We start from the raw sequence: 144,179 nt of genomic DNA on the forward strand, positions 1-144,179 counted from the left end.
TACTTCAAATAATAGGAAGTATATTGTAAGGGGACCACCAGGTAATAAGGAATGAAGGGTCTCATCTAAATTGACCAAGGGAGAAAAAAAGACAAATAACTGGGCCTTGCAGGAAGTGAAGGGACGCGAATTGCTCAGAACCAGAGAAACTCCAGCACATCAGCCAGACCTGTGACTATTCCCTCCAATGCCCCACCTTAACAAGCTTTGCCCCTCATGATCTCAGTATTCCTTTTATACACCAACTTGCTGCTTCTGTTGTACAGAATGGTTTCTGGCCTGGATCATTCAAACCACCTGAGTTCAACCAAATTGAGAACACTTTACATTAAGAGTTTGAGAACAGAGATGACAATGACACCCATTCTCTTGGTTGTGATCCCATGACAAGGACCCTGGTTAGCATGGTTAGGACATTCTTCCCATTCCCTGCAGTTCAGGAAGCTATGGCTGAAAGCAGAGGCAGTATGGGTAAGCCTCCTCCAGTCAAAACTTGCCTGCACTGGATGAATATCCAAGAAAAAGTCAAATGTTGGCATATATATGTGACCATCATCTGAACAGAAAGGATACATGGACTACAGCAACATCCTTCATGATCACAGGGCTCAACTTCCAGCTCTTGGCCATCAAGACAGGGCCATCCACATCCAGCAAATTTGCTTTAGTAGAAGCAGGGAATTGTTTTTCATGGATCATTTCTCCATAAAATCCTGTAAAAGGAGTGAGAGTCTATTTACTATTGGATTTGTTACTCTATCTTATTTAGAGGTTGGTACAACATTACTTTCAAGTCCTTGTATTTATGTAAATGAAAACATCCCCAACATCTTATCTTAAACATTATCAGTGTTGTCTTTTGTCCCCAACAATCCATTATGAAACTTTTCAAGCATAAAGTAAAACTGGAAGAATCTTATAGTGAATATCCACCAAAGTTTTACTACACTTGTTCTATCACACATTCACACACCTATCCTCTCTCCGTCCATTAATCCCACGTATGTCGGGTGCATCTCAAAGTAAGTGGCAAGCATCAGAATATGTTCCCTTAAATAGTTCAGCACAAATTCTGTTACCTAAGTTTCAATGTCTGTTAACAGGTTTTTCCATGTCTACACAATAAAATGTAAAATTGTAAGAGTCCACCTCTGAGTTCCCCCAAAACAGGCATTAAACAGCATAACCGAAATGGTGATCAAAATCTATCACACCATTATCACCCCTGAGAGTTTCCTTGTGCCTCTTCCCAATTTGTGCTCCACTCCCCAGAGACAACAGTTGTTCTGATTTTTTCACACCTGGATTTGTTTTGCTCTTCTAGAATTTCATGAGTGGAATCACAGAGTATATGCTTCTTTCCCTGAGCATCATGTTTTCTTGATTAATTCAGGGGACAGCAAACTTTTTCCTAATATCTTTAGGTAGTAAATATTTTAGCCTTTGGGACCATACAGTCTCTTGAAGCTACTGAATTCTGTTGATGTAGCCAGAAAACAGCTCAACAAGAGTTATCATTAAGTGAGGGTGGCTGTTCCAATAAAACTCCATTTACAAACACAGGTAGCCAGCCCATAGGCCATGGTTTGTCAATCCCATTGAATGTTGTTGTATGTGTCAGTAGTTTCTTTTTCCCCACTGCTCAGTATCCCATTGCAGGAATGTGCCACTTTATTTATCCATCTGCCAGGTGCTGATCACTAGGACTGGTTCTAGTTTTTAATTATTATGAATAAAGCCTCTATGAACATTCTTGTGTAAGTGTTTTTGTAAAAAGTAAATACCTAGAAGTGGAATTGCTGGCTCATAGGGTAGGTTTATTTTTACCTTTATTCTAAATACATAAAAAAAAAATAAAACAAAATAGCTACCAGGTATCACTATTACTTTCTTTCTTTTTTTGCCAGAGAGAGATAATTATAACCATGTTCTGTAGAAATTTCTTCTCTCACTGAAACTTTTCTCTCCCTCTTGCCCTTTCCTTACTTTTTTTTTTTTTAATTTATTTATTCATGAGAGACACAGAGAGTCAGAGACATAGGCAGAGGGAGAAGCAGGCTCCATGCAGGGAGCCCAGTGTGGGACTCGATCCTGGGCCTCCAGGACCATGCCCTGGGCTGAAGGCAGGTGCTAAACCGCTGAGCCATTCAGACATCCCCCTTTCCTTACTTCCAAAGGGGGGGGGGTCACCACAAACAGAACTTTTAAAACATTCTTTACCTCTATAATCTGGCTGCTTCTTCCTATTTCCTAGCTCAAACTGCCAAGAGGAAGACTGACTAGTTCAGCTCATCACCATCATCCCATGCTTGGCCGGCTTTTTATGGTGGTATGCACCAGTGGGTGTTTGTTTGTTATGGAGTGGCTACATACCTCATCCAATAAGTTCTGGCCTGGCAAAGTGGTTCAGAGATGAAAGATGGGGCTTCTATAAAGGAAACAACCCAGGGCTGCCACTCCTAGCTGAGCAATTTCCCATAGCAAGGATGGTAAATGTGGCTGGTGTCTTAACTGACATATAAATATAACAATTAATAAGTTCCCCTAAACTTACATTGTTCTCAATTTTTCATCTCACATCTTAGGCTGCAAGACACTTTGGAATATAAACATTTACATAAAATTGGTAACATTTCCTTCTAGACTCCCTAGAAACTATATTACTGGGTGTAAATATCTGACATCAACAATTTTCCCACTTTGGCATAAACATTACTTGCAGGGCTCAGTAAAACACACAGGGCTGGGACCCATCCTAGAGTTTCTGTTTCAGGAGATCTAGTGTGGAGCATGAGAATTTGCATTTCTAACAAGTTCCCAGGTGATGCTGACATGGGAAGAGGATTTTTTCTTTCCTTCTGATGCTTTTATAGCACTCTGCGCCACTTTAAAATATTTAACACAATCTGGGATCCCTGAGTGGCTCAGCAGGTTTAGCACCTGCCTTTGGCCCAGGGCATGGTCCTGGAGTCCCAGGATCGGGTCCCAGGTAAGGCTCCCTGAATGGAGCCTGCTTCTTCCTCTGCCTGTGTCTCTGCCTCTCTTGCTCTCTCTCTGTGTCTCTCCTGAATAAATAAATAAAAATTAAATTAAAAAAATATTTAACACAATCTGCCTTGCCTGAGAATTAAGTTTGTCCATATTCATTTCCTCCCTAGAACAGGAGCTCCATAGGTTCTGTATTGTTTATTGTTCTGTACTGTATTGTTTATTTTTGTATGCTCTAAAGTGCTAAGCAAGAATAGTGTTAAAAACAAAAAAGCTTGTTATGTTGTTAATCTGCCACCTAATTTCCTTGTTATTGTCTTCTTGTGGTATTAATGCTGTCCCAAGTTCCCCCAATTTTATTTGCAGACACTTAAAACTAGTTGCCACTTAAATTTTGTTTGCTTGCTTCAATTTCTGATAAGCAATAGCTGTAATTTTACATTCCTGGATTTTACACCCCCTCTTGTCATTAAGTACCCTTGATTTACATTTCCCTTGGCATGGGTGATAGTGGAAGGAGGTTGTGAGTGAAGATAGGATGGCTTGGATTAACTTAAACAGTGCCAAAAAGGTCTAAGCTAAGACCTTAAAATTAAATTTTATCATTAGCATCCTTGAAATAAAAATGAGATATTTATAAAAGACTTTGAAAGTAGTAAAGCCCTCTCTAAATTATGGAATTTTAAAAATGATTTATTTATTTATATATTTATTTATTTGAGAGAGAGAAAGAGACAGAGAGAGAGAGACAGAGAAGCAGGCTCCCCACTGAGCAGAAAGCCTGTGGCAAGGCTCAATCCTAAGACCCTGAGATCATGACCTGAGCCAAAGGCAGATGCTTAACCAACTGAGCCATGTGTCACTGTGACACTGAGCAGGTGTCCCTAAATTATCAAACTTTTAATATGACACCCTAGGTCATATAATTTACAGAGGAGAGGAAAACATTTTGAAAGTAACTTGCCCAACACTATCCCTGTCACAGATCACAGAGATAAAACTCAAGACATACTTAGAACACTTGAACCAAAATGCAGAAACTAAAAAAATGGATAAATGGCACATTCACACCAAAGTTAGGAGAGTCCCCGTGAGTTTGTATTACAGGAACTGGAAAGGTTCCTTTGACTCAGATTTGCAGTATTTCCACACCCAACAGAATAAAGGCAAAATGTTTTGAATGAACTGACCCTAATTGCCTCACAACATCTTTAAGTGGGAATCTTCCTCTCTGGTTTATTTCACCTGATCCTACAACCTCCTTCATCCAAGGTATGTTATCTAAAACAGGACCTACAATCCACTTCCTAGATTTGTTTTTGGTAGAAGGTCAATGCACCAAGGAAAGAACCTGTTTGCAATTATGTATATGAAATGCTCACTATCTTTAAAAAATAAAAAAAAAGATTTGAGAGAGAGAGAGAGCACATGCTCACAAGTGGGGGAGGGGCAGAGAGAGAAGGAAAGAGAATATCTTCAGTAGACTCCCCAGTGAGCACGGAGCCCAATGAAAGGCTCAATCCCAGGGCCAAGAGATCATGACCTGAGCTGAAACCAACATTAGGCTGCTCAACTGATTGAGCTACCCAGGCACTCCACTTACCATCTTTTTTCACAAAGTTTTCCCAGCTTGATAGGATGAAGCTTGTCCTCTACTAGATTTCTCAAAAAAGGATCATGAGTTGTGGTATGTTTAAAACTGGTTTTCTACAGACTTGACACTTGATGGATAACTAGGCTGGATATAAAATTCTTGATTCATATTTTCTTTCGTTGAGTTTCTTAAAAATTGCTGCTCTGTGGTTGCCTTGCTTTCTACATTGACATTGAGAGGTCTGATGACCTAATTCTTTTGCCCTTATTAAAAAAAATTAATTATGTCCATTAATTAATGTTCAATAATTTTATATTATGTATATATTACATATTTATTATAATGTCCAATGATTTTATTATTTCACTTAGGGATTTTTCTCTGTAAGAAAATCTAATAATTTTGCTAGAATATGTCTTGGAGTTGATTGTTGTAGCTCAATTTTCCCAAGTACTTGATGGACTTTTAAAATATGAAGAATCAGATCCTCTTTTATTTCTGGAGAGTTTTCTTGAGTAATAGTCTCTTCCATTTCAACAGTTATCTGGCACTGATTAAACTTTTTATTATTTCATTTTCACTCTCTCAGTTGTTTGCTTAGCTTTCTTCAATATCTCCTATTAACTTTTAATTTGAATATATTCCTTTGGACACCTTGTAATTTTGTCCTCATTTCTGATATGCTTTTGCTATTTTACTTCCATTTCCTTCCTGTGTTCAATCAATTTGCATTTAATTTCTTCCTGTTTTGTGTGTGTGTGTGTGTGTGTGTGTGTGCATTTCTGTTAGTCTGAATTTCTGACTCAAACTTGTTTTGTCCCCTCCACATCACCAAGTAATTAATTTGATATGGAATTTTATCTACAGTTTTCTTCTTCTTTTTTTTTTCTATAGTTTTCTTCTGTTTTTGGTTGTTTTTGCAGGTGTAGATTTTCATCAGCTGAAATGTTTCCATTTTCACTTTCTGTTTTCTTCTTATAGAAGCCTCATATAGGGGCACCGGGGTGGTTCAGTGGTTGAGCACCTGCCTTTGGCTCGGGTCGTGATCCTGGGGTCCTGAGATCGAGGACCTCAGGATAATAATGATTACTATTATTCATGAATGAATAAATAAACAATAAAAAATCTTTTTTTAAAAAAAGAAACCTTGTATAGATGAAGACTATTTTTGTTTATTAATTTCATGGACAGGCTCTTCATTAAGAGGTAGTTTTTTTTTTAAGATTTTATTTTATTTTTGAGAGACACACAGAGAGAGGCAGAGACATAGGCAGAGGGACAAACAGGATACCCGCGGAAAGCTTGATGTAAGACTTCTACTTCAAGAGCACTACCTGATCTCAGTGTGGCAAAGTGCCCTTTCGAATGGTGGTTCTCTTTTTAGGTGTGTGGAGTGGAAAATTGGAGAAAAAAATACCTGTTCCTTAATTCTTTCAAATTCTCTTTTATCTTGCAGGACTCTAAATTCCCTCCACTTACTCTTTTTTTATTTTTTTTTTTATTATTATTTTTTTTAATCACCTAGTCTACAAAGAGACTTTCAGACACAATTAAATTGGTTCATTGCTACATAGAATCATCAGTATTCATACTTGATCTCTGGCTGCTTTCAACATTATTGACCACTTCATCATTCTCTTAAATATTTCCCCCCTGCTTTTCTTCTTACTTCTGACGCAACACCTTCCATCTCTCCTAGGAGTCTTCCTTCTCTTCTCACCATTAAATGTTAGACTTCCTTAAAGCCTGGCCTTTTGCTGTTCTCATTCCATATTCCTTCTGGATGCACACTTCACTGTCCATGGCTTTATTTAATGTCGAATTTGCATGATTCTCAGCTTTTATCTCTAGCCCAAACTTGTCCCCTGAGCTCTAGACTCCTATGTCTAACTGATGATGCTCATACTCAAAGACATCTCAATCATATCATGTCTGAAACTTAGTTTGTTTTATCCCTTATGTCCAAATGCCACCATTTCAGTTACAGAAATTTTGAGATTCTTGACAACTTTCTTAACTCCCAAATATCCAGGTTATCATCAATTTCTATTGACCTTACCTTCTAAAAGTCTTTTGAATATAAAAAAACAACTAATCATCACTTTTACAACCACCTTCATTTTTCACCTTAACTACAATTGCCTGCTATTTGGATTCCCTATAAATACCTTTCCGCCTTCAATATGTTCTGTTCATACAACAAACCATAGGGAGCTTTTAGAAACTATAATGTGTATTACTCCCCTGCTTAAAAAGTTTTCAATGGCTTCCCATAGTTCTTGAGATAAAGATCCAAATCCTAATTATGATCCACAAGGCCTTATAAGAACTGGCCCCTTACTCAATTATGTGGCCTTACTTTCCCTTGCTCTGCATTCAGCCACATCAAGCCTTGGAATAGGCCATGGTTTAATTCACTTCTCACTTTCTTTCTTTTTTCCAAGGATGATGGTATATAATATCACTTTATTTCACAGGGCAGAGGTTATATAACTGGACACTACGTGAAGCATTAGAAGCCAACTGATACATATGTTCAGGGCAGGCCGCAGAGATGTTCCTCTTCTTCTAGAAGTGCTGTTTTTTATTGTGGCTTATGGCAACCATGCAACATGCAGAGGATGACCCTGGAGGCCACATGGGGCAAGCTGTTTTGTCCTAACTCTCCTCCTCCAAATATACATTCTTTAGCCAGTCAGGGACTTTTATAAAAAGCCTTGTGGTTTTCATGAAAACAAAACAAAACAAAACAAAACAAAACAAAACAAAAAAAACTACTACGCATTATAGCTTTTGCCCCAAATCACCACAAAACTTGAACTATTAAAGGGTTAAATAACCCTTTAAAAGCCGACAGAAGAAAGGAACCTATTGTGAAACTGTCCCTTGAATATTATTTCCTCACAGTTAGACATGGTGAGAAAGCACATTCTTCTGGATTAATAATGAAGGTTTACAAAGCAGAGAAAAGCTGTGTGGGCTTTGCCTGGCTGGCTCTCCCCTCAGGAGCCCTAAACATCATCTTCTGTTGCTTTTCCTGATATGAGAGGCTTTTCACATCTTGGAGAGCCCGATGTCATAGGTGACCATGTTGAAGTTGTCCCAGGGTAAGAGTTTCTTCTCCAGGCGGTTATAATCAAGCATGCTGCTGTACTTGTAGCGGTTCTTGAATGGGATGGGATGGTCAGGGCCTTGCTGTGCCCCATGCCTGTGTCATAGACAAAGCTGATGGTGGCATCAGGTGATAAGTAGCTGCTGACAGTGTACAAGTAGCCACAGATGAGGAAGGCATTGGTTTTTGACTGCTCATGGATATTAGTCTCTCAGGTTTGTTCAAGTTCCAGACTCTCTGGGTTCAGTTTGGAGAGGATAATGGCACCTTTGGCTTCCTGGCCACTGTACACTTCTCACTTCCTTGTGGAAGCTTTCTTGAATTTTCCTAAATCCCCTCTTATATTCTATCCTAGCTTCATGTCTTTCTCTTTCCAGTATTTATCTCAGGTCTAGTTTTATATTTATGTATGTAGTTATTTGATTCATGTCTATCTTCTCTGCAAACACAAAAGGGTAAGGGTCATGACTGTTTTTGTTCACCTTTGTAACTCAAGCAGAAAGCACAATGTCTGAAACAAACATTTGTTGAAATAATCATTCTAACTTTTACTTCCTTTAAAATTATAACAGTGCTTTATTGAATACTGTATTGAATGCTTTCTATGTGTCAGATGCCATTTTAAGCACTTGACATATATCAAATCATCTCATTCTTCCTCTTTATAGAGGAATGGGGAGGTAATGTAATCTGCTCAGAGACACAGCAGGTTACCAGCTAGTGACAGAACTAAGATTTGAACCCAGGAAGTCTGGCTTCAGAATCCAACTTCTTAAATATTATGATATTATATTCTTTTTAATGCTCATATCACTGACTTATGCTTTTCTTTTCTTTTCTTTTCTTTTTAGGTTTTTTATTTATTCATGAAAGACACAGAGAGAAAGGCAGAGACACAGGCAGAGGGAGAAGCAGGCTCCATGCAAGGAGCCTGATGTGGGACTAGATCCCGGGACTCCAGGATCATGCCCTGAGCCAAAGGCAGACGCTTAACAGCTGAGCCACCCAGGCGTCCCAAGTTATGCTTTTCTGATTAGAGTAATTTTATGAGAGTCTTTCAGACCTGGAATAATCTCAGTGATCATCCTTTTTTCATAGATTGGATCAGTGATATCAAAAGAAGTGAAATATTTGCCCTCCCCACCTGACTTGCCCAAGATCACACTGTAAGCTGGTAGTAGAATTTAGACTCTGTCATGTTTTCTGCTTTTTTCCTTGCCTTATATCAGCCTGGTGCCTCTTAGGAATGAGCTAAGATTAACTGGAAAGATTCAGTTCTATTTTATAGACAAAAATTTTAGTGATATACCTGACATATAGTATACAGATGTAGTACAACGTGTGAGAATTCTTTTTTGCAACTGTACAGAATGTGTAACTAGCTTTTATAATTGTGTGTGTGTGTGGAGTGGGGCAGCGGGGGTGGGTGCTGATTGTGATTCGCTAGAGCTAAAGAAACAGGGAATATAAAAAATAGTGAAAGGGGTTATAGGAGAAAGGAGAGAAAATGAGTGGGAAAAATCAGAGAGGGTGACAAAACATGAGAGACTCCTAACTCTAGGAAATGAACAAGGTGTAGCCAAAGGGGAGGTAGGTTGGGGGATGGGGTGACTGGGTGACAGGCACTGTGGGGGGCACTTGACGATGAGCACTGGGTTTTATACTATATGTTGGCAAATCGAACTTCAATAAAAAATATACATTAAAAAAAAGCTAAAGAATTAACAATCATCTGTCTCTTATCTTGGTCTTTGATTGCCTGAAGGAAAGGACTAGGATGGATCCAGGTTCAGTTCTTTAAAGTATATTGAAAGTGTTTGTCACCTTTACCTAAAGGTGTTTTTCATCAAGTACTTTGCTTGAACAGAAGAAAAAAAATATACTTTAACCCTGAGTTCATTTATACCTTTGGTTGTTTGATGGCCTGTGCACAAAGTAAGGTCTGTGGATCATCAGCACCCACATTCTTGGAAGGTTGTTAGATATGCAGAATTTCTGGCCCTATCCCAGACCTGTTGAACCAGAAACTGCATTTTAATAAGATCCTCAGATGATTCACATGCACATTAAAGGTTGAGAAGTACTGCTCTTAGAGGGTCTGCCAAGAAAGAGACTGAAGAATAAGACTGTCTTATACTGAATCACCTTACTTTTACAAGCATAATATTCACTCTCAGCTGACAATTTAAAACATATAAATAGGATTCTATATATTATTTTTTTAAATTCCAAACTTGACAATAGTTTTTTCAATAGATAATCCTCATTGATATTTCACAAACACAAGAAATGCTGGAATTGGAACAAACCTTGGAATCCATTAGTCTATCCTGCCTTCACTCAAATGGATAATACCTTCTATAGGATTCCTTTGTGGCCTCTGACTGAACATTTCTTGGAAAGGCAGAATCTCACCAGATCACAAGGCATAACCATTCCTTGCCATTCACTGCTACACTTAACAATCTTAGTTTAGTTTTGACCACCTATCGCCCGGACCACGGAAACAGTATTAAAAAGTTGTCTCAATCTTTCTAATTATCCAAGAGACAGAACCATCTTCTGCAGTCACATACCAACATCTGTGGTGCTTGAAAATTCTGACTTCCTTATCAATTCACTACTGTCCACTCTTATGTAACTACCTTCTGTTTTCTCCGGTCTCATCAAACAGATCAGCTAATTACCCAAAGACTTGGGTAATCCTGCCTTTCGAATTTTGTGCAAGTCCAACTTCCCACTTAAATCCTGTTCTCCGTGTCACAACTTACGGGGTCCCAGACTTAGCTATAAAAATTCCATTAATTTTGCATCTCCTCACTCCCCTCAGCTCCTGGATATTCACTGATAGAGGTAACTATTCTTTTGTGTTTCTTTTTTCTGATTTTTATGAAACTAGAGAAGTTAACCCTGTTTGTCAAGACTCCTAGTTAAAGGGCAGATTCATCTAGAACAGGAGTCTAGTCCTTCATACAGCTTCTCATGGCACCTGGCTGCTCTCTTTATGTTCTACTTAGGAGGGGAAAGCCTTCTTTATTTTATTTTTATTTATTCATGATAGACATAGAGAGAGGAGGGGTGGGCAGAGACACAGGCAGAGGGAGAAGCAGGCTCCGTGCGGGGAGCCAGACGCGGGACTCGATCTCGGGGACACCAGGATCGCGCCCTGGGCCAAAGGCAGGCGCCGAACCGCTGAGCCATCCCCGAAAGCCTTCTATCTATACCATCACCTGAAGTTCCGCGGGAGGGCCACCTGTGCAAAAACACATCCTTCCTAACTGCCTAAGAGTCTCATCGCCAGAATCTCATTGGCGCTCCCCTGGAGACTGAGACACTGCAGGTAAAAGTCACAGACGGCTGCAGAGCCCCTATCATCTTCAAATTATTTTGCTAGGTATTGGTGTGGATACAGACAGAATTATGATAAAGGCAAAGCTCAGAGCAACTTAGTCTTGCTGAAGACATCATGTTACAAAGAGACAAAAATTTTGGCCACATTTAGTTCTCCCCCTAAGTTGGGATCCCATAGATAGGTGCTTAGGTATCTGCTTTACCTACCTACCCCAGAGGGTAGAAGTAGGACATTATGAAAAGACACCGTAGTGCAAGGTCTTCCCCTCCAGGTGAGTTTCTCAAACTCCTCAAATGCACGGACCGCCCTAACTTCTGTTGTTTACGTATTTCTTGTGAGCTAACAGAGGGCAGGGATCATGTTTATTTCCAGAAAGCACCGTGCTTGGCATTTAGTAATCAACAGAGAACGGCACAGGTAACCCTCCGGGCGCTCGCCCCGGGGCACTCACGGCCAAGCCGCACAGGACCCCCGCCCCGCCCCGCCCCGCCGCCCTCCGACCCGCGCCCCAGAGCGGCTGCGCTCGCGCACCTCCCCAACTCCTTCGCCCCGCCCACTCGCCGCCACGTGGTCGAGGGCCGGTCGCACCTCGACTACGTCACCAGCACGCGCCCGGCCGCCGCGGTCCACCTGGTCTGCCGGCCCCGCGCTTCTCGCTTCTCCGCGAGCCGGCTGCTCGGTAGCCGCCACCGCTCAGGTCCGGAGGCTCGCGGCGTTCCAGGCTGTCGACATGTCGATGCTGGCTGAGCGTGAGTGGAGGGCGCGAGGCTGAAGGTTCCAGGCGACGCCCCCGGGGCGGGCTGAGGGGCGCGGGGATGCGGGTCGCCGGCGCGCGGCGGGGCGGGAGGACGCCCCCTCGGGGGGTGGGGGGGGCGGGGGGACGGGGAAGCCCAGGTCGGCTCGGCTCGCCCCGCCTGCCGCGGAGATTTCCAACGCAGCCTTCCCGGGAAGTTAGCTACCGGTCGGCTAGTGAAAGAGACCGAGTGTCCACGTGGGACTCCTGTCCTTGCGCTCAGATCGGGCACGCGCGCGCGGTGGGTCGACCGGGAGCCCGGACGCCGGCCGAGCAAACCCTGAGCTGTTCTCTCACTTCTCCGGGCCTCAGCTGCTTCTGCTTACGAAGAGGCGGTTGTGGGGGGTCCCCGGGTGGCGCAGCGGTTTGGCGCCGCCTTCGGCCCAAGGCGCGATCCTGGAGACCCGGGATCGAGTCCCGCGTCGGGCTCCCTGCGTGGAGCCTGCTTCTCCCTCTGCCTGTGTCTCTGCCTCTCTCTATCATGAATAAATAAATAAATAAATAATCTTTTTTAAAAAAAGCAGGCGGTTGGGCCAGCAGAATCTCTTCAGGCCGTGAAATCCTGCTCTCGAAGACATCAAACGCAAGAAGTTAGCCTTTTTTTTTTTCTTTTTTCTTTTTTTTTTAAGAGGATGCAGGACCAACGAGTGATTCTGAGTAAGACTGGCCGTTCGGACTTAGCTGGAATTGTTAACATTCTTGCACGACAGAAGTGTTGGCTGCAACGCCGCAGCTCGCTTCAGTTTGACTGTTGTCTTCACTTCGTGAAGTTCCTGAATTCATTCTCTCTCTCTCTCTCTCTCTCTCTCTCTCTCTCTCTCTCTCTGAGAGGCTGTTTGACTTTTTCGGGACGTATCTAACTAAAAGTTGCCTGTCACCAGATGGCAGTCGAGCTTTGCTCAAGAAAAGCCGGCCCATCACTTTTTTTCAAAGTGCGTAATGGGCAATGAACAGAAACAGCTTGTTTAACAGACCAACAGCAATCACACAGGGGTTCAATGAAATAAATGCTGTCAGCATCCTCTTATCTAAGAAAGTGGAAGAATGGGAGCCCAAAACACAAGGAGGAAGGCACCGTTCCCTTTTTACAGCAGTTGAAATCCAGGTTCAGAAGAAAATAATTTGTCCCGAGTCTTTGAGCTAGAAAGTGACAAATTTGATCTAGTTATCTCTGTGTCTTTACCTTTTTTTTTGGTCACTGGGCCAGCGGTTTATTGTTTTAAAACAGAGACTTCTGGAAAAGAATATGTTTTAGACGGACTCGGCGCTGTTTCTTCATTTGTGGAACTAGGGCTGCTAGGATCTTTTCTGGTTTTAATATTCTCTGATATATGATTATTTCAGCATACACATTGGCCCTGGCTCTGCTGTTCATTTTTGTCTCTTCCATGATCAGTTTCTTCCAGGATATTAAAAAACTTCTTTATTATCTTCATTACTAGATTGGCTTTTAAAAAAAATCCGTGAGATAGTGAACATGAAATGTTTCAAAATATGAAATGCTTATTATAAAGGTGTGAAATGCTGTTTGTAGGCATCAGTAATTCAAATTGCATGATTTCAAGGGAATATTTTCAGTTCCTCTCTCCGCACTGTGACTCCAAATTTTCAAATCTTCGCCATGACAATATATATTTTGTGTTGTCTTTTAAAATAACTTGCTGTTTGTCTTTGGCATCCCTTGTGATTAGATGTTCTTATTTTAATAAGACTGGTGTTCTTGGGGCACCTGGGTGACTCAGTCGGCTAAGCGGCTGCCTTTGGCTCAAGTCATTATTCCAGGGTCCTGTTGTTTGAGCCCTGCTGGGCTCCTTGCTCAGTGGGGAGTTGGCTTCTCCTCTCTGCCACTCCCCCTGCTTGTGCTCTTTTCGCGCTCTCTCGCTCTTTCAAATAAATAAAATCTTAAAAAAATACTAAACAAAAGATTGGTGTTCTTAATTTATTTTAGTTTTTTAAAGATTTATTTATTCGGCAGAGAGAGAGAGCATGCGAGCACGAACAAGCGAGGTAGGGGTTGGAGGGCAAAGGGGGAGGGAGAAAATCTCAAGCTGACTCCCTGCTGAGTGTGGAGTGCAAATCTCGAATCCTGAGATCATAACCTGAGCCAAAACCAACTGATGCTCAACCAACTGAGCCACCCAGGTGCCCCAGGATTGCTGTTCTTATTTTAGAAATAAGAAAATAGGAGCAAAGAAAAATGCTAGTCTCATAATTTCACTTCCTAGCAATTATTTTTTTCTTCTAGTTTATAAAATTGGGGTAATTCTGTAGGTACAGTCTCCCCCCACTTAACATTAGTGAACATTTTCAATTCATTAAACATGCTGTTTCCTCTGTTTTCCTTTGCCATGTTGACTATATTTTGTTTTATTTTCGCCATAGGCACTTATCCTGTTTTTAAAATCGAATAGTTCTCTTTTGGTGTCTCAAAAATATTTTTTATTAGTATTTCCGTAATTATCAAGTGTTATTTTATTGAGTCTCCCTTATGTAAGACAAGGAATCTAGCTTAGATAAACCTCCCCCTATGTAAGACAAGAATTTACTCACTTCCCAGTCATTACGTTATTTGGAATTTTAGACACGGATTTTTATCAAGTTACTACTTTTTTCATAGATTCTTTTCTTTTTAAGACCATTTTTGGATACTTCCAATCATGTTTGTAGTCAAATCACACTATAATTAATGGATTATAATAATGCTCATTGCATTAAGATTTTGTACTGCAGTTTCCTTTAGTTTGATTATTGTCTTGAATTTTTAAATAGGAATACATGGTACATGGATGGTATATTTTGAGCTCTTGAATATCTCAAGACAAAAAGACAAAACTGTTCCTGGCTCTTAGGACTCCACATACCTTTCAGAGTAAGCTGAATCCTGGCATAAACCAGGTGGTATTAGGCATGGAGTGATTGAAAAATGAAATCTCTTACAGCTCTTGTAAGGAGGGTTGTTTATTGGGGTTACCCCAAAAGTGTCCTGATGGAACCATCTACAGTTAGGTCTCCGCATAGGGGGAGTCCCTGCTAGAGAATAAATACATCATCCCAAGTAGTGATTCTGCAAATTCAGGGTACTCTCCCCTGAGGCCCACGTCTGTCACTTATACTGCTGTTCCACATAGTGTCAGGCATCCCAAGACCACCCCAGATTCAGTGATTTGCTCAGATTCAGGACATATGACTCAGCAGAAAGTTGTACTCATGGCTAAGATTTATTACAGCTACAGGATGCAGAACAAAATCAGCAAGTGGAAAAGATACATGGAGCAAAGTCCAAGGCAAACCAGACACAAGCTTCCAGAGTCTTCTCGGTGAAGTCAGATAGGACATTCTTCATTACCCCAGTACAAGTTGTGACAACACTTGTGAAGTGTTGCAAACCAGGGAAGTTTGTTAGGGACTGCTGTTATGTTTACTGGAGGCTGGTCTTTAGGCAGGCTCTGCTTGGCATATACCAAAATTCCTGACTCCCAGAAGGAAAACCGAATATTCAGTATAAACCATATTGTTTATATAAACAGGCATAGTGAACCCTTCATCAATTCTGAGAATGCTAGGAACCTTCCTGAAACCCAAGTTCCCAGCCAAGTTGCTAACCTTGTAAGCAAGCCTTCCGAACACTAGCAGGGAGGCCTGCAATGCTCCATTCTGCACATAGGGTTAGCAAAGCTGAATAACTGGAATAAGAATAACAACACATTATGTAAATGTTGATCCAATCTGCACAGACCAGTGACAGTCTTTTTCTTGCCAGGATTTCTCAAACCTGGAAACTTCTACAGCATAGAGCCAGAAAGTGTTTCAGGAAAGTAAGGTTCTGATTAAATAAATTTGGGAAACATGGCATGCCTACTTGCCCTAGGAGGATCTACATGTCTGAGTAGTAAAGATTCTGGGAAAGTCTCTAATATGGAATACTATTAAATTTCATTTCACCCATTGTTGCCCTTTTTTATTTAAAGGGAGGGCACCGCTCCCCCTCCATTTAACATCCTTATTGAGGAAGCCCTATCCTACCCCATTGGTTGAGGATATCTGACATTTCTGCCGGAACTGACCTTGGGGGTCTTTTGTATAAGCACTATTTATTATCTGCTGCGTACACATATGTAACATAAACTGTTAGAGTTTTTATTGCAAGGGGTGGCCTCATTCATTCTCAGAAATGTTTAAGCCCTATTCAGAACCCCCTGGCAAGCACTACTTACTGTATGGAGGCATGAATTCTGATATACCAGTAAGCAGCCTTATGGAGAGAACACTGGTTAACGAGGCTTTGATCTAGTATGTTGTTTATTAGCAGAGGGAGCGTTAAGCTGTATATTTGCTAAGATAGTAAAGTAGTAACTTAGGGATGCCTGGGGGGCTCCGCGGTTGAAAGTCTGCCTCTGCTCACAGGATCCAGGATCAAATCCCACATTGGGCTCCCTTTGGGGGGCTTGCTTCTTCTGCCTGTGTCTCTGCCTCCCTGTCTGTATCTCTCATGAATAAATAAATAAATAAATAAATAAATAAATAAATGTTAACCAAAAAAAGTAACTTAGCCATGGTTAGCACTTTTGGGTCACATTTTTCCTGCAAAACTGTAGATTTGAGCCCAACTTGTTTTGCTTTATAAGTAGCCTTTTTCTGCATGCTTGTAAAAGGTTTACTTATTTTTGCTAGGATGTATGTAGTTTGGGTCTCTTTATTGATTTTACGTGGAGTAAAATTAGCCCTCTGACTGGAAGTTGTGTTATTTTTACATTATGTTGTGAAGGTGTGAGGGTGATCTGGCTGTGACATCTGTTACTCCATTGATTGCCAGGGTTGATTGGGCTGATCTAGGCGGGAGTCCCCTTCCTCACTGCTCCATGTTTGCCTCTCCTGAAACTGCATGCTAGGTTGAAGAGGACGACCTTCCTCAATACAGGAGGGATAAGGAGGACCTTTCTTTGGTCAAGGGTATATGAATGGCTACGCTTCCCCGCTAGAACCTTTAAACAAGCTTTCAAGGTCCATTTGTAGGAGGATGTAGGGTAGTCCAGCTTCTAAGATTCCAGACACATCTAAGTGAGGTGCTGTATGTATCAGCTACCTTTCTTTCTTTTTTTTTTTTTTTTAATTTTTATTTATTTATTTATGATAGTCACAGAGAGAGAGAGAGAGAGAGGCAGAGACATAGGCAGAGGGAGAAGCAGGCTCCGTGCACCGGGAGCCCGACGTGGGATTTGATCCCGGGTCTCCAGGATCGCGCCCTGGGCCAAAGGCAGGCGCTAAACCGCTGCGCCACCCAGGGATCCCCTCAGCTACCTTTCTTAAAGAAAGAAGGGAGGGGAGGAGGGAGGATGAAATTACAAGACTGTTGTTGATAGTGAGACACTGCGCTTTGGTTGTTGCAGTAGGTGAATAATAATGAGGACCTCCAAATTTCTTACTTGGCCATAATTAACTTTGAGGCTTTGTGTTCTTGTTCTATGAACTTTTGAGGTTCTGTATCTCTGGTCATTTTCCTTGAAACTACAGTTATAAATTTGAGTTCCTAATGGTCAGTTATTGATATGCATTTAAAAAATACTTAATATGAAGGAATTCAAAGCAGTTCCCTTAATTATTTTCCTTCCTTCCTTTCTTCTTTTTTCATTTCTTCTCTTTCTAACTCAGTCATACCTCCATTTACATGTTTACTGAGTACCTGCTATGGGCACAGTATTTTCTGTTTCTTGAGGAATAAAAAAGAAAAACACACAAATATGAGCCATAAGGAAATGATGGTCTAATAGAAAACAGAAGAGATGGATATAAAAGCCACAATACAAAGAATGTGAGTTAAATGCCAGAAAAGCAGCAGTTAATTTTTTCTGGAAGTTCAGAGAAAGGGGCATGTGGCTTTAGGGCATTTTAGTGACGAGGGATGGTATCACAAGTGTCTGTCGATCACAGATAGGGAGGGTATAGTTGGCTCTCCTCAAGATCATAATGACTGTGGATTAAGAATATAAGCTTTGACGTCATTTGAACCTTGCTTTGTATGGAGGCTCCGAGTTTTGCTTGGGGGCATTAGACACATTTCTTTAAATCTCAGATTTTTCTTGTCTGAAAAATGGAGATCAGGATGTCCATCCTCATTGGGTTACTGCAAATTGAGTACAACGTATGGATAGCATTTGGTATGTGACGTATGGGAAGGAAAGCTGTAGTCTCTGCTGTTGCTACTGGTGATGGTGACGCCTGTGTTGACAGGTGCTTTCAATTTCTACCTTTAGTTGAGTGTGGAAGGCCAGGTGATGGTAGATCATTTATTTTTGTTTGTCACATATGGAGGGAACATTGTTATTCTTATCTTAGGCCAATTTGTATATTGAGAATATACAGTTGGGAAAGCCAGGGTAAGTGATCCAGTCTTATGATATTTCATCAAATGTTGAATCCAGTATCTGTATGTAATAAAACATATTGTTTGTCACATTTTTTGCAAGTATATGTGTACATATTAGGTCTCCTGTATATTTGTGTAGTATTTTCCAGGTTTGAAAGATGAGTTGCCGATGAGATACTTTGTTATTTACAGGTCGGAGGAAGCAGAAGTGGGCTGTGGATCCAAGAAACACTGCGTGGAGCAATGATGATTCCAAGTTTGGCCAGAGGATGCTAGAAAAAATGGGGTGGTCTAAAGGAAAGGTATGTTGGAGAAGAGCAAAAGAAATTGGAGCAAAAAAAAGAGGCAAATCAGGAGGAGGACACATCTTTCTTTGGAGACTGGGAGAAATTTGTATTTTAGATAAATAAGTTATTTTGGAGAAATAACTGAATTTAATGATAAAGTTAGAATTGAACAGGAAAGTCAATTCTCTTTATCATTTAAACTGCCGTGATTGGCATCTTTCATAAATTGTACCTATTAATTAGCTGCACTTAGAATCATACTTAACCTTCAGTGTTTTATGTTGCTAAGAGTAATTTTGTTCCCCTTTACAGCTTAGAATACACATTTTCTTGTTTTCCTCACACTCCATTTATTCTTGACTGAAATATGATTTCTACTGTTATCTTTGTGTTTAAATGGTTCCTTTGAAGGACTTTACTGATCTTGTTGACAAATCCAGTAGCTCCTCTTTTTGTTCTCATGTTATTCAGTCCCTTAGCAGATTGGACATAATTGACTACTCTACTCTTGAAATACTTCTGTCTTGGCTTCCGCAATACTGCCCTCCCATCTGTTTTTTCCTTTTGCCTCACTGGCCACTCCTGAATGTGTTGTTGGCTCTTCCTCCTCCAGGCTTTTGAGCTTTGGAGCTCCTCAGGGTTCAGCCTGGGCTTTTTTTGTGGTCTGCTCAGGTGAGCACTTTCATTCCATACCATGCTTTGAATTTTCTAAATTCTGAGAGCTGTCCCTTTTCTTTTTCTTTTTTTTTTCTTTCTTTTCTTTTCTTTTCTTTTCTTTTCTTTTTTCTTTTCTTTTTTCTTTTCTTTTCTTTTCTTTTCTTTTTTCTTTTTTTTCTGTCCCTTTTCTATACGTGGTCCAGATCTGTCCTCTGAGTTTCACATTTGTAAATTCACCAGCCTAGCTTGACATTTCCACTTGAGTAAGCACCTCAAGTTTATCATTTTTGTTATAAAACTCTTGATCCACCCCCCCCTCCCTTCAATCTTTTGCTTCTCAAGTCTTCCCCGTTTGTGCAAATGGTCATGCTTGGTTCCTCTAGCTCTCTCACTTCTCGCCTCCCCAGTCATTACTTCTCCCTCCCCAGGGCCCTGTCCTGGGCTACATAACATCATCGCTGGCCCCAGTCACTGCTGCAGCCTCACAGCTGCTTCCCTCCCCTCCTTCTGTTCTTCCTCTGGGCCATTTGCCAAACAACAGCCACAATACCCTTTAAAATACAAAAATTAGATCATGGCATTTCCTTGCTTAGAAGTTCAGCGGTTTCCTGTTGTTTTAAAAAATTAAATCCAAATTCCTTCCATAATATTCAAGGTCCTGTGAGGTCTGTCTCTTTTATATCATCTTATTTTCTCTTTATCCACTTAACCTAGAGCCAACCTGGTTGCCTTTTAGTTTCTTCAGTACACTTAAGTTCTCTGGGACACTTAACAATATGAGTGTTAATTGATGCAGGGGACTTGGGGTCCCCTTTCTCTACTTTCTCAGTGTTGTCTTATAAAATTATTTAATGGAGAGAGCCATAGATTTGTAATATCTCTAATGGGCTTCGATTAGTTTGGTGGTAGTACTCTGATTGTGAGCATCACAAAAAGGCATGTTCTCCACAGTGTTTACATGGTCCGTAAGGTGGGTGTCAGGTTGAAGAATTAGCATTTGTTACTGTGTGTATTGGTATTACAGACATACTTTGGAAGACATACATCCATTAGACTGTGTTCTCTTTGAGGGTAAGAATAGTGCCTCACTCCTGGATATTTAATAATTGAATGGTTGATGAAGAAAGATGCAATCTGTCTTTATACCTAATAAAAATGCTAATTCTCTTTGTGTTTGATCTCCACAGGGTTTAGGGGCTCAGGAGCAAGGAGCAACAGATCATATTAAAGTTCAAGTTAAAAATAACCATCTGGGACTTGGAGCTACAATCAATAATGAAGTGAGCAACACTGTGTCTACTGGGGTTTTTTTCTGCACTATTTGCTTTTTTATAAATATAAACATTTTAATCCAATCAGATTGATCAGCTTTCAACTGTTCAAGGGTGTATCCTCCATGTTATGGTTAACTAAAGAGCCCATAACTAAGCTGGCTCTTCATCACATCATGTGCCTCCACCTTCCCTTGTTGTCCTTATGGGATTCTTGTTTATGTCTGAGAGATCCAAATTAGTTTTATTGCTAAACTTTGAAAAGAATTTTCTTTTTATAAAAACACTAATTTTGGTTACAGTAAGGAATTTTCATCTTTAACTGTGTTTTGATATTTGTTTATTTTATTAAAAGTTGGTAGTGTTTAGTTTCAGAAAGAAACTAAATGTCTTTTCTGCAAGAAAGTGGTGACCTATCTCTGTGCCAGTTGTCTAGTTCTGACTCTTGGTGTTCAGCAGTTGAATTTATTCACATTTCCCCTTAAATACTGATGCTTTGAAAACATAACACTGTAATTAAAAATTAATGGCCCAACATGCTTTTCATTTTCAGTATTATTGTTTACCTTATAAAGTGCCTAAGCTGAAAGCTTTGTTTTAAATTTTTACGGCAACAGAATCTGATAGGAAATCTGGAGAACTGTTTTAGGTAAACCAAATTATTTTGATTCAGTATACTAGGTAATGGACTAGAAATAGTAATCATGCTGATAGAGTAGCTAAAATTTTAAAACACTAAAGAAAGTGTTTATATGAGGTTGGCTTTGAAGGTGGTTGTTTAGAGATAGATGTATAGTGCACTTAATTTTTTAGAAGCATTGCCCAATATGCCTATTTAACATACCTTAACTAACTTCATCATCTTCAGAAGTGTGTATGAGGCAAGTTCCAACATTGATACCTTGCTTCCCGTTGGTTTAGATTGTTTTGGAGATGCCTATTCTCTTTTAAAGTCCAATTGTTTTTGTTATAATGAATGTGTTAGTACTGCGAGGGTGCTCCAGTGTACTTGGGAGTCTTTCCTACTCCCTTCCTCTGTGTTCTTTTGTAAAATTGGGGTCAACACGAACAGATAGAGTTAGGCAAAATATTTTAAGTGCAAATGAGCAAAGAAGAGAGCCCTGAAGTCTATTGCTGCTTTTTTCCCTTTGACTTACATAATATTCTCATAGTGAGAAAAAAATAATAATTTTATTTTTCTTTATTATAGTATTTAGCAAAGAGGTTGCCTGTTGATTATTTGGTTATAAGTGGACTGTTGATAAGCTATCCACATTTGAAGGCTTCCAAGAAGCCTATTTTTAAATTTTTTTTTTTAATCTTGTAAGTCAGTCAGATAAAGACAATTATCATATAGTTTCACTCACGAGGAGTATAAGAAAGAAACAGTGCAGAGGACCATGAGGTGAGGAAATGAAATGGGAAGAAATCAGATAGGGAGACAAACCATAAGAGACTCTTAACTATGGGAAAAACTGAGGGCTGGAGGGGAGGTAGAAGAGGGAATGGGGTAACTAGGTAACAGGCATTAAGGAGAGAGAGCATGTGGTATGATGAGCACTGGGTGTTTGTTATATGCGACTGATGAATTACTGAACTCTGTCTCTGAAACTAATGATGTTCTGTATGTTGCCAATTGAATTTAAATTAAAAAATTTTAAAAATTTAAATTTGATTTTTTAAAATATTCTGAATTTTTAAAAATATTTATTTCTTTATTTGAGAGAGACAGAGTGTGTGGTTGGGGAGGTACAGAGAGAGAAAGAGAATCTCAAGCAGATTGCCTGCTGAGTATGGAGTACTTCACTGAGATCATGACGCAAGCTGAAATTGAGTTGGATGCTTAACTAGCCGAGCCACCCAAGCACCCCAAAGCCTATTTTTCATATTAATATAGATAAATTAGATTTTAAATTTGTATTAATTTCTTCATTCAAATTTATAGCATAATATTTTCATGAAACATTTAAAACTTCACATTAACAACCAGATTTCCTTGCTTCTAAAGTGTATCTTATCTCAACCAGTGTATTTAAACTCCAGGCTTGCCTTTAATTGATTTTTTGGGGTATTTTTAGGATAACTGGATTGCTCATCAGGATGATTTTAACCAGCTTTTGGCTGACCTGAACACTTGCCATGGGCAGGAAACAACAGGTAGAAAAACCTTTGCTTTGTTATCCATTAGGTTTATAGAAGATGTAATGTCTCAATTTTTACCAACTCCTTTTACTGTAAGCATAATATGTCTGAAATTGAAGGTATTACAGATAGCCATTTCTGTATATGTTTAATAGTGCTCTCACCATTGAAAGCAAATACTTTTTTCTCAGTAGGAGTTTGAGAATGGCAAGGTAAATCAGTTTACCACCTCAACTAGTAAAGTGATTCCCAGGGATCCTTGAGTTGTGACTAAAAAGTTGCTTTTAAAATACAAAACAAGAGAAAAAAATAGAAAGCAAGAAGTACCAAGTGGGACCACAAACCGAAGCCAGCTTTTCTTCATAGAAAAGCCTTTTTGTATTGATTCTACCTAGTGAAGTGCATTGTATCTTTGAATGTATGTCAGAAATTCAGAATACTCTGGTATAGTAAAATTTGTTACAGGGCATCAGTACTAGAAATTGTGTATCTAAGGCCTAGAAACTGGAAATGAAACAATTGAATATTGGGCATTACGCATTAAATTAAGAGAAAGATAATACTGTTGAGGGGAAGGACATGGATGGTAGAATCCTCAAACTTGTGGGCCTTTGGTTTAATTTTTAAGGGAAGTTTTTTGTCTCATGGCTCTTAGGAAGGCAGGGATGTAACTTCAGTTAATTTTGCTGGATATTCACTGAAGAAATATTGACTGTTAGCTCTTCTGCAAACAGGTTTTTAAAAAACATTGGTAAAATATACATAATATAAAATTAACCATCTTAACCATTCTTAAGTGTACAGATCAGTGACATTAAGTACATTCATACTGTTGTGCAACTACCACACCATCTATCCATAAAACCCTTCATCTTATAAAATTGAAACTCTGTCCTCTTTAAATATAAACTCATTTTTCTCTTTCTCAGGCCCTTCGCAGCCATTCTACTTTCTGTCTCTGAATTTGACTACTCTAGATACCTCATATAAGTGGAATCATGCAGTATCTGTCCTTCTGTGTCTGGGTTATCTTACTTAGCATAATGTTCTCAAGGTTCATCCATGTTGTATCATTGCCTTTCTTTTAAGGTTCAGTAGTGTTTCATTGTATGTATAGACCACGTTTTGTTTATCATTCATCCTTCAGTGTGTACTTCGGTTGTACATCTTGGCTCTTGTGGATAATGCTGCTGTGAACATGAATGTATAAACATCTCTTCAAGTCCCTGCTTTCAGTTCTTTTGGGTATATATCTAGAAGTGGTATTGCTGGATCTCATGGTAATTCTATTTTTAAGTTTCTGAGCAACTGCCATTGTATTTTCTATAACGACTACACCATTTTAAATTTGCACCAACAGTGCACAAGTCTTCCAGTTTCTCTATATCCTTGTGAATGCTTGTTATTTTCTGGGTTTTTTATTTTGTGTAGTTTTTGTTTCGTTTTTTTGATAATAGGCATCCTGATGGGTGTGAGGCAATATCTCATTATGGTTTTGATTTGCATTTCCCTAGTGATTAATTACATTCAACATCTTTTCATATACTTGTTGGCTATTTCTATGTCTTCTTTGGAAAAATGTCTTCAATTCCTTTGCCCATTTTGAACTGGGTTTGTTGTTGTTGAGTTGTATTCTGCAAATAGTTTTAAAAGGAATTTCTTTCTGTTCCCCGTGCACAATGTTTGGCACATAGTGAACTATCAAAAGATATTTGTTAAATTAAAAGAGGAAGAACTTTGTAGAATGAAATTAAAAATTAGCCAAGTTCAGCAAACATTCGTTGAGCTGCATGCTGGATCCCAAGTTAGGCATGAGGATATGTAGCTATATGGGGCAGTCCTTGCTTAGGTAGCTAGCAGGATATGCTGGTCATTGGTAAAATCATAGGGCAGATCCAACTCTAGGAAGATTTGCAGTGAGGCATGCAGGGAAAGGTGCTGTTTGTATTTTCCCTGATTCCTTCTTGTTGGAATCTGTAAGTTGGATAGTTTCCCTTATCCATGGAATAACTATTAGAAGTATCCTAACAATTCTCTGTAAAAAGATACGTGGTCCTAATATAAAAGATGCTAATTTGTTAGAGAAGAACATAAGGAAATGTTTTGTGAAAACACTACCTAGATTGGTGTTAGGAATGCGGGATTTATGCAGTGGTAAAACTCAAGGACCCAGAAACATCTTTATATTCAGGATGTCGGTTGAAATCAGTAGAAAGACAGATATGAGTGCAAATGTGATCATATAAGACTTAAAAGGTTTTGACTGAAGAGTAATGGAATGTCATGGTTTAGAGATGAACACTCAAGCCATACTGCCTGGATTTGAATCTTGATTCTGATGTCTGTACTTATGTGACCTTAAGTAAATTACTGAACATCTCTGTCTCTTGGTTTCTTCTTTGGTGAAAGGGAGATAATAGTACCATCCTTGAAAGGTGTTTGTGAGAATTAAATATATTACTATGACTAAAATATTTTGAACACTGCCTATTCTATAGTAAGTACTTAATATACATTAGCTGCTATAATCTTTATTATTATTGTTATGTGTATAGATGGAACTCCAAAGTAGAATATTTCCTCTGATTACTTTTAGTAATTAGAATATAGTGCCATGAATAAAAAGTGATACTTGTAGGTGGATGCATTTGGGCTTGATACTTAGGCTATTCCTAGTTGTCATTAATGAAATCAAAGGCAATGATGTGCTTTCTCCCCAGATTAAAAATAGAATGCTCTTACGATAATGAACATTATAAATAGCTGTACTTGGTGGCAGCAAGATGTAAATACAATTTGAAATCTTTATGCGACTGATGGATGATCTCCAGTTATTTTAAGGTAAAAAAGGAAGATGAAGAACCGTATGTATGGCATGCATTTGTAGAAAAATATAGAGAGGAAATGCATGTTTGTGTGTGGTTGGGTATACATATCCGTGACTTTCACTTAGGAGTGATTTTGACAATGTTTGGAGACATTTTGGTTGTTACAACTGGGGGTGGAGGTGCTTCTGGCATCCAGATACTGGCCAGTGAAGCTGTTTAGTATCCTGTTGTGCACGTGGATAGCCCCCAGTGATAAAGACTTAACTGGCTCCAAATATCAGTGGTGGTGGCTCCAAATATCAGTGGTGCTGAGGTTGATATACCTAGAATAGCTTCAGAATATCTATTCTGTAAATATTTTATATACATAAAATATCTGCAGAAAAATACTGAAGAAACTGGTAAGAGTGATTGCTTTTAGGAAGGGAGCTAAGTATTGGGGCAGAGGGATGACAGGACGACTTCGCTTTTACTGTAGTCCTTTTGTACCTTCATGACTGTGTACCACCTGTGTTATGTCCTACTCAAAAAACTGTTTAAAACCTAATTTTAAAACTGTTCCTTGAGCCCATTTATCTCATTTACTGCCACTTCTCTGTACTTCTCCCTTTTGCCACAAAACTCTAAATTTTCTATCCATTGATTTCAGTTCTAATTCTCTTCTTGTAAAAACTTGTAATATGCCTTGAGTCATGTGGATGGTCTGCTTAGTTGTTCCACCTCTCTTTTGCATCTTCTAGAATTGACAGACTCTCAGTGGGGGTGCAGGAGGGGGAGCCCCAAACATCACACTCACTTCTCTGGATTTCCGTACCGTTAATTGGGACTGTAATTCTCTGCTTTGCTCCACTGTCAGGTCTTTGAGCCATCCACCCTGCCCCTCCAATATTGTGTTGTAGTTTTCTTTGCAAGAGAGACAGTTGAAATGAGCCAGTTCACCATTACTAGAAGCAGGACTCTACCTAGAATATTTTTTAAAAATAAACTTCATTGAAGTATAATTTATATATAATACAATACAATGTACTCATTTTTGAGGGTACATTTCCGTGAGTTTTGGTCAACGTATATACTTTTGTAATTGTAGTAACCTTGATAAGGAAATTTTCATCATTACAAAAAATTATCTTGGGTCACTTCCCAGTCAGCCCCCTGCTCCTCCCTCCCCACCCACCCCTGCCCCCTACTTCATTCTCTGGCCCTGGTCAACCCCTGATTTATCCATATTGATTAGGTTTCTATTTTCTTTTCTGCCTGGCATATTTTTCCCAGCATGATTCTGAGATTTATCCATGCTGCATTTATTAATAGTTCATTTCATTCCTGAATAGTTTGCCATTGAGTGTGCCATACTTTGTTTATGCATTCACCTGGTGATGGACATTTGGTTGTTTCCAGTTTTTGCTTACTGTACCCAAAGCCGCTGTGAACATTTGTGTATATATCTTTTTGTGGACATGTGTTTTCATTTCAGTAAGACTTCCCCCAACCCTGCACACTTTGTGGGTTCCCTTCCTTATGCCACATCCAGAAATTGCCTCTTGACAGAAAGCCAGGCAGTCCTAGAGCTCACATCATTTTGTTGCCCATCTGTCAAGGATGACAGTCCTGTACTGCCTGTTGTCCAGTGTCTGATGAGTTGGTTCATATCTTTTGTTTTCCCATTACTTGTGGTAGAGGGGCATGACTCATAGCAGTTACCCTTTCATGGGCAGAAGATAGGGAATCTTCCTCCTGTCTCTTTTAAGCCCACTTCAGTCAGACTGCCTTATTGCTCCACAGAAACTCCCCTTGGCAAAGTTACTAGTGACTTCATGTTACTAGATCCTGTGGGCATTTTTTTAATCTTCATTTTACCTCACCTGTGGCAGGTAAGGTAACCTGCCACAGGTGATGTTCACCCTTCCTTGAATCACTCGCTTTCCATAGCTTCCGGGACCCCACCATCTCCTGCTTTTCTTCCTGCTTCACTGGCCACTCCTCTTTAATCTCTGCTGCGATTCTCTTACCCAGCCTTGTCATGTCTGGGGGCCCTCCAGTTCAGTCCTGGGACCTCTCTCATCTTTTAGCTACACCAGTTCTTTATTACATGATGGCTGGATATAAACCATGGCTGGAATGTTTGGTAATTTATTGAGACTGCGTTACCTTCTCTCCTAAACTCCAGATTTGTATTGAACCCCCAGCTCAGTATCTTCATTTGAGGTGTCATCAGCTATCAACTTCTCAAACTTAATATACTCAAACTCCAGTTCTGGCTACTTTCCCACCCCTGCCCCACAAATGGTTTTATCCACAGTCTTCCCCATTTTAGTTGATGTCAGTCCCCTCCTTCTAGTTGTTGAAGCCAAGGACCTGTGTTCACTAGGAAATGTTGGTTCTACCTTCAGAATATACCCAACCCCTGACTGCTTCATGTCCCCTGCACTGTAGCTAGTGTCTGAGCAACTGTTATTTCTTGTAGAGATTATTATAGCAGCCTCTAAAGCTGGTTTTCTCAGCCATGGCACTGCTGATGTTTTGGGCTAAGTAACTCCTTGCTGTGAGGCATGTCATATGCATTTTAGGATGATTAGCAGCATTCCTGACCTCTTCCTGCTAGGTGTCGTTTGTATCTCTCCCTCTGCCCAGTTGTGGCAACCAAAAATATCTGCAGACATTGCTAGATGTCTCCTGAGCAAAATACCCCTGGTTAGGAGCTATTCTCCTAAATTTCTCTTTCTTCATCCATCCATGGTCTCCTTCAGCATAATAGAGTGATCCTTTCAAAGTGTAAGTCTGTGCTGCTCCTACTCAGACCCCTGCCCCAACTACCCCTCCCCCCCACCATTGTTGCCTCCTTTTCATTCAGAATAAAAGCCAAAGTCCTTGTAGAATCTCATAATATGAACCTTTTCCCTTTGTGACCTTATCTCCTGCCATTCCCCTTCTTACCCATTCCATCCTAGCCACTGATCCCTGTGCTGGTTTGTGACTATAACAAGCATCCTCTTGCCTTAGGATTTTGTACTAGTATCTCCATCTCTCTAGAACATTCTTCCCCCAGTTAGCTTCTTTGCATTGTCTCAGCAAGGTCCACACTTACTGCCAGCTGAAAATTGCATCCTGTTCCTTAGTGCCATTTTCAGAAGTCAATAGGAAATTGGTAAGACATAGCAATATAAGGATATTATGTAGAAATAGGAAGGAAGTAAAACCCAGAAGAAACCGCTAAGAATCTGGAGAGAGCTAGGGCAAGGACTTGATGTGTGTGTGTGTGTGTGTGTGTGTGTGTGTGTTTTAACAGCTTTGTTGAGATATGATTCACATGCCATATAATTTACCCATTTATAATGTACAGTTCAATGACTTTGAGTATATTCACAGAATTTTCACCAGAACCCATTTTAAAACATTTCATCACCTCTTTACCCAGTGGCCATCATCCCCCATGAGCCCCCCAACCAGCCTAGGCAACTGCTGATTTACTTTCTGTCTCTAAGGATTTGCCTATTCAGGACATCTCATATAAATGAAATTCTACAACATGTGGTCTTTTGTGACTGATTTACCACTTAGCATAATGTTTCTAAGGTTCATCTTTTAGCCTGTGTCAGTACTTCATTCCTTTTTGTTGCCAAATAATACTCCATTGTGTGAATATACCATGATTTATCCATTCATTAGTCAATGGCCATTTGGGTTGTTTCTATTATTTTGTCTATTATGAATAATGCAGCTGTGAACATTGTCAGTATTTGTGTGGCTTTTATTTTCATTTCTTTAAGGTGTATACAGAGTGGAGTTACTGGGTGATGTGGTTACTTGTTTAACTTTTTGAGTAACTGCTGGGCTGCTTTCCAAAGGAGCTACACCAGTTTACATTCCCACCAGCAGTGTAGGAGGACTTTAATTTCTCTTCATCTTTGTCAACACTTGTTATTATCTGTTTTTTGATTATAGCCATGCTAGTGGCTACAAAGTAGTATCTACTTGTGCTTTTGATTTACATTTCCATGTCAGCTGGAGATGTTGGCCATTTTGTCATGTGATTATTGGCCATTTGTATGTCATCTTTGGAAAAATAGATATTCAGATCCTTTGTCCAATGTTTAGTTGGGTTATGGGTCTTTATTGTTTAGTAAAAGTTTCTCATATATTCAAGTGTCAGTCCCTTATCAGGTATATGATCTACAAATATTTTCTTCAGTTTGGTTTGTTTTTTCACTTTCTTGGTGGTATTGTTTGAAGACTGAGGTTGCAGAAATGGGTAAAAAGACTCATTCCCTTCTCTGAAGAAGCTTAAAATCTAGTGCAAAAGAAAGAAATGAAACAAATACCAAAATAAATTGTTCCCCTCACTTTCTCAGTTCCCAAATAATTGAAAGTAGCAAAGCTTTGGAAGGTGAGGGTTTTCTTTGAATATTTATCCAAATCTCCTTGTTTCCTAAGCTTTTTCTTTCCTATCAGGTTTTGCTAAGTTTGCATTATTGATGAATGGAACCAGTTTCTAGCACACACAGGCTTGGATACTGAGTGTGCTATTAGGTTTAATAACAAAGTAGACACAGCTGAAGAAAGTCTAGAAAATAGATCAGAAGACAGTTATCCAGAATGCAACCCTGAAAGAGGAAAGGATGGAAATACAAAACAGAAGTTTAGTTGGAGGATAAAGTGAGAAGATCTAATATCTAATAGGAGTTCAGCAGTGCAGAGAAGAGAGAATGGGGCAGCGGCAGAATTTAAGAGCAGAAGGGCTGAAGATGGCCTAGAATTAGTGATAAAACACATCCACAGATCCAGAAAACTTAATTCAAGCAAATTATATTAAAAAAAAATTCACTTGCAAACATAATAGCAGATGTAATAGTGTAACATTGTAGCAGAACATCACACACAAACACACACACATACAGGCATGCACACAAAAGAGAGAAGAATGTTAATGCAGCCAGAGAAAATATACTGATTCCCTTCAAAGAAGCAACAGTTATAAATGAAAGCAGAGTTCCTAACAGTGGAACCCAAAGACATTGGAATAAATATAGAGGGAAATATAATTGGCAACCTAGAATTTTACACTCAACAAATATATTTTTCAAGAAAGTGGATGGGATGTTTTCAGACAAAACTTTACCACCAGTAGACCTTCAATAAAGGAAATTTTAAAGGATGCACTTCAGTCCAAAGGAAAGAATACTTATAATCTGCAGTGTCCCCAAACTTGAAATAACCCAAATGTCCATCAACCATAGAATGGAGAAGTAAACTGTTCTGTTTGTAAATGCAAAGAAATGAAGTATACTTACATGCAAGAGTCCAAAGCAGAGGTTGGCAAACTTTTTCTGTAAAGCGCCAGAGAGAACTACTTTGCAGACCATAGTGTCTGTCACAACCACTCAGTTCGGCTCTTGGAGTGTGAAATCAGCAATATACAGTACAGTATATAAACTCCTGGGTGTAGGGTGTAGGCTGTGTTCTTGTGAAATGTTATTTATAAAAACAGGTGGTAGGTCGGATTTGGCCCGTAGGCTATTGTATGTTCACTGGTGTAGAAGGATCTCATTAACTTAATGTTGACTGAAAGAAGACACAGAGATAATACCCAGTATGATTCCACTTTTAGAAAAGATGGCAGGCAAAAATTTGGGATTTAGGTACCATACCGGGGTGGTCAAATTATTTTAAAACACAAGGAAGCAATTACTATGAAAGTCACAATCGTGATTACTTAAGGGGAGAGGAAAGGGGATGAGATTGAGAAGGGACCCGTGGGGAACGTTGGGGGGGATATTAGGGTTCTGTTTTGTTTTTGTTTTTTTTCTGGTTGGCAATTACATAGGTTATTTGTGACATTATGTTTTATGAACTTGCTGTGGTTCTTACTGTCCCCCTCTCCGCCAAAAAAAAATAAATGTTTAAAACCAAAACAAAAAGCAAGAGGAAGGATGATTATTACAAAAATCAGGATAATGGTAGCTATTAGGACAGTGGTTCTCAACTGGAGGCAATTTTGGCACTCATGGAACATTTGGCAATGTCTGCAGACATTTTTCATTGTCATAGCTGGGGAGATGTTATTTCTATCTAGTGGGTAGAGGCCGGAAATGCAACTAAACATACTACAGTACACAGCATAGCTATGCCCCTCCCTCCTCAAACAAATTATTATTCATCTCAAACTGTCAATAGTTTAGGGGTTGAGAAACTCCATTCTAGGAAGAGGGGGCACAGGATTGCTGGATACTTCTTGATTCAGGCAGTGTTCTGTTTTCTAATCTAGGAAGTGCTGGCAGGGAGAGAGATTGCTTTATGACTAACTGTACAGGCTTCAGATGCTCCTATATGTGATGATATTTGTCACAGTAAAAGAAATCTAAAAATTACCTGGGTCCCTTTCTGGTAGACTTAGTTACTTAAGTAATTTAAGACTTATTAAACCTGTAATGAAGGTTAACTAAAGAGTAACCTGATTTGAATATCAGGGAACACATTCTACCTTAATGAGTATCTGGTGACGTATAAATGGCAGTCACTTTTCCTACACAAGTTCAGTGACCTGATTAGTGTGTCAGATAGTCTTGAGCTGGCTTTGCATGACTATAGTCATCGAGGCAGAAGGTTTTGAGTCTGGGGCTCTCTTTCTTCTTCAAGGGATCCACACATTCATCCTTGAAGAGGGAAAATGAGCTGACTTCACACTTTGGTATTATAACTTTCTCCTTCATGTACTGAATTAGAGAAAACTTTAACTTATTAGGTGATAGAATTATTAAGAAATTAGCAGCTTCAGGATTCCAAAAAGAAAGCCATGAGATTCATTTTTTTTTTTTTTTGTAGGTACTAAGGAAAGAAAGCTTTTTGAGCAACTTGCTTTTGAGATTTGACAGTGATAGCTAATAAGTTACCTTTTCTCTTTGAGGGTATCATGATTACTTTTTTCTGAGAAATACCATTGTAGTTGCAAAAACTCTGGTTTGGGATAGAATCACTGTTCCATGTGCTAATTGCTGAGGCTAAGCACAGACAGTATAGTCAGGCCTTCGTGGTGTATTCCCAGAAATACAGTCAGCGAAATGACCCAGGGAACCCTGTATTATTTGTTAAGAAGGCAGAGAGTGAGTCAGGACTTCCAGGTGGTAGCCCTTTGTCCTCATGCAGCCCTGTCCACAGGTCCATCTGTGCAGGCTGATTCTTCTGTGCATAAGACAAGTAGAAGGCAGAGGGGAAGTAGTTCCACCTCGAGACCACTAGAGGGTGCCAGTAGCCTTGCAGCAGGCACAGAGCCGGCCAGAAACCAGGTGCTGGAATGCCTTTAGAATATTCCTTTAAGGGAAGACCTGGCCAAGGAATGGACCTGAAGAACTAGTAGGTTATTTTTCTGCCATGTAATCCTTGGTAAATACAATATCTTCATTCAAGTGAATTTTTGTTCATATTACACGTATTCAAGCTGAAAAGCAGATGGCCCAATAACCTCTTAACATTTTTCTACCATAATATTTTTACTTCCTTAAGACTGTTTACAAATTCACACAGTACGCCTTTTAACTAAGCAGAGATTCCATACCATCCTCTCCCTAGAATCCTGCAAAGATTCTAGACATAACCCTTATTTTCTGGTGGGGCATAAAACTCAGTATATCCTTCAAAATTTCATTTTTAGGAATAATTTTATTAATTAGTTCTCTCTACCAGACTGAACTTCGCTTTTTTGGCAGACTGACTTCAGGGCTTTAGGAAATGTTTGTTACTTCCCTCAGATAGTTTGTCCTTTGTGATTTTAAAGATTTCTGAAAATAAACTGGGATGCCGATCTCTTGTTAAGGACAGGGATCTTCAAGGGTTTTTTGTATACATTTTGAAAACCAGTATGTCCTGTCTTACATTTTTTAGAGCAACATCTGTAAGGTTTTTAATCATAGTTTTAGATAGTTGCAAAGAATATCATTTCTGGCCTACTGGGAAATATTGGAATTTTAAGACAAAACCCTTACATCAGTCTCAGATGTATCCAGTGGATGATAAATACTAGAGCTATTTGATATCCATTGTCACGTATTTAGAAATACACCCAGCAAGCCCTTTGGTAGTTAGAACTATTATATTTCTTAATTCCCTTTCCTCTGAAACAGTGTTTCCATTGCATATACCCAATAGCATTTTATGTTAAGATGTCCTTTTTTTGCTTAAACTTTTTAGAATTCATCATCCTATTCTATTTCAATGCCCAAAACATATACATAGAAATTTTCGGTTTATTTCTAATGACTCCAAGGTTTTAGGGGTGAATATTTTTTCTGTGGATTAAGTTGTCATTATATCAGTAGATTACAATTAATAAAACTGGGAGGCATTATAAATTTTGATAAATAATTATTATAACAGTAAAATCTTTCTGGAAATGCATCTCTGGGTGAGATACATTGGTGTGGGGAGGGAGCTGGTCTTGCTGCTTTGACTAAAGGTTGCTTCCTAGTACTTTGGCCTGTGCCTTATTTATTCCTGGTAAGAGAAGAGTCACACTTCTCTTGAAAAGTGAGGGAAGAACATGTGAGAGAAGTGGAGGAGGAGAGGCAGATTGCTGCATCCACTCAGAATCCGAGCAGCTTGGAGAAAGAATACATATGGACTAGTAGATAGAGGCCGATTCCCCTAAGATCTAGCTGTCTATGCTCCATATACTGTGGGAAGTCTGTGTCCTTGGCAGAGGGAAAAGCTCCCCCGGTGATGCTTACTGTCCTTTGAAGTGCAGGAGCAGCTCTGTTGGGGATGCAGTGTAGTGGTAAGAATGTGGACTATCACTCATACCCACCTGGGTTTGGATCCCTTCAGAGCCTCCTCCTGTGTGTGCCATATTTAATCCCTCTGGGCTTCAGTGTCTTTCTTTGAAGTCAATTTAATCATCATGGCTTCTACCCTGTAGGATGATTGTGAAGTGAACTGCAAGAATGCATAGAAAGCTCTTAGTTCAGTGCCTTGTACTTCTTTATTAATAAGCTTTCAGTTGATAATAGCTATCATCTAAGCTCTGAACTTACTAAGTGACTTTATGTTTGGAACACCAGAATTAAGAATATTATGAGCCTTAAGTGTTTGACCTCCAAAAGATGAGAAAAATTTACTTGTGGGATGTCTGAAAAAAAAACCCCAAGCTCTTGAAAAGTGACTGCAGAAGAGAAGGTTTCAGGTTGGTGCTATAATTAACCCATGCCAGGCATTGTCTGAAACCTTAAAATATCTGTCTTTATATCCTTCGGATCCTTACTTTATAATCCATATTGTTTGTAAAATCGCTAATTTCAGGATGCCTGGGTGGCTCAGCAGTTGGGTGCCAGCCTTCGGCTCAGGTTGTGATCCTGAGATCCAGGATTGGGCTCCCTGAGAGGAGCCTGCTTCTCCCTCTGCCTGTGTCTGTGCCTCTCTCTCTCAGTCCATGTCTCTTATGAATAAATAAATAAGTCTTTAAAAAAAAAAAAAAACTAATTTCTGGAAAGGATTACAGCTAACTACCATAACATTCAGTGGGCATGTGCTGGTTTTGCCCGAGTATTAAAGTGAAAATTTCCTTTCCCCCCTTTCTCTAACTTTGTGTCTGTAGTTCTTTATGACATAACTTTGGGAAAATTCAGTCTCTTTCTCCCTATGATTATGTGTGTGTGCAGTGCTCTGCTGCCTGACCTTGACACATAGATAAGGGTGAGGGAATACGGGTAACTAGTTACTATCTTATAATTGACTCTAACTCTAGATCTACTTGCTTTGCTCTTTTAGGCAAGGGACAACTTTCTGGCTCACATTTTCTTCTTTTATTAAAGGAGTCAACACATGAATTTATTCCTCAGTAATTTGTTTTTGTTATTTTTGTCCTTAATGTGAGTCTCCAGTGAAATCTAGTGTTTGAGGCGATGGCTCAGTGCCAGCCAGCTCTGCTCCGTCACACTGCCTGATCTCTTAAAATTGTCACTTAACCTACCTTTATTCACCTTTTAAAAGACCTTTTGATTTTGAAACAAGTATAGATGTACAGGAAATTGCAAAAATAGTACTATAAAGAGTCCTGAGTACCATTCACCCACTTTTTCCCAGTGCTGACATCTAATATAACTAAAACATAACATCAAAACCAGGAAATTGACAGTTGTGTAGACTGTTAAGTATTGTTTTTTAGCCTTCATGCATATATGTGTGTGTATCTGTGTGTAGTTCTGTGGAATTTATCATGTGTATAAAATCATGTAATCATCACCATGGTTAAGATACAGGATTGTTTTATTACCACAAAAGAGCTGCCTCACGCTGCCCCTTCATATTTACACTCATTTTCCACCCCTCCAACCCCAGCACTCCTCATCCCTGTCTGGCTCTATAGTTTCGTCATTTTGAGAATGTTATATAAATGGAACATACAGTGGGTAGATTGACCTTTGTCACAAAGCACGACTCCCTTGAGGTCCACCCCAAACCCTTTTTATTGTTGTGTAATGTTTCAGTTGAAGGATGCACCATAATTTGCTTAGCCATTCACCCATTGAGGGAATTCTGGGTAATTTCTAGTATTTTACTATGATAAAGATAAGGCTACTATGAACCTCATGTGTAGGCTTTTGTGTAAACACAAGTTTTCATTTCTCTTCCTCGAGGATTTTACAAATTTTGTGTGAATGGTCATGCTTGATTCATAGTACACAGTTTAAGAAGAATATTTCTAATCGTTTGATTGGAGTTCAGTAATAAATGACAGGACTCCTAAAGGTTCCATTTAAATAAGACCATGTCATTGTAAGAGAATAAATGAGAGTGGATTACATTGAGTCAGAGTTTAATACTTTTCATTCTTTTTTAAGATTCCTCAGACAACAAAGAGAAGAAAACTTTCAGCCTCGAAGAAAAGTCCAAAATCTCCAAAAACCGTGTTCATTATATGAAATTCACAAAAGGTAAAATTAAGCAGTTCTTTATTTGTTGTTGAAATCTGTGTTCATGGTAGGTTTCTTAAAGCATTTTTAGCTTTCACCAAATTTTTAGCCCCTCTCCCCCCCTTTTTAAAGATTTTATTTATTCATGAGAGACACACATAAAGAGAGAAAGGTGCAGAGACACAGAGAGAGAAGCAGGCTCCATGCAGGGAGCCCAACATGGGACTCGATCCCGGGTCCCCAGGATCACGCCCTGAGCCAAAGGCGGCACTAAACCGCTGAGCTACTCGGGCTACCCCCCCCCCTTTTTTTTTTTTTAAGATTTCATTATTCATGAGAGACAGAGAGGGAGGGGCAGAGACATAGGCAGAGGGAGAAGTAGGCTCCCCATGGGGAACCTGATGCAAGACTCTATCCCAGGACTCTGAGATTACAACCTGAGCCAAATGCAGACATTCAACCACTGAGCCACCTAGGTGCTCCAACTTTCATATTTTACGTGCAAAATGGACAAGTAGGGATGGACTAACTGGTTTGATTGATCTAAAGCAGTGCTAAAGTTTTAGCATCTATTGTGAATCACCTGGAGATCTAGTTAAAGTGCGGGTTCATTAGCTCCGACGTGGGACCCCATATTTAGCTTTAGACTATATGTAAGTCCTCTGGCAAAGCTGGAAGCAGAAGTCAACCTGCTGTGTAAGGAGAACAGAGACTTTTAGTGGCTAGGTCAGAAAATAATCTTAATTCCACGCTCAACTTCTTTAGTTATATTTTCTTGTTTTTGAGGAATCTCACTCCCAAGCTGACTCACATTATTCTACACCATTCCGGCATTGAATGGAGTGTTAACTTAGACATTCCATGGTCATTGCAAAGTAGCTTTAGAAAATGTATTTGAGAACTGGGTAGCCAGTGAATCCTAATGTCCTCTATCAACACCTTCCCTCTCCCTTGCCACTATTGCAGCCACTTGCAAGTGCAGTTGTCCTGTGTAACCACGAGGTGGCAGTCTGGTATTAGTAAGAAACAATTTAACTTGAACTTCTCAACTACCCCCCCCCCCCATGTTTTCCTATGGAACAGTATTGTGTATTAAGTACACTTTCCAGGTAAAAGCCTACTTATTACATACTACAAGTATAAATATGAATGTAATCCTATTGTGGTAATCTAGATACCATATGATGGCTCTTCTATGGGACACGCCTTTTTTTTTTTTTTTTTTTTTTAAAGATTTTACTTATTTATTCATGAGAGACACAGAGAGGCAAAGACATAGGCAGAGGGAGAAACAGGCTCCCTATAGGGAGCTCGATGTGGGACTTGATCCTGGAACTCCAGGATCACTCCCTGAATTGAAGGCTCAACCGCTAAGCCACCCAGGTACCCCCTGGATGTGCCTTTCTACCTCCATAGGCTGAGAAACACACATCCCTTTGCTTTAGTCTAGTTAATATGATTGGGAATTCCCTGACTCCTAGAACTTGCCTGAATAGCAGTGGGAGCTAGAATTCCCACTAGTCTGTTAATGGTGGTTCTTATTTGGGGTCAGAACCCCAAAAGGTTGGTCTGGGTTTGGTTTAAGTGAGAACCCATGGCAGAGCTAAATGGAGTTGGGAGCTGAATAGCTTCAGAACATGTACAAGGAGAGATGGGCATTTTCTGTTTACCTCTCCCAGCCGGTATGGTTTTTGTATGGCTCTTCATGTTATCCCTTCTCCTTTCTCTCAGGCGAGGCCCTTCTTTGTTGTTTTCCTGTATGGTTTCTGATCAGGGTTTCTCTCTACTCCTGACCCTCTGTAGAACAGAAGACAGTTCCTGCTGGCTCCTCAGTCTTTCTGAGTACAGGCTAAATTGCCACTTTATAACCAGTCCTTAAATAATCCCTCTTTTTTTCATTAGAATTTATAGGAAAAAAAGATATAGCAGAAAGATGCTGAGCCAATTAAACTAAAAGTGGCTTGTAACTTTTAGATGGTAGGGCAGCCTTCTAAGCTTTCACCTTAGCAAATCCAGTTTCCCTTTAGTACCTAACTACATGCATGATTTCACCTGAAGCATTTGCTGCAGTTGGGATAAACCTCTGTAATCTACTTTAATCTAATGGATGCTGGGAGTATCTGCTTTCTATTTCTAGTTAAGCCACTCCCTTGGCAGGTGACCCTGTCAGCCTGTTTGGTGTGTTATGCCTTCACTTTCTTGGAATGAGGTTTGCTGATTTATTAGCTTTGCTTGGGGAGAAGGGGGGCATTGGTATACAGGGAAGAGGGTTCAAGATACATAGTCAGAAAGGAAGCAGAGGAGATTGAGTGGGAAAATAGAGGAAACGCAGATTGGGGAATGAGTGGAAAAGGTGAGAAAAGGAGGCAGAAATCCAGAAAATAATTATTTGCTATCTTAAGCCATGGAGAAAGAATAGAGTTCTCTCATTTAAAGTCTTTCCTTGTACAGCAATTGTTCTGGATATGAATGAGAAACCTTAAGTTGTCTCTAAGGTGGATGATCTTCTCAGATCACAGGGATCCTGGGTGCTGCATTACTCTCTCAGATCACTTCAGCATTTACCTTCTTCCAGACTCTGCTTCTACTGTTATAACATGAGGAAAGATTTTTAAATCATTATTGGGTCCTAAAGTAGGTCCCTTTTTATGATTTCTCGGAAATGACCCATTTTATGGAACTTTTGGTTGTTCAGCATAATGGATGATAAACACTTTAGCCTGCCAGTAGGCTCCTAGTGAATGTAACTCATTCACTTCTTTGATGAGGATGTTTTATACTGTAACTCGCATCCGTGGTCCAGAGACTAAAACATGGGAAGATGGTATTATACATAGCTTGGTGGGAAGAATGAAGACAAAAATTTGACTTTAGTGAGATTCCAGTAGCAAACAGCAATGTAAAATTTGCTACTGCCTACCTATCAGCTATATCATTTTCATTCTGATACATATTTCTTTCTTGAGTCCCAAATTTATGATTTTAACTTAATGATGAAACAATTTATTATCTAATTCAAAAGTTCGTATCATCCATGTTTGTTTAAAAAGCCTAAACTTGCATGCAGTTTCTTTTAATTCGAAAAATGTTTGTCAGGCCCTGTCTTCTCCTTAGGGAGAGGAAAAGATCAAATTCTACAAAACCGTTTTTTTTTTTTTTTTAAAGATTTATTTATTTATTTATTCATGAGAGACAGAGACAGAGAGAGGGAGAGAGAGAGAGAGAGAGAGGCAGAGACACAGGCAGAGGGAGAAGCAGGCTCCATGCAGGGAGCCCGACGTGGGACTCGATCCCGGGTCTCCAGGATCCCACCCTGGACTGAAGGCAGCACTAAACCGCTGAGCCACCAGGCCTGCCCTACAATACCGTTTTTAAAGGTTTTAATATATAGTGCAAAGTTTCAAGAGAGCATTGCTCTCTGCCTCCTGACAGTTGTATGGTGGGTGGAAGAAAGGGGCAGGAACTGTGGTTGCGCAGCTTCATCCTGGTGATTGTACTCAGACTTCTTACTCTTGTGACCATTGGCAATATTTGCTTCTTAAACACAGAACCTGCCTGGACAGCACATGACCTGGCAGCTGGCTCGCTAGCCTGGACACACAGACTATAGTACTCCTAGCTTGCTTCCTCCCCATAGCCTCTGCTAGTGATGGGTGTAGCTTTTCCTCTTGGGATTCTTTTGCCGTTTAAATCTAAAATAGCACCACTGCAGGCAGTGAAAAAATTCTGGCTGTTCTGTTGGTTGTAAGGGTCTCGCTTATTTCATCCCCCTACTCCAGATTCCTTCAGCTTGCCTGGTGTTCTGACGTCACCCTTTCAGTGCTACCGCCATAATCTTCTGACCTGGGCTTATTATTGGTCCAATGTATTTTCCTTAAAAACAGAACTCAAAATATAACATATGTTGTATCCTTCTTGACTCGGGAATGCAAATGAATTTTCCAAGCAAGTGAAGGTACCTACAAATACCTAAAGTGTTGTTTTTAACAAATGTATGTATTTCTCCCACCTATATTTCCTGGCCCTCACCCCATTACCCTGAGTAGAAAACTCAAGTTTCTTTGTTCCCCCCCCCCCCCAGGCTTTGTTCTAATATGGTACTGTAGTACTGTGTTTTTTTTTATAGAACGTTTTGGGTTCTATATGAGTTTTGCCCTTAAAATACGAGGTTCCAAATCTCTGTGCTTTTTCTTCTTCTTCTTCTTCTTCTTTTTTTTAAATCTCTGTGCTTCTTAAGTCCTTATATTTTTTTGTAGTTTCATTTGCTTCCCATGTGAACCTCTTGGTGTCATAGATGTATCTGGCTGTAGCGGTACCATCCCCCCTTCCTTTGCCATTTTGATGGACTGGAAAACCTCATCATGACTATTAGAAACACAGCTAAAAAAGATCATCAAGAACTCTTCTGTGAAAGCACCCGCTCATCCTTTTATGGACTTGGTGACATCAGCTTGGCCACTGGAAGCATTTTTTCCTAGTTCTCAAAATGTTATGACCAATTAAAGACTAGCAGATAGATGAACCAAATCCAGACAGATAACATGTAATTCCTATTGTGTTCTGTTTTTGATTGTCATTCTCTTTAACATCTAAGTTTATCAGCAGTATTTTCTAGGAGTTGACCTTAATTCAGAACTGAGACCAATAAGCTTTCAAACTCAGTTTTAGTATATTAATATTTATTCAAAAGTGGCCATAATTTTATAACATTTATAAACTATTCAACAGGTACCATTAACTAATAACTGTTTCAGTATCACTTCTATCTTCAGATTTTTTTTTTTTTTTAATCTTCAGATTTTGATCTTTCCATTGGTCTCTGACTCTTAATTCTTCTCTGTGTTTTGTTTTCCAGATCAAATCCAGAGCAAGGCCTGTAGCAATCCTGGTTTCTACACTTACTTAAGTGAACTTTGCTAAAGGATAAATATTTCTGATACAGGAACCTCTCACCAAAACCTTAGAAACACTTGCACCTTCATTGGTACAGCTTACCGTCTCCCCCAGCTTGGCAGTTTGCCCTATGTTTAGATTTGTTTTCAATCTCTGCACATTCATAGTGTGACATCCTGTTCTAGAATTGTGATCTTGCATGTACCCTCCCTTCCTCGGTCCCTCTAACATTCCTTTTAATTGAATTGCTTTAAAAGAAATCTTAATTTGAGTCTGTTTTAGGTATCTGTTCCATTCCAGAAGGTAGGTTAGGGAAAGATGGCCGATACATATTTTGAACTAAGTATAGCTCCCTTTTTCTGAAATAGAAACTGCCACCCTGAATGTGCTTAGCAGTGCAAAATGGGTTATGCCAATGACAAAGCTCAGAATAGATCTCTAGACCTCCTGAGGATTTGTCCCCTTCTCCCCACCATGACCAATTTTATTCCCCACTTTCTGATTCATTTTCTGTGCTCCTATCTGGGATATGTTTCTTTTTGTTCTTAAGGAGGTTTCCTTTGGAGTCTTTTGTCTGGGTCTGCTTAATAATCAGAACCAGGAAGGCTTTGTTTCTAGCTCAGGGAAAAGGAATAGCACAGAGCCCCCAGAGGAGCCTATCCTTCCTGATAGGAACAGGTTGTACTGACTGGACCATTGAATCTAGTACTGCTGCCTATGAAACTGGTTATGGCGCCTGGCTTTGCATTAAATCGAAGGGTGTTTTGTTTTTTAATTTCATGGAGTCACTGAGCAATATCATATTTGAATGCCCCAGTGATAGTCAGTGAACTAGAACCTTCTGGGTCATGCCATTACTTTGCCAAGTCAGTTTGCTACAGGAAACTAAGAAGACAAGTGAGTCTGTGACATTGGAACTCAGGCTTCCTACTCAGAACACAAATTCCTGTGTCTGACCCAGAGTCTCACTCCCCCAGAGCCTCAAGAATTTACATGTAGCAGTTACATTTTAAAATGGATTTACCATGTAGTTGACAAATGGGAATAGATTTGGTTGACTGCTCACAGTGTATTATTGGTAGAAGAGGAAATTCCAAAGAAGTGAATTTTAAATTAGTTGGTTTGTGGGTTTTGAAATTAAGTGAAAGAGTTTAGTGTTTTTAATAAGAATCATAGATCCTTTGGACAGTGCTTTGCCAGAAGCCATTTAATTTCCTGCTCTTATTATGTATCCTTTTACTTAAAGATGATAGAGCTATAATAGTAAAGAACGTTTTAAAGAGAAAAATCTGAAATCCTTTCACCCTTCTATAGTCATTTTTATTTCCATTTATTCTTGTAAATTTTTCATTCATTCAGTTAGTTATTAAGTTTCTATGTGTTAAAAATACAGTGTGCCCTCATTCCTGTGTGTTTAAAAGCTATGTAGCTAGCAGTGTTTTTATTCTGCATTTCATAATCTTAAGTAACTCATGTCTCTTTATAAATAGTATCTTTTTATAAATGGGGAATCTGGAGACCCAGAAGTCATACCTTAAAGGCATACCAGTAGTAGAGTTACCTTTAAAATCCAGTTTTCTTCTCATGCTACGTACTCTTGATTGTTTCTGTGATTAGGAGAATGTCAGGGGTTCCGGTTCTAAAATACTTACCTGAGTTTTAAATTTAATTTTATTTGTTAATTAAGGTGTTGTAGTCTGCAAAGGGGAGGCAGAATATCAGTAGTTTACAAAATTGTTTCTTTTCCAAAACCCATTTTGCTTTCAGGATTGTCCTAGTTTATATTTATGCTCCTTATTTTAGGAAGAATGGCATTACTGAAAGGCACCATGTTGTTTTTCTAGGGAAGGATCTATCATGTCGGAGCAAAACAGATCTTGACTGCATTTTTGGAAAAAGACAGAGTAAGAAGACTCCTGAGGTATTAAGCCACATACATTTGATATATGTTCTGTTTCAACACTGCTTGACTTTCTGTGCATAGAACTATTTATATGTTACCGGTAGTACTTTTTAGATAAACTTACCAAAAAACACTTTGAGAGGCTTCATATAGAAGCTAAATGTGATCCTCTCAATAATAATAGTTGGAAGTTAATATATTTTACAAGAATTCTGAGAAAGGATATGGTTACCTGCTTTTTCCCTTGTGTGAGGACTAGAATAAACTTGGGGAGGAATGTCTTTGCTGGTTTATTCAAAGGGGAAAATGTCTCTCCTATTCCAGGAGAGAGGGGTGGTTGCATGTAGTGGTTTTGTTTGCTCTGCTTGGACTGTATAACTATTTGGGATATGGCTTGGGGAGGAACAGTATCATGTATGTACTCCTGTTCTGGTCTATTCTCTTTTAAAAGCAATTTGAAAGTGTTAGGTCGTTTGGATATCAAAATAGAAGTTTTGGGTTTCTGGAGATAAAGGGATAAAACTTTAAAATTGATGTTGTCTCCAAAAATCTGCCATTATGGTTGCTATAGCTATTACTCAACTAATCTGATATGTCCTACTTACAGTTTCTTTATTGGCTCCTAGCCAAGGCCCTTGGTGACTGTAGAACAAAAAAAAAAAAGACTTGTGTCATTTATTTCTGATTTTTTCTAGACCGACAGGAATTTTTCAGGACAGTAGCTATTTGTTACTTAATATTATTTTCAAAGAGTCTAGTTATTAGAAATCGTGCTCGGTGATTTCCTCTGTGGGTTGGGACTAAATTCCATCTTTCAGCACTTTTTCTGCCTCTACACCTTTAGCGGTTGAGGACTGAGGAGGCAGGCCTGGGCCCCATTGGCTCGCTCAGGGGCGGTGTCTGTAAGTCTCTGTTGAGTCATGTCAAAGGCAGGTGGGTCATTAGGGAGGAGGTGTTCTGACATCAGGCCACACTGGATGCTTCATTCACTGAGAAGCTGATGGAAAGAACTGAGGATCATCAGACAGTTCTGCTTCTGGTCACACCTCTGCCCTTCAGTGGTTACTGTGTGACCTGGATTGGATAGGGCCCTTTGCCTTGTTCACTCAAGACTTTGTGTCAGTCTTGTATGAGTCTTCCTCTTGAATCATTCTACTTTGGTCTTCCTCAGTAATTTCAGTATCCTCAAGGGTGTTCTAACAGCTTTGCCCTGCCCTAACGATCCCCTCCCGTGGTCCCTACACCTTATACCTTTGCATCAGCCCATGGCCCACCCTGGATCTCTGATGATAACCTTTCTGTTCCAGGTCTCTCAGTCTTGGATTCCCACTATGCTGGCATTTCCAAATCCTTGCATTCTTGGATTATTTGACCTTCTTTTTCCTCCCTGCTGTCAGCCCCTCTGCCTGCAACCCTGGTCTTTTTTAGCACTCTCTTTGAAATTTTACAGTTGAACAGATCAGGGAAGGGTATTATAGATGGACTTTAAGTAGAACTTTAAAAGAACTTATGTGAAAAAAAATAAAAAATAAATAAAAGAACTTATGTGGGTAAGCACAGAAAAGCTTTTTCTTATAGGAGATTAGAGGTTTCTAATCCTCTGACAGATGTCTGTCAGTAAGTCCTGATGTTAGGTGCCGTGAGGTTTTTCAGTACTATCGAGCATTTCTTGGCTTTTTTGTGGTGTAGTCATTCATGACCTTGTTGATGTGAGCCTGTATTTGAGGAGCTTCGGAAACAATTCCCTGGTACTAGCCTAGGGAAAAATCTATTACGGGCAATTGATGTGGAAGAGACCAGCCTTGATATAATACTGTGTTTTGTGTAGCATTTATATCCAGGTACTTCTTAATCTCTCATTTCAGCTTAAGACTTTCCTCTTGTTGCATTGAAAATCCTGATTGTTTGGTGAGGCAGTTTTATATCAAGGTGCAGTGCTTGGTCTGCCAGTAGAGTGTAACAGGACTTACACTCAGTTCCCTGAGGAACTTTAAAAAAATGCTAATGCCAGGGTTTCACCCCAGACCAGTTAAATCCAAATTTGGGGTTAGGGCCCAGGAATAAGTATCAGAAGAAAAAAACAGTTTTAATTTAAAATAAAACCTACCCAGACAACTCGAGTGATACTATCGAGTAAGGATTGGTATGTAACACTTGGGAGAGCTCCTGGCTTTCATGTTATGAATATTGCCTAGGACAGGGTTTCTGGAATCTTAATATGTACACAGACCATCTGGGAATTGTATTAAACTGCAGATTCCAGTTCTTGAGGGTGGGTTGGGGCCCAAAGGTCTGCATTTCTGAGAAGCTCCCAGGTGATGCTGATGCTACTGGTCACACTGTTGAATGTACCACATGAATAGACAAAGCCTCTGTGATGTTTTACATTTAGCACATATCTATAGGCATATGTAAGATGGAATGTCTTTAATCACATTTTAAGATGCCAACTAAAAAGTATTTCTGTAAAGCAGATTAACTTTTTTTTAGTTTTTATTTAATTCTAGTTAGCACACGTGTAACATTAGTTTCAAGTATACAATATAGTGATTTGGCACTTCCATACAACACCCAGTGCTCATCACAAGGGCTCTCCCTAGCCCTATTTTATCCATCCCTCCACCCACCTCCTCTCTGGTGACCATCAGTTTGTTCTGTATAGTTGAGAGTCAGTTTCTTGGTTTACCTCTCTGTGTAGTTTAAGTTTTAGATACGTTTGGATTTTCATATGGAGTTGGCTCTCTTGAGGCACACCCATACCTTCCTTGAATAAACTGTTGCTATGAAACCTTACCATATTAGTTACAACAGTTCTTACAGCCAAGGGCAGGAGGCCTTTGATCAGATTTGTTTGAAAAAACCACCTCTTTTGGCTCCTGTTTGTAGTTGGAAGGAGTATCACTTTGTGTTTACTCCCTTGACCCCCATAGCAACATTGGCCTAGAATTTATATTTGGCATTGCCAAGGTAAAGGTGCTGCTGGAGGTCAAATACCTAAAGAATCCTAGACACTGTGGCAGTATTGATTTTTAACACAATAATCCTTTGTGGGTGCTCTGGATAAGGAGCTGATACTGATCTTGTCTTTGCATCTAGATTTAAAGAACCTTGGGCATTGACCACACCTGGCTTGGGCAACATCCTATCTCTCACGTTAAACCAAACTTACTGATATCTATAATTCCTGATAGTTGTAATGATAGAAAAGAAACTACAACCTTATGAAGCATCTGTGTGCCAATCACTTGCTATCCACTTATGATAGTGTTTCATTTATCCCCAGAACAGTCCTATGAAATAGGCATTATTGTCACCTTTTTAGCAATGAGGAAACCAATGCTCAGCAGGACTTGTTATGAAGGTCCAAGGTGGCACAAACAGGTGCCTCTGACTCTAGAGTCATTGTCCTTTCTCCTCTACCTCAAAGTTAGTTAACTTTCCTGTCCCCCCCCCCCCAAAAAAAATCTATGTTTAAATGATTTTAGTTATGCCTTAGAAGTTTTCTTTGAGATTTTTGTCAAAGGCATAAGTCATTAATACTTTATCATCATTTTGTGGGAAACTGGTTGGCTGTTACTCTCATACTGCTGAAAATAGTGGTTCAGCTTTCAAAACATCACTACCTTTCTGATGGGTTCAGAAGCATATTACAAATGCCTGGTCCAGCTTTGGAAACCATTATACTTTGCTGTTGGAACTGAATTAAGAGAGCTAGCTTGAGTTTCTAGAGCATAGATGTTATGTTACTTGTGCATTTTCTGGTCTCATGATTTGAAGGATCTGAATACGTTTATATCCGAGAAACAGCTGCAGCCCTTGATTTTTTTTCTCCTGTGTTTTTGCTTTAAAACTTTTAATTTTGGAGTAATTACAGATGGACAGGAAGTTGAAGAAAGTTCAGAGGGGTTTCTTGTACCCTTCATCCAGGTATCGCAGGGGTTACGTCTTACATAACTATAGCACAAAGTAAAAACCAGGAAATTGAAATTGGTGTGTGTAGTTCTGTCACTTTATCACATAAATAGATCCTGTAACCACGGTCTCAGTTAATTACAGAACTATTCCCTCACTGCAAAGATCTTCCTCAGACTACTCCCAGTTACCCCCTCCCCTGCACCACCTTAACCTCTGCAGCCACTACTGTCAACAAAATTATCTAATTCAAAATTGAATATTGTATGTATGAACCACATAATCTCTCACAATTATATGATGAGTCTTCTCACATCAGTAATGATCAATACCCAGGTTTTAAGGGCTGAGCATAGTTTCTGTGATCTACCTTGGGCACTTAGGCCGGTTAGATTTTATGTCTTCTGCTGGATTTTATGTCTTCTATCTTACATATCTTTAGAAAATGCCTTGTAGAAATCAGATTGTTTGATGTCTTTAAAGTCCAAAATGTATTGGAAGCCTGAGTGGCTCAAGTGGTTGAGCATCTGCCTTCGGCTCAGTGTGATCCTGGGATCCTGGGATCGAGTCCTGCATCAGGCTTCTGGCAGGAACCTCCCTCTGCCTATGTCTTCCTCTGCCTATGTCTCTGCCTCTCTGTCTCTGTGTCTCTCATGAATAAATAAATAAAATCTTTTTTTAAGAAAAAAAAAGTCAAAATGTATCAATTAAGTTGTTTACTTGTATAATTTCAGAAGTCTATGAAACTGTAAAGTGATGTGTATCTATAAAGTGATACCATTATTACCTGACAGGTTTGTGGCATGTCAGTACGGCAGAGCTCCCTGGGGTACACTTCTTATAGTGGATTGGTGAACTCCTCTAATTTGCATGCAGAATTCTTGGGCACATGTACATGTAGGTATGGATATATAAAGTCCAACACTTTCATCAGATTTTCCAGGGAGTCCTTGATCCGAAAAGAATCATTAAAATCCAGTACTTTGCATTAAAAAAATCTCTTCCTAGTTTAAAAAAAAAATCACAATGAAATTTTCTTTGTGTCGTAGGAGGGAGCCTTATGTCATGTAGAGGAACAGAGCCTTCCTGTCTCCAGGAACCTTACTTTTTCTTGGTGCTCAGTATTTCCTCCAGCCACAGAGCCTATCTAGAGGCACTGTTGCCCTGTTTGAATCTTGCTGTTCAGAACTACTTGCTTAAATAATGAGAGATCATCACAAGCTACCAGTTACTCAGAAAACTTTTAATAAACTGCTCTGTCTGGGAATGGTTGGTTGTATATTTTTAATTTCCAAGTCCCTTCCTTTCCTTTCCCCATCATCTTTGTATTAGGAAGACAATAACTCTGGTTTGGAGTGCACCTAAATTGGAGATGTATGCGCTTTTTATATGGAGACAAAGAAATGATCGAATATATTGAACTGAAATTACTAGGGAGCCCCCTGAGACCTGCAGCAGGTACTTGTGCTGGCCATTGCCTGCCAGGAGTTGTAGGGGGGGGGGAGAGAGAGAGAGAGAGAGAGAGAGAGAGAGAGAGAGAGAATGTGTGTGTGTGTGTGTGTGTGTGTGTCTTCTCTCACTTGGTGTGGGAGTTGGAGACACTGAAAAACAAATTCCACTAGTTCCTATCTTGTTGAACTTCCTGATACTCCTTTTTTTTTCTTTGCTTCTCACTTTTTCCCTCCCCCACCTTCCCAGTTTCCTTCCTCTATCCAGCTTGTTTCCTGATTCAGCCTTATCACTAGCAAAAATACTCCTAAACCATATCAAGCATCGAGAATGTGTTACCAGCATTCCTACTTTGTTTCTCTAAACAGCATGTTTCTGGCATAAGCTCTTGGCAAAATCATTGTCACTTTCTTCCCCCTCTGTAACCTGATTGAATTAGAAACCTTGGATTTCTTGCATGCTCCCCGGATACCCCAGGTAATGATCTCTTTGCTTGAATAATCTGACGGCTTTTGCTTTTTGAACCAAAGCATGACTTATGTCCCTTCCTTGTCAGTTATCATGAATCCCCTTTCTTTCCCATTTCTGACTGATTGTCAAATCTGAAAAGAATTCCAAGCAGACCTTTCTCTTTTTCTTGCTGATTTCATGGGATATTGTTTTAATTCTATAAACTTCAATTCCTCATAAGGGAAGATGATTGGAAAAGGCCTTTTTAAACATTTTTTCTTGGAACGTCCTTGAATCAAAAGTCATTCCTCCTTAGGTCGAGATGTTCGTTTTAATAACCTATTTTCATGAATTAGGTGGAGTTTTGTAAACGGTTTACAGGATGTGAACTCTTAAATTTGAATCTATCCCCTTCCCTGCAACCTCTATCACTCTGCCTTCCCCAATCTTCACCCCAGGTCTGGGCATCAGGATTCAAAAGCTGGACAGCTTTCCCAGCCTAGTATTTGCTAAAGCAGTCTTCTAATGAAGAACCTTTTAGTTAGAGATAAATTGAAATTTAATACCACAAACAGGCCAAATAGTACATTTACAGTCTAAAGTTTGTTTTTTTTTTTACCAGCATTCGTGACTTCAGTAATTCTCGTCATCATTTTGACCACTTATAACAAAATCAAGATCCAAAATAATCTAAGCTGGAAAACACTTTAACCAAAACGAAATAGATAAACTTTTATGAAGATAAGCAAAGTCTCATTTAATCCCAGAAAGATCTCATTTGGTAGAAGTTAAATGAGCATTAACTTGGAGGCTAGGACTTGTAACCTGACTACAGTATCACATAAGCCTAAGTATGTAGTGTGGCAGCCATCCTGCACATGGGCTTGGGCTGTATCATGCTGAAAGCAACATCCTTTTTGCTTATTTTCTGCCCTCGTGACAGAAATAAAGGCTGAAGCCTGTTCTTTGAAGCCTGCGTGCCATATTTTAAGAATGTGGTCAGAGACTGGCATTAGGGACCAAAGTATCTGGAAAGCAGGACAGCAGCTAGCAAATGAGCAGTGCAGAAACTCTGCCTTGCCTACAGAGAAATCCTGACTTTGAATGTCCAAATGGTTTTACTGGTCTTCTAGAAAAGGAACAGATTGTTTTGTTATGCTTCATAAGGAAGAACTAGTACTGATGGATGGAATATACAGGAAGATTTCTCCTCAGAGAAAGGATGCAGCATGGGCTGGTCAGCTGTAGGATGTGCCTCACAGTTTGTTTCTGTGAGGAATTCTTGTACTTGATAAGAGTCTGAACTAACTGCACATGAGTACTTCCAAGGCTAAGGTCTCCTGATTCTAAAGTAAAGAGAAGACACGAAATACTCATATTTGAAATGGTACTTGAAGTTTTACGTTTTCATAGACTACAAAAGGAAGGAACGTTCTTGGATTCCTTTTCTTGATTCTCCTGTACTTGGACAATTTTGGCTTTATCTACTTAGGTTCCTTATCCAGGAGATGAATGTGAAAAATCTTTGGTGTCTTAAAGCAGGAAATTGAATAATATTGAGGTAAAATAGTAAGTTGTTTTAGCAATCCAAGACTTAAAAGAGTTACTAGAAATGTTGAGTGTCAAGGTGAAGTTAGCTGTCTTCGATGGCCCTTTTTCAGCCTGTTAACTCTGTTTTCTTATCTATAAAGTGAGAGTGTTGAATTATATGTCCTTTACTAGATTCTGTTTTCCATAGACTTTCCTCAGTGATATTTCCCATTCCACATACTCTTCTAGATCGATCCTTGCAGCTTTCTCATCAGGAGGTGGAGCTCAGTCCCTTCCCCTTCCATCTGGGAAGGCTTGTGACTTGCTTATAGTGATAGAATGTCACAGGAGGGGATGCTGTGTGACTTACAAGGCCTTACTGGCTAAAATACTTGTTGCTCTCCAAGGCTCCAGCCTTTATTTAAGCGGTCCAGTTGCCTTTCAGCTGTTAGAAAGCTCAAAGCCCAAACTAGCCCACTAAGAGAGTATGGCACAGAGAATTTTGCAGGTGCCCAAGACTATGTGAAGAGAAAGGTCCTGGCCACCCGCTGCTGTGCTGGCTCTAATCACTTTTTGGTCAATACCACATTAGAGAGACCTGGGGCCAGAGCCACCCAGCCAAGCTCTTCCTTGAATTACTGACCCACAGAAATAGTGTGTGATAAGGAAAGGATTGTTGTTTTAAGCTGCTGAGTTTTGCGGTGGTTTGTTGCCTAGAAAACTGAAATGGCTCTCTAAGGAGCTGTCATTCTGTGGTTCTGTGATTGTGTATTGATGGTGAACCTGGTAGATCTGTCTTAACCAGTGGAATGAGGAAATGATGTCATCTAATGAATTATTTTTTCTCGGGCTTCTTCTAAAGGGAGGCTCATTCAATGGAGTATGGCATTGAGAATAGGCTCTTTAACTTTAGAGTTTGATAAGCCTGCTTTTGAGCCCATGAGTAGTGTGAAGACTGATTTGAGGCAAGTTATTTAACCTCTCTGAGCCTTAGTTTCTTCATTCATAAAATGAGGATAATAATAAATTATCTAGCAAAAATTAAATAAAGCCATGTAAAGTTCTTAGCAAGTCGCTAGCATGCAGTAAATGCCCAGCGTACCTTAGCTGTGGCTGCCAAGATCACTGTCATCATTGTAATTGTTAACACAGATTTAAGGTGGTGAGTAATAAACCTAATATAGAAATGAGAAAATTTTAATCCATGTGCACATAGTCATATGTTGAGCAGTATTTATTAATATATGTACTGACTAAACTCACTCATTGCCAACAAGTCCTTCTCCTTCTTTTCTTTTTTCTTTTCTTTTCTTTTCTTTTCTTTTCTTTTCTTTTCTTTTCTTTTCTTTTCTTTTCTTTTCTTTTCCTTTCCTTTCCTTTCCTTTCCTTTCCTTTCCTTTCCTTTCCTTTCCTTTCCTTTCCTTTCTTTTCTTTCTTTTCTTTCTTTTCTTTCTTTTCTTTCTTTTCTTTCTTTTCTTTCTTTCTTGGCAGAATGTGTGTGGGGTGGGGTTGTAGCAGGGACTCCTAAGCAGGCTTCAAAGCGCGGAGCTGAATGTGAGGGATAGTTTCATGACCCTGATATCATGACTTGAGCTGAAATCAAGAGTTAACGCTTAACTGACTGAAACACCCAGGTGCATTAAATCTTCCCTTTTAAAGTCCTCCAGCAAAGAGGTTTTTTGTTACCATTTTGCCATCATAGCAATTATAGAGGATTTCTTAGCATATCAATTTTAAAATTAATACTTAATATAAGTAATAATTAAAGCAGTAATCTTCCTTCTAATGGGATGTCCTGTATAGTTTGGGGTAGATGTAATGTGCAAAGAATTTATTGCTTTAAAATAAATAAACTAAGGTAAAAGCTCTTCATTACCATCAACACTTAGTGAGTATTCATGGAGATGATGATACTGAATTTAACAAGTTTCAAAAGCTTCAAAATGTATTTGATGCTATCCTTATTCCCCGAAGATTTACAGTGTTTTAGTACTGTTGGAGTCTGATTATGAAAAGATGATAGGATCTCAAGGACAGATAGACACTTAGGATCATCTAGTTTATGCCCCTGTATCAAGCAGGACAATTTCTGTCATTACAGTGGAAATGAGTCTGATTCTATTAACAGTAGAAAGGGAAAACAGGTTTATAATGTGAGTTTTAGAGATTAAGTTAGATATAAAGAATGTTCCTCAAAGGAGGAGTGGACAGTTTGAATTACTTAGAGACATTATAGAAAATTTAACATTTGGAGATATTTACAAGTGGAATTAAATGCCATCTAAGAGAAGAGACAGGAGACCATTACCCTGCCCTTTTCTTTCAGTGAAGTCCATCTGAACAATATAACATCCTTGGAGATATGAAAGGACAAAATAGTAAATAGTTTACCAAGGATATTAAATCTGAACCAAGATGATTCTTTGTACCTAGTACAATCTTTACTTCTATTAATGCTTTTGAAGCCAGACACAAAAGATACCCTGTTATAGGTTATGTACAGTTCTGATTTCTTCTTTTCTACAGTAAACATAGTTTGTTGGCACTTATTTAATAATGGAAAAGCTGGAGAAACGTCAGTGGTTATAAAAATTTACCTGGTATATCCTGATGATTACTCTAATTGCTAAAGCTGCAAAGACAGTAGGACTTGGCCTCCTTCTTGGAATTCATGGTCTTCTGTGAGAGGGGATAGATGTAGAAATATATTGAATATAATGTAACAAATTCTCTAGAAGAGTGTGAGAGTCTTTTCTACAGTATTTTTCCTATAGCAGCTTGAGTGTTTTAATAAGTGTAATTGAGATCATATCACTATGTTCAAAACTCTCCCAAGTATGAAAGGCAAATCTTTACAATGGCCTGGAGTTCTGTTTGTTATGCCCCCTGCCCTGCCACCCAGTCTCTGTCTTCTCTCCCTCATATACACATAGACACATACTACTGCCTTACCTCATCTTCTGTTTTTTTTTGTATCCGCTCTGCCCTCATCACACTGGCTTCCTTGCTATTCCTCTAGTATTTCAGGAATGCTCCCACCCCAAGTTTAAGTACTTGGTGGCTCCTTTATGTGGAATGGCTCACACCTGCCTCTTTCACATTTTTATCCAAATGTCACCTTATTTATAATTGAAAACACAAACAGTAACAACAAAAAACCTTGACACTCTTATACCCTCTCCTTTGTTTTATTGTCCATAGCAGTTACTGCCGACTGATACACTAAATTGTTTACTGTTTTTCCTCGATGGATTGGAAGCCCCAGTGAAGGCAGGAATTTTTGTACTCTCTAGCATCTAGAACCATGCCTGGTATGGAGTAGGTTCTCAGTGAAGTTTTTGTTGAATTGAACTCCGTTGTTGAATTATATTTTAGACATTAGGGAAACACAGACCAGAGAACCATTAATTTTTACCATGATGCCAGAAAAATCTACAGAGAACTGATGGTTGATCCTCGTGCAAAGGGCAGGAGTCTCTGAATGGACAAGGCATAGAAAAGAAGATGTAACATGAGCAACGTATCCTGGGTCTCAAACTGAAATGTCAAGGGGGTCCAGGCATCTGACTGTAAGTGTATAAGTAGTCTGACTTTAAGATTACAAGGAATCAGGAGAATCGATATCCTGTCTGAAAGATTCTGAGATTCATAAAATAATGAGGATGATGTTAAAGATGGTGGTGGTGGTAGATCTTGTTCCAGGCAACTGGAACATGTTTGTGATCTCATTTGACACAAACTGTTAATTGTAATATTTGGCATAGTTGAAGGTGAGAAAGCCAGGTAGTTTTATGTATGTAAGTGGAATTGCGCAGCAAAGAGTAGCTGCTTAGAACCACTTTGCTGACTGGGCTCGGCAGTATACTATATATGTATCTGAGAGGTGCTTCCTGTCTCCTGGATATGTGAATATTCACATCTCTCTTCTGTAGGAACTTGTATTCCTCTGATACATGACCATCTCTTCTTTATGCTTTGGTGCCTGTCACAGACATAGGGCTGATGAGAGGCTTGGAGGATTTGCAGCGCAGTGGGCAACTGCTTGACTGAAGTGAGATCCTAGTGTGAAAAGTGCCTGAAATCAGGCTGTTCGCGGCCTCTTCTCATTCAGTGTGCCAGTGAAATCATTCCAAGTGAGTAAGAAGCATTGCAGAGCTAGATTTTCTATTGAGCACAGCTTTTGATAAAAGGAAGAAGAGCTAGATATTGACTTTTTGGTGCCTGTTCTATCAGTGGTCTGTTAATCAACAGAGGATAAATTATTGCTCCTCAGACACAGGAGAGGATCCCCTTGATTTGAAGGCATTTCCACCTCTCTTTTCTTTGTTTTTTTTCTCTTTATTGGTAGAGGATCTTTCCTCCCGCCATTTGCTCCTTGGGGGTTTTGTTAAGGACTGAAGGGAAACTGAAGGGAGCTCTTTTGATTTATCTTCTATCCTTGCCTTTTGGTCACTCCACAGGGCTAAAATAGCCGAGTTGGCTTTAATATGTCGCCATTAGAGACCAAACATTAGCTGGAATAAACCATCATGCCTCACAATGAAAAATGTCCCCTGATTGGCTAATTAATCAGTCAAAGGGGAATGACATGGCTCTCGGCTTGAGGGACTCTGCTAGAGAGAAACAGGCTGTTGATAAATGGTTTTCCAACAAATTCATATATCAAGGAAACTTAGTCATTTTTTAACTATACTTTGTGTGACTGCAATTTTTTCCAACTTTTTCTTTTCTGCTGCTCTTGCTGTTTGGGCTGCGTTTTTTATTGTTGATAGAAAAATATAGGATTTTAGATATGAGAAAATAAATGCTTTCCACTTACTCATGTCTGTTAGTCTGATGGGTTGTGACTATGTTTATCAATAGGTGGAAATCCACTTTTTCCAAAATTTGTGAAATTATATTTTCTTGTCTTCTTCAGAGTTAAGATCTCCAGGTTCTGGTCCACACAGCCTGATTTTGAATCCTGGCTCCATCAGTTGCTAGCAGGGAGCTCCTGGGGCAGTTACCCAACATCTCTCTGCTTTAATTTCCTCATCCTTAAAATGGGTTAATAATAGTATTACCTAAAAGGATTGTTAGATTGGAGATTAAGTAAGGTCATCCATAAAGCATTTGAAGTAGTCCCTGGCACAGAGTGATAGGGAGTACTCACTGAATGTTTGTTATTATTTTTTTAATCAAAGTGATAGATACGTATTGATTTTAAAAATTGAGCTGCACTCATCAGCTTCTAATGAAAAGCAGCATTCTTCCATCACATCCCGCACTACTTCACCTCCCAAGTGTTCCCTATAGAATTTCCAGTTCTTTTAAAATTATATGGTATTTATTTTCATATTGTAAAATATCTTACATGGATATTCTTGATGCCTTAATTTTTTTGACATCTCTGGACTTCCGTTTTGGTAGGTTATGCCTTTTTACCACTCAAAGTACTGACATAAGTATTAGTTAATTTGGTATTTGGTATCTGTATTTTTATGACTATATAGGTACTATTCTTGGTTAAGCCAAATAGTGTACTATAATTTCTTTTATAAGTGTACATTGCCTTTTATAATTTTGTGTTGTTTTCTGGCAGGGAACAAAGGGTATGTCCATGTATTTTTTTTTATACCCTCTAATAACCTTATAATATAAAACTTTCTGCCATGTAAAGTACACCAGCTAATCAGTGCAGTCTTTTCCCAAGGGATCTCCCTCTTAGGACCCCCTACTTCCTGCTTACTCTGACTGGCTGTTTGTTTGCTTCACTACTATCATCTCAGACTTTTCCATTCATTCTGCTCCCACTACCTCTTCTGTCCTGTGTCTCCTCACTCATCTTCTTCCAGCTTTCTGAGAAGGGCTACAGTTCTGAAAACCTCTATCCTAATACCAGGGCAGATTGGGTGGATTATAGCATTCTGGACTGAAAAGCATTTCTTTGCAGGATTTTAAAGTATTACTCTAGTTCGTTCTGATTTCCTTTGCTGCTGTTTCTATTTTAGTGCTTTACGTATATCTGTTTTGTCTCACCTCTGCTAGGAGTTTTTAGAATCTTTTTATCCTTGGATATCCTTGGATTTCTAAATTCTCATGGAAGTGTGAGTTAGTTGGGTATTTTTATTCACTAGATACTTGATAAATCTTCCAATGTGAAGATCCATGTTCTTTTACCAGTTCTGGAGAATTAACCTTTTATTCATTCTTTGATAATTTTTTCCTATTTTCTTTGGAAGTCACTAATGACACAGTGGGCATCTTGGATTATTCTTCAGATTTTTTTCATCTATGTCTCCTATTTTTCTGTATCTTCTACTTTTGTAAGGATCCTCTTGATACTTTTTCTTGCAATCTTTCTATTAAAATTTTAAGTTTTTTCTCCCTATTTTTAATTTCCAAGATCTATTTCTCATCATCCAATTGTTCCTTTGTATTCATTTATTTTTATTTTTTTATTTTTTATTTTATTTTTTTTAAAGATTTTACTTATTTATTCATAGAGACCCAGAGAGAGAGAGAGAGACAGAGACAGAGACACAGGCAGAGGGAGAAGCAGGCTTCATGCAGGGAGCCCGATATGGGACTCCATCCCAGGTCCCTAGGATCACACCCCAGGCTGCAGGCGGCGCTAAACCACTGCGCCACTGGGGCTGCCCTCGTTTATTTTTAAATAGCATCCTGTTCTTGTTTCATAGATACAGAGTGCTCCCTTATCTCTGAGCACAGTGTTTTATTAGAGCTTCAGGTTGTTTTTTCTCTTTTTCCTCTGAGCTCCTTTTTCCTTTTGGTTTTGGCTTTTTTCATGTTGGAGAATTTTCCTGTAATCTGATGTCCCTTTGCTCTCTGGCTTTTACTTGAGTCCGTCATCAAACAGCCAATGGGAAGCTCTGCACAGGCACCAGGACTTTCCTTTGGTGAGGTTCAGTTTGTCTAGAAAGGCGTTCTTACTTGGGGACCATGGCCTGGGTTCTGGTGAGGGATGGGGTGGGGAGGCCATTGCATCAGAGTCTGGCCTCCTTCTTGCCAGCTGAACATCTCATCCTGCCCTCCAGCTGCAGCTTAGTCCTGCCTGGTGGAACTCAAGGTCAGTCTACCCAGAGATTAAACGCTTTGTATTCCTTACACATTTTTATTTTAGAGAAAAAAATGGTTCTTGTTCGCCATTCTGGAAGTGCATCAAGGGCCTAATGCACAGGGATATTCAGCAAATCATTACTAAAGGAAGGAAGATCAGAAACATTAATATGAAACCCTTCCACATCAAAAGAAAAATTTGTTTGGAAATTTACCAACCCCTTTTCCTATCCATTAGTTCCAAATGTAAACTATTTTATCTCAAAAGACTTGGGCTGGGGGGTTGGGGTTGATTTCAAGTCCTGGCCCTGGCATTATTCCTGTTTCAAAACAACAAACAAACACTTATTTGCTACTCAGATTTATTTCCTTATAAGGTGCTTTCAAACAGGACTGGCCTAGATATAAACTAAATTTTACATCATCCCTAGTCTTTCATGTGGACTTTCTCTTCCACTTGCCTCTTGCTCCTTCCTCTCATGGCTATCTCCTACTCCCACCTTTGGAATATATGGCTGAGGAAGACTGAAGAAGCCCTCCCTCCTGTGAAGTGAAGGAAGTGACTTTCCTCACTACTCTTTCTTTCCCTCAGCTCTAGTATTGGTTCCTCCTGTGGGTTAAGCACAAGTAATTTGCTTAGTATATCATGGAAATATATAATTCCTAATTTCTTGTATAGAAATGTGTGAGTGGTTGGCAGAAAGTATCCGAAACCTCCAGAAATACACATGGTGAACACCCTAACATGGAAGCCTTTTGGGTGTGATTCCTATAGCCAGCAAGCTGCATCCATTGTATGTTTTCTCCAGACACACATTACAGGAAGCCAAAGCTCAGACATCCTGTCCCTGGTTCCCATTTTCCTCTCCCACCGAAGGAATACAAGGTGTTCTGCCAGGAGAGACAGACCTCACGTCCTGACAGGTTGGCCTTAGAAGTTACAATTGCACTATTGAGGAGGATTAATGGAAACTAGGTATGATGTCAAAGTGGAAAGAGTAATGAACTGAGGGACAGGAGAAGATTTCCATTTCAGTGTTAGATCTGTTGGTAACTGCCCTTGGGACTTTGAACCTAGCCTTAAATTCTCTGGTCCTGAGTCTTAGATTAAAGCACTGGTGGGAACACTTCATTTGAGAATGACAGTGAGTATGTTAAATGTACCCAGAGTTGCAGAGGGAAAAAATAAAAGCTCCAATATCTTTTCCATCATTGTTTGTTGTATTTATCCAGAATAGTTAGATAATGAACTTGAGTATGATCTTTGATTTCTTTCTCTCCTTCGACACCTTCTCATGTCCAGTCAGTTCATCATCGATTCTTGTTGATTTTGTATTTTTAATATCTATGACATTCATTCTGCTTTTCCATTTCTTCCAAAGTCATGGCCATTATTACTACCAATTGTTATTACCGCTGAATTACTCTCTTTAAGTGGTCTGCCTGACCCCAGTAGTTTCTATTATCAGGACATCCTCTTACTTATTTTCATGAAATCCCTCTTTTATGACATTACTGTCCTGCTCGAATAGTCCCCTGTGTCTAACAAATGCACTGTCCCGTAGCTGAGTGTATTAGGCCCTCTACCAGCTCACCTGGTCTGTGTTCTAAGAGCTAACACCCGCTGATCCAAAATACAGATCACCAGGACCATTTCAGTCAGCTCCAGACAGCCTTTGTCCTCTCAAATTTTTGTTTCCCTACACCATTGCCTCCGCCTTTAACTGTCCTTGCCTTGTCTACTCTGCCTGTCTGAGTCGTCCAGTGCAGCCCAAGTCCAGCCTCCGGCCATTGAGGAGGGGAGACAAGGAATGCAAGGTTGTTGAATTAAACAAGCATTGATATTTAAAGTCGTGGCTCGTTTATGTATTCAGATTGTTATTAAATGTCTCTGTGCTGGGCACTGGTGTTCTAGGCACTGGTGATGCATCGTTGAGCAAAACAGACAAGAATCGCTGCCCTCAGGGAGTAACATCTTCATGAAAGAGTTTCCCACGATGGTCTAATGTGATAGTATAAAAAAAAAATGTCTTTTTTTTTTTTTTTTTTTTTAAAGAGATCTATACTGGAGGAAGTAGGAGTGAAATGACTTGGTATCTGGAATTTGCTTAGAAATACATACATGAAGATCAAAGAAATGATTTAATAATGTGGCAAAACCTTGTTAATTGTTGATAATAATATTGGGGGCTCACTGTGTATTAATTGAGAGTTTTCATAATCTAAAACTTGGTAAAGAATCTCCTAATTATAATATTCTTTAATTTAGCTCTACTGAAAGAATGGTGTGATTATTTTGTGTGGTAGGTTCAAAATGTCATGGTCATCTTTCAAGTGCATAGTCGTTAGTGCCCTGTTTATTTTTGTCCTAATATGTCCTAGTTTACTCTTTCCTCAAATCCTTTCAATAAGTCTTCTTGTCATCTATACTAATATTAATAGAAATCAGGGATGGGAACCAACAGAGAGACACAATAAAGGAGATGAAAGGTAATGGCTAGTTTGAGTCTTCTACAGAATAAATCCCTTTGTTCTTTGAGCACGTCATCCTCTCACAGCTGCGGGTCTACCATATTCCTTACTTATGTATGGTTCATCATCCCAATTGCATGTAATGGAGAATGTGGTGTGGTGATAGAGTAGCTGATTCTTCCTTAGTCCACTGTCATCTGACTACTCATGAGGGCTTGGGAAATCTAGATCCAGGAGGAAGATTTAGGAATATAGGGTCACCAATAGGTTTGCGTCATCATTTGGATTCTGGCAGAGAGACAACAGTCCCAGAATAGGATCAGGTTTTAAAAAGTGGTGGTTTTATGAGATGGAAGGAGTGGAAGGCAAAGCTCTTCCAGATCTGGAGTATCCAAATTTAATTGGTTTTCCATGGATGAAAGTTGTTTTCATAGAGTAAAGTTTACCTTGTATGTGGGGTGAGGAATTGTGTGTGTGTGTGTGCATGTATGCATATGTGTGGAATGAGGAGTTCTGAGGAAATTGTCTTTAGCGTACCTGAAGTTATTCTGTATGTTCTGGAGAAGGAAGATGCTCAGAAATGTACACTTTAAGATTTATGACTTATTCCAAGGAGTTTCTTGATTACTCTAAATCTTGTTCCTTCCCTTTTCTATTGCCCAAGCTGCCTTTTTGTTTGTTCATTTCTTGGAAGTCTTTGGGTCCTTTTCTTTACCTTCATTGTACATTTCTCAGTTTATTTGTAGGACACGGTTGTGACTTGTAAGGCATATAGAATGTCTTTTACTTTTCACACTAGAGGAAAAGTACTATAAGTTGGCCACATTTCAGTGGCACTTGTACATGATGTGATGTTTTCTTTACCACTTTCAGTCTGTGACCAGCAGAGTCTCTCGGGAGACTGTGATGATATCTCTGTTTAGTCTTTTAGGCAAAATTATTGGTCTAGCAGTTAGGATTCTTGAGATCCTGATTACAAGCACAAAACATCCAGGAGGGGAGGTTACGATGATAACAGAAGTTCTGTTTCACTAGAAGTGCTTTAGCATAGTTCAGTGAGTATTGATTGATTTAAAAGCCACAGTATTTAGGTGAGAGTGCCAGTTCTGTCACTTTACCCTCGGTGGGACTTTGAACGAGTAGGAAAGGTATAGAACTGAAAGAGACCATCTGGTTCTTCCTTTGACTTTAAGAAAAGGAAACTGAGATCCATAGGGTTGGAGCTTGACCACCAAAGGGCTGGGCTGAGAGAATTCCTGTCTTAAGTAATGAATAAAGGCACCACTTATCTGGCCACTTACCTGCTCTAGGCTTCTGCTTCATCATCTGGAAACTGTGGATAAAATAACTTGTGTGAAAGTACTGTGAGACTCATTAAGTTATAAAGTGGATGTAAATAGTCCAATTATCTTTGAAATGGCAGGAATAAGTACAAGTAAATACCTGAAGTCATACTAATTTTCTCCTACTTCATGAGAAATAGAGTTTAAGGGGCAATTCTATGAGCTACAAATGGGAGCCCATTCCGTTCCTTTATTTCCTCCCACCTCCTTTGCTCTCTGATTAATCATGAGGCATGATTAATCTGTGAATTCTGTGGTATATTCCAGGATTCCCTTTTTTAGTAGCTGTACATACATATCATATATTTGTGTCTTGCTGAGTTTGTGACAATAAAATGTAGAGCTGAAGAGACCTATGCCAAGGATCCAGCAAGGAGGTGACTATCTTATACAAACTTAAGGTTTGCCTGTGCAGAAAGAAGAGTTGGGCCAGATTCGTTGTCCACTTACTTAGATACGTGGGACCTCCTAAGTCAGCACTTTGGTCGAGGGCTGTGGGAAAGTACAGAGAAAAGAGTAGTGGCCTTTTCTTTTGAGACTAGTGTCACACTAGGAATTTGTACTTTATTCTCAACCAATAAAACGGATAAACTCCATTTTATTGTTTTAGTTAACCATGATCAAGAGAAATCCAATTTACTCAGAACAGCACTTTCAATAAAAGAATCACAAAGTAATTATCATTGGTATTTTGTAAAACCCTGCAGTAACATCTGATTGCAGTGATGCAGTTGAGCAACGGGGTCACCCTTAAATTGGGCAAGTGCTTTTATACATATGTGGTGCTAAATGTTTCATTAACCCCTGAGACAGACCCGTACCAGGTTCTATCAGGCTCTTACTAGGTAATGTTCCTGAATCCAGGGTCTAACTTTGTGTAAGTGACAATGTAGATAGAAAAATGTAATTTAAGTCAAAACTAAGAAGGACAAAAAATCCTAAAGAGCAGAAGTAACAAATGCAAAAACAGCATAAGTAGTGGGAAGAGTATGGGCTCCTTGCATACTTGGGTCTCAGTCTTGAGGAGGCTCTTAGGACTCATGCAGCGTTAGGCAGGAATGTAATCTTTCTGAGCCTCAGGAGGCAGTTAGAGACAAATAGCCCAGTAAGGACTAACCTTGACCCTAATTCATAACAGGTTCGCTGTTCAGCTTCATCAGAAGTCACCCTAACTTGGAAAAAACCTACTTTGCCCAGTAAAATTCCTAAGATCCATGTTCAAATCCATAGTCCTTAAATATTGTTCTCTTATCTGCCAGCCAGCTGACTCTTATCTTATGGCCCATGGCTGCTTGCTCAGATGCCATGCACCCTCACTCAGATACCTGCAGACATCATGTTTTTTTGTCTACTGCACCCCAACTGAGAGAGGGGCGGCAAGTGGTATTAGCTCTGCTGTCGCTACCCAGCTGGCTTTGGTCTGAGTGGCTGGGCCGCTCCTGTGTACTTGCTCCAGGGTAGGCCAGTCACCTGTGCATTTCAGACCTTATCAAAGATGGACTTTCATAAGCCAGGCAGATTTGGTTGGGAAAAGAATTAGAATCTTTTTTGGCAGCTATTGAAGGCAGAATAAGGTGAATGAGCCAGAGCCAGGCTGGAGAAAAATGAAACAGGAGCAGTCACGTCTGTTCATCATCTCCCTGGCAACTGTCAGGCCTCTAGGGCCTGAAGGAGACTGTTTGTCTTATAATAAAAGCAGTAACATCAGAACACTTCAAGGAATGAACATACCTTTTAAAGTCAGTTTATTAAGACTATCTTACATTGATACAGTATTCAGATATGCTAATAGTAGAAAACATAAGTGCAGGTTTATCATACATTTAACTGATTAACCTACTATTTTCTATAGTTTTTTTCTTCTGTCCAAATGGAATAGAATAGGTTCCAAATGCATTGAAATTTTTAAAATCAGGCAAAAATAAAAGACCTTTTTCTAAAGGTTGTCTTTTATTGACAAAAATTTCAGTATCATTGTGCCCGTATCTGTTTTCTAAGAAGGTAGGAAGGGTCTTCATCTCTAATTTCTTTTTCATAGAAGTGTGTGTACAAACTCACTTTCTTAAAATTCATGTGATGGAAGGGACAGTTTTTCTTACACAGAAAGCAGAAAATGATGTACAGGCAAATATGTAACTCAAACAGCCTAAATAATCCCTAACCAAATAGGTAAGAAGAGGGAAAGGTATTTAGGTATTTTCCCCATTAGTGGAAGCAAATACCCTTTCCTCTGACCCCTGGTAATTGAAGATTTGGATGGTGATTGCTGTTCTGATAATAAATGCAGTCCTCCTTTATCTGTGGCTTTGCTTTTCATGGTTTCAGTTATCCATAGTTAACTGTGGTTCCAGAGCAGATGATCCGCCTTCTGATGTGTCTTCAGGTCAACAAGTAGCCTACTGGCTACGTCACAATGCTTTTGTCACACATCCACCTCTCTGCATTTCATCATGTAGGCATTTTGTCATCTCACATCCTCACAAGAAGAAGGGTGAATAGAGTACAATAAGATATTTTGAGAGAAAAAGAGAAGGGGACCACATTTACATAACCTTTATTACAGTATATTGTTATAATTGTTGTACTTTATTATTAGTTATAGGTGTTAATCTTTTACTGTACCTAATCCATAAATAGAACATTATAAGTATATGAAAAACATATATATCTGTAGGGTTTGGTACTGTCTGTAGTTTCAGGCATCCACTGGGGGTCTTGGAAGTAGCTACAGATGAGGGGCTATTATTGTAATCGCTTTTTGTGCACAATTTGGGAAAACGAGTATTTTCTGAAAAGCTGACACTAGGAGGAGCTACTGAGCAGTAATTTATTGACTGCCTCCAGTTCTTAAGTTATTAGGCAGAAGAATCACCTGGTGAGCTTGTCAAAAAATGCATATTATAGGCTTTACCTGGACTCTAGATACAGACATTTTTAACAAGCCTCTGGTGATTGTGATGTGCAATTTAAAAACACTGACTAGGCATTTAGACTCAAAAGAATTTGCTTCTTCTAAGAAAGAGTGGCTCTCCCTTTTTGAAAGAGTTACAAAAGCAATTGATGGGGCGGAGGGTATGGAAGGATTTTAGTTTTAATCAGCTTACTGCCAAAGGACTTTTCCTAAATACCCACCAATATAGGTTTTGAATTCCCTGATTGGCTTTTATTAATCAGGAGTCCTAGCTGCAAGCTTGATTGATAACAAGAAATTACATTTTTTTCTCTTTAATAATGTCCATCAAGTGAAACTGTGCCTTTATATTGACTTTTAAGCCATGCACCTGTTAAAAACTGGTAAAAGTAGTATGTAACCACAGTAATTCATTCTGAATTGTTTCCAGCTATGTTTAAAGCAAATGGATTTGAGAGGGCACAGAAGTCAACTTTAAGTGGTAACTCCTTGAGGCTAAGCATTGTGTTTCTCTTCATTATTTCAACAACACATGCTTTTCGTGGACACTTAAGTGTTACCTAAGTCAGATGTACTCTAGGAGAAGTTCAACTAAATTTTCTGAAATTTAACTTTATTTAAAATTCCTTTATTATAGTTTATTTGAGTTTATTCAAGGAAAGCCTGCCCGTGTCTGCAATTATCTTAGACGCACATCTATTGATAGGACAAATCCAGAATGGATTCTGTCTCACCTGATCTATTCTTCACTTCCAGTATAGTTTTTATACCTGAAAAATCAAGGTAAATATATTTTTCTCTCCCTTAAAAATACTTGCTTTTATTTCCTACTAAAGAAAAATAGCATTTGTTTTGAATAAATTCACCATTTAGAACTTTATACTTCATTGCATTATTAAGTTGACTGATATTTTTCTGGTATGGATATATTAATGCATATTTCTTCTCTCCATCAGAAACTGAAAGGATATTAATTGCTGTTTTACTATTTTCTAATGACCAAAAGTTTTAAAGAAATTACCGTGAATTTCTTTGTGACTATTCTGCATGTTATTAGTTTGTTTAAATGCAAATTATTAGAAAATATCAAAAGATGATTTGGGGAATTTTTTGTCATGATGATGAAGCACTAGAAATAAAGGTGAATTTCAGGTTTCTCTTTCCCTAGATGCGTATGGTTAAATTTTGTTCTTTTTTTTAAATAAATTTATTTTTTATTGGTGTTCAATTTACCAACATACAGAATAACACCCAGTGCTCATGCCGTCAAGTGCCCCCCTCAGTGCCCGTCACCCATTCACCCCCACCCCCCGCCCTCCCCCACCTTCCACCACCCCTAGTTCGTTTCCCAGAGTTAGGAGTCTTTATGTTCTGTCTCCCTTTCTGATATTTCCCACACATTTCTTCTCCCTTCCCTTATATTCCCTTTCACTATTATTTATATTCCCCAAATGAATGAGAACATACACTGTTTGTCCTTCTCCGATTGGCTTACTTCACTCAGCATAATACCCTCCAGTTCCATCCACGTTGAAGCAAATGGTGGGTATTTGTCGTTTCTAATGGCTGAGTAACATTCCATTGTATACATAGACCACATCTTCTTTATCCATTCATCTTTCGATGGACACTGAGGCTCCTTCCACAGTTTGGCTATTGTGGACATTGCTGCTATAAACATCGGGGTGCAGGTGTCCCGGCGTTGCATTGCATCTGTATCTTTGGGGTAAATCCCCAACAGTGCAATTGCTGGGTCATAGGGCAGGTCTATTTTTAACTCTTTGAGGAACCCCCACACAGTTTTCCAGAGTGGCTGCACCAGTTCACATTCCCACCAACAGTGTAAGAGGTTTCCCTTTTCTTCGCATCCTCTCCAACATTTGTGGTTTCCTGCCTTGTTAATTTTCCCCATTCTCACTGGTGTGAGGTGGTATCTCATTGTGGTTTTGATTTGTATTTCCCTGATGGCAAGTGATGCAGAGCATTTTCTCATGTGCATGTTGGCCATGTCTATGTCTTCCTCTGTGAGATTTCATGTCTTTTGCCCATTTCATGATTGGATTGTTTGTTTCTTTGGTGTTGAGTTTAAGAAGTTCTTTATAGATCTTGGAAACTAGCCTTTTATCTGATACGTCATTTGCAAATATCTTCTCCCATTCTGTAGGTTGTCTTTTAGTTTTGTTGACTGTGTCCTTTGCTGTGCAAAAGCTTCTTATCTTGATGAAGTCCCAATAGTTCATTTTTGCTTTTGTTTCTTTTGCCTTCGTGGATGTATCTTGCAAGAAGTTACTATGGCCGAGTTCAAAAAGGGTGTTGCCTGTGTTCTTCTCTAGGATTTTGATGGAATCTTGTCTCACATTTAGATCTTTCATCCATTTTGAGTTTATCTTTGTGTGGGTGAAAGAGAGTGGTCTAGTTTCATTCTTCTGCATGTGGATGTCCAATTTTCCCAGCACCATTTATTGAAGAGACTGTCTTTCTTCCAATGGATAGTCTTTCCTCCTTTATCGAATATTAGTTGACCATAAAGTTCAGGATCCACTTCTGGGTTCTCTATTCTGTTCCATTGATCTATGTGTCTGTTTTTGTGCCAGTACCACACTGTCTTGATGACCACCGCTTTGTAGTACAACCTGAAATCTGGCATTGTGATGCCCCCAGATATGGTTTTCTTTTTTAAAATTCCCCTGGCTAGTCGGGGTCTTTTCTGACTCCACACAAATCTTAAAATAATATGTTCTAACTCTCTGAAGAAAGTCCATGGTATTTTGATAGGGATTGCATTAAACATGTAAATTGCCCTGGGTAACATTGACATTTTCACAATATTGATTCTGCCAACCCATGAGCATGGAATATTTTTCCATATCTTTGTGTCTTCCTCAATTTCTTTCAGAAGTCTTCTGTAGTTTTTAGGGTATCGATCCTTTACCTCTTTGGTTAGGTTTATTCCTAGGTATCTTATGCTTTTGGGTGCAATTGTAAATGGGATTGACTCCTTAATTTCTCTTTCTTCAGCCTCATTGTTAGTGTATAGAAATGCCATTGATTTCTGGGCATTGATTTTGTATCCTGCCACGCTACCAAATTGCTGTATGAGTTCTAGCAATATGGGGGTGGAGGCTTTTGGGTTTTCTATGTAGAGTATCCTGTCATCAGCAAAGTGGGAGAGTTTGACTTCTTCTTTGCCAATTTGAATGCCTTTAATGTCTTTTTGTTGTCTGATTGCTGAGGCTAGGACTTCCAGTACTATGTTGAATAGCAGTGGTGAGAGTGGACATCCCTGTCCTGTTCCTGATCTTAGGGGAAAGGCTCCCAGTGCTTCCCCATTGAGAATGATATTTGCTGTGGGCTTTTCGTAGATGGTTTTTAAGATGTCGAAGAATGTTTCCTCTATCCCTATGCTCTAAAGAGTTTTGATCAGGAATGGATGCTGTATTTTGTCAAATGCTTCCTCTGCATCTAATGAGAGGATCATATGGTTCTTGGTTTTTCTCTTGCTGATATGATGAATCAATTGATTGTTTTACGAGTGTTGAACCAGCCTTGTGTTCTGGGGATAAATCCTACTTGGTCATGGTGAATAATTTTCTTAATGTACTGTTGGATCCTGTTGGATCCTCTTGTTGAGAATTTTTGCATCCATGTTCATCAGGGATATTGGTCTGTAATTCTCCTTTTTGGTGGGGTCTTTGTCTGGTTTTGGAATTAAGGTGATGCCTCATAGAACGAATTTGGAAGTACTCCATCTCTTTCTATCCTTCCAAACAGCTTTAGTAGAATAGGTATGATTTCTTCTTTAAACGTTTGATAGAATTCCCCTGGGAAGCCATCTGGCCCTGGACTCTTGTGTCTTGGGAGGTTTTTGATGACTGCTTCAATTTCCTCCCTGGTTATTGGCCTGTTCAGGTTTTCTATTTCTTCCTGTTCCAGTTTTGGTAGTTTGTGGCTTTCCAGGAATGCGTCCATTTCTTCTAGATTGCCTAATTTATTGGCGTATAGCTGTTCATAATATGTTTTTAAAATCGTTTGTATTTCCTTGGTGTTGGTAGTGATCTCTCCTTTCTCATTCATGATTTTATTAATTTGAGTCTTCTCTCTTTTTTTTAATAAGGCTGGCTAATGGTTTATCTATCTTATTAATTCTTTCAAAGAACCAACTCCTGGTTTTGTTGATCTGTTCCACAGTTCTTCTGGTCTTGATTTTGTTGAGTTCTGCTCAAATCTTAATTAACTCTCTTCTTCTGCTGGGTGTAGGGTCCATCTGCTGTTTTTTCTCTAGCTCCTTTATGTGTAAGGTTAGCTTTTGTATTTGAGTTCTTTACAGTTTTTGGATGGATGCTTGTATTGCAATGTATTTCCCCCTTAGGACTGCTTTTGCTGCATCCCAAAGATTTTGAATGGTTATATCTTCATTCTCATTAGTTTCCATGAATCTTTTTAATTCTTCCTTAATTTCCTGGTTGACCCTTTCATCTTTTAGCAGGATGGTCCTTAACCTCCACGTGTTTGAGGTCCTTCCAAACTTCTTGTTGTGATTTAGTTCTAATTTCAAGGCATTATGGTCTGAGAATATGCAGGGGACGATCCCAATCTTTTGGTATCGGTTCAGACCCGATTTGTGACCCAGTATGTGGTCTATTCTGGAGAAAGTTCCATGTGCACTTGAGAAGAATGTGTATTCAGTTGAGTTTGGATGTAAAGTTCTGTAGATATCTGTGAAATCCATCTGGTCCAGTGTATCATTTAAAGCTCTCGTTTCTTTGGAGATGTTGTGCTTAGAAGACCTATCGAGGGTAGAAAGAGCTAGATTGAAGTCACCAAGTATAAATGTATTATTGTCTAAGTATTTCTTCACTTTGGTTATTAATTGGTTTAAATATTTGGCAGCTCCCACATTTGGGGCATATATATTGAGGATTGTTAAGTCCTCTTGTTGGATAGATCCTTTAAGTATGATATAGTGTCCCTCTTCATCTCTCACTATAGTCTTCGGGGTAAATTTTAGTTTATCTGATATAAGGATGGCTACCCCTGCTTTCTTTTGAGGACCATTTGAATGGTAAATGGTTCTCCAACCTTTTATTTTCAGGCTGTAGGTGTCCTTCTGTCTAAAATGAGTCTCTTGTAGACAGCAAATAGATGGGTCCTGCTTTTTTATCCAGTCTGAAACCCTGCGCCTTTTGATGGGGTCATTAAGCCCGTTCACATTCAGAGTTACTATTGAGAGATATGAGTTTAGTGTCATCATGATATCTATTCAGTCCTTGTTTTTGTGGAATGTTCCACTGAACTTCTTCTTAAAGGGGAATTTTAAGAGTCCCCCTTAAAATTTCTTGCAGAGCTGGTTTGGAGGTCACATATTCTTTTAGTTGCTGCCTGTCTTGGAAGCTCTTTATCTCTCCTTCCATTTTGAATGAGAGCCTTGCTGGATAAAGTATTCTTGGTTGCATGTTCTTCTCATTAAGGACCCTGAATATATCCTGCCAGCCCTTTCTGGCCTGCCAGGTCTCTGTGGAGAGGTCTGCTGTTACCCTAATACTCCTCCCCATAAAAGTCAGGGCTTTCTTGTCTCTTGCTGCTTTAAGGATCTTCTCTTTATCTTTGGAATTTGCAAGCTTCACTATTAAATGTCGAGGTGTTGAACGGTTTTTATTGATTTTAGGGGGGGATCTCTCTATTTCCTGGATCTGAATGCCTGTTTCCCTTCCCAGATTAGGAAAGTTTTCAGCTATGATTTGTTCAAATACATATTCTGGCCCTCTGGCCCTTTCGGTGCCGTCGGGAACCCCAATTAAATGTAGGTTTTTCTGGGATCCCTGGGTGGCGCAGCGGTTTGGCGCCTGCCTTTGGCCCAGGGCGCGATCCTGGAGACCCGGGATCGAATCCCACGTCGGGCTCCCGGTGCATGGAGCCTGCTTCTCCCTCTGCCTGTGTCTCTGCCTCTCTCTCTCTCTCTCTCTGTGACTATCATAAATAAAGATTTAAAAAAAAAAAAATAAATGTAGGTTTTTCTTCCTCAGGCTGTCGTTTATTTCCCTTAATCTGTCTTCATGGTCTTTTAATTGTCTGTCTCTTTTTTCCTCAGTTTCCCTCTTTGCCGTCAACTTGTCTTCTGTCACTCACTCGTTCTTCCACCTCGTTAACCCTCGTCGTTAGGACTTCTAGTTTGGATTGCATCTTATTCAATTGATTTTTAATTTCTGCCTGATTGGATCTAAATTCTGCAGTCATGAAGTCTCTTGAGTCCTTTATGCTTTTTTCTAGAGCCACCAGTAGCTGTATAATAGTGCTTCTGAATTGGCTTTCTGACATTGAATTGTAATCCAGATTTTGTAACTCTGTGGGAGAGAGGACTGTTTCTGATTCTTTCTTTTGAGGTGAGGTTTTCCTTCTAGTCATTTCGCTCAGTGCAGAGTGGCCAAAAACAAGTTGTATTGGGAAAAGGAGAAAAAGAGAGAGAAAGAAGGAAAGAAAAGAGAAAAAGAAAAAAAAAGAGAGAAGAAAAAGAGAAAGAAAAAGAAAGAAAGGAAAAAAAAGGGTGGGGGAAGCAAACAGAAATCAAAAAGAAAAGAGCCTCTTCCTCTGCCGGAGCTGCCGCCGCCGAGCTGCTCCCAGGGCCACACAGCCCCCTCCGCGCGGGGCCGCGCAGCCACCTCCGGACAGAGCCGCCGCCCGAGCCCAAATTTTTTTCTAAATCTCTGATTTAGAGGATTTCTTTTGACTGTGAATAAAATAATGGTTTATTGGGATCCCTGGGTGGCGCAGCGGTTTAGCGCCTGCCTTTGGCCCAGGGCGCGATCCTGGAGACCCGGGATCGAATCCCACGTCGGGCTCCCGGTGCATGGAGACTGCCTGCTTCTCCCTCTGCCTGTGTCTCTGCCTCTCTCTCTCTCTCTCTCTCTCTGATGTGACTATCATAAATAAATGAAAATTAAAAAAAATTATAAAAAAAAATAATAATGGTTTATTAATACTCCTCAAACTGCAATAATTCACGTGACTTAGACTATGTTTGTCTTCACAAAGTTGTTTAACAACTATTTTGCTATAACCTCCTATAACCAGGTATTCAGAACTTAAGATCAGTAGAGCATCACTATAGGCTACTTCAAGCTCTGCCTTGCAGGTTTGAGCTAAATACTGAAGGTGCATAGTGTTAAACTGGGGCTTTTTGATTAAACAGGAAGAGGTTAAACAAAAATCATCATTTTGGTGATTTTGGTGTAGAGAGTACAGTCTCAATGTTATTAACCATTAGACACTCCAACCCTGAGAGGTAGACAAGACAGGCATTAAATATGAGGAAGATTTGGAGAGGTTAAGTAAAATAACTTGTAAGCGTCACGAGTGTGTTAAAAAGAAAAAACAACAACAGATATTTTTGACCATAGCTCAGCAGCCTACTTGCTGTTGTTTTGCTTTACTGTGCTGCAAACTGATTGGTGGGCCACAGTGGGATCAGGGAGACAGGGACTGGATCAGCTTCAGTTCAGGTTGTGGTATTGTTTCTTCTGGTGGATTCTTACTGTCAGCGTTACTGTAGGGCAGGGTTTTCCCAAGGTGTTCCATGGAACAAGAGACAGTATGAATAGATATTGGGGGAAAGGAGGGAAAGGGCTAATGGTTATCATGTCAAGTGTTCAAATACATTTGGGAAACATTAAACATACAATTATGTAACTTTGTTTTTAAACTGCATCTTTTTTAGAGCCTTTTATGTAGTAATAAACATGGTACATCACCAAAGTTTCTGTTACTTATTGGACTGTGGACCCCTCTTTTGAAAAACTACCTGTTGACATCTCTTAGAACACATTGGAGAAAGCTGCTCTAGGTCACTAAGAGAAGAAATTACCAATTAAAAAATGTAGACAGAATAATGAGTTTTTATAACCTATCAGAAGTTAGCAAGTTCGTTTTCTTGGACTCCTTGTGTCCTAAACATTTTATGATTTTAAGGAAAATGTATTCCCAGAACAAAACAAAACAAATACAACAGCAGTGTCGAGACATGCCTAGCTAGATGGATCATCAAGATAATAGAGAATTACTGTCATCCTTTTTCCCATTCTACTCTCTGAAATTTGATACGGTGGCCAAGTGACACTATGATGGAGGCTGGAGTACAGGGTAGAAAAGATAAAATGCATTGGTTCTTCATCTCCAGGCTGGTTGAAATTAACCAAATCAAAAGTCCTTTAAGCTCCATTGGGCCCAGGGAACACCTGTACCTTTCACCTGCCCGGGGTCTTTGACTTCAGATGGGAGCACTCCTTGCCCCTCTACCTGGTTTTTCCCTGCAATTCCTTAGGAGCTTTTCTTATGTGAGCAGACACACCAGTTCCACACATTTAGCACTTAATGGGTGTGTTTTTTCTCACCATCAGTATCTGTAACCCTAGAAATCTTGTCTCCTTCTCACCTGAATCTACTAGTTCCCCAAATTTCAGAGCTCTTTCACCACTTGGCATCCAAAGTCCTCAGCCAGTTCCCATTTTGAAATACCCTTACTCAAATACCTTTACTCAAAATACCATTTTGAAATATCCTTTCTTCTGTGAGGATAATGCAATTGCTCTGTTTTACTCACCTGTATAAATTCTGTGTTCATTTGAAAGAGAACGACTGCTTAGGCAGCATGAAAAAGAGACAAATGATACTTGTGAATAAATAAGGGCAAACTCCTAGGTTTTGGTGACTGTCCTAATATTTGGAACTCCCTATCATAGAGTAGATAAAAATGTGAGGTCATGTGCATTTTAACTTTACCTATTTAGGTAATAAAACTTTAAGAGTCTTGGGGGTTTTTTTGGTTACAAGCAGTGACTAGAAAGTAAGTCATGAAGTTATAAGGTAGAGATTTTTTTACTTGAGGTGACATTGATTGTTGAAAATTTCTATTGGCACTTTTAGAAAGGACCCTTTCTACCTCATTGATTATAGCAGCTAAGAAAGAGAGCATGGGAGTAGAGCCAACTTCGTGGTCAGTGGCCAGGTTAGAGAAATTCTGTGAACCTAATTGGCTGGGGTTGAGGTTTGATAGCCCTTAGCCATGCAGGTCTGATGAATTTTCTTACTTTGATATTACCACTTTCACCCAACCTGAGTAATTTGTGTTGTTGAGTGAATTCATCTTAGAATTTTGCACTTGTAAAATCAAGATGCTTTTGAGTTTTATTTTCTCATTCTCTAAATGAATACCCACTTTCTAGAGGAGCATAACATTTACCCCCTGTAAATATTTGGGAGCATGTGATATATTCGTTTCTACCTCCTTTATCACCATTTCTCTTTTTCGGTAATGTTAAATTTCCCATTCTGACATGAACAAGGAAGCTTGCCCCAAATAAATACAGTAGATAAATGGTCTTTCTGATCCTGGGAAGATTCAGAGCACTTTATGTATCTGATGTCACTAAAACCAAAATGCTTTAAAATATTCATGCACTCAGATTTTAGTTTTAAATCCTAAAAGTATGATTTGAAGGCATCCATTATCTTCTCATTTGAAAGTAATAACAAGCAAAAACTTTGATCCTTTTCACTTTGTATAGGCATACCTCAGCGATATTAAGGCTTCGTTTGCAGACAACTACAGTAAATCAGATATCACTATAAAGCAAGTCTGTTTTGGTTTCCCAGTGCATATAAAAGTTACGTTTACACTATGCTGTGATCTGTTAAGTGTGCAATAGCATTATGTCTAAGAAAAAGCATACATACCTTAAAAAATATTTTGTTGCTAAAAAAATGCTAAGAATCATTTTCAATAAGTCATAATCACTATCACAGATAACCATAACAAATACAATAATGAAAACCTTTGAAATATTGCAAGAATTACCAAAATGTGACACAGAGACACGAAGTGAGCAAATGCTGTTGGAAAAATGGCACCCATAGATTTGTTCCACAGGGTTGCCACAAACCTTTAATTTGTAAAAAACACAGTATTTGTGAAGTGCATGAACGTGAAATACAATGAAGCAAGGTATGGCTGTAAGACTATTTCAGCCTTCAGCAAATACATAATAAAGCTGCTTTTTGTGAGAAAACAAAGTTGCTTTCTTCATAGGTTAATGGAGGTGTTTGTATGAATGTTTACAGGATCTATATATTTTTAAATTTTTTAAAGATTTATCTATCTATCTATTTAGAAGCAAGAGAGAGAGAGTACGAGCAGGGGGAGGAAGAAGCAGACTCCCTAACATAGGACTTGATCCTAGGACCTTAAGATGACAACCTGAGCCAAAGGCAGACCTCTAAGCTGACTCAGCCATCCAGGCACCACTAGGATCTATGTATTTTCAAATATATTTGTAATTACAAATTTTAGTTGATGTTAAATTACCAGTGAATGGGCATTAATATTTTGGTCCTTCTGAGCTCCTTCCTAGAAATACCCCTCATTGCCTTCCCATAACATTCTCATTTTTGAAGAGAAAAATGAGTGGTTATTATGTTTAATGACAAACAACTGCTAAGCAATTAGCAAATGTTTTTTTTTAAACAGTTTACACTTGTTCAAATTTAGAACTATTTGTAAATCACTGAATGCAGTTGTCCTCTTATGTTAAAGCTATTCTAGGCTGTATAACTTTCACACACCCCAGCTGAATTATTTTTGCCTCTTGTTTGAATCTGTTAATAGATACTCCTTTCAATAATATTTGTTTTATATTTATCTTAAGTTAAATCTCTGCAGGTAATAAGGAATACACTAAAACGCTCATAAGTGACTCACGTTATCATGATTTGTTATAACAATATTAACTGCATTCATGTTGCTTTGACAGATATCCCTGAGGCTAAATGACTTATAAACACACCCTACTTTTACTTTGGAAAGTAGAGTCCTTTTTGTTTGATTATTGAAATTAATAACCTTTCATAATAATATTTAAAACAAGTGCCTACATTCTAGTGGACACATGTATTCTTCCTTTAGCATGAGCCCATTTGAAGTTTTTGGTGGGGATATAATTATCTAGTTAAAACATTTGAACAAACCAAGCTCAGTAACACAACTCTTGGCTTAGAAGAGTCTTTGCCATAAGTAATAATTTGAAGTTTTTATGTATACCAGCAAATAGAGGATTCTCTAGATAAAATGCTCTTTAAAATAGTTAAAGGAAAGCTCAGACACTCAGAAGATTTGAGGGCAGGTACTTACCTCAAACTCATGCTTCTAAAAGCTCCTCAAGGCTAAGATCTCCATCCCTAGCAAAGTACTGGTATATAGTACACACTCAACAGATGTTCATAATGGTTTGACTAGTCCACTGAGGTTCACATCTAGGGAGTGTGATATGGCAGAAACATGGAAGTAGGAAGAGGATGGTGTGAAACAGAACTGGGAGTGTGAATGGAGAATCAGCTTCCACATGGCAGTGAGAGATGCCTGATTGGAGAAAAGGTTGAACAATACCCAAAATGGCCTATAAGATGGGAGTCTTAAATAATAAAATGGTTTATTTTGTTTAATCATGCATACTGTATATTACACCTATATAGCACATATTATGAAAATAATACAGGTTGTAGCCATATCATATATTGTGTATATCATATGTATATGATATATATATGATATACTTACAGATGTAGATTTGAATGCAATTTGTTTCTAATTCAGAGTTGAATATACTGTGAGCTCTATATCACAACATGAAAGCAATCATGTTCCTTAACTAATTCTCTTTTTTCCTATTACATTGACCTGTCAATACAACTGTTCATCTGAAGATCCTAAAAATATCATTAAACCTTATCTGAGTCCATGGTCTGCATATGGCACACCATTTGCAAATGTCTCATTAATTTAATCACTAAGATTATTTCTTTTTACTATAAATCTGCTTTATCTTATTCATTAATCCCATAAACAGTTCTTGAGCATCAGCTGTGTGCCAGGCACTCTACAAAGCATTGGGCTGGGAAGATAAGGCATAGTCCAGCCTCCCAGCTCACAGTGGCATGGAAGAGAGAAGTGGTTCATCATTTCAGTGCAGTTTGGTAATGCATGCTAGAGGAGCACACATGGGCGCCCACCTTCCTGGGGGTGGTGGTGTCATAGCTTATCCGTCAGGGACAAATGGGTTAGTAAGAGAAGAGGCAGGGAAGGTTTTTCAAGCAGAAGTAGCAATGCGTGCAGACACAAAGTTGAAAGAAAGCATGGAGAGCTGCAGAGTGCCAGGAGAGGGCATTAGGAGGTCAGGCACAAGCCAACTTGTGTGGGAAATGTGCTAGTCTGATTAGAAACTGGTTGTCTAGGTTTCTAAATAAATGGACCTTTATCCAGAGACTCTGACTATGATACAATATAAATAAACTTCAGTCCTACCCCTTGTTCAGTCTGAGTTATAGAAGGGAAGAAAGGGGAAGCCCTGGCCAGGACAGGGAGGTTTGTGTTTCTCCCCACATCAGGCAAGGTGTAAAGGGCACCTCTGAGTAGAGTTTGAGATTGGAAGAGGTTGTCCTAAGAGCCACAGGACTTCTAAAACCTATCTTTATTCAGGTCGGGCTAGAAGAGGACTTCCACTAGGGGGCCCGGTCAGGGACTATAGCGGTATCACAGGCCAGTACAAGTCTTTTTGCCCTGGTCAGTGTTGGAGAGAGGCCGTGACCAGCCTTGCCTTTCTTCTACCTGTTAAGTCAAACTCTTGCTAGAAAGTCATATGAGGCCAGCAGATTTCTGAGGCCGAGTTTAGCAGCCAGTGTGCATGAATGGATTGCAGGTGTGCCAAGATACTGATTCCCTGAGCCTTTGGAACAGTCAGGTTGGGGCCTGAAGTAGCTGCTGTCCCAGGGCTGGTCACCTACAGCAGCTCCTAGTGAGCAACTGTATGCATTTACCCTTGGATGCTATATATATATTATTGCCAGTACGTGCTCCACTGAAAAGTTTTGGAAACCACTATTGAGGGGTTTGATATCAAAAGAAAAGAAAGTCTCCCTGTAGATTAGTTTTGACTTTTGGACCAGGGGTTGGAAGATTTCTGTAGGTTCCTAGAGAATCCTAATAAGACACGTACTAGGAGCTTAGACTGTAGTCTCTGCAAACATTTGGAAGTAACCAAAGGATTTAAAGCATGGGGGGAGGGTGTATGTTTAGTTTTGCAATTTAGAAAGATGTAAGGGAGGAGCAAGTCTGTAGGTACTGATCAGTAATGAAACATTAGCTAACAAAATGTATGTACCACCCTCGGCCTTCCATGTAGTTTACTTCATTCCTTTATTTCCTTCCCACTTACTGTACATTTCACTTGCCTGTCATTTCATTGCCATTACTATTAACTAGTTTTTTTCATACTTCATTTGATACTATGAGCTCCTTGCTTTTGACTGTTGTCATGGACACATCTGCCAAAGCCCATTCTCACTCTTTTTTTTTTTTTTTTTTTATAGATCTTTAATTTTTATTTATTTATGATAGTCACAGACAGAGAGAGAGGCAGAGACACAGGCAGAGGGAGAAGGAGAAGCAGGCCCCATGCACCGGGAGCCCGACGTGGGACTCGATCCCGGGTCTCCAGGATCGCGCCCTGGGCCAAAGGCAGGCGCCAAACCGCTGCGCCACCCAGGGATCCCCCCCATTCTCCCTCTTGAACCTTGTCTTCTTGCTAAGCTTTCTTATTATTTGGCTACTTTCTGCTATCACTACATGTGGCAGAAGCCTTTTTCATTTGGCCTCATTAGAATCCCTCTAGACACAAGCTGGTGTGGTTTAATGGGGGGAAGGACCTTGAGAGAGGCATTAGGACCATCTAGAAGTGAAAGTGCATGGATCCAGTACTATAGAGAGCTCCGAAAATGCCCCCTCCTATGATTAGTGCAGCTGCCTCTTGGGCATAACAGCATTCTGGTCCAAATGCGATCATTCTAGAGGAAAGAGCACTCTTCCCTAAGCTTGTAAGTTTTTTCCCTGCATGTGTGTGTGTTAATTTCAAATGATTTTTTAACTGTAAAAACAGTAGTCACTGCAGAAAAATTATTGCCTATAGATAAGCACTATGAAGGAGGAAAAAAAAAAAACCATGATCTAGATACCCAGGGATAACCATAATTATAATCTTGGCATGGGGAAGTGAGTGGGTTTGGTAGAAATAGAGTCTACCGCTTCCTGGCTGTCTCAGAGGCAGGATCATAATGTATGCATACTGTATTATGACCTTTTCAAAATTCATACATATTACCTCTTTAGGACTTGCATTTTTAGCTCTGCCACTAAGCCTGTGAAGTATGTTGCTTATGGACTCTGTTGATTGGCTGCATTCCTAAAATGTTCCTCACTTGACCGCTGCTCTCTACAGTGAAAGGGAGCTTGCCCAGAATGCTCCACCTCATCCCCTTCTCATTGGCTCATTATTCTTCTCTTTACCTAGTATCTCCTTAGTTCTGCTCATTCTTTGTGGAAAAGACAAGGTAGGCCTGTAGGTTGCCTGGTAATCGAGGGAAAGAAGAAACTGGAAGGGATGAGGCTGCAGAAATTGTCCTGGGCTTGATCCCTTTAAGGGCCCCTGAGAGGCTTTTCCATTCCAGCCTCCACCTTCATCCTGTCACTCTTCTCTACCCCTCATCCTGCTTTTCCCAATTGCCTCAGTTCTCTGGTATTACATAATATTCCTGTAAGGATCAGTTCCTGTTTTGCTAGCAAGAGGAATTGTGACTCTTTAAGGGAAAAACCCTGTTCTAACATTAGTAGTGGCTGCTGGTGGCCAATCATGATCTCATATGGGAAACACATCACTTTGCTGGCTTCTCTGTTCCTGTCTGAGTCAGCGTGCATATGGGATTACCTTGTTGCTTTGGTTGGGTTCCCCTCTGCCTTGTTTCTTCTATGGGAGTTCATGATGATTTCTCTTATGATAATTGAACTGCTGGCGTCAGTTGGGCCAGTTAGTGATCACTTTCACTTATGCACAGACGCCTTGGGTTTCTTACTGCATTCGAGGAAAACTTCTCCTTATAGACTAGCAGGCCTACATTCTCTTTTAAAAACATTTTATTGTGGAAAGCCCAAAATGTAAAAGAAAAAATCAAGTAAAAGAGTTCCTGCCTACCCATTCCCATCTTCACATGATCAGTTCATGGTCAGTCTTGTGTCAGCTGTATTCCACTCTCCCCCCAGTTACTGAAGCAATCCTAGACATCATATCGTTTTATCTTACTATCTTATTTTAGCATTTCATTATACATCTCTGAAAGATAAGGACTTTTTTCTTAAAAGATATCTTTTTTTAAAAAAGATAACTCTTAAACACATAACCACAGTACCATTATTATTACACTCTAAAAAAAAATAAAATAAAAACTGCAGTCCCTGGATGTCATCAAATCCAGTTAGTGTTCACATTTCCCTAGCTGTCTTAGAATTTTTTAGTTTGTGTGTATGTGTGAATTAGAATTCTAACAACATCTATATATTGTGATTGATTGATAATGATTTTTTGCTCTCTTAACCTATAGGTTCCCATTTCTTACTTCTTTGGAATTTATTGTTAAAGAAAACTTCGAGTTCCTTGTCTTACAGAATTTTCCATATTCTGGATGTTGTTGATTTTATCTTTATAGTGTCCTTTAGTACCTTTACTTTTAAAAAAAAAAAATAATACATTCACTTTTTAAAGAAATGCTACACAAGATCGTTTTATAACATAAATTACTAATCCCTCCTGGACCCCCTGTTTATCATTAATTTTCCTTGCATGGCTCTTTACCAGGTATATGGTTCCTGCCTTTATGTGATTTACAATGTAATCTGAAAGACTTGTAAGCTCTTCAAAATAATTAATGTCAAACATAAATAAAATATCACATCAAATACAGAATTTTTTTTTTAAGATTTAATAATTGAGAAAGAGCAGAGAGAGAGGGGTAGAGGGAGAGGGAGGTACAGATTCCCCACTGTGCAGGGAGCCCACATGGGACTCAATCCCAGGGCCCTGGGAACATGACCTTAGCCCAAGGCAGATGCTTAGTGCCTGGGCATTTCTGGTATAACACAAAGTACATGTTCATGAAAAATGTCACATTTTGCAAATTCACATTAAAAACAGTAGAGTTTATGGGGGGAAAATCAGGTAACAGGTAGACTGCTAAAGTCTCTGCAGTTTTGTAACCAAGAATACACATGTTTCTTACCTCCCCCCCACCTCTATCTCTCTCTCTCTCTCTCTCTCTCTCTCTCTCTCTCACGCACACTCACACACAGAGTAATCGTTGGCTCATGAGGTAATTCACTCAGACCAGGGAGACTACTTAGGAATCTTAAAAATGTTCCAAAACAATAGAATGTACACATTGGCTTGTAGACACTGAGTTACTAAGGGTGGAAGTGGACCTCTGAGCTGTGGGCCACCATTAAGGCGAACACAGAGACAGGCAATCTGCTACCAGCTGAGAACTCTTTTTGGAGAGAGCCCTGGAGGCCAGTGTTGTTGCAGATCAGTTTGGGAAGCCTAGTCTAAAAATGGACACTAATTAGCATGTAGGAAATGCTTTGAGAGGTGTTTTCAAGGCTACTAGTTGGGGAGGGAGGTGGGGTGCAAAGAAGAGGAAGCAGGATTGGGCAAGGAGAGAAGTTGGCCTGCTATGTATGATACAGTCACATGTCCTTAGCTGACTCCACAGGGGCCTCTTCAAAGCCACCCTAGATCTTTGACAGAAGCTGGGTTTTATGGCCCTGCATTGACCAGTCACTGGGTCCAGCCTCCCTATCCCCCAGGAGTGGGAGTGTGACCTTAGGACAGGTTCCCAGAGAGGCCTGACAGCTGAGAGTTAGCAGCTCCTTGGGGAACAGACTCATTGGTCTGAAGGGTGAATTTGGGGGGCACAGTACAGCATTTGTTACCTGTGCTCATTTTAATTTCCTGAAAATAGAACCAAAGGGATCCTGCCTGTACAGCAGCCAAATGGAGAGAGGTTTGGGGGTTTTTCCATTTTCCTTCTGGGGGTGTGATTCTGCCCACATGGCCCTGGCTCCCCTGGCCTAGGAAAAAATCACACAGCTTCCACATTTTGTTTCCCCTGCTTATCAGAGATGGATGAGCTACTTGGTGTTAAACAGATGTCCCAGAACAGACTAGGTGAGAAGAGGAAGCAATGACATAAGGGCCTCTTCACGTTCTCATGGACTTTAGAAAATGGCCACACCATTCACAGACTTGGGCTGGCCACTACCAGATTTAATTTGCCTCAAGAAAATCGCCTACAGTTTAAGGCTCTTCCCATGGTGGCACATGGTAAATTGTACCTAATTTATTCACCACCTTACTATCCCATCAGAGTATCACAAACTTACACTAAGGTTAGTTGACTACAAAACAACAGAAAGGCTGAAAAAATATTAGATTTCTCTGGCCATCAAATTCAGCTAATTACTTTTAATGACTATAGTGACAAAGAAACAAATGATTATTGTATATATACATTACAAGGCATTTTGGATTAATGAAAATGAGGGGGGAAATGACTGGGATCACGAACTCTAAATACCATTTTAACAAATGCTTAAATTTATGTCTTGAAAAAACAATTATGTCTTGACCTCAATAACCTAGGCTGAGGCGGGAGGGTTCTGTTTCTACACACAGAAAAGCTGACCTGCCCAAGTTACTTGACTCAAAGTACAATCCGAACATTTCATGTCCCATAGAATCTGTGCACTTTCAGTGATAAAATGGACAGCTTTATCTTTCTACTTACTATGTTCTAGATCTGCAATCTTAACCATGTAAAACCCCTTCCTCTACTAGTATGCACAGCCCAGAATCTTTTTAGGTAACTAATTCTACCATCTGCAATTTGATATGCCTGGCCAATAAATCTAAATACTTGTCTAGCTAAGGAGGAAGGAACTAGTCACAGCACTGTTTGTGTTCCTTTGTAACAATGTGTTACTCCAGCCTTAAATAGGGTATGTGTGTGTATAGATGCAGATACACATACACAGGCAACCTACATTCTAAATCAGGGATTTGCAAGTGGACCTTTCAACACTGTTTTGTTCAGTGTTGTGAAAATTCAAGATTTTCTTTAATTTCTTGAAGCTTGGAGTTAAAGAAACTTTGTGCCACAGGAAAAAAAAATACTGATTATTTGTTAAGAACTAATTGTAATTAGTACAGCAAATGTTTGTATCTAAGTGAGCATCATTAAATTCCATGAGGCTACCTGAAAGCCTTTCTTTTAAGTAATTTATTTTCCTTAGCCTTAGGAATGCTTTGTAATTCAAGCTATTTTGTAATTATGTCATTTGAATAATTTATCACTGAAACACTATTGGATGAACTTTAAGAATCTTGTCTCTGTGGACTTTGGTTCTAAAGTAAACTCTTAAGCAGGACTCTTACTTGTTAATTTGCTGGGTCATTTCTTCCCTAGAATGAGAAGCTTAAACCTAGCCCTAAATTAATAGGATCTCACTAATAGCTCTCAGTGTAGTTTAGCATATTTTTTGATGCTTGTCAGTCATTAAATTGTAATCTTCAGTAATTCCATTGGAATTGCTTTATAACAACCCGAAAATTCTGTTTTAAACTCCATCTTTAACCTAAAGAGATTTACCTTTATAAGGATTTTCTAAATAATTTTCCCCCCTTAAGATTTAAATTATAAGTTCGCTTCTTATCAGGAATCAGAGTGCTGGTAGGTCTTTCTGATTGTCAAGGTTCTGTTAATTCTTATCTGAAGCCAACTGAGCCTCTAGGAAGTTCACTCAGAGGTTTATTTCTTCAAATGGCTCTCAATCTCCGCAAACAGCACAGGGCTGAAATGGTTGGGTTTTGATTTGTCAGCTGTTGTTCTTTGACAAGTTTATCTTTTCTGCATCAGAGTTGTTTCAAGCAGTAGTAGCAATAATGACAACCAGCCTCCAGTCAATTCTGTGCCCTGACATCCAGGATTTCTGTAATTCTCATTCCAACTCTTAAAATCATATGGAGGTTCTAAGTTTTACTTGACTGGTCTTGAAGCATTTTGTGAGCCTGAACTCCAAATCCCTTTTAATAAGTGCTTACACTTATTTTGTCTTGATTTCAACAACCTAGATTTGGTTGGGTTTTTATTTCTACAAATAAGAAAGCCAACTTGCAGAAGCTACTTTACTAAAGTAAAATCTAAACATTCATATCAAAGCCCTTTCTAAAAGGAGGGTAGCTTTAAATTACAGGAATTGCTGAGTAGACTCTGGAAAGCAGTAAAGTTAGTTTTATTTCTACAGATCACTAAAGCTTGTAAATAAAGTGTAAACTTTAGATATTTACCTAATTCTTATTCCAAGGTTGTTGAAGTTCTAGTTTGGAAATGGTGTGCCTATTTCTGTATGATCCTAAGAAAATCTTTTCAAAAATTTATGCTATTTTTTTAAAGTTAAATATTGACATTTCACTTAGTTAAATCAACCATTTAATTTTGGGGTGCCTGCGTGGCTCAGTCAGTGAAACATCTAACTCTTGATTTGGCTCAGGTCATGATATCAGAGTCTTGAGATTGAGCTCTGCGTTGGGCTCCAAGATTCTCTTCCTCTCCTGCCCCTCCATGCCCCTTGCCTCTCTGCTTATTTATGTATGTACTCGCTCTCTCTTTATTAAATTTTATTTTATTTTATTTTATTTAAATTCAGTTAATTAATGTATTAGTTTTAGAGGTAGAGGTCACTGATTCATCAGTTGTAAATAATACCCAGTGCTCATTAAATCATGTGCCTTCATGATGTCCATCACCCAGTTACCCCATCCCCCCAACCTCCCTTCCAGCAACTCTGAGCCTGTTTCCTATAGTTAAGAATCTCTTATGGTTTATCTCCCTCTCTGATTTCGTCTTATTTTTCCCTCCCTTCTTCTATGATCCTCTGTTTTGTTTCTTAAATTCCACATATGAGTGAGATCATATAATTGTCTTTCTCTGATTGACTTATTTCACTAAGCATAATATCTTCTAATTATATCCACATTGTTGCAAATGGTAAGATTTCTTTTTTTTTTTTGATGACTGATTAATATTCCATTGTATATATATACTACATCTTCTTTGTGCATTCATCTGTTGATGGACATCTGGGCTCTTTCCATAGTTTGGCTATTGTGGACATTGGTGCTATAAACATGGGGGTGCAAGTGCCCCTTTGGATTACTATGTCTGTGTCTATGGGTAAATACATAGTAGTGCAATTGCTACGTCATAGAGTAGCTCTATTTTTAACTTTTTGAGGAACCTCCATACTGTTTTCCAGAGTGAGCAGCTTGCATTCCCATCAGCAGTGTAAGAGGGTTCCTCCTTTCTCCTCATCCTTGTCAGCATTTGTTGTTTTCTGTTGTGTTAATTTTAGCCATTCTTACTGGTATGAAGTGGTATCTCATTGTGGTTTTGATTTGTATTTCCCTGATACCAAGTAATAAAGTTGAACTTTTTTTCATGTGTCTGTTGGCCATTTGTAAAAATTCATGTCCATTTTTTGACTGGATCATTTGTTCTTTGGGTGTTGAGTTTAATGAGTTCTTTATAGATTTTAGATACTAGCCCTTTATCTGATAAGACATTTACAAATATGTTTTCCCATTCTGTCAAATGTCTTTTGGTTTTGTTGGAAATGTTGACTATTTCCTTTGCGGTGCTTTTTATCTTGATGAAGTCCCAATACTTCATTTTTGCCTTTGTTTCCCTTACCTTTGGAGACGTGTCTAGGAGGAAGTTGCTGTAGCTGAAGTCAGAGAGCTTGCTGCCTCTCTCTCTCTCTCTCTGAAAAAAAAAAAAAATCATTTAATTTTAGATTCTCATCCTTATGCTCGTCTCATCCCTTCTTCCCTTTTAAGAGGATAAATATATTGTTAAGGAGGCAAAGGCATGGCATTCATAATACTCTGTTTTTTAATGGATCTCAGTTAATTGGAATTGGATTGATCTTGATACATGACACATTATCATCATTGGTCACATTTTATTTTAGGCTCCTTTTTCCTTATAAAGACCTAGAACTGATACCTTGGCACTTTCTTAAAATTAATAGATAAAGTTAGATGTTTATGTGTTGAACTTATGAGTGAGCCATAAACAGAGACTGTTTTCTATTTATCTGTGTTTGAAACTACAGGATCAGGCTCAGCCTAGAGTCTTGGTTGTGAGTCCTTCCAGGTAATCTCTCATTATTTCATCATTTTTCTGCTGAGAAATATTATTTTAATTGTTTTCTTTTTTCTTTGTTTTTTTCCCCCCTGCTTGATACTTTTTTTTTTTTTTTTTTTTTTTTTTTTTTTTTTTTTTTATGATAGTCACAGAGAGAGAGAGAGAGGCAGAGACATAGGCAGAGGGAGAAGCAGACTCCATGCACCGGGAGCCTGACGTGGGACTCGATCCCGGGTCTCCAGGATCGCGCCCTTGGCCAAAGGCAGGCGCTAAACCGCTGCGCCACCCAGGGATCCCTGCTTGAGACTTTTCTAATTCCTTCTTCTATTTAACTCGGATATTTGACCTTGTCACCCAGTAGCATTGTTGCATGACAAATGATTAAATGAATAAATAAGACAAAGTTCCTATACACAGTCCGGTTGGGAAGTCAAGATGTACATGATCAACTGGAACAAAGGCATTGGAACATAGGTAATGTAGCGATGCATTCAGCTTGCAGACATTAAAGAAAGTAACATATGGTGTGACATCTTAAAGGAGTAGCAGTAGTTGGCCAGGTTGAAAGTCCTCATGAGGAGGAGAGAAGAGCATTTCCACAAAGACACAGATCCTTGAAAAAGCAAAGGGCCTTTTGGGGGACAGCTAACATACGTATATGGCTAGACTATGAAGGTGGATAGAGAGGGGCCCCAGACACTTCTCCCCTGTGTTAGTCTAAAATAAATTCCTTAACTCATAACATTTCATCCATAAGTATTTTAGTACTTCAGCTTATATGTCTAAAAGCTAAAGGACTTTTTAAAAATGTATAATTCCAAGACCATTATTATACTCTTAATAATTGTGTGCTAACAATCAATAAGTGTTCAATTTCAATTTTCAAAAATGTTATAGATTTTGGCTTTCTTTTTTTGAAAAAGATTTTATTTATCTATTCGAGATGGCAGGGGAGCTAGAGAGAGAGTGCACATGGGAGTGGCAGAGGGAAGGAGAGAAGCAGACTCCCTACTGAGTAGGTAGCCAGACTCAGGGATCAATTCCTGGGAACCCTGAGATCATGACCCGAGCTGAAGGCAGACTCTTAACTGAGCCACCCAGGCACCCCTTGTTTTGGCTCTCTTTACATTTCTTTGAATCATGATCCAAATAAGGGTCACATGTAACGGTTGATACCTATTTTTAAGTTTCTTTCAATCTATGGCTTCCCTTCATATCTTGTTTTTTTTTTTTTTTTCCAATTTTAGAATGAAATTTAGAATAGAAATTTCCACACATCTGTTTACCCTGAGGTAATAAATAAATGATTTTTTACTTTTATTTACCAGTGTTCAAGTGAAAGGTTCTCTAGCATTGTCTGAAAGTGACCAATTGAGTTTTCCTTTTTTCTATCGCTCATGGAGTGAAATATATCTGTTGTTTCAGTATGTTACCTTTATTATTTTTATTGATGATCAGATTTTCCATCTTTGCCCAGTAGAAGCGTCTCCAAGTTGGTTCCTGAATTCTTTTGACATGACCCTATAGTGGTATTTCATCATTCCTTCCTACCTTGTAAGAGATTTTCCAGGCTTACTTTTTATATTTGCTGCCTCAGACTTGGAGTTATCCATTTCTTCCTGGTTCCTTTTTGTGGTAAATAATGTTTAGAGACTATAGTCTGGGCAGTAGGTTTGTTCATTGCCATTAGGTTTGGTCTTTGTACCTAGACCTTGTTACATGGATAGAAATATATAATTTTAATAATAAAACATATTATGAATTTATATTTGTATTACTGATTCAAATTCAGAACCATAGGACTTAACATTATATTAATCTTTTTTCTTTATTTCCCCACAATAAGAATTCTTGAAATCTATGGATTCTAGAAATGAAACCATTATACTATTATTTACTCATTTGTTTATTTCCCATTACATACATGATAGTTACAGAATAACAGCAGTAACTTGATTATCAAAACAGGTTGAGGTGTTTTTTTTGGTTCTGTTTTACCAGTTCTTTTTGTCCTCGGGGTATCCCATTAGGGTATGTACAGTCAAATTATGCTGTTTTAAAGTCGTTGGAATTCCATTCTGTGTAGGTATTCAACACTAATGAATAATCAGATGTATATGTTTCATTTTATATTTAGGGATTGCTTTCTAAAACTTTAATTTTGTTATATGTTCATTGATTCTTAATTATGTTCTCCATTTTTATTCTCTTGATTATATTAGAAATTATTCATCATTCTATAGTTTGAACTCTGCACAAACTTTTAAGTGGAGCCTGGTTCTAAGATCTTTCTTCACCCTGGTTATCCAATTTTCTGAATATATATAGTTCTGATGGCTTGCACATAATGCTAAAAAGAAAATAGATTGTAGGCAGTCTTAAAACTTGACATATACATACTTGTGTGATTTAAGACATGTTATTTCTCTGCTGCCTTCCTTTCGAAGATGGAAGAGTGATATTTCTGACTAAATCTGGGAATGGTTACTACCATTTTAATAATGAGATATCTAGGGAAGAGCTAGCCTCTTCTTCCAAAGTCACTTAGCAAGCTGGTTTTCCTAACAGAATGCTTGTCTGGTACTCTTGTCACTTCTCTACCAGGTGTCTGCCAGTTTCGCATAAAATGTATGGCTCATTGGTAAAAGCCCGCCCCCTTAGAACAAGGTAAATCAAAGATTTAGCTGTAAGATATAATCGAGAGAACTAACTACTCATCTTAATAGATTATGGCAGTATTTGTATGAACAGACTTTCTTAAAGCAGGTTCAGCAGAACACTAATTCCATGGGATGTCGATGAATTTTATGCCAAGAAGGGTTCCAAAGTGAAATAAGTTTGGGAACTTCTGAAGTGTAACAGCTACTAGATATCTCAGATAATAGTGTACATCATGAATCAAAGGGAGGAATAGCATGAGTTTGTTTTCCCAAGCTTACTTAATCATGAATCCATCCCAGTTTTTCATAAAGCAACATGCTGTATTGAAGAAGCACTGCATTAGAAAAGAAAGATGCCTCTAGATTTAACTTTACAGGACATCCATGAGACAGGAACATGTTAACCCATACTGTACCACAGGGATCCAGTCAGCAAAATTCAGATTCTGGGAGAACCCTATAGCACAAATGAGTTGGTTTCATCAATAAGAAATTGAAACAACGAAAAAAGGAATGAGAACGAATAGCCTAAAAGACAAGGGACACATCAACTAATCACAATAGATGACAAATGAACCATAATAAGAAATAACTTAAAAGACCATAAAAGCAGTGTGAACACAGACTATAAATATTTAGTGATGTGAAAGAATTTCTATTAATCTTTTTATGTGATAATAGTACTCTAGTTATGGATTTTTCTTGGAGCTGTTATCTTTTAGACTTACATATTAAGACATTAATAGATGGAAGTATATCTTTGATTTGCTTTGAATTAATGGGAATAAAGTTGTTAATGGTTATGTGTTGATAATGGTTAAAGCTTGGTATTGGATATTATTATTATATTCATTTTACTGTTTTCTCAACTTTCCTAGATGTTTGGAAATTTCCATGGTAATAGTTTTAAAAAGAAGACCACTAAATTTGTATTATTTTCATATTAGTTCGTTAGAAATAACTGAGGCCATAACTAATTTTTAATTTCCCTGCTTGGTCTAGATTCTTCTCCAGCAGTGATCTTTGTTCCCCAGCCCAAAAAGGACCAGGATTTTTAATGCATGGCTACCTTCTTGGATTCGCAGGTGTGATTTGTTGCAGAATGAAAGAGGCCATCAGTGACTGACCTCCTTCTGTATTGGGGGGTGTGTCTCATAGCCCTGCTTGTTCCTTTGCAACATGGAAATGGAATTGGGCCCAGAAAATGCTAGTTGTGTAAATGAAGCATGGGTACCCATAGAAAGCTAGAAAGTACTCTCTCTGCAGCCTGTGGTTTATAGGCCCCTGTCAGAGCATCAACGGCAGATGGATCCTGTGCTACGTGCCCAGGAGCCAGTAGCACAAGGCAGTGAGGGGCAGGGCTCAAAGCAAGGAAAGTGGTGGTGCATTCCAACCAGAGAGGAAGTTCTTATAAAAACTTTTATCCTTGTGACTGCAGTGTTAGCAAAAAGAGATATAAAACAAATGTGTTTAAAATGGGGTAGGGGAGAGGACAATTTTATGTAGGCTGAAGCATTTTAAGATATATTAAAAACCTCAGCTCTTTTCTCTATTTTATACCCCTTCCCCTTCCTCCCACCCTCCCTCCAATCTCAAGCTGCTCACCCAACCGCGCACCCCCACCTCTACCCCCCGGGCCTTAGACTAGTTTAGTTTATTGCCAGTCCTGGTGCTGTCTGCTCTGGAAAGTAGCAGGAAGAGCTGATAAGGTGCTGAGGACAGAAATCTCTGGCCTTATCTCTCTCTAGCACATGGTGCCGAGAGTGCATCCTTTTCCTGTCCTAGGACAAGAGACATAAACCGACCAGCTCCTGGCAGCAGGGACTTCAAACAGGGATTGGGGGCCTTCCTCTACTTTCTATAAGAGCCAGAAAGGAGAAAGTGGGTCATTGCTTTTTTGAAAGTTGTTTTAATACAGTAAAAATTTATATCGTCTTATAGTTAACAAACCTAATTTAGAATAAAACGCTCATTAAAAAAGAAGAAGAAAAAGTGGAGGGTGAAGGGAAGGACTACCAGAACAACCCAAGAGTTGTAAGTCACTGGACTGTTTTGTTTGGTTAGACTTTTGCCAGGGCATAGGTTTGGACTGAAAGGATTAGATTTATTTGGCTTTTTGTTTGTTGACAGATCAAGCAAATGGTTTTGAGAGCTTTTGTGATAATAAGAAATTGACACACAGATGGCCCAGTGTTGGAAGAAAAGAGTGAAATATTGGCTCATTTTTCCTTCTATCCTTCTGTCCTGCCAGGAAAACAGAAATGACATTCTCTGCCAGATTTTCATCCTGTGATGTAATGAAAATAGGATGAAGAGGAACCTTCCTTTGGGTTAGAGCATGGCCATGGTTGGTGAGAAGGCAATGCTTCGCCTCTCATGTTATAGTTTGAAGGGGCACCAGTGATGTGCATCTGGGCATTACCATCTCCCTCTGTGTCCTCTTTGGAGCCTCACCAGGTGAAGCGGGAAGAATGACATCATTCTGAATCATCTGGATCCTCAGCACCCAGTTTGCAACTTAGGACTTTACAGTATTGAGGAGACCGGGCTTAATACTTTGTTACCATTTTTGGAAGAAATTTTCACTGGACACTTCTGACAGCCAGTTGCTGGAATTCTAAACGTTAATGACAAGTTTAAGAATTGTGTATATTATATAATAGTGTAGGCCTGATTTTATTCTTGAAAGCTTAGTCTCCTGATTCTAAGTGCTGTGAAATTATCAAGGCTATGTGGTAGAATGTTAGAATTTTAATGGACCTTAAAAACCATAGCTGTTTTTTTTCCAACTCCGCATAGAGCCCTCGGAGTTTCTCCAGAGATGCATCAGGGGCCTTTCCAGGGGAGAGGAGTTTTAGGACATGAGCTTTCAATCTCCCTAGCCCCGCCTCAGCCACAGTTCTGATGTGTTACCTATTGGCCTTTGTTTAAGAATCCATTTGAAGAATGACACACAGTGCAAAACTGTGTTTGAGAAAAGTCACTCAGTAGCCGTCCTTCCTCATTTTGCAAATGACTTATTGTGAGGTGCAGAAAGGCCAGTGACTTGTCTAAGATCACACATTCTGTCAGATGTGAGTCCAATTTTTGACACTTAGGTGATTGCCACTTGTCCTACATTGAATCATCACCTTTCTTTCTTTTGGTAGCTAATACTTTATACCGCTGCCCCTCACAGTGTGGTCACAGGCCAGCCCATGGCAAGGACAGAGTTAGGGTAGGTTAAAGATACAGATGCAGTGAAACGCCGGGACACCTGCACCCCGATGTTTATAGCAGCAATGTCCATAATAGCCAAACTGTGGAAGGAGCCTAGGTGTCCATCGAAAGATGAATGGATAAAGAAGCTGTGGTCTATGTATACAATGGAATATTACTCAGCCATTAGAAACGACGAATACCCACCATTTGCTTTGATGTGGAGGGACCTGGAGGGTATTATGCTGAGTGAAATGAGTCAGTTGGAAAAGGAGAAACATTATATGGTCTCATTCATTTGGGGAATATAAAAATTAGTGAAAGGGAATAAAGGTAGAGGAGAGAAAATGAGTGAAAATATCAGTGAGGGTGACAAAACATGCAAGACACCTAACTCTGGGAAATGAACAAGGGGTAGTGGAAGGGGAGGTGGGCGGGGGGTTGGGTGACTGGGTGATGGGCACTGAGGGGGGCACTTGGTGGGATGAGCACTGGGTGTTATGCTATATGTTGGCAAATTGAACTCCAATAAAAAAATTAAAAAATAAATAAAACAATAAAATAATTACTAAGGGGGAGAAAAGGGTAGGCATCTGGAAACTTTTTTATAGCTTGATACTAAGTTTCATAAATAAGAACTTGTGTTTACTATGTCTTTTTAAAATTTCACCTTCCCAGTATTCTTAAATATTTTACTGTATTGTATTCTATGTTATTGTATACTGTATTTTATTTACTTAGTAAATAGTCCTGGTCTATGTATAAAAGTCTCCTTCCACAATGGACTGGAGATTTTAAAAAGAAAAATAGTTGGCCCTTCACCCCTGATAGTTTGAGAAGCACTGTGCAACAGGGCATTGAATTTCCACAGAGGTGGAGCCACTTCGGGGCAGAAACAGGAAGCAGGTCTTACTTTATAGAACCTTTTTAGATTCCAAGCAGGTAGGGAGGAGGCATTACTTGTTCTTTTTTGCTTAAACTTTTAATATATTATCATTCTTCCTTACCAAATAAAAAATAATTATTATAGCCTACATAAAAATAAGAGATTATATGTTTAATATGTATAATAACACAGAGGAGTTGTGTATTTAATAGTAGTAATGTTTACATGCTATGAGCTCTTTAAAATCGTGATCTCCATATAATCAGTTAGGGGTTTGTTGAAAGTTGCTTTGTTGTTGGTTTTCTTATCATTTAGTTTTTCTTTATTCTAAAAACAAATTCTTCCAATGTATTTTTTTTTATTTTAATTTTTTTGGTGGTGGGAAGACCACTTACCTGAGATCTACCACTGTCTCATTTTTTATTATTATTTTTTAGTCTGTCTGCCTTGGGATAGGAGACAGACTTATCTTATCTGGGTACCAACTCTGGTCAGGTAAATAGTAGCTGCTCGGTGGCTGTTCATGAGGGACAGGATGGCCAAATCCTTGGACCTGAGCCTTTCAAGATTGCATTTTTGTGTCATTTACTTTTATTACTTGCTTCATGAGTTTACAATTTTATTTAGTCTTACTAGTAACTTAAATGTCCTTTAAATATAGAATTATTTACCCTAAGAAGTATATGTTTTTAATTATTATTTTGATTTCTGATCAATTAAAAAGAGTATAGAAAGGTTAACTTTACATAATACACAAGAACTAAGGGAAGAAACTTTGTTAGTGACTTCATTTACTTAATTTATCTTTCTCTTAAAAACAATCTTGACTATTCCAGATAACTATTCCTATTCTAATCCCAGTTTGAAAATGCTAGGTTCTCTGAGTTCTTCAGGAAATGCTATGCTTTCTATAATAGGTAGCCTAAGTTTGAGTTTTCATGATTTCTAAACAATTTTCAAGTCTTCTGTGGCATAAAGATGGAAGAGACAGATCCTCTGGTAGCCTCTGCTTCTGTTCTTTACGATTCAGATACTAGCTTTCAACTATGGATAAAAGCTATTTGTCCTGCCTCCAGTGAGCAGCAAAGAGAACCAGTTGACCTAGAATTATAAAATATAGTCAGTTTGGGTTATTTTTAGACTTCATTCAAAGAACTTGGTGTCTATGTCACATTGATCATTTCTAACTTTGGAGGAGCCTCATTTATCTTATAAGGGCTAGTATGTTGTGAAATGTTGTCACATGAGTCACTGCAACTTTCCAAGCCTTAGGACCTTTCAGGGAGGCAGGAAACCTGCTGCTTTTTTCTTTCCTCTCTTTTCCCCCAGAGGCTGTATGACTCTTGTCAGTAGTTTTGATGTCAGTTACTTGAGAAGTTGTTGCCATAGAGAACCATCCTTTTAAAACATGTTTATGTTGGCTTTTCTTAATGAATGGTAATTGGAGCAGCTGATAAGGCAAAAGGAGAAAAGAAGAAATGAACAGCTTTGTTAGCATTGGCCTTAATATGAGGAATTTGGGATTATTTGTATTGCTCTACTGTTGTCCAGTACAGAACAAGATATTTTGTCCCTTCCAATTCTTCATTGTCTTCTCTGAGATGTCCAGTTAATTTGTCTGAGTTTGTAAACTGCAAGCAAAGTTATTAGAAAAATATCTCTTTAAGACTATAGGGTGTTGAAAGCTCACTTTGATATATGATCAAACTTTTTTTGATATATGATAAAACTTTCACCACCAAACTTTGTCCTCGTCTATTATCTTTTGCTGCTTGAAATCAGACCTCAATTAGCAGCCTCTCTGCCATTCACTGGCATTAATTCAGGAAGGTAGCAAGTGAAGGGCACTGAGAATTACCATCAAACTCAAAGCCCCCCAATTCCATATATATGTGTGTGTATATGTATGTGTATACCTCAAAAGTATCTAACACTTTCAAAAAGTAAATACTTCATAATAAATTGACTCATTTGTCTAGCAAATACTTGCTTAGCATCTATTATGTTTATTTATATACTAGAGAGAAAACAAACTTCCACAAATTCTTTACTGATGAAATTCAAAACATTATTTATGGACGCTGATATTTGAAATTCACATAATTTTCACAAGTCATGAGATAGTCTTTTGATTTTTTCCCCCTAACCATATAAAATGTAAAAACCTTTTTTAAAAAAAAAATATTTATTTATTGAGGGAGGAATGGGGAGGTGCAGAGGGAGAAAGAGAATCTGATGTAGACTCCATGCTGAGTGCAGAGCGCAAATTAGGGCTCAGTCTCCCAACCTTATAATCATGACCTGAGCCGAAATCAAGAGTCAGACACTTAACTAACTGTGCCACCCAGGTGCCCCTAAAATGTAAAAACCTTTTTTTTTTTTTTAAAGATTTTATTTATTTGACAGCAAGAGAGAACACACGCAGGGGAGAGTGGGAGAGGGAGAAGCAGGCTCCCCACCAAGTACAGAGCCTGATGTGAGACTCAATTACAGGATCCTAAAACCATGACCTGAGCTGAAGGCTCACACCTAACCAACTAAGCCACCCAAGTGCCCTGTAAAAACCTTTCTTTAGTTTGTGAGGTGTTCAGAGATCAGCAGGCTGGATTTGGCCTGTGGGCCATAGTTTGCCAACCCTTTTGCAGACAGCGCTCTCTTGGAACCCCTGCACAGTGGGCTTCTAACACGTGCCATGGGTTCCTAGAGCCTGTTTGTATCTGCACACTTGGCCACCTGTCCCCCAAAATACACAGTGTCTGTAGGTGCTTTCCAGTTGAGTTGCTGCATAATTCTGCCAATATTGTATTTTTTATTTTTAACCCAACTTTTAATCAAAATTTCTTTTCAATCAGGGTTTTTTGTTTTTAACTCTAAAAACAGTTGTGGGGCAGCCGAGTGGCTCAGCGGTTTAGTGCCTGCCTTCGGCCCAGGGCCTAATCCCGGGGACCTGGGATCAAGTCCCACGTCAGGCTCCCTGATTGGGCCTGCTTCTCCCTCTGCCTGTGTCTCTGCCTCTCTCTCTGTCTCTGTGTCTCTCATGAATAAATAAATAAAATCTTTTATAAATAAACAAACAAATAAAAGCAGTTATGTTTCCCTGGCAGATTCCTCATATTGGTTACAACTGAAACTTTGTTTAGCCTAACTCCAGATATGAATGATGAAGATCTTGAAGGAAAAAAAAAAAAAAAAAAAACAAGAAAAAACACAAGACTCCACACTAAACTTTTTGTAAATGCAGAAACAGTTCTGTAAGTAAAACACTAAATGTTTTCAATTCTATGGAAACCACAAAGGTACATTTGGAAAGCAGGAAGAGAAGTGCTGGCACAATGGCACAATTCCTGCTTTCTGATTAGCAGTATTGATCATTGTTTAGCTTAAACTTTGGAGACAAACCCATTTTGATGACTGTCTAGAATCAGAGGCTTTCCCAGGTTATATTTTTAGCTCAGGATGCTACATAGGCTGTACCCTTAATAACTTGCAACTGGAGCTTATAGTGGAACTTTCATCCAATTGTTTCTTTTCAGAATAAGGTCCTACTCTGATAGGCCCTAGAACTTTCTTGCTGTCCAACCTTTTCTTTCGATGACAAGAGCAATTCAGCCCATGCAGGCTGTTCTTTTAATTTGTTCAGCCAGTCCCACAGAGTGCTTGTGACAATTCTCATACAACACAGCACCTATGGTTTTTCTTTCCCGATTTACTTAATCTCCTGGGAGGTGACTAAGGTAACATGTGGAGTAATAGACCAGAGGAGAAGTGTGCATCGGCTGACTGAACTCCTCTGCATCACTAAGGACCATAGAGGGTAACTGGGTGATCACTCTAAAAGGCACTCAACTGTACCTTGCAGTAATTAAAGAAGCAGTGTGTACCATGAGGCATAGTGACATCTGATGAGAAGGAAATGGTTTCATCTGGATGGGAAGAACGTATACTACAAAATGCAGACTCCTTCCTACCCTTCCAAGCACCTTCTAGTCATTAGGCTTACCTGATATGCAGACAAATTTATTACCAATAAATACAAAGCTTGTGGCTCAGTGGGTAGCAGTGGGAGTATCTCCCAGCCTTGATCCACTTGGACTTGGTGTCTTATGTGCTTTCCTTGAGCACTTACCATGTGATTGTTCCTCCTTGGAGAGTGTGTGCCAAATATAAATGAAATAGAAACAATCTCTGCCCTCAAGGAACTTAACATTTTCTTGGGAAGATGCTTACACAGCAAATTGTGCAAAATCAGAAAATAGAAGTAACTAATTAATTGCTAGCCACAGACAAGAGAGGATGTTCCACAAGGGATCAGGCTTATTGAAGGAGGGAATTTTACGCTCCATCTTCAAGAAGGTGATGCCCCTGGCTATGTATAAAGGATCTGCAGGAACATCATAGGCCCACATAATGAGTGACTCCATCAGCCCATTCTGCTCTGTGTGTTGGCAGAGGGTTTAGTGCATACAAATTCCAGCAGTGCCTGCCTTCATCCTGATAAGTGATTTAATTACTTCATGACTTTTTCTGCCCAAAATGAATGGGTGCAATTTCTACACCCCAGGAGTGTACATCAAGACATAATTTGTATTTGTCAGAGCTGTCCTGCTGAAAAATTTGGAAAAGATACAAAATGTTCTTTCAAACCACTCACTTGCCAGGCTTTCTTAACTTTTCACAGACTAATCCAGCACAAGCTGACGAGAGAGGAGAGTAGAAGCGAGCATTTGTTCATCACAGGCAACAGCTGTCAGAGCTAATAACTCCAGTTACTAAACCATTACTTTTGAGCTCTGGGGTGTCTACTTTTTCTTTCAATGAGGAAAGAAGGTTCATTGAAGGATTACTGTTACAGCATGATCTCTTGTGTTTTAACATGAAAATCAAAAGGCTTCAACCATCTTGTCACTTAAGATCAGCAGGGACATATGATAAAGGCCTGTGAGCTGAAAGGCTTTTGCCTTTGAAACCCCATCATTGGACTAATCTGCTATCATAAGTTAAGATTTTATACTTAGAGTGTGTTTGCCCCAGACACCTCACTGAATTCTAAACCCAAACTGCTCTGTTTTCCTGCCCTGAAAAATACAACATTCTTCAGAGAACAATAGAGAATCCTCTTTATTTGGGCATTTTGCTGTTAATCTTACTATACATGTTTGAAAGACACAGAAGATTCTGAACCAAGAAGTGCTTGAGCAGATAGCTCATTGAGCTACAGAGTCTCTGGAGAGAAATAACTGAGGGAAACAACAAACTCACAATTCTGTGGATATTGAAGAAAAGGTGACATGCATAGTTATAGGCATCTTTCAGGCACCTGAGATGATTGTGGAATATTATAATTGATGTCCCAAGGATCTCTCTCCACAAGGTCTTGTTTCCTTTGCATCCCTCTGCCCTGCAGCCCCCAATCCCAGTGGTAATTCAGAATGTCAAAGATGAGTTTAGGTCCTAAGATTCTCCAGCTCTCAGGATGGCACAAAGTGTATAGGCTTGAACCACTAGAATCTAACTTGCTGATGAGAAAACAGAGACAAAGCAAGTTGACAATAGGAGGGACTGACTGCCCGTCTCACTAAATAATCACTGTCTGTATTGGAGGTGTCTGGGTGGAAGTCCTAAGACATCGATCCATGAGGGAGTCTTGCCTTAGGTGGAAGGTTGGACTTGGCTTTTACTTCCTGCTTCAAAACCCTCAGACTTTGCTAAGTGAATTTACATGCTACTTTGACTAATTATAAAACTCTTCAGCCTGGCTTTGGGCTATATTTTATTTATATAAACCGCAAACTAGATAAGCAGTTTTTTTCTGTTTAGAAAGTGGTACCTATTTCTGATGAGCTTTTTTTCTACACGAAGCTTTTGTATCAGTTACTTTCTGCCCTCTGTCAGTTGAGCATGGATCTTTGTCCATGGATTATATGACCAGCTGCTATACAAATCTAAAGAGAGAATCAGTGACAAGTGAGTCTGTGTGACACAGGCTAAAAGTTAGGATACCATGTTGGAAAGAGAAAGGGCGTCATGTCTGGCAGCCTTGGATCTGAGTCCTCCTGCTGCCAGGTCCTGCCACAAGACCTGCAGAATGATGCTCCTCAGGTTGCTGTGAGGGTCCCATGGGCTGACTTATGATAATAAGTGACTGGCATGTTGAAGGTGTCTAAGAAATGATAGCTGCTTTCTTCAGTACATCCAGGTATGGCCACATTGGGTCAAGTTTTCCTTCTGCGATTGAGTGGAGCATTCCCATGGTGCCTTTCTGACTTTAAAGCATTGAGGTTCAGGACTCCTGCGTGGCTCAGTGGTTGAATGTCTGCCTTAGGCTCAGGTCTTGAACCTAGGGTCCTGGGATTGAGTTCTGCATCTGGCTTCCCACAGGGAGCCTGCTTCTTCTTCTGCCTATATCTCTGCCTTTTCTGCCTTTCTCTCTGTGTCTCTCATGAATAAATAAATCTTAAAAAATTATAAAATAAAATAACGAGGTTCTGTGAAGTGAGGAACAAGCCTCCTGAGTTCTAAGCCACAGAATATTTCTTGCTTGGGTAAAAATTCAGACCCCAGCCATCATTTGGGAAAACTGATTACCAGATTTTTTCTTCTTTTTAATGCATACTCATAAGCTCTGAGAGAAATGAGAAGACTGAGGTTTTTCTGGGGACAGACCATACTAACTCATGAAACAACAACTCAAGAAACTGTTTCACTTTATATTTTCAAAAGAGTAGCTTCTAAAATACTAGTAAGATATTTCAAAACTCTAAATGTACCCTTGGGTCATTCTGAGTGACAAAAAGGAAGGCATTACGGTGGATATATTACAAATTTAGGGAGAGGTTTGTTTTAAAACTGCTTTGTTATTCCCTTACTGTTTTCCCCCCTCCTCATTCACGGACCTCTTTCTTTGAAAAGCTTCTTCGTCTTAGGTATCCTGCTTTGTCCTGAACATGCATGGTTACTTCGGACACGTCCCTGCCCGATGTGAACTGACAGGAGACTGTGATCAGCACAAAGGCTGGGGGGATTGCACGTGACGGAGCCCAGCTCCCACAAATGACGGTGCTACCTGTATCCTTCACTAGACCCAAGTGAAAGCCTGCATTTCTCCTTGGACTTAGTGTTACTAGGCAGCTATTCAAACTCTTGGCCCACTCAAGCCGGGACTTAAAGAATCTGTGAAGGCATAAAAGCCAAGGGAGAGGTTGCCCATTATTCATTCCAGAAGCCCACCACAGTTTTGATTCCAGTCAGGTAAAATCATTAACACATCCCCCATGCTCTCTGCCTTTGGAGAACACAAATTTAGGGTATGTAAAGGCTCAGTGGAGATCCTGCATCGGGCAGGATCAGTGCCTTTGAAACCCCATCAGTTGAAGGATCAGTGGAGATCTTCAAGCCAAGGCATAGAAAAAGAACCTTCAAAATTGTTAAGTACAGAAAGAGAATTTATTATCATTTTTAAAAGTTATAGATTGTTACTACCTTTCTTAGAAGTATTTGGGATGAAAAAAAAAAGTATTTGGGATGATTTCCAGGATATAGGTATAAAATAAATTCATCCTCCAGTTAATAGTTGCTCCAGTTTTTTACTTTTATTGATTTTAGCCTCTATATAGTGTCTGTTGTTTTAAACAAATTCTGAACAGCTCTTCAATACAAATAGTATTTGGCTCTTTCAGCTCTTCCAAATGATATTACTGGATCTACTTTTCGGCCACATGCTTTCTTACAGGTGATGTAGAAATGTTTTTTCTGTGAGTACACTGTGGGAACATTGGTCTCACTGCGGCATCTTGGCTTGACAGTTGGGGTGGTGATTTTCTGTGAACAGAGTTCATCTCTTCTGCTTATACTGCCTCCCTGTACCTTCTCTGCTCTCTTCTATCACAGGAATGGCCATCATAAATGTCATTTCAGAGATGAGTAAGTTGTAGACCCTCAAGGGACCTTAGAAGTGACCTTGTTTAACCTACTTTGACTTGATGGTAGCCAACTGAGGCCTAGAGAGGCTATGGGATTCACCTAAGGACCTGCATTAGTTAATAGCAAGAATTAAGGAAAGAAAAAAAAACTTTCCTGAATTTCTAGGCTTAGATCAAATGTTTAGTAAGATGATTAGCTAACCATACCTCTCTTTATCGTATGTATGGAACTGGAAGTTTTCAAGCTATTTGTAATTTATTTGGCTAGTTTTTAGAACACTGCTAGCAAATTGGTGCATTCTCAAAAGTTTACAGAGTCGTAGACGAAGTCACATGTGGCATTACAGCTTTTTTTTTTGAGGTTGTATTATATGATTAATGAAAATGTAGAGCAATGCAAGTTTGTCTCTATTTCAAATGACTAGAAATAATCATTTGCTTTTCTCAGTACATTTTCACGTTGAAGTAAATCCAAACATGAAAAAGTTTTCATTTTCTTAAAAAGGTGTACATCTTTTATATTCATGGCCAAGAATATAGAATACGGGGATTACAATCGCTATAGTAAAACTAGGTTTATGCTGTGTAAAATCATAAAATAGGAGCTTATGAAGTAGGAGTCCTGGGCACTGCTCTTACAACTATCAGATCTGCAACTGATTACTGCTGTTTCCGTGGTTTTTGAAACAGACACATACATTCCTACCATGTGGGAGGGTGGCTGCCCTTGGCAGTAAATGGCCCTCAGCAAGCCATTGTTTTGCCTACACTTTCTTTGAGATCAATAGGATTTGGGTGCTGGCACCTCTTGATTGTCTCCATGCCCTGCTAAGCTTGGTGTGCAGTGGCCCGTGGTTATTAAAATCCTTATCACCATAAGGAGTTGATTATGAGCATAGTTATTTTCTGGGATTAGAGAGGCCTGCTGAATTCAACAAGTGACTCAAAAATACTTTTATATTTCCTAATAATTAAAAGTGTGATTAATAAGAGCAATTAGTTCCTATGATTTAACTGTTCAAAGAGGGAATTCAGGAAGTAAAAATACGTAGGGTGAGCAAGGTAAGGAGCCATAGGATATAATTTAAATTTCAGTTCCTCAGACATCAGAAGAGTTGGCCCACATAAGATAAACTACTTTTAATGCCATGAAACTAAATGAGACCTGTTTTACATAAATGGGCCACCTTACCTTCACAGACGGTCTGCTGTCTGGGTGTGGCTGTGTGCCCTTAAATGGCGGGCAAGAGGATTCTTGTCGATCAAATGGGGATTAGCTAGCACCAAGAGACCTTGAGATTTTTCATTCTATGCAGAATTTCAGCTTTTTCAACATTTAAGAGTGAAAAGACAAGTGACTTTTTTTTTTCCCCTCCTGGGGCACTGTATTTAAATTTTTTTTGTGTGAAATTACCTGATGGGATTGTAGCCAGAATTGAATGCTGATAGGTAACATTTGAACTTCTTCCCAAGGCTTAGTTGGTTTGTTCCATCTGTTCTGCATTTTACATTTTGAAATTTTAAAAATTGACCGCATGATTTTGTGTTTTTAGCCCAAAATGTGATTTGTGTTAATTGGATATGTTGTGATGTTGTTGGCAAGGTACCTTTTGGTGAGAGCTCTCTGGGGGCAGTGACCACTCAAGGCCCACTTGTTCATTGATGGAATATTGATTCTCCTGGGGTTTCAGAAAGAATGCTACATGGATTCCACTGAGCTGGTTTTTTAGTTCTGTATCAAGAAAATGCATGGTCCATTTATATGTTGGTTTGTAATAAAGTTAGCTGCATAGGCAGATCTTTACTTGACAAGTTCAGAATAATTTGTAGAATCCTAATTTAGTAACGAATTTATTCAGAAAACCCATTTCGCACTCCCAATGTGAAAGGACCAATCTCTTCTGTGCAAATAAGTAAATATGAAGGAAGAAGCCAGGTAATTATGAAAACCCAAGTTTAGAATTATTGTCTAATGACTCAATTAGTTTAAAGGTTTCTGTGGGCATAGTTACTCTGGACATTGACTTGACTTAAAGCATAGTCTTTGTATTCTTCATCTCGTAGATACTTACTTTTCTCTCACAGGTTTTCATCATCTTTTTGCCAGCCAGCCACAACCCATAGGATGATAGTGGCATTTCATTTTTTATCCCAGCCTGTTGAGTTAGGAATTTTCTCACTTCTAAAGCCTTATAGCTGAATACATTTATTTAAAATTAAAATGTAAACCTCACTCAATCCCAGCTGTTAATGAGTAATTCCTTACATTTGGAAACAAGACATGTCTAACATGTCTAGTCCATGTTAGAGTAGGGATGGGGCCATCTCCCTTCTCCCCACCCCTAGCCGAGAGAAGAAGGGTTCCCCATGCTAATCTGTGGGTGGAGAAGGAACACTTGGACTTCAAACCTTGATGTGACCTCTTCTGGGTGAGGAGACAGGTGTTTCTGACATACCACGTACTGGATTGGCATTGGGCTCCTGTTACAGGAAGGGTTAACATATGCATGTGTCATCTCTGCTTCTAGGTCAATGCACAGAGACTTGTGTAATCCATAACAGAGCTGAAGTAGGTGTCCAACAAAATCAAAGAGCCGGAGGACTTCAATGTCCTTGTTTTTTTAAGAGAGATTCTGGGTACTTAGTCATCAGTTCTAACATTGTTGCTAAGGAGCTGTTTACTCAGTATTCCATGTAGATGACTTGCCAGCTTACTTATAAAGTTAGCTTCTGTTTGAATACATGTAGTATTCAGCCAGTGTCTAGCCACCTTGTTCTGTGCTTTGCAGTTCAGCTCTATCAAAGTGAGGGACAAAGAGACAAGGTGGCAGCTGCGCACTCAGCCTGGCTGCCTCCTGAGTGTAAGTAGCTCCTTGTGCATCCTCTGGGATGCTGTGAGGAATAAGCAGTTGATGCTTAATTGGTTTTACTTTTTTCCCCCACCTTAGGATGATTCCAGCCCTGCCACTCCAGATGGGAACTCATCCTCCACTACAACGACCAGTGCCTTCACCATCCAGGAGTACTTTGCCAAGAGGATGGCAGAGCTAAAGAACAAGCCACAGGTCATAGCAGCAGGGCCTGACTTTGCAGAGACCCAAATGGAAAGAAAAAATGGAAAGAAAAGAAAGAAAGAGGCAAAAGATAGAAAAGTGGAGACTTACACCGTACCCAAGGCCAAGAAGAAGAGACACCAAGTTGAGTGGCAGCTTGGAGACCCTTGTTGGGACAAGAATTCTGGTGTTTCTGCTGAAAATGGAGAAGATTGTGTGTGGCCACCTCATGTCCAGGACATTACCCTAAAGTCCAAGAAAAGGAGAGAAAAGAAAAAGCTACAAAACCAAGTTGAAGTAGCTATCGACGCTACATTACATGACACACCTGTGAAGAAGAAGAAGAAAAAGAAGAAAGGTTCCGAATAAATTCTCTCGAGCTGGGGCCTTCCAGCCACTAAAGCTGTCGGGCCCTCTGTACAAACCCTTTTGGATTGAAGTCAGAGCAGAGTTCACCCAAGAGAGTTTGTGCACATCTTTTGACATGCCCGGGGGTTGCTGAGTCTCGCCCTCTTACCACAGTTTTCCTACCACATTTCTGGAGAACTTTCTAATGTCCCAAATCATGGCTCTCATAAACAAATATATTTCATGTTAGACTGCAAGCCCTTCAGCATGAGTGTTGATTCATTTGTATATGAAAGCATCGTTATGTGTGTATGCACGTGTGTGTGTGTAGGTTTTTCATAGTCTATATTTGCTCTTGATTTCTTTCAGTAACAATGAATTGTGCTTCCTTCTCAAGGACTTAGTCTAATTAAAGGATTAAGAGGCAATAGTTTGGATTCAGATAGTTCTTTTTGTTCTATAGCCAACCGTACATTTTTGCCAAGCAGGTATTATATGATTACATTCTCAAATCAGTGTTTTTCGTTTTGATGAGGAAACTTTTAATATCCTCTTCCACTGAGTGGTGGCTGTTTGGAGGTCTTCTCTCTAGGAGGCCTCCAGCCAGCCGTTCCTCACTGAATGTGGGCAGTCAGATCTGTTCCCATGTGCTAGTGCTCTGGGACGGTCCCCTGTCATGGGTCTGACTGACTTGTAGTGATAAGGAGGTCCTCAGGAGGTTCAAAAATGCTGAGGCTCTAAGAGCATGAGGTTAATTTCCTCTGGAAATCAGGCAGTCTCTACATTAGGACTACCTCATGAAAGCACTTTAAAGTATAAATAGTTAGCTATCTTTCCATCCTGCTCACACCAAGTGGTCTCACCTCTTTGTGTTCATCCTGCCTTCTGCCACACCCTGGCGAAGTTCAGTCTCCCTGTGTGCTAGTTAATCTCTCCTTGTGCAGCTTTACCTCAGGCCTCCCCATGCCCTCTTTGGGACACGTGAAAAAGTTTGCTTGCTTCAAGTTTAGAGGTCCGTCCCTACTGCATTTGCAGCTTGTTTGCCCTCTGTCTTCTTTCTACTCATCTGTTCCTTCTCCATCCTTTTCCTCTTCTGCTCCCTTTTCCCTGCCCTCCTTTTACTTTCAGCCCTCTGCTTTCTTGAACCCCATTTCTGGCTGCCTGCTCCCCGCACTGCTCTCGCAGGTTGCCATTTTGGCCCACTCTGCCAGGCCTGTGACCACAGGTGTAGGGGGCGCTGGGGCACTAGAGGCTGTGTGTTCCCCTCCACCTGACTCCGAGATGGCCACGGGGTAGCAGGAACTAGAACGCACAACGGTCTGCTGACCTTTTGCCCTTGATTCTAACTCTCGTCATGCATTACATAGGAACCGTGGCCCTGAGGTGCTTAAAATTGAAAAAAAATCTTAAAAAAAAAAAAAAAGAAAAAGAAAAAAAATCTATAAAGAATGTTTGGTTTTAAGTCCCTTAAAGATTCTGAACAGGGCTAATTGTTTAAACACACACACACGCACACACACACACCCCACAGAGAAAATTCTTAGGAATTCAGAGCCCGAGGTCTAGTTTCTGAGATTTATCTTGGCTCCCAGAATTTAGGTCCCAGGCTTTGATCCAGGCTAATAAAACACCCAGGGTTTTTCTTTTCTTTTTATTTTTTTTTTAACTAACTTTCTTCTTCTTTCTTTCTTTCTTTCTTTCTTTCTTTCTTTCTTTCTTTCTTTCTTTCTTTCTCTCTCCCTCCCCTCCCCTCCCCTCCCCTTCCTTCTTTTCTTTTCTTTTCTTTTCTTTTCTTTTCTTTTCTTTTCTTTTTTCTTTTCTTTTCTTTTCTTTTCTTTTCTTTTCCTTCTCTTCTCTTCTCTTCTCTTCTCTTCTCTTCTCTTCTCTTCTCTTCTCTTCTCTTCTCTTCTCTTCTCTTCTTTTCTTTTCTTTTCTTTTCTTTTCTTTTCTTTCCAGAGCTTAGGAGAGGGAGAAGGAAACTTCCTGCTGAGCAGGAAGCCCAGTGCAGGGCTCCACCCAGGACCCTGGGATCATGACCTGAGTTGAAGGTAGATGCTTAACCGACTGAACTACCTAGGTGCCCCAAAATACCCAAAATGTTTAAAGTCATTTTTTTTTCGGAGGCTTGAGTTGTCTCTGCCCTGTCTCGTCAATGAAACTAGAGTTCCAGAAGGGAGTTGGAATGTATGAAACCTAAAGGGAGCTATCTTTTAAATATATAAATAGTTTTATGTGTGTGTATATATGTATGTGTGTGTCTGTACATATATATATGTTATTAAACTTATTTTACTGATAAAAATAAGTGCCAGGAGAATACACTGAATTGTGTGTAGGCAGAGGAAACACACAGGTATTTAGGATGCAGGTGCAATGCATCTAGGTCAAATGGAGTGAAGGGGCCAGCTGGGAAGACCAGAGGCCAGAGGTGCTGAAGGGACATTCTTTGGCATTCCAAGGCAATCACACTGCAAGATGAAGTGCAGCTTCCATAGAGCAAGCCTGTAGACTGTGATGATGATGATTATTTTTTATTATTTTTATTTTTTTGTGATGGTTATTATTTTAATGGGCTGCAGAACTTTGAAATGATTTTAATGACCGAATGGGTACCTTTTACCCTGAGTAAAAGGCACACCATCAGCAAAGAACAAACTGTGTGACCATTTGCTTTGAAGGAAAAAAATCTTTATTTTCTCTGGACATCCTTAGCTTTTATTTTTCCCAAGTGTCTCTTTTTCAGGACACTTAGTTTTCTGGATGTAAGTGGAAGTCAGAACAATGGAATAAATCCTCTTGAGAACTGCATTTCTTAGGCATATTTTTAAATTGTTAACATATAAATCCTATTTTTTGCTTTATATTATCTGGATAAAAATAGATTTTGTATTCAGTGCTTTCTGCAGATTTTAAGAGGGCAAGTAGATTGGAGATTTATCCAACAAGGAGGTTCCCAAATGTTGTCTTGTAGTCAGTCCCCTTCTTTCCTTTTTTTGTTAATTTTAATAGATAATAATTACTACTACATGAAATCCTATGTGCCTGGCCCCTATTCCAAGCAGTTTAAATAATTCATGTAGTCCTCACAACACTCAGTAAGATAACCGCTATTGTAATTCCGTTTTACAGATAAATTGTTTTTAAAAGGGCCTCCTTCAATTTGTGTAGCTAGATTAATGCTGCTCCCAGAGAACCAGATGAATCAGTTGTCTCTCCACCTGACTCCGAGATGGCCACAGGGTAGCAGGAACTAGAACGCCCAAGGGTCTACTGACCTTTTGCCCTGGTCACAAATCCATGCTCCTTTACCACATCCAGTTTCACCTGTTGTTAGCAAAACTTTCTATTGTGGATGCTCTTACTTCACATATCACTGTTACTTTTATTTATATATTATCTGTTTTAAAAGAATAGCACCAGTCACCCATTTTTTTGCACTCCTACATCTTGCAACCACTAATCTGTTTTCTCTACCTATTAGCTTGGTTTTGTTTTTTCTTTTTTTGTTTACTTAGGTTTTTTATTTATTTATTTTTTTTTTTTAATTTTTTTATTTATTTATGATAGTCACAGAGAGAGAGAGAGAGAGGCAGAGACATAGGCAGAGGGAGAAGCAGGCTCCATGCACCGGGAGCCTGATGTGGGATTCGAACCCGGGTCTCCAGGATCGCGCCCTGGGCCAAAGGCAGGCGCCAAACTGCTGCGCCACCCAGGGATCCCCTACTTAGGTTTTTTAGATTCCACATGTAAGAGAGATCATATGGTATTTGTTTTTCTCTGACTTCTTTCACTTCACATAATAACCTTGAGGTTCATCCATGTTGTTGCAAATGGCAAAATTTCATTCTTTTTTATGGCCAAATAATATTCCTCTCTGTGTTTATAAATTTCTTTATCCATCCATTGACAGACACAGGTTTTCCTCCTATTTTAGCCATTGTAAATAATGCTGCAGTGAACATGGGAGTGCATATATCTTTTTAAAGCAGTGTTTTGTTTTCTTTACATAAATGCTCAGAAATGGAAATGCAGGATCATATGGTAGTTATATTTTTAATTTTTTGAGGAACTTCTATACTGTTTTTCATAGTAGTTCACCAGTTTATATTTCCACCAGCACTGCCCAGGTGTTCCCCTTTTTCCGTACTTCCTCACCAACATGTGCTATTTCTTATCTTTTTTTTATCATAGCCATTCTAACAGGTTTGGGGTGATATCTCATTGTGGTTTTGATTTCCATTTCCCTGATTAATGATGTCAAACATTTTTGGGAGATACCTGTTGGCCATCTATATGTCTTCTTTGGAAAAATATCTGTTCAGATCTTCTGCCCATTGTTTAATTAGATTTTTTTTCTATTGAGTTGTATGAGTTGCCATTGAGTACTTTATATGTTTTGGATATTAGCCCCTTATCAGATGTATGATTTTCAGCTATTTTCTCCCATTCAGTAGGTTGCCTTTTCATTTTGTTGACAGCTTCCTTTGCTTCCTTTTAGTTTGATGTATTCCCACTTGTTTACTTTTGCTTTTGTTGTTTTGGTTTCGATATCAGATTTTAAAAACCATTGCCAAGATCTACATCAAGGAGCTTACTGCCTGTGTTTTCTTCTGGAGCTTTATGATTTCAGGTCTTACGTTCAAGTCTTTAATCCACTTTGAGTTAACTTTTGTGTATGGTGTAAGATAGTGGTCCAGTTTCATTCTTCTGTGTAGCTATCCAGTTTCCTCTAAACCATTTTTTGAGGACACTGTCCTTTCTCCATTGTATATTCTCGGCTCCTCTTTCATAAATTGATTGGCCATATATGTGTGGGCTTATTTCTGGGCTCTCTTCTGTTGATGTGTTTCTGTTTTTATGTCAGTATCATACATTTTTAATTAAAGTAACTTTGTTAATAGACTTAAAAATCAGGGAATGTTTTGCCTCCAGCTTTGTTTTTCTTTCTCAAAATTGCTTGTCTATTCAAAGTCTTTAGTGGTTCCGTGCAAATTTTTAGAATTGTTTGTTCTATTTCTGTGAAGCATACCTAGAACTTTTGATAGGGACTACATTGAATCTGTACGTTGTTTTAATAATTCTTCCAATCCATGAACATAGAATATCCTTCCATTTATTTGTGTCTTCTTCTATTTCTTTTGTTAATGTCCTGTACTTTTTGATACATAGGCCTTTCACCTAGGTTAAATTTATTTCCAGGTATTTTATTCTTTTGGATGCAGTTGTAAATGGGATTATTTATTAATTTCTCTTTCTGATAACTTGTTATTAGTGGAAAGAAATGCAACAGATTTTTATGTATTGATTTTGTATTCTGCAACTTTACCAACTTTGTTTATTAACCCTAAAAGCTTTTTGGTGGAGTCCTTAGGGGGTTTTATATGTAATATTACAGCATCTGCAAATAGTTAGTTTTACTTCTTTCTTCCCAATTTTGAGTGCTTTTTTTTTTTTTTCCATGCCTAATTCCCTGGCTAGAACTTCCAATACTATGTAGGATAAAAGTGGTGAGAGTAGACATCCTTATCTTGTCCCTGATCTCAGAGGAAAAGCTTTCAGCTTTTAACTGTTGAGTCTAATGTTAGCTGTGGCCCTGTCAATATGTCCTTTATTATGCTGAGTTATGTTCCCTCTATACCCAGTTTTTGAGAGTTTATCATACTGAGTTTTGTCAAGTGCTTTTCCTGCATCTATTGAAATGATCCTATATTTGTTTTCCTTCATTTTCTTAATGAAGTATCACATTGCCTGAGCTACAGTTGTTGAACCATCCTCACATTCCTGCAATAAATCCACCTTGATCATGGTGTATGATCCTGTTAATGTTGTTAAGTTTGCTCACAGTTTGCTGAGAATTTTTGCATCTCTGATCATTGAGGATATTGGCCAGTAATTATTTTTGTGTTTGTGGCATCCTCATCTGATCTTGGTATCAGGGTAATGCTGGCCTTGTAAAATGTGTTTGGAAGAGTTTTGCCATCTTCTATTTTGTGAAGAGCTTGAGAAAAATTATCTTTTTAAATTAAAAAAAAAAATTTTTTAAAGATTTTATTTATTTATTAATGAGAGACACGGAGAGAGGCTGAGACACAGGCCGAGTTGGAGAAGCAGGCTCCATGCAGGGAGCCCAGTGTGGGACTCGATCCCAGGACTCCAGGATCACGCCCTGGGCCAAAGGCAGGTGCTCAACTGCGGAGCCACCCAGGGATCCCCAGAAAAATTGGTCTTAATTCTTCTTTGAATGTTTGGTAGCATTCACCAGTGACTCTATCTGGTCCTGAACTTTTGTTTGTTACCAGGTTTTTTGTTACTGATTCAATCTCCTGGTAACCTTTGTGTTCAAATTTTCTCCTAGTAATCATCCTGTTCAGATTTCCTATTTCATGATGATTCAACCTTGGCATGTATGTTTCTAGGAATTTATCCATTTTTTTAAGTTGTCCCATTTATTGGCATATAATTGTTCATAGTAGTCCCTTATCCTTTGTATTTCTTTGTTACCAATTGTAATATCTCCTTTTAATTTTATGATTTTGAGTCTTCTCCCTTTTTTTCTTGGTGAGCCTAGCTAAAGTTATGTCAATTTTATCTTTTCAAAGAACCTCTTCGTTTCTTTGATCTTTTCTATTGTTAATATAGTCTCTATTTCATTTATTTCTGCTCTATTTGTTATTTCCTTCCTTCTGCTAAATTTGGGCTTCATTCTTCTTTTTCTAGCTCCTTGAGGGATAAAGTTGTTTATCTGAGACTTTTATTTATGGAGGTAAGCTCATTCATAATTATGAACTCTCAATTGCTTTTGCTGCATCCTTTCGATTTTGGTATGTTACATTTTCATTTACATTTGTCTCAAGATATTTTTTTTATTTTTCTTTTAGTTTCTTTGACCCATTTTGTTCCGCCACATGTTGTATAATCTCCGTGTATTTGAATTTTTCAGTTACATTCATGAAGAATATAATTAATGTATGGTTCCATACCATCGTGGTTGGAAAAGATGCTTGATATGATTTTATTCCTCTTAATGGAATGAAGATTTGTCTTGTGGTCACTTAAGGCTAATATTTCCTTATTGATTTTCTGTGTGGATTATCTATCCATTGTTGTAAGTGAGGTATTAAAGTCCTCTACTATTATTATATTACTGTCTATTTCTCCCTTCAAGTCTGTTAATATTTTCTTTATATATTTAGGTGCTTCTGTGTTGGGTGCATAAATATTTCCAAAATTATATTCTCTTGTTGAATGGACCCCTTTATCATGTGATGCCCTTCTTTGTCTCTTACAAGGTCTTTGTTTTAAGGTCTATTTTGTCTGATAGAAGTACAGCTACTCCAGCTTTCTTTTTTTGTTTCTAATTTGCATAGAATACCTTTTCCCAGCCCTTAACTTTCAGTCTGTGTTGTGTGTCTGTATATCTAAAATGTATCTCTTGTTAAGATGAGTATTGGGTGTTATGTGTAAGTGATGAATTCTACTCCTGAAACCAGTATTATACTATATGTTAACTAACTAGAATTAAAGTAAAAATTTGAAGGAAAAAAAGGTATATCTCTAGCAGCTAGTATATAGACAGGTCTTGTTTTTTCACCCAGACATTCTGTGTCTTTCAATTGGAGAATTTAATCCATTTATATTTAAAGTAACTGATAAGGTATGTTTATTGCCACTTTGTTAATTATTTTTTGGCTGTTTTTGTAGTGCTTCCCTGTTGCTTTCTTCCTTTCTTGCTTTGTGGTTTGATGACTCCCTTCAGTGGTAAGCTTTCTCTCTCTCTCTCTCTCTCTCTCTCTCTCTTTAAGCTTTCTCTAAATATTTCTTTCTCTTAATGTTTTGTGTATTTACTATACATTTTTGCTTTGTGGTTACCAGTGAGGCTTACACATAACAACTTATATCTACAATGAGAATATATTTGAAAGCAATTGACAATGTAAAGAGTTACAGTTAGAGTTACTATTAGTATGGACTATAGAAAATATTTTAGGGTACACTGCACATTAGAAATTCTCAGTGGATTTTGTTTTCCAAGTTAGTGGGAAATTGAGTAAGTCACTCAGCTTCTTAAAACCTGTTTGCCAATTAAAAAAAAAAAAAAGTTCTTCTAATTTACAGAAAATATTAATGCTTCTGAAAAATGAAACATTTGCTTTAGATCACAGTGCATACCTTTGCTTCTATCTTCCCTCACCTGTTGGCTGACTCTAGTGGGAGCAAGCTGGGACTTGTTTCCTTTTTTTTTTTTCTTTCTTTTTTTTAGAAACAGTGTCAGAGAAATGTTTCAGCACAGTTTGCCCAAGCAGTCTCAGTCCCTGGACCAGCAAGCAGTGGCTGTATTTAGATTTAAGTAAGAAGTTTCTACTGTTACCCTGTTTATCCTGTGGGTTCTGCAGGCACTGCAGTATGGAGCCTGTTGTATTCACATGTGGGGATGGAAAGGTCAGATCAGGTGCTCTGATGTGTAGTTTTATAGTGCTCGGTTATTAGTGAATAAGTTAGTATGTCCTAGAAAATGGATGACTACATTCCTTGCATAAAAGTAAACTATCTAGTTAAGAAATATTGGATGTACTAACAACCTACACAAAGCCTTTATGGGACCAGTAAGGGGAAATGGGTGGGTTGAGGAGAGCCAGAAAGCGAGAGACAGCATAAGAAAAAGGGTAGATGGGAACAGAGTTGCATTTGGGTTGCCAAAATGTGGATGGTTACAGTGTGTAGGCTGTACAGACATGCTCACTGAGCTCACTTCCCAGCTGAATTGAAATTTCTCTACCTGTTGGTCTTCAACTCCTGCCTCAGGTGATGTCAATAATTTCTGTAGCCTTTACTCAAAAAGCTCCCAGAAACAATCTCTCCCTTTTCTGAATTTTCATATTGCTTTCTGACTTACCAAAGTCTACCTTGTATTAGAACTTAGGGATGTATGATTTTTCCCTTCAAGCCTGGGGTCTCTGAAGTGAGGTTAAGCTTTGTATCTCTACAGCACCCAGGACAATGCCTTGCCCATAGCAGGTACAGAGGACTCTTAAGTGAAGAATTAAATGAACAAGCCACAGCTAAGCCAGAGCGCATGCTCTGAAGACCTGAAGTGTATCCCAGGATGAGAATGAATCATCAAAGGTGCATTGCTGTTGCCATAGCCTCCACTTTACTTCAAATCCTCAACACTGTAATACAGGGTATATGTAAGACATCCCCACACAACCTGACACCTTACTTATGAATTCCTCCCCGTTTCTCCCCTAGGCCTTCCTTGTGACTGTCACCTTGCTATGGAGATCTCATAACCTCGTCCCAGGGCCCAATTTTCAAGCCTCCCTTGAGGGATAGTTGTAGGATTAGATTAAAAAAAAGAACCGAACCAAACCAAATACCTGACAGCCCTCAATGCATTTTTCTCTCTTCCAAATGGAAGGGGTAAAAAAGTGATTCTTAGAAAAAGCTGAGGACCCCATTCATAGGATGGTGGCTGGTGTCCCCTCAGATGAGGAAGTTCCAGCAGCAGCAGTCCTCTTGGAGATATCACCAGGGCTCCTGAACCACTTTTTCTGTGCTGCAGTGATTCTCATGACTGACAAGCTCCAGGATGAAACAAGGTGTGGTCAGGTCATCCTGAAGACATCAGAGTCCCAGGAATGCTTAGGGATCCTCACTGGAGGAGGTAACCTGTGAGCAGGCCCTAGGGCACAGTGGGTTGGGGTGTGGTTACATTGACTCAGACTTCTAAGGTGACAGGTTTCAGGATCCTGCCCTTACCTGGATCTCCTAGGCGGCTCTGAGTGGAGCAAGTTGTTGCAATTTAGCTTAGGGGGTTTACAAAATCCTGCTGTGATAGGGCAAGGCACTCTCTGTCTCCAGTGAACAAATATTAACAAGGAGAACAAGTGTGCTCTAGCCACATAATCTAATGGGTCTTCAAATCAGAAGATCCTTGCAAATGTTTATCCCTGAGACAACCTATCTTGCTCACCTCAACCCTGTAGGAGCTGTATTATTACATTCCTCATGTTATAGATGATGAAATAGGCTCAGAATTGCCACGTGCCTTGACCAAGCTTACCAGTTCATGAAGTGACAGATGAAATGATTGTCTCCCCAGGCTCCAAACCCCTTTATACTCCTGGAAAGGTTTTTGTTCTTCAGAGGGTGGTCAAGAGTGGAGACCTTGAAATTTTTTGCTAGAGCTAGTGTTTTGTGTTTTGAGTTTTACTTCATGGATCTGGGAGTTTTAACACTGGAGGGAGGGGCACCTGGGTGGCTCAATTGGCTAAGCGGCTGCCTTTGGCTCAGGTCGTGACCCCAGGGTCCTGGGTTCGAGCACCACATTGGGCTCCCTGCTCAGTAGGGAGCCTGCCTCTCCCTCTCTGCCACTTCCCCTGTTTCCCCTCATGCTCTCTCTCTCTCAAATAAATAATAAAATCTTAAACAACTGGAGAGAACTTTTGAAATTTCACCAGAAATGGGAATATAAACTGGCACAGTCACTGTGGAAAACAGTATAGCATTTCCTCAGAAAGTTAAAAATAGAACTACCCTATGATCTAGTAATTGTACTACTGGGTATTTACCCAAATAATGCAAGAACACTAATTCAGAGAGATACATCCACCCCTGTGTTTATAGTAGCATTATTTACAATAGTCTAACTATGAAAGCAACTCAAGTGTCCATTGATAGATGAATGGATAAATATGTGATATATATATACACACACACACACACACAGTGGAATATTATTCATTCATAAAAGTGAAATTGTGCCACTTGCAACAACGTGGATTATGCTAAGTGAAATAAATTACTCAGAGAAAGACAAATACCATATGATTTCATTTGTATGTGGAATTTAAGAAACAAATGAGTGAAGGAAAGAAACCAAGAAACAGATTTTTTAAAAAGTTTTTTTATTTATTCAAGAAAGGCAGACATAAGCAGAGGGAGAAGCAGGCTTGCTGCAGGGAGCTCAATGCGGGACTCATTCCTGGACCCTGGGATCACACCCTGAGCTGAAGGCAGACGCTCAAACACTGAACTATCCAGGCGTCCCAAGAAACAGATTCTTAACTATAAAGAAACTGATGGTTGCCAGAGGGGAGGTGGGTGAGGGGCTGGGTGAAATAGGGAATGGGGATTAAGAAGGGCACTTATGATCAGCACTGAGTAATATATAAAATTGTTGAATCACTATATTGTATACTCGAAACTAATGTATGTTATCTATACTGTAATTAAAATTAAAAGCTTAATTTAAAAAAATTTCAGAAAAATGCAAGTCAGAGGAGCAGTTTGATGCAGAGATGCCTTGGGTAGGAAGGAAAAGGATTGGATGACTTCCTCTCCCAGTTCCTGGGCCAGGTCCTTCTCCTGACTGGCTCCTGAGAAGTGCTTAGGCTACAAAGACCACTACACCAACTCTGCTGGTCATGTGTGACACTATGAGAGTCTTGAGTTTCAGGAGCCCCAGACCCTTCTTTACTCATTCCTAGGATTTGACCAGGATAATAGAAGTTTATGGTAACCAGGGAGTGTGGTTGATGCATGTATCTCATTATCATTTATTGACATCTTTATTAAGCTGGAATATAGGTGATTATTTTCTCATTAATTCTCAAAACAATCCATAGGTAATTATGATTACCCAGATTTAGAGTGTGAAAAAAATGAGATTCTAATTGATTGGCATTTTTCACAAGGTCACACAGCTAGTAAATAGTAAATAGCCAGACCATTACAGGAGCCCACACCTGCTTGACTTGACAAAGCCCCCAATATTTCCTAGGCTACATATCCTAGCTATCCCTGAGGATCATTATGTGAACATGTTTGGAAAGAAATACAATCTATTCATTACTCAGTATTTAGCTCACAGTTTCCCACTTCCCTGACTACTCCTAGTCTACATTACATGTCCCTCTTCTTTGTTCCTTTTGGCATTGAATATGTGCTTTTTCCCATACTTACCATGGGAGAAGCTTTTCCTCATTGTATCCCTAACACCTAACACTGTGCCCATCCCAATACATGTTTAAGAAATATTTTTGAATAAATAAATCATAAACAATATGTGAACAAATTAAATTATTTCTTCTTATTCCCATATTTTGCTGTATTGTGGGGCAGTGGGTACTTGTAGCCCAAAGAAACGCATGTCTAGTGTTCAATGTTGTATTTTTAGAGTCAGACTGACTAAAGTGTACTTCACACACAGTAAATTCACCATTTTCAAGTGTGCAATTTGATGAGTTTTGAGAAGTGGATATAGTTATATAATCACTACAATTTTTGTGTTATAGAACATTTCTATCAGCCAGTAAGTTTCCCTGTGCTTCTTTGCAATCAATCACCTCCTCTCATGCTCTGGCCCCCTGGCAACTACTGGTCTACTTTCCAACATTATAGTTTTATTGTTTCTAGTATTTCATATAAGTGGAACCATATCAACCTAGTATAATGTTTTTGGGATTCAACAGTGTTATTGTATTTGTCAGTAGTTTGTAAATTTTTATTGCTAAGTAGATTACATTTAAGGACAGACCAGTTTATCCACTCAACAGATGACCGTATGAGTTTTTTGCAATTGCATAATCTTAAGCACAAAGCTTCTATGAACATTTAAATACAAGTCATTATTTGAACATACACTTTCATTTCTCATGGAGAAATAACTAGGAGTGGAATATCCAGGTCATGATAAATGTTTGCTTAACTTAGAAACTGTCAGTTTTTTAAAGGCTACCACTTTACATTCTCACAAGCAGTTTATGAGAGTTCTGTGTGTTCCACATCCTAACACCTGATATTCTCAATATTTTTAATTCTAACCAATCTTTCTTTTTTAAATATGTCAACCACTTAATATTTTTTTAACAGATTTTACTTATTTATTCATGAGAGACACAAAAAGATAGAGACATAGGCAGAGAGAGAAGCTGGGTCCCTGTGGGGAACCTGATTCAGGACTCGATCCTGGACCCCAGGATCACGCCCTGAGACAAAGGCAGACGCTCAACCGCTGAGCCACCCAGGCATCCCAATTCTAACCATTCTAATGATGTATAATAGTATCTCATTGTGGTTTTAATTTTTATTTCCCCCTAATAACTAATAACATTGAGCATCTTTTCATGTGCTTGTTGGCCATTCTTATATCATCCAATGTAAAGTGTCCAAAGTTTTTCCCACCCTTTCATTGCATTTTTCTCTTTATATTGGGTTATGATATGATTGCGTATATAGAATACCCCCAAGGAATCTGTCCTAAAATTCTCCTTGAACTGATATGGGTTTAACAAGCTCACAGGATACAAGGTCAATGCACAATTTTATTTTTTATCTTTTAATGAACTGTTAGAAAAAGAAATTTTTAAAAATACTGTGTAAATCACTCAGAAAAATTAAATACTGGGGACATCAGCAAGATGACAGACTAGGAAGCTCCAGGTCTCAGTTCTTCAACAAAAACATCAAATAAACAACTATAAGCTAACTAAGAGAACTTTGTAGAATCTCTGGAAATCAGCCAAAGAAACACCCAATCAAGAATACACTACACTCAAATGCTAGGAGTTTTCATGGTCTATTCACTTGCCTTCACCTCACTACCCCACAATGAAGTCAAGAGGAAATGACCCAACCCTTAGTTCTGTCCCTTGGGCCAGAGAGAGTAGAGGGGCCTATCTATGGGCCAACCAAGAGACTTGTATCTGTCTTGCCTGACTCAGAGCTCAGACAGGAATAGCAGCAAGGTTTGGATCTTAGGCTGGAAGCCATGGAAGGAAGTGGTAGGTGCCACAGCATGTAAAATTACAGGGGACTATAGAGGTACAGATGTGTGGAGACAAGAGATTGTGGGCAGAGGAATATAACAGAACATCTAAGACCCTGAGAAGAAGATGGGCTGAGACTCTTAGGGAAATTAAGATGGTTAAAAGCAATAAACGAAAATGAGGAGGGAACGATACAAGGAGAGAGCATATACACATAAGCCCAGATAGGACACATGCCCAGAAAAGACCTAAGAAACTCTTAAGCCTTCACCCTGTGCTGATCTTCAGACTCAGAGACATGCTAATTAGTAAAGGTTTCCTGCCAATCTGCAAAGACTTTTAGGGCAGCCATTTTCTCAAATGTCCAGTTTTGTTTTTTAAACTTAAATCAATTAGCCAACATATACTACATCATTTGGTTCAGATGCAGAGTTCAACAATTTATCAGTTGCATATAACACCCAGTGCTCATCACATCACGGGCCCTCCTTAATGCCCATCACCCAGTTACCCCATCCACCACCAACCCCAACCTCCCCGGAAGGAACCCGCAGTTTGTTTTCTCTAGCTAAGAGTCTCTCATGGTTTTTCCCCACTCTAGTAACTTCCCATTCAGTTTTCCCTCCCCATAGGGAATATATGATCTTGTTTTGTTTCTCACATTCCTCATATAAGTGAAATCATGTGATAATTGTCTTTCTCCAATTGACTTATTTTACTCAGCACAACACCCTCCAGTTCCATCCACATCAATGCAAATGGTAAGTATTCATCCTCTCTGATGGCTGAGTAATATTCCATTGTGTGTGTGTGTGTGTGTATATATATATATATATATACACACACACACACACATCACATCTTCTTTATTCATCTGTCCATGGACATCTCAGCTCTTCCCAGTTTGGCTATTGTGGACATTGCTGCTATGAACATTGGGTTGCAGGTGTCCCTTTGAATCACTATATTTGTATCTTTGGAGTAAATCCCTAGTAGTGCAATTGCTGGGATGTAGGGTAGCTCTATTTTTAACTCTTGAGGAACCTCCATACAGTTTTCCAGAGTGGCTGCACCAGCTTGCATTCCCACCAACAGTGTAAGAGGATTCCCCTTTCTCCCCATCCTTACCAACATTTGTTGTTTCCTGTCTTGTTAATTTGAGCTATTCTGACTGGTGTGAGGTGGCATCTTGTTGTGGTTTTAATTTGTATTTCCCTGATACCAAGTAAAGTTGAACATTTTTTTCATGTGTCTGTTGGCTATCTGTATGTCTTCCTTGGAAACATTTCTGTTAATGTCTTCTGACTATTTTTTGACCTGGATTACTTTTTTTTGGGGTGTTGAGTTTGATAAGTTCTTTGTAGATCTTGGGTACTAGCCAGTTATCTGATATGTCATTTGCAAATACCTTCTCCCTTTCTGTAGGTTGTCTTTTAGTTCTGTTGACTATTTCCTTTGCTGTGTCAAATGCCCAATTTTCAACAAAAGATCACAAGACATGCAAAGAAACAGGAAAATATGCCCCATTTGAAGGAACAAAATATCCAGAAATAGTCTCTGAAAAAACACACTGTGGACTTACTAGACAAAGACTTTAAAACAACTGTCTTAAATTTGCTAAGAGCTAAATGAAAACACAAAGAACTAAGTAACTCGGGAAAATTATATGTGAACAAAATGGCATAATAAAAAATATAGAAATTATTTAAAAAGAACCAAACAAAATTCTCTGCTGCAAAACACAATATCTAAATTTTCACTAGAGAGTTTCAACAGCAGATTCAAATATGTAGAAGTCAGTAAACTTGAAGAGTGGACATTTGAAATTATCAACTCTAAGGAGCAAAAAGAAAAAGGAAGAAAAGTGAACAGAGCCTAAGAGACTTGTGAGATATGAACAAGCATACCAAATAAGCATTGTGGGAGTCCCAGAAGGAGAAGAATGAAAGGGGCAGAGAGAATATTTGAAGAAATAATAGCTGAAAACTTACTAAATTTGAGGAAATATATGGATATGAGTCCAAGAAGCTTAACAAACTCCAAGTAGGATAAATCCAAGACATATTATAATCAAACTGTTTGAAAGCCAAAGATAGAGAAAAGCAGGAAGAGAAAAGTGACTCATCACATACAAGAGATCTCTAATAATACTGTCAGTAGATTTCGCAGCAGAAATCTTGCAGGAGAAAGCAATGGGACAATATATTTAAAATGATGAAATTGGGGGATGATGGGGAAATGACCTATTAATCAAGAATTCTATATCCCATAAAACTGTCCTTCAAAAACTAGAAATTAAGATAATCCCAGACAAACAAAAGCTGAGGGAGTTCACTGCCATTAGATCAGTTCTATAAGAAATTCTAAAGAGAGTCTTTCAAGTTGAAATGTAAGGACACTGGAGAATAATTCAAAGCTATATGAGAATATAAGGTTCTTGGGATGCCTGGGTGGCTCAGTGGTTGAGCGTCTGCCTTCAGCCCAGGGCGTGATCCTGGAGACCTGGGATGGAGTCCCACATCGGGCTCCCTGTGTGGAGCCTGCTTCTCCATCTGCCTATGTCTCTGCCTCTCTCTCTCTGTGTCTCTCATAAAAAAAAAAAAAATCTTAAAATAAAAAAAGAGGGCAACCCAGGTGGCTCAGTGGTTTAGCGCTGCCTTCAGCCCCGGGCATGATCCTGGTGACCCAGGATCCAGTCCCATGTCTGGCTCCCTGTGTGGAGCCTGCTTCTCCGTCTGCCTTTCTCTCTCTCTCTCTCTCTGTCTCTCTGTCTCTCATGAATAAATAAATAGAATCTTTAAAAAAGAGAGAGAATATAAGGTTCTCTAGTAAAGATAAATACATAAATATAAAAAATAATATTTTTATAGTTTTGATTTGTAACTCTTATTTTCTATGGTATTTAAAAGACAAAGAAATGTAAATTTATGACGGGGGTTATGCAATATATAAGGTGCCAGTTGTGATATCAATAACAGGATTGAGAGGAACAGAGCTGTAAAGGAATAGAGTTTTTATATGTGATTGAAATTAAGTTGGTATCAATTCAAGGTAGACTCTAATGACTTTAGGATGTATATCTTGGTAACCACAGAAAAATATCTAAAGAATATACAAAAAGGAGATGAGAATCAAAATGTATCACTACAAGTTAGATGAACACAAAGAAAAGTGGTAATGGAGGACATGAGGGCCAAGAGAAGCTATAAGCATACAGAACATTTTTTTAAGATTTTATTTATTTATTCATGAGAGACAGAGGGAGAGAGAGAGAGAGAGAGAGAGAGGGAGAAGCAGGCTCCACACAGGGAGCCCGATGTGGGACTCGATCCCAGGACTCCAGCATCATGCCCTGAGCCAAAGGCAGGTGCTAAACCGCTGAGCCACCCAGGTATCCCCCAGAACATTTTTTAAAATATAAAAATTTTAAGTTGAAAACTTATGAGAGACAAGGATATTATACATTAAACGGTCAATTCACCAACATATAACAATTATAATAAGACATTCACCAAATGTCAGAGCTCTAAAATATATGAAACAAATATTGACAGGATTGAAAAGAGCAATAGATAGTTACAATAATAGTAGGAGATTTCAAAACTCCAATTTCAATAACAACAATCAGACAGAAGATCAACAAAGAAACAATTGGTCCAGTATGGACCAATTGAACCTAACAGATGTATACAGATACCCCACCCAACAACAGCAGAATATACGTTTTTTTCAAGTACATAAGGAACATTCTCTGGGAAACACCATGTACTAAGCCACAAAACAAATCTTAATAAATTTAAGAAGACTGAAATCACAGAAACATATCTTTGTCAGTTATAATAGAATGAAACTAGGAATCAACAGCAGAAAAAAAACTAGTAAATTCTCAAATATGTGGAAACTGAACAACATATTTTTAAGCAACCAATGACTCTGAGAACTCATAAGGCAAATTAGAATATATATTGATACAAACAAAATTTAAGGCACAACATACCAAAATCTATCAGATACAGTGAAAGAAAGCAGTTCTAAGAAGGAAAATTATACCTATAAATGCTTACATTATAAAAGAAAAAAGTCTCAAATCAACAATCTAATTCTACACCTTAAGGAACTAGAAAAAGAAGAACAAACTAAACCCAAAGCTAGCAGAAGGAAGGAAGTGGTAAAGATTGGAGCAGAGATAAGAAATATAGAAAATAGAAAAACAATAGAGAGCACCAACAAAACCAAGAATTGTTTCTCATTAAAGATAAATAAAGTTGGTATGCCCTTAACTAGACTGACTAATAAAAAGAAAGAGAGCACACACACATGAGAGGATTCAAATAATTAAAATCAGAAATGAGAGGACACTACCACCAACTTTATAGAAATAAAAGGGATTATATATAAATACTCTTTTATAAGAAAGTACTATGAAAAATTGTATGCCAACAAATCAGATAGCCTAGATTAAATGAACAAATTCCTAGGAACACACAAACTATCAAGACTGAAACATGAAGAAATAGAAAATCCAAATAGAGCTACAAAGGAGATTGAATCAGAAACCAAAAGTCTCCCAAGAAAAGCCTGGGAATGGATGGCTTCACAGATGAATTCTACCAAACATTTAAATAATCAATACCAATCTTTCTCAAATTCTTCTAAAGATGGAAGAGGGGGAAACATTTCCAAACTTGTTCTATGAGGCCAGCATTATTCTGATACAAAAGCCAGACAAAGACACAAGGAAAACTACAAACTAATACCCCTTGTGAATATAGATGCAAAAATACTCAACAAAATACTCACAAGTGGAATTCAGCAGCATATTGAATGGATTACACAATAATCCAAGTGGGATTGATTCCTGAAATGCCAGAATGATTCAACATACAAAGTCAATCAATGTAATACACATAATTAACAGAATGAAAGGGAAGAAATGATTATCTCAACTGATAAAAAAAAAAAGAATTTAAAAAAAAAGAATTTTATAAAGCTCAACATTCTCATGGTAAAAACACTCAACCAGTGAAGAATAGAAAGGAACTACCTCAACATACTGAAGGCCATATATGAACAAACCAGCATCATGGTCAAAGAAGAAAGACCTGAATGCTTTCCCTCTAATATCAGGAACAATTTAATGATGTCCACTCTCACCATTTCAGAAGTAAAATTTAGTGATTCATCACTTACATATAGCACACAGTGCTCATCCCAACAAGTGCCCTCCTTAATACTCGTCATCCTCTTAACCTATCACCCCGCCCACCTCCACTCCATCCACCATCGGTTTGGTCTCTTAACTATCACTCTCACCATTTCTATTCAGCATAAGACTGGACATCATAGAGCAAGTAGGCCAAAAAAAAAAAAAAAAAAAGGTATCCAGAATTCAAAGGAAGAAGTAAAACTATCTCAGTTCATAGTGACATGATCTTACATGTAGAAAAATATAAAGATTATATATGTATTTTTCAAAACTTAGAATAAACAAATTCATCAAAGTTGCAGGATGCAAAATCAACACACAAAGATCAGTTGGTTTCTATACACTAACAATAAGTAATGCAAGAGGAGATTAAGGGACAATTTTCATTTAACATAGCATCAGAAAGAATAAAATACTTAGTAGTAAACTCAACCCAGGAGGCTTGGTTAAGAAACTACAAAATATTGCTGAAAGAAATTAAAGAAAACAAATAAATGGAAAGACATTCCATGTTTATGGATTGGAAGACTTAATATATTTAAGATGTTAGTACTGCCCAAACAATCTACAGATTCAATGAAATCTTGATTAAATTCTAAGGACATATTTTGGGAGAAATAGAAAAATCCATCCTAAAATTCGCATGGAACCTCAAGGGACTCAAATAGTCAAACAAATCATTAAAAAAAAAAAAAAGTTGGAAGTCTCCCACTTTCTGCTTTCAAAACTTGCTACAAAGTTGTGGTAACTAAAATACTGTGGTACTGGCTTAAAGAAAGATAAATAAACCAATGGAATAGAGACCCCCAGAAATAAACCCTTACCTGTATAGCCAAACATTTTTTTAAAAGATTTTATTTATTTATTTATTTATTTATTTATTTATTTATTTATTTATTTATTTATTTATGAAAGAGAGTATGAGCAGGAAAAGGGGCAGAGGAGAAGCAGACTCCTTGCTGAGCCAGGAACCCAACTTGGGGCTTGATCCCGAGACCCCGAAATCATTACCTAAGCTGAAATCAGACACTTAACTGAGTCACCCAGGCACGCCTGGCCAAATGAATTTTGACAAGGGTGACAAAGACCATTAAATGGGGAACGGGCAGTCTTGAGCAAACAGTATTAAAGAAAACTGGATATTCACATGCAAAAAAGTAAAAGTTGGATCCTTGCCTTCCACCATACATAAAAATTAACAAAGTGTACCAAAGATGTAAATGTAGGGCTAAAATTCTAAAACTTTTAGAAAGAAAACATAAAGGAAAAATTCATGACATTGGATTTGACATTTATATCTTGGATACGACTTCATAAGTATAGGCAGCAAAAGAGAAAGCTAGACTTTATCAAAATTTTTAAAAAATTATGTATGAAAGAACATGATAAAAATGAAACTCATGAAATGGGAGAAAATATTTGCAAATAGTATATCTGGTAATGAATTGATATCCAGGATATATCAAGAGATTCTACAACTCAACAGCAAAACACAACTCTATTTAAAAATGTCCAAAGGAGGACCACCTAGGTGGCTCTGTTGGTTAATCTCTGACTCTTGATTTCAGCTAAGATCATGATCTCGCATGACCAAGCCCTGCATGGGGCTCCATGCTCACCCTGGAGTTTACTTGTGCCTCTCTCGTCCCCTCTGCCCTTTCCCACTCTCTCTCTCAATTAAATAAATGAATAAAATATTTAAAAAAATAAAAATCCCCAAAGAACTTGAACATATATTTCTTCAAAGAAGATTTGCCAATGGCCAATAAGCACATGAGAAAATGCTCAACATCACTAGGGAAATGTGAGTTAAAACTACAAGAAGCTGTTTTGCACCCACTAAGATGGCTGTTATGGAAAGGAAAACAAAACCAAAAGTAACAAGTATAGTGAGGATGTGGAAAACTTGGACCATTTCCTCCACTTTCTTCCTGTTTGAATGATTTCTAAAGAGAAGTCCAATGTGACTCTTATCTTTATTCCTCTCTAGGTAAGGCAAGTTTTCCTATATCAGGATTTTCTTCTTTGTCTTTGATTTCCTGCACTTTGAATATGATACACCTAGGTATAGATTTTTTTGGCATTAATCCTTCTTGGAACTTCTCTGAGATTCTGGATTATGTGGTTTGGGAAATTCTTGGTCATTATTGATTCAGATATTTCTTCTGTTCCTTTTTCTCTGTTCTTTTATTCTGCTACATGAGAATATAATTCCTTTACACATATGCTATACATTTTGTAGTTGTCCCACAGTTCTTGAATATTCTTTCCATTTTTTTCTATTTGCTTTTCAGTTTGGGGAGTTTCTATTGACATATCTTCAGGGATCCCTGGGTGGCTCAGCAGTTTAGCATCTGCCTTTGGCCCAAGGTGTGATCCTGGAGTCCTGGGGTTGAGTCCCACATGGAGCTCCCTGCATGGAGCCTGCTTCTCCCTCTGCCTGTGTCTCTGCCTCTCTCTGTGTGTGTCTCTCGTGAATGGATAAATAAAATCTTAAAAAAAAAAAAAGCATATCCCCAAGCTCACTGATTCTTTGCTTAGTCATATCCAGTCTACTAATGAACCAAAAGACTCAAAATATTCTTCAATTTTGTTATAGTGCTTTGATTTTGAACATTTCTTTTTATTCTTTCTTAGAATTCCCATCTCTCTGTTTACATTATCTATCTGTTCTTGCATGTTGTCCACTTGTTAGACTAGAACGCTTAGCATATTAATCATAGTTATTTGAAATTCCCAGTCTGATAATACCAACATCCCTGTCATATCTGAGTTAGGTTCTGATGCTCACTCTGTCTCTTCAAACAGTGTTCTTTGCCTTTAGTATGCCTTGTATTTTTTTTTTCTTGAAAGCCAGATATGATGTACTGAGTAAAAGGAACCCGGTACTGGTTCCTGTGGAAGATTCTCCTTATGGGTTTCTGCTCAGGTAAGTTGTGATTCTTTGTATCCACCTATCTGACTCTTCAGTCTTGGGGACAGCAGTTAGCCTTGTGTTTGGAAAAACCTGTTTTCTTCCTTCTGCTTAGGGGGGAAGTACCAGTTCTTCCCTACTGTATGTTTCTTGCCTGTGAGTCTCCTTTACTACTCACACAAAGAATTTCACTTCTGGTCACCAAATGTGTGGAAATTCTTCACCACACCAAGCAATTCCCTGAAACACCTGTAGGCTGTCCTATAATTTACTTGAATTCTGACATTATCTACCCAGAGATAGCATCAGATCTCACAGGCTAAAGGTCCAGTTCCACAAGACTGCTCCCCTCCTGTGTACATGCACTTCAAATGCCAGTTGCAAACTCACTTGTTACCTATGCTTCTGAACAACTGACTATAGATCAGAGGTTCCAATGACCCCCCCCTCCTTGGGTTCCACAGAATTGCTAGAATGACTCATAGATCTCAGGAAAACCCTTATGTTTACCAATTTATTAAGGGATATGATAAAGGATACAGATGAACAGCCAGATAAAGAGGTAGATAGGGCAAGGTGTGGTAGGGCACAGGAGAGTCTATCCCGAAGGAGTTTGGGGCACGCTAGCCTCCTGGTATGTATGTGTTCACCCACCTGGAACCTCTCCAGATGTCATACTTTGGGGATTTTATGAAGGCTATCTCATGTAGGCGAGATCAATTATTAACTCCATTTGCAGCTCCACTACCATGTCTGGGGAAGTAAAAGTGGGGCTGAAAAATTCCAAGCTTGATTTTTCTTTCTTTTTTTAAAAAGATTTTATTTATTTATTTGTGAGACAGAAAGAGAGAGAGAGAGAGAGAGAGAGAGAGAGGCAGAGACATAGGCAGAGGGAGAAGCAGGCTCCCTGTGGGGAGCCCGATGTGGGACTCGACCCCAGGACCCTAGGATCATGACCTGAGTGGAAGGCAGATGCTCACCCACTGAGCCACCCAGGTGCCTCCCAAGCTTGATCTTTCTGGTGACCAACCTCTATCCAGGGGCCATCGAGATGCCCACTCAGAATCACCTCAAAAGAACAAAGATGCTACTAGTGCCCTTTTTAGGAAATTGCAAGGGTTTCAGAAGCTCTGTCCTAGGAACCAGGACAGAGATGAATATATATTTTTATTATTTCATATCTATGACTTTTCATACCCTCAATTCTATGATGGATCTAAGAAGAGTTGCTGATTTTCAGTTTTTTTTTTTTTTTCTTATCGTTAGAATGGGATTGATGATTTCCAGGCTCCTTACATGCCAGACTGGAAACTAGAATTCCCATGCTTTTATTTTTAATCTATCTGTGTTTTTGTGTCTAAAGTGATTTTCTTATGGGCACCATATAGTTGAGTCTTGCTTCTTTTTTCAATCTGACAATTTCCTCCTTTTAAATGGAGTGTTTAAGCTACAAATGGTTGATGTAATCATCAATATGATTGGGTTTTAATCTGTGTTTTCTGTTTGTCCCATCTGGTCTTTATCTCTTTTTTTTTTCCTCCTTTCATGTCTTGGATAAATTAGATTAATTGAACTTTTTCTGATATAATTTTGTCAACAGTAACTCTGCTCTTTTTTTAAAGTGGTTGCTATAGAGTTTACAACATTTATCTTTAATTGATCAGTCTACCATTAAATACTGTAATATCACCTCACATATAAAATAAGAACATCACAACAGTATGTTTTCATTTCCCTTCTCATGGCCTTGGGGCTATTGTCATAATATTTTATTTCTACATGTTATAAGTACCATTATATGTTGCTATTAGTTTTGTTTTAAAGAATCAATTATCTTTCAAAGAGGTTCTTAAGGTAGAAAGCTGTCTTTTATATTTACCCATATATTATCATTCCTTTATGTGGATCCAAATTTCCATCTGGTATCACTTACCTTTGCCTGAAGAATTTCCTTCAGAATTTTTGTAGTGCCAGGCTACTGAAAATGAATTCGCTAAGTTTCTGCCTGTTTGAAAAGTCTTTATTTTGCTTTTGTTTTAAGGGATATTTTGGCTGGATATAGAATTCTAGGTTGTGAATTTAAAATTTTTTCTTCTATCACTTTAAAAAGTTATTCTGTAGTCTTCTGGATTGCATAGTTTCAAGCATGGACTCTGCTGTAATTCTTATCTTTGTTCTTTATAGTTCTGTGTCATTTTAATTATGATTGCTTTTAAGATTTTCAGAAGTTCATCCATGATGTATCTTTTTGTGGTTTCTTTATATTTCTTCTGGTTGAAGATTGTTGATCTTATTGAAACAGTGGATTTATAGCTTCCATTAACTCTGGAAATATTTTATCCATTATTTTCTCAAATATGGATTTCCGTATCTCCTTTTATTCTGGACTCCACTTGCTTTTATGGTAGGCCACTTAATATTGTCTCACGGGTTATTGCTTCTCTATTTTCAGTTATTTTTCTCTCTGCTTTTCATTATGAATAGGTTGTTTCTTGTTTACTAATATTTTTTCTATAATGTCTAATCTGATGTTAATCTTAGTATATTTTGTATTTCAAATATTGTATACTTCACCTTTAAAATTTTTATTTGAGTCTTTTTTAGATCTTTTATTTCTGTCCCCATCATGTTTTTGTTTTCCTCTGTCTTCTTGAACATATGGAGTACATTTAAAATAGTTCTTTTAAAATACTTATCTGCTATCTCCATTACCATTTCTGATTCTATTTCTATTGTTGTTGTTGTTTTTATCCTGATTATGAGTTGTACTTCTTTTATGAGGCAATACTCTTCTGAGGACAATACCTGATGCCTCATGTATTAAGAGGTCTTTATACCTTGGCCGGTAGGGACAGGAACTTTGTGAACTCAGATTATTTATCCTACTTTTTTCTAGATTTTTTCCCCATACAGCCTTCATATTTTTTCACATACATGTGCAGATGAATATTCAGCCAAATATCCAGGAGACCCTTCTGCAAATCATTTCAGACTCATCCTCTGTGTAGTCTCTTCTTTGCTTTGTCATCCCTGAGCTGAGAACATTGTCTCCTTGACACAGCAAAATCCCTGGTGTGTTTCAGTTTCTCTTCCCTGTGCTATGATCTGGAAGCTTTCTCCAGACAATGAGCAGGGCACCTTATTGGGTTCACCTTGTTTATTTATCTTTTCCAGCATCATTATTGTTCCACACTGTCTGTGAACAATGTCTGAAAACTCTAGTTTTATATATTTCATCTAGTTTAATGGTTGAAGGTGGGAAGATATATCTGATCCCTATTTCTCCATCATGGGCAGAAGTGGAAGTTTCTGTATTTTAAAGTTTACTTTCTTACACATTATGTTGTTTATTTGGATCCAGCCTCATTTCTTTCAGGCCCTATATCTTGTGGAGAATTAAGCAATAAATGTGTCTTGAGAGAGCCTTGGGCTGAATCATTTTACCCATTCTGCCACTCACTAGCTGTCATTTAAGGTCTATTATTCTTAGCTGCTCATCTATAAAACTAGGGTGATAATAATATACATTCCTTGCTTTCCCTGTAGGATGTTTGGAAATGAACCAAGATGTGATTTGTAAGAGCACTTCAAATTATTTTTAAAAATAAATAGCTAAAAATAAATAGGTAAAATACCTGTTTATATAAGTAAACAGGACTGTTACTAGTTCTGCTCCAAACATGTTGACTAGATCCAGTGTTGGAAGTGAGAGGATGGTAACAGTTAAAAACCCAGTTGAAGAAGGCCTTGGAAACCATTTTCCTTATCTGCACTTTCAGTTCTTACTAAATACCTCAACCACCCCTTCCAATAAAACTTTTTTTTCCCTTCCAATAAAACTTTACAAATTACCGCTCCAAATGTGGATTCATAACTCATTAAGCTTTTTTCAAGTGAAATTTCCATATCCAGACCCAGTCCCATTCTATAATTGTTTTATGACCCTTATACACCTTATGCCTCAGCATTCTCCATCTTAAAAATGAAATTATTATTACCCTATTTCTATTATTTTCTTTAGGGAAGCTTTGAAGAACTTTTAAAGGAATGGTATTGTGTAATGTATGTGGGCAGAAGACATGAAGAAGAGGGTGACACACTTCTTTGTCTTGACATTGACCTTGGGGTGGGAAGGAGTGTTGTTATGAGTTAGTTATTTGTCAATTTTAAATTTATGGTGTTCTTACTACCATCGTTTCACACATACACACATCTTATAGTAGTTTTAAAGCATGCCACAATTATTTGACCCTTCCCATATTGAGACTTGAGGATCTATGTTCCCTCCCCTTAAATCTGGGCAGGCTTGTGACTGCTTTGACCAATAGAATATTGGTTAGAGGTGATGCCATATGACTTCTGGGCCAAAGTAAAAAAATACTATGTAGCTTTTGCCTTGTTTGTGGGAACTCTCATTTTTGGAGCCTAGTTAACATTTAAGAAGTCCATCTATAATCAGGCAACCATGCTAAAAGGAAGCCAATACAATATGGAATTTTATGAATAGACACTCTGGTTAACAGTCTCCACTTAGCTCAGCCTTTGAGTGATCCCAGCCCTGGTGCCCTAGTGCCCTGGTGTCAAACACATGGCTGAAGAACCTTCCAGATAAGCTTCAGCTCCTGACCATTCAAGTTACTTTCAGTTATTCGTGTCTTTCCAGCTGAGACCTCAGATATCATGAAGCAGACACCTTCACTGTACACTATCCAAAATCCTGACCCACAGGGTCACCTAGCGTATTAGGGTGGTTAATCACACAGCAGTAGAAAACTGGAGCACATCCATTCCTGGATCACTATTACATACTAGTGGAAATGTGGGGCAAATCATTCAAGAACCAGTTTAGATGGTTCTTGAGTGGATATATTGAATGATGGGGTGGGTATATTGAATGAGGGGTGTGTTTCCCAGTGAAGTGGATATATTGAATGAGGGGTGTGTTTCCCAGTGAAGTCTTCATAAAGGGACAGCTAAGACTGCCGAGACATCCCATCTTTCTCAATATAAATCCAGGAGCTGTTGAATGCAGCCTGTTCACATGAGTTGTTATGGGCAACTTACTTCAGTGCTTGTGGGAAGTGAGCTGTCTTGTTGTCCACCTAGCCACCCACCCACTGCACATTGTTCCCACTGCTCTCCCTCCCTTTCTTCCTCTTTCCTTCCATCTTTCCCTTTCCACTGAATTTCCTTTATGTGCAACAGATTACTTTAGGTTCTAGAGTATCAAAAATAACTGTGTATTAACAGAGTCCTTTGTTGTCTATATCTTAATGCTTTGATATCAGGGACCTTGCTGACTCTGAAGGGACTGCCCCCTCCCAATGCTAGCCAATTCCTAGACATAGTAAACAACTCAACTGCTAGTGCACTTTTCAGATACAAACCCACACCCACAACCACCTCCTTTATGGAGATCTCGCACTCTCGGCCACTATCTACCTGCCCAAATCACCTCAAGGCCAGTACCAGATAACCAGGGACAGCTCTTATACTCCAGAGCCCACCCAAATTCTTCAGACTAGCCAATCCTAACCCTGCTTCCTCTCTCTCACTGCCTTTCTAAGGAAACCACAATGAAGGCTTTTGCCCCTCTCCCAATGCTTCCCCATGTGTCTCCAAGAGTATGGAGTGCCCTCTTGGGAATTGTGAGTAACTACCTTTCCAATAGCAACTGTCCCCTGATATGTTGGCTTTGCTATACCTCAAATTTTCTATTAATATAAAATAGAATGATATTCAATCTTGCCCTAAGGGAACTTACAATTTGGTGGTAATGAGATGCCTTAAAATAGTAGGGCTAAAAATAAAAAAATAAAAAAGAATAGTAGGGCTAGTAACATTCTGTTTCATGATCTGAGCATTACTTATGCAGCTGTGTTCCCCTTGTGAAATCTCAGCCAGCAGTCACCATCCACAGACTTCTCCATAGGCATGTTATACCTTATTAAAAAGCACAACACAAAATAATGCTAAGTTGAAATCCATCCATGAAGACAATTTCATAAGCTAAACAAACAAGATGTATTCTTAGCTTCTCATACCAGAATCATTGGCTGATGACAGAGTTCTCCATGATGAGATCCCTATCAGTATCACCTCATGACATCAGTCATGACCTTGCCACTATTTACCCAGAAATCAAACTCATGTACAGATAGTCTGAGAAAAGACTTGTTCCCATTTATTCCTATTGCCATTGTGTATTATTTAAAGATGACTTCTAGTTTAGTTTCCCTTCCTCCTCCATTTGGAAAGAATAGGCAGTAGGATAAATACCCCCTTGAAACAACTATTGGTTTTTCCTGTAATTTGTTGTTTTTTTTTCCATCTAAAGTCTGAAAGTCTAGCTTCTGACTAAATAGAGGTCATTTCAGTGCAGCAATCCTACATACATAGTACTTATAGGAGAAAAACTGGTCATTGTTCAGAGTGGAGTAGGAGAAAATTAATGTAGAAAAGGTGTGTTCTTGGCTTGGAACTCTCCTGGCCCTCAGTGCTGGGGAGAAGCAAACACAAATCCCAGAATGAGCACTGGCTTCTCTCTGCCTTACCCCGGAGAGTGCATACAATACAGGCAAGCCGTTCATGAACTCACTGGATCTCACATAACTCTACACCCTGTGCATTGGTTAAGTGACAGAGTTCAGCTCTGTGCAGCCAGTGGTAGGCCATGGACTGGACTTGTGTCTTCTGACTTCAAGTCAGGGTTCTTGCCACCATTTGTTGGGAGACATGACTAATCAGAGATGAGCACTTTTTTGAAGAGGGGGGATTCTGTGCATGGGAAGTCTGATCTGGGCCATCTCAAGAAGACCTGGGCTTCTGGACCTCAGTGTTTTGTTAGTATGAAGTCCTTCTTACAAGGGGGCTTGAATATTGGCAGGAGGTGTACACTAGCCACATTCAGGAACAATGCCGTTTAGAAACCCTATTCTACTTTCCTCTGTCCCCTGTAGAAAAGCAGTTAAACCTCAGATGCAATGAAGCTCTGTCTGAGTTTCCTTATGCTCTGGTAAACCCACTGGTACCTCTTAAATCCGTTCTGTGTGGTTTAATCCCACCTACCCAAATTATTCTCAATTAGGGACCTTGATGAATTTCTCCTAAATGACTATGAAGAGACTTCCTCTGGGTTAGAAAAGAGAAACTCTGAGTAGAGCTTCTCAGAGGGAAGTCAGGGCTTCTTGTTGCTGGATCAGCCTTGAGGAGTAGGGGGAGAGGCAGCTGGCAGGCCTGGACAGGTTTCCTGGCTCTCCAGCATGCACTTCACCCACTGCCAATGGGGTTTACTCATTTGCTTTTCACATTTCCTTGAACTTCAAACACCTTTTGGATGAGGCAAGGTCCCATGGAACTTGGAGACACCAGACTGGAGAGGGCACAGGGACAGTGAAAGACATAGCAGCTGGTTAGGAGCCCTTCTCTCCAGCCTGGGGCTCTGTTGAGCGTGGGAAGCTAGGAGCTGACCCCTGGGAGCCCTGCAACCAGGTAGCAAAGACAGGAAGGCAAGAGATGTGTGGCCACGTCTCTGCTCTGTCACTTGCGTGCTGGAGCCTCACCTGCCTCATCAGGGAAAGTGCTTAATAATACCATTTGGGCTGCCTGCTTCAAAGAGGATTTGTATAGAAGCCCAGATGAGTCAGCAAATGACCTTTACAAAGACTGTCAATCAAATACAGATAAATTAGTGTGAGCCAAGATGATGGTGGTGATGATGACTTCAACTTCCAGCCTGGTATGAGGGACAAAATGCACCAGCAAAACATACACACAAAACCCCTGGAGAGATGAAAGCTGGCAGCTCTGGCTCTACCAGTTCAGTCCAGATGCACAGCTCTGGTGTCAGAGCTGCCAATTTGAGCAGGGAATGTGCTCCCAGGTCCCCTTCTCCTTCTCCTAGAGGCACCAAAATTCTTAAGTTTGGAATAGAGTAAGGAAAACTCCTCCAGGGGAAAGTTTTGAAGGCCCAAACCTATTAATTTTATTAAGAATGTCATTCATTCATTATAACATTTCACAATTCTTTAACGTATAGGAGATGATTTCACAACTACTATATCAGTAATCGTGATTTTATCCTCCTTTTACAGATGAAGAAACTGAGGCTGAGATCAAGTAAATGAACTATGGTGACACGGCTAGTAAGTTGCAGCAATTTACACTGGGGGTTTCAGACTCCAAGATCTGTGTTCCTAAAAACCGGTGTTCAACTACAGAGCTAAAGAAAGACATGGGAGAGAGGAAAGAAAGGGGAAAATATGGAGGAGAAGAGAAAGAAGAAGGAAGGAGGGAGGGCTGGAGGGAACTAGGGAAAGAGGAAAGGAAAAAGAAAAGGAAGGAAAGAATGCAAAAATCATTGGAAGGAGCGGAGAGCCAGTTCATGCAATACACACCGGAAGGTAAGGCTCACGTCTGTGGGCGGACAGGTCCAGCTGCATGGTGCTCCGGTACTCAGGTGGTGTCCACTGTGTCCCTGCTAGTCACACACAGACTGCTACTGGAACCCTGCTCTTCCATGTCTGCAGGAAACCCCATTCCTCCACTGTGAACCCAACTCCATAGCTCCTACTTGAGACTTCTTGGTCGATTGCTTATGGATTCACCACTGGGAACCTCATCCTGCACCTGGCTGCAGTCCTGGGGGGTCCCCAGCAAGTGTTGGGGCTGTTGGGTGTGAGGGGAGGGGGAAGGGAAGAGGGTCGCCAGTCTTGGCCCTCCCCGCTCAGCCCTTCGAGCCTCTGGCTTTGGGGACGCTTGAGGTCTACACGGAGTTCGGGAGGACTGAAGATCGCAATGACGAGAGAGGCAGAGGGGTCGCAGGGACCCGCATCCCTTAGCACCGCCTGCACCGGGGCACGTTCACATATAGTTGCCCAGATAAATGAATGTGTGGTGCAAATTAAGCAGTGAAGGAATGGAGCGAGCAAAAGAGCCCAGGTTCCCGTGAGCAGAGGGCGGCACCCATGCTAGCCCTGTGGCCCTTAACGCCCAGGCCCTGATCAACTCAAGTCTGGTGCACTCTCCCCAGACGCAGTGCAAGAAATGAAACAACTGGAAACAGCAATCACAACTTGTTTCTCTCTGCGCCCGCCCCCGGCTGTTTTCTCCAATTTTGCCAAAGGTCTCCGGAATCCCACTTGACCGCCCTGCGCTCCCCGGGCCGAGCCTCTTCCTAAGCTGGTGCCTGGGCGCCGCCCCCTCTGCGAGCGCGCTGGGCTCGGGAACCCGGCGGACCCCGCGCCAAGGCTGGGGGCTGGAGTGGGAACGCCCGCGGCGGACAAGGGGGCGCTGTCCCCTAGGGGCCTCGCACTGGGACCAGGCCATGCATGCACTGTCTGCTCCCGGCAGCGACGAGCTTAGAAAGGGTGGTAGCCGATTTCTTCCAGGGGTCCACGGCTGCAGCGCAAATCCTCCTCCCCGGTCCCTGGATGAGATCCCTTCTCCTCCCCTCCTTCCCCCAACGAGGTGCGCTCCCGCGGCCTGGCACAGCCCTAGCGCCCCGCTCCTCCTGGACCGTCCCGGCCTAAGGATTTTTCTTGAGGAATTTCTGGCACAGGGGTCCAACACGGGAAATGGCCTCAGCTTCCCGGGGTAGGGATGTCCGCCTCGACCGTGGACACATTCTCTCCGCACCGCCCCCCTCTTCTCCCTGTTCCCGGCTTGGTCCCTGGCGCCAGCCAGCCCTGCCGCTCCACCTCGGGTTCCAGGATGCTCTCCCGGCTGCGGGACACCCTCTTTGCAGCCAGCACGGCTCCCCTCTCCCTTTGCTGATCAGCTCTGACCTGTGAGGATAGTGGGTGGAGCGCAAGGGCCCAGGGGCTGCTGCTGCTGGATCCTGCTGGGAAAGGAGAGGAAAATTAAGCAACCTATTTTAGAAGTAAAGTCCCTTCTAGGATGAAAATTATCATCCGGGGTCTGTAGGTTAAATTGGGAATTAAAAACAGAGAAGTTGGGCAGCCTGGGTGGCTCTGCGGTTTAGCGCTCCCTTCAGCCCAGGCGATGGTCCTGGAGACCTGGGATCAAGTCCCACATCAGGCTCCCTCCATGGAGCCTGCTTCTCCCTCTGCCTGTGTCTCTGCCCCCCCCCCCACCCCCGTGTGTCTCTCATGAATAAATAAATAAAATCTTAAAAAAAAAAAACAACAACAGAGAAGTTGCATTACTCCATCCACCTCCCTTGGGGTCCCTGAGGTCGGTCTGGGAACACATGTTGTATACAAGGCACCTATGAACTCAGTGCATACTAAGATATTGAAATTTGGTCTTAGCATTTACAATGCTTTACATCTAGAGTTATAGTAACATCAAGCATCATATAGTGTTTAAGCTTTCATGTATTTTCTCACTGAATCTTCACAACAGCCCTGTGAGATCAAGTCTTAATATCGTCCTCATTTTAGGTTTAGGAAAAAAGGCCTAGGGAGATACCTGACTTCCCCAGAGTGGTTAAGTAACCAAACGCTGAAGACAGGTCCTGACTCCAGACCCCAGGGTCTTCCCATGACCATGCTACCTCCTTCCAGGGTCACCTCTACTAAGCCCTTCAACAAGGATGGCCCTCAGTAAATATTTGTAGGTTGAATTCCAGGATCTAATCAAGCTTTTTTTGTTGTTGTTGTTTTTACAGTAGGGTGTGTCTAAGCCTTGTTCACTCACTCACCTATTCATTTATTCGGCAGTTGCTGAGTGCCCACTGTGCTCTGGTGCTGCAGTAGGGACCAGGAGGACACGACGCATTGTAGGGCGTGAGCTGGCTTCGGAGGCAGGGGCCTGGCATCTTGGAGAGACTGGTGAGCTCCCAGCCCTCAGCCCTCCGAGCTGAGCGCCTGTCCAACCCTGGGGAGTCGGGGTGAGAGGAACTGGAAAGTCCTGGGGGGCGCGGGAGGGGTGGGTCTGAGCGACTCCACTCGGAGGAGCCGGAGGAGCCAGCGGGACGGGAGAAAAGGCAACCATAGGGAAATTCCCCGAGAGAAGAGCTGGAGAGGTGGGAGCTGGAGACCCCTGGGCCCTAGGAGACTAGTGGAGATGAGGGTGTCAGAGGAGAGAGGTCAGACGGCAGAGTGAATAAAGGAGAACCCAGGACGCGGGACCGCCGTCCGCACGGCCCGGGGCGTCGAGGGAGGGTGGGGGCTGCGGGAGCTCAGCGTGCAACCCCGGGCGGGAGGAATCCGCAGCCCTTGCCAGGGTCCGGCCGCCAAGGTTGGCTGGGGGCGAGGCTGTTGAAGCCCGGGTCATTCTGGAAAAAGTAGGAGTGTTCTCTTGGGAACGGCGCACAGCCTGCTCCGGGGGGATTCCTGGTCCTCGTCCCTCGCGCCCGGCCAGGCCCAGCGAAACCTGTCTGGCTTCGGTCCTCCGCGGCGTTCCGGGCGGGGAGGAGTTGGCGGAGTGTGGCCGCGGGAGGCCACGGCCCGTCGGGACAGGGCCCCGGAGTCCGGCTCCGCTCCGGGGCGAGGGGACTGCGGGCGGCGCCCGGCTCCCGGCTCCGCGACACCTGCGCCCGGGGCGCGCGGGCCGGGAGGCGGCGGGGCGCGGACTCCGGGAGGGACTGGGGAGGCGGGGGGCGGGCCGGGGCGGGCCGGGGCGGGCGCGGGGAGGCGGCCCCCCCCCCCCCCGGCGGGTCGGAGAGGGGACGCGGTGGCCCGGGACGCCGGGAGTGGGCCCGCGCCGAGACGGAGGGAGGGGCCGCGCCGCCTTCGAGAGTCATTGGAGGACGCGGCCGCCCCAAGCTGATAAATAAGGGGACGGGCCGCGGCTGCCAGCCAAGTTGGACGCCCGGGCCGCGCGAGGGCCAGGTCAGCGCCTGCCCTGGGAGCCGAGGGAGGGGACCCCCGTGCGGCCATGGCCTCGCTGTTGGGCGCTTACCCGTGGCCCGAGGGGCTCGAGTGTCCGGCCCTGGAAGCCGAGCTGTCGGACGGGCTGTCGCCGCCCGCCGCCCCCCGCCAGCCAGGGGACAAGGGCTCGGAGAGCCGCATCCGGCGGCCCATGAACGCCTTCATGGTGTGGGCCAAGGACGAGAGGAAACGTCTGGCGGTGCAGAACCCGGACCTGCACAACGCCGAGCTCAGCAAGATGCTGGGTGAGTAAGGCGGCGGGCGGGCCGGGCGCCCCGGGAGGTCGGCGGGCCAGGGCCAGGGCTGGGGCAGAGGCGGGGGCCCCCATCCCCATCCCGGGGGCTCGCGGCTGGGGCCCGGCCTGTGGGTACGCTCGGGGCGGGGGCGCGCGGGGCGCTCCTGTGCCCGCGGGGTCGGGCATCTGTGCGCGCGCGGTGTGCGCGCAGCCACCCGGGTTCAGAGCGGGGACATCGGGACGCGGCCCGGAGTGAAACCGCGCGGCCCGCTGGGGTGGGCCAGGAAGCCCACTGGCTGGAACGGGAGCCGAGAGTGGGGTCCCCGGGGACAGGCGGGGCCGACGGCGGCCAGGTCCCCGTCGCCCTGGCGACCGGGACCTGCGCGCACACAGGTCAGGACGGAAACGCAGAGGCCTGGTGGAACCGGGGTTTGGCAGGGATACTGAAGCGGGAAAGCCACCATTCCCTGAACTTTACCACTGGCACAATCACAGAAGGAAGCTGTGACTATTATCAAACGAATATTCGTGAAGAGAGACCCTGAGGGAACGCATCCCTTCTTTTAATTTAATTATTAAACCTGCAGAAAAAAAAAAGTACGCAAATAGACTCCATTCGATCGTGTATTTCTCAATAGCAGGAGCATAGATTCTGTGATTGAGATGCTGAGGACGGCAGTGAAGTCTCTCTCCTGGAGCCCGCCACTGCCCGGTTCCAGCGGGGGCAGCGGGCCTGGGGACCGGGAGGAGCCAGACCCCAGGACGCCAAAGGAAGGATGTTAGGGCACGTTGGAAAATTTGTTGGAGTTCGGGGTTTCTTCTCTCCCACGTCTGGAGCTGAGCACTTTCAACTCCACTCTACTTCTAACCTTTTTGCCTTTCCACGGAGTTTTTATTCATTTTAAGTGGTAGAAACTTTCAAAGCGTTTTGTAGTTATGGTGGGCACCAGGCCCTGAGACAAGGGACCGAATGTGGTCACCTGAAGCTGGCCTGATCTTCCCCAACCCCACCTGCCCAGAACTGAGCTTTTTTCCTTTTCCCTCAGCGCAGTACCATGGAGGGAGGGCTGTCACCCACCTTTCTGCTGGCTAAACCTATAGGCCCACAGAGAGGGTTCCAACCCTTTCAAAGCTGCTGGTTTTAAAAGCCTCCTACCCATGGTCTAGTCCCCTGGCTAGATATGCCCAGGACACACTGGTGGATCAGTGTCTCAGGGAGCCCTTTTCTTCATAAAAAATACTAAAAATTATATTTCATACTGTATGGGCATAAAGACAAATATATTAATATATACAATATATATACAATACAGTAAAATATTTACCAAAAAGTTCCTTTTTTCCTTCAGGTTTTTAAAGAAATGAAAACACTTTTTTGTGTGTGGTGGCCCCTCAACATTTTTTTTTTTTTTTTTTTTGGTGGGCCCAGGCACTGCGCCTTTTGCTCAAACACAGCTCCTGTGACCAGAACAGAGTGAGGTTTCCCTTGCTGTGTCAGGCCAGAGGTGGGAGAGGAGCTCAGGATGGGGAGCCTTGCAGGATTGTGGCTGTGTGCTCCCAGGGAAAGGGCAGGTGAGAGGACCTGCCTGACAAATGCCTCTAGTGAGCTGATTTCTGTTGGCAATTTGCACTTAGGTTTCCAGAGGGTGTAGTTCATTTTGCAGGAAGATGTTGATTCCTTCCCATTTAACCACGCAGGCCTTGGCCCTGGGCAAGGAGCTTTTTAAAATATGGACTTTCTTAGGGCACCTGGGTGGCTCAGTGGTTGAGCCTCTGCTTTTGGCTCATGTCATGATCCTGGGGTCCTAGGATCAAGGGAGCTTGCTTCTCCCTCTGCCTATGTCTCTGCCTCTCTCTGTGTGTCTCTCATGAATAAATAAAATCTTCAAACAAAAAATATGGACTTTCTTAATAGGGGGCAGCAGGATGTCCCCCTTCCACCCCATGATCTTGCCCAGCCCTTTCCTTTCTGACCTAGGCAAGAGTCCCAACTTTTTAAACTATAAGCTTTCCAATCATTAACCTTAGAAACATCACCTGGAAATAAATGCATAAATAAAAAAAATCACCTGGTATCACCACTCTTTTTAGTATACTGTGAGTGAGAAGGCACATAAGGACAGTTATACATTAATGGCATGTAAAATGACTATTTTATTCAAATTATGGCATCCACGTACACTTAGAAACTAGAGTCACATTTTATATTCAGTCCACAGACAGGGTGTGGGGTGTACCTAGATCTTGGGCCTCTTGCAACAACTTTGCAGTCTCAGCCACGGCTGGGAACTGCTGACCAACCCCAAACCCAGAGTTCCTGACACTTTTAGAGTTGCCCTTTTAAGCGATGGCTAATTATATTAATTGACAACTCTCTCACAATAGTTATAAACTTATATCCCAATGGTAGAGCGCCTCTAATAATTGCCCTCCCTCAGTGCCCTTTGAGGGCCAGGCATGCAGAGTCAGCCAGTGGGGGTACCAAGGCAGCAGTACACATAGCTCTGTACTGGTGCCTGTGCCAGCTGTTCTGGGTGGGGGTACTTAACCTCAGAGCTAGTCAGTCTCAAACTTCAGGATATGTTAATCAGGAGGGAACTTTCAAAGTTGCAGAATCCCGAGTCCACTCAAGGAGAGAACGGTGTAAGGTGTCCAGAAATGACCTTCAGAAAACCAGCAGCCAGAGGGATGTGCAATGAACGTACTGACAGATGAGACAGCGATGCTAGAGCAATTTACAAAACAGCACAAAAGGGAGTAAGGATGGATAGAAAATGCAAGTAAACCCAGCTCTTTAGCACCAGTGGGCTACAAGTGTGGGGTGCGTCTTAAAAGAGACAGTTTTGAGTTGGATAGTATTGCAACACATTTTATAATGAGGAAAAGAGAGACCCAGAGAAACTAAAGAATTTGCTTCTGTATGAAGAGTCAATGGCTGAGCAGTTGCCCCCTGCCACAGTCAAAGCCCACTAACTAAGGAGACAGCAGGGAGCGTTGTTAGCATGAGTGTGTGCACCTGTGTGCATGCAAATGCAAATGTGTGCATGCACTGTGTACGCGTGTGCCTGTGCGTGTTGCAGGCAGATGCTCGCATTCTCATAATGGGCTTTATATGGCAGGGTCCTAACTGAACCTGAGATGTGAGGGATAATGGTCTGTTCCCTAAGTGAGATCCTCTAATTTACTTATATCTCTGAAAAGATTGACTGATCTTGAGTTCCCTCACAAGAAGGCCTGTGGGATTTATGCCATAAAAAATACAGCTTGGCTTCCTGAGAGGCGCGATAATCAGCCAAGGCACAGGGTTTTCATTAAAAGCCACAGATGATTAGACGTGATCCACTTAGGGTTAAAAGAGAGAGAGAGAGCCTAAATCAATGTGGTCGTTATATACTTTATTCTGTGTCTGACATGGGGTCTGGCGGGCCTTTTGCTGTGAATCCCGCATTGTTTATACGTTTACATCACCTAGCGGCTTTTGCAGCGGAGGTGAAGTGACCCAGTGCGTGGGGGGCCTTAGTGGTCTCGCGGGGTGCACGCGGGGCGAGGTTGGTTGGGCCTCGCAGAGCCGGGATCTGGGCTGGGAGCGGGGTGCGAGGAGTCCGCGGTGGGTGTCCTTGCAGTGGGTTGGGGGCGGGGGGACCCGCGGCTGGGATGGGGGACCGAGGCGGAGGTGCATGTGGGATGCCGGGAGGGAGGCACGGGCTCCTGAGACAGGTGCGCCGGCCTCCCCAGGTGGCGCAGATGCTGAAAGCGGCCTTCTCTGACTTGTGTGAGCAGGAAAGTCGTGGAAGGCGCTCACGCTGTCCCAGAAGAGGCCCTACGTGGACGAGGCGGAGCGGCTGCGCCTGCAGCACATGCAGGACTACCCCAACTACAAGTACCGCCCGCGCAGGAAGAAGCAGGCCAAGCGCCTCTGCAAGCGCGTGGACCCGGGCTTCCTCCTGAGCTCGCTGTCCCGGGACCAGAACGCTCTGCCCGAGAAGAGGGGCGGCGGCCGCGGGGCGCTGGGGGAGAAGGAGGACAGGGGTGAGTACTCCCCGGGCTCCGCCCTGCCCAGCCTGCGGGGCTGCTACCACGAGGGGCCGAGCGGCGGCGGCGGCGGCGGCACCCCCGGCAGCGTGGACACGTACCCGTACGGGCTGCCCACGCCCCCAGAAATGTCGCCCCTGGACGTCCTGGAGCCGGAGCAGACCTTCTTCTCCTCCCCCTGCCAGGAGGAGCATGCGCACTCCCGCCGCATCCCGCACCTGCCGGGGCCCCCTTACTCACCGGAGTACGCCCCCAGCCCCCTCCACTGCGGCCACCCCCTGGGCTCCCTGGCCCTCGGGCAGTCCCCGGGCGTCTCTATGATGTCCACCGTACCCGCCTGCCCCCCGTCTCCTGCCTATTACTCCCCTGCCACCTACCACCCTCTCCACTCCAACCTCCACGCCCACCTTGGCCAGCTCTCCCCCCCTCCCGAACACCCCGGCTTTGATGCCCTGGATCAGCTGAGCCAGGTGGAACTGCTGGGGGACATGGATCGCAATGAGTTCGACCAGTATTTGAACACTCCTGGCCACCCGGACTCTGCCGCAGGGGCTGTGGCCCTCAGTGGGCATGCCCCGGGCTCCCAGGTGACATCAACAGGCCCCACAGAGACCAGCCTCATCTCCGTGCTGGCCGATGCCACGGCCACGTACTACAACAGCTACAGCGTGTCATAGAGCCCGAGGCAACCAGCCCAGCCCTGCGTCGCCGCCGTCCTCCGCCTCCCGAGCGAGCGCGGAGCACCGAGGCCACCGCGCGGGGCTCCCCGCTCTCCTGCGACCGCCGCGGGGCGTGCAGGCCTGACCGTGCGCGGCGCAGAGGGGGCTCTGCCGAGCTGAGCGTCTCCGCGCTCCCGGCCGCCTGCGTTTTGAGTGCATTCCTTCAGATGGGTTCTCATTGGCTCCACACCCCGGGAGTAAGGCAGGGTAGTTGCTGAAAGATGGTTAACCGGTAGAGGTTCATTCCCTTCTCCCGGTCCCCATCGCGGGAAGGAACGTGTCAAACTCTCCGCCGCATTCACACCTCTCCAGCTTCTGACCCAGACGCATGGGGTACAGCGGGCCTGATCTCTGGGTCCTCCAGGTGAGGAGAGCCCTGGGCTGGGATCCCGAGGACCCCGGATCCGGTCCCGGTTCGGCCTTGGAGGGCCGGTGCAACCCCCACCCCTCTCTCTTCCCCTTCAGGCCCCTCCCGCAGTCTGTAAAGTGGGGGGACAGACTTGACATCTAAGGCTCCTTCTGCTCCAGGGTTTTCTGACCTAGTATTCTTTCGAGGCTAATTAAAAGGAAGACGAAGTTTGACTTAGCAAGTTCATTAACGGCCAACCCGGGATAACTCCGTGCGCGCAGCCCAAGAACACTGGCTTTGTGCATTTGGCTGCCTTCCAGAATGATCATGGTCTTGCAAAAGGACTCTTCCAATTTGAGAAAAAACAAAACAAAACAAAACAAAACAAAACATTCGTCTTGATTTGGGGAATTAACCACTAAGGTTGACTGCACCATTGAAAATGGGATTGAATTCAAGCCACTGGTTTTTAAACCTATTTTTAAAGATAAATTATTTTTTATTACACACGCATTTCAAGAGAATACACACAGCCTGAATATATACAGTCCGTGTATGTGGGATGTGCACCACACACACACCTGCATGCACACCCTTAAATGCACGTCTGTCCACCCTACATCAGATACTCTGGTTGATGTTGGCAATATTCTTAACGACCCAAAGAGCAGGGAGCCCAAAAAGGATTTCTGCACAGCAACATCACTTACCTCCAATCTGAATGTGTGGATTGCTTGAGCAAAATTTCAGCATACTCTCCCCTCTGCACGTGCAAAAGGAGCTTCTTTCTCACTGTCTCCGACTCCCCTTCTTCCTTTCCCAGGATTTCTTCTCTTCTGCACTGTTCTTCCTCCTTCCCTGAATTGGCCACAAATTCAAAGATCCCCTGGCTTCAAAATACTAAACATGATTCCTACTACGGCTGAGATGGCAATCCCTTCTTCTCACCAGACAGCTGGTTCTCGGTAACATCTTCAGCCAACACTTCAACTTTCCCTTCACTATACAGACTTCCCAAAGAACAGAAACGCACTGTGATTCAGAAAATGTTTCTGAGCCCTGACCCACCCCAAAAACATTTCCATCCTTCTCTCAAACCTCCTTGGAAGGAACATACCTAGCAGTGCGTGAAAAGGCAGCTGTTTTATCTTTTAATTGCAGCATATTATTGCCTGTATGAAATATGTGTTTTATATATTCTCCTATTTTTAGCTTATATTTTATATTGTTGAGAGATCCTTTTTTTTCCTTCCAAGGTGTCCTACTATAAAATTACTTATAAGATATAATTAATCTTTATGCTATTGCTGTATATGACATTTGGCAATAAATAGTAAATCGTTGACAATATGATTGACTGGTGCAGTCCAGAATGTATATTAATAATCTTGTAAAACATCGTCACAGATATTAAGCTAAACTGTTCCACTTTTTTTTTTGTAAGAACTATACATGCTTCGGAACGGTTGTAGATATTGATCTGTCTAAAATATTTAATTTAAATAAATGTTTTTGTACCATGACCATTCTATCATTTGAAATATAGTTTTGCACACAGAAAAGGTGTTCCAGGGAGGCATAGATATTATGCCCGGTTCTCCTTTATAGTAGTGGTCAAAATACTTTCTACAGTAATTTTTTTATTTTAAAAATGTTATCTAGTAGGGTTGGTTTATTTTATGAATTGTGCTCAAGAGATAAAGCCTTATTTGACACATTGGAA

At 40.2% G+C, this 144,179-nt stretch overlaps 2 protein-coding genes and 1 long non-coding RNA gene across 5 annotated transcripts in view; 2 read left to right on the plus strand and 1 right to left on the minus strand.

The window, feature by feature from the left end:
* Positions 1-302: 302 nt before the first annotated feature.
* Positions 303-11,435, minus strand: LOC140616469 (uncharacterized). Its single transcript, XR_012016942.1, has 2 exons — positions 11,253-11,435; positions 303-713 (listed from the first exon to the last, which is right to left on the minus strand). It is a non-coding gene; the product is annotated as an uncharacterized lncRNA (long non-coding RNA).
* Positions 11,436-11,613: 178 nt separating this feature from the next.
* PINX1 (PIN2 (TERF1) interacting telomerase inhibitor 1) lies at positions 11,614-103,828 on the plus strand. Its single transcript, XM_072796070.1, has 7 exons — positions 11,614-11,795; positions 18,396-18,505; positions 20,335-20,427; positions 22,497-22,575; positions 36,215-36,307; positions 43,024-43,100; positions 102,946-103,828. The coding sequence occupies exons 1-7, from the start codon at positions 11,777-11,779 to the stop codon at positions 103,417-103,419; spliced, it is 945 nt and encodes a 314-aa protein (XP_072652171.1). The 5' UTR covers positions 11,614-11,776; the 3' UTR covers positions 103,420-103,828.
* Positions 103,829-133,311: 29,483 nt separating this feature from the next.
* The window catches only part of SOX7 (SRY-box transcription factor 7), a 21,357-nt gene continuing 10,489 nt past the window's right edge, over positions 133,312-144,179 (plus strand). The window contains exons 1-3 of one of the 3 annotated variants that reach the window (XM_072796072.1): positions 133,312-133,431; positions 135,970-136,080; positions 141,137-143,979. In XM_072796072.1, the coding sequence (XP_072652173.1) occupies positions 133,410-133,431; positions 135,970-136,080; positions 141,137-142,065 (1,062 nt within the window). In that variant the 5' untranslated portion in view covers positions 133,312-133,409 and the 3' untranslated portion in view covers positions 142,066-143,979. Of the gene's footprint in view, positions 133,432-135,969; positions 136,081-136,965; positions 137,367-141,136; positions 143,980-144,179 lie in introns of those variants that run through there. The other 2 variants (XR_012016458.1, XM_072796071.1) reach the window with 2 other exon arrangements.

Source organism: Canis lupus, chromosome 24, assembly GCF_048164855.1.
Source record: "Canis lupus baileyi chromosome 24, mCanLup2.hap1, whole genome shotgun sequence".
NCBI lineage: Eukaryota > Metazoa > Chordata > Mammalia > Carnivora > Canidae > Canis > Canis lupus.

What these genes read in the sequence shown, in the direction of transcription:
- PINX1 (XM_072796070.1), top strand. An exon ending in TGGGGTGGTCTAAAGGAAAG is followed by an intron (nt 18,506 to 20,334) that starts GTATGTTGGAGA and finishes TGATCTCCACAG; the next exon opens with GGTTTAGGGGCTCAGGAGCA. An exon ending in AGAGTAAGAAGACTCCTGAG is followed by an intron (nt 43,101 to 102,945) that starts GTATTAAGCCAC and finishes CCCCCACCTTAG; the next exon opens with GATGATTCCAGCCCTGCCAC.